Source organism: Salmo salar, chromosome ssa02, assembly GCF_905237065.1.
Source record: "Salmo salar chromosome ssa02, Ssal_v3.1, whole genome shotgun sequence".
Lineage (NCBI taxonomy): Eukaryota > Metazoa > Chordata > Actinopteri > Salmoniformes > Salmonidae > Salmo > Salmo salar.
This window is the reverse complement of record NC_059443.1, coordinates 34,990,972-35,119,187: the sequence shown is the minus strand read 5'-3', so window position 1 is coordinate 35,119,187 and position 128,216 is coordinate 34,990,972. Positions and strand designations below refer to the sequence as shown.

At 41.8% G+C, this 128,216-nt stretch overlaps 9 protein-coding genes across 10 annotated transcripts; 3 read left to right on the top strand and 6 right to left on the bottom strand.

Annotated features, from left to right (window-relative positions):
- Window positions 1-2,268: 2,268 nt before the first annotated feature.
- On the bottom strand, window positions 2,269-6,071 carry isg20l2 (interferon stimulated exonuclease gene 20-like 2). Its single transcript, XM_014162275.2, has 4 exons — window positions 5,845-6,071; window positions 4,477-5,367; window positions 3,053-3,253; window positions 2,269-2,887 (listed from the first exon to the last, which is right to left on the bottom strand). Exons 2-4 carry the CDS (start codon window positions 5,182-5,184, stop codon window positions 2,786-2,788), a joined length of 1,011 nt encoding a protein of 336 aa, XP_014017750.1. The 5' UTR covers window positions 5,185-5,367; window positions 5,845-6,071; the 3' UTR covers window positions 2,269-2,785.
- A 625-nt stretch (window positions 6,072-6,696) lies between these two features.
- LOC106580823 (methyltransferase-like protein 25B) lies at window positions 6,697-9,086 on the top strand. The gene is made up of 3 exons (XM_014162288.2): window positions 6,697-7,141; window positions 7,418-7,602; window positions 7,724-9,086. Exons 1-2 carry the CDS (start codon window positions 6,912-6,914, stop codon window positions 7,557-7,559), a joined length of 372 nt encoding a protein of 123 aa, XP_014017763.1. The 5' UTR covers window positions 6,697-6,911; the 3' UTR covers window positions 7,560-7,602; window positions 7,724-9,086.
- A 1,016-nt stretch (window positions 9,087-10,102) lies between these two features.
- LOC106580834 (protein S100-A1) lies at window positions 10,103-12,817 on the bottom strand. Its single transcript, XM_014162318.2, has 3 exons — window positions 12,686-12,817; window positions 10,977-11,136; window positions 10,103-10,544 (listed from the first exon to the last, which is right to left on the bottom strand). Exons 2-3 carry the CDS (start codon window positions 11,115-11,117, stop codon window positions 10,395-10,397), a joined length of 291 nt encoding a protein of 96 aa, XP_014017793.1. The 5' UTR covers window positions 11,118-11,136; window positions 12,686-12,817; the 3' UTR covers window positions 10,103-10,394.
- A 10,563-nt stretch (window positions 12,818-23,380) lies between these two features.
- LOC106580799 (toll-like receptor 2 type-2) lies at window positions 23,381-27,008 on the bottom strand. Its single transcript, XM_014162243.2, has 3 exons — window positions 26,014-27,008; window positions 24,610-25,792; window positions 23,381-24,410 (listed from the first exon to the last, which is right to left on the bottom strand). Exons 1-3 carry the CDS (start codon window positions 27,006-27,008, stop codon window positions 23,892-23,894), a joined length of 2,697 nt encoding a protein of 898 aa, XP_014017718.2. The 3' UTR covers window positions 23,381-23,891.
- Window positions 27,009-37,220: 10,212 nt separating this feature from the next.
- On the bottom strand, window positions 37,221-54,450 carry LOC106580807 (semaphorin-7A). Its single transcript, XM_045702970.1, has 14 exons — window positions 54,017-54,450; window positions 51,367-51,506; window positions 50,767-50,829; window positions 50,110-50,205; window positions 49,774-49,879; window positions 49,034-49,141; window positions 48,517-48,656; window positions 48,009-48,193; window positions 47,339-47,447; window positions 46,870-47,071; window positions 46,147-46,262; window positions 45,804-45,976; window positions 45,508-45,563; window positions 37,221-41,867 (listed from the first exon to the last, which is right to left on the bottom strand). The coding sequence occupies exons 1-14, from the start codon at window positions 54,096-54,098 to the stop codon at window positions 41,521-41,523; spliced, it is 1,923 nt and encodes a 640-aa protein (XP_045558926.1). The 5' UTR covers window positions 54,099-54,450; the 3' UTR covers window positions 37,221-41,520.
- A 1,953-nt stretch (window positions 54,451-56,403) lies between these two features.
- On the bottom strand, window positions 56,404-75,753 carry LOC106580852 (leucine-rich repeat and immunoglobulin-like domain-containing nogo receptor-interacting protein 1). Of its 2 annotated transcripts, none has more exons than XM_014162339.2 (3): window positions 75,218-75,753; window positions 60,370-60,486; window positions 56,404-60,248 (listed from the first exon to the last, which is right to left on the bottom strand). In XM_014162339.2, the coding sequence occupies exon 3, from the start codon at window positions 60,234-60,236 to the stop codon at window positions 58,401-58,403; it is 1,836 nt and encodes a 611-aa protein (XP_014017814.1). In that variant the 5' UTR covers window positions 60,237-60,248; window positions 60,370-60,486; window positions 75,218-75,753; the 3' UTR covers window positions 56,404-58,400. The 2 variants fall into 2 exon arrangements, with proteins under 2 accessions (XP_014017814.1, XP_014017823.1); XM_014162348.2 differs by lacking the exon at window positions 75,218-75,753 and adding an exon at window positions 62,758-62,945.
- Window positions 75,754-94,352: 18,599 nt separating this feature from the next.
- LOC106580864 (cathepsin K) lies at window positions 94,353-105,836 on the top strand. The gene is made up of 8 exons (XM_014162370.2): window positions 94,353-94,603; window positions 99,779-99,905; window positions 100,698-100,820; window positions 101,776-101,928; window positions 102,747-102,965; window positions 104,650-104,815; window positions 104,961-105,069; window positions 105,218-105,836. The coding sequence occupies exons 2-8, from the start codon at window positions 99,780-99,782 to the stop codon at window positions 105,315-105,317; spliced, it is 996 nt and encodes a 331-aa protein (XP_014017845.1). The 5' UTR covers window positions 94,353-94,603; window position 99,779; the 3' UTR covers window positions 105,318-105,836.
- Window positions 105,837-106,698: 862 nt separating this feature from the next.
- On the top strand, window positions 106,699-114,603 carry cats (Cathepsin S). The gene is given in 8 exon segments (NM_001141491.1): window positions 106,699-106,771; window positions 107,592-107,716; window positions 108,176-108,298; window positions 108,954-109,106; window positions 111,484-111,708; window positions 111,870-112,035; window positions 112,254-112,356; window positions 114,135-114,603. Coding segments are annotated over 7 exon segments (993 nt in total). The 5' UTR covers window positions 106,699-106,771; window positions 107,592-107,593; the 3' UTR covers window positions 114,235-114,603.
- Window positions 114,604-114,765: 162 nt separating this feature from the next.
- LOC106580869 (hepatocyte nuclear factor 6) lies at window positions 114,766-126,680 on the bottom strand. The gene is made up of 3 exons (XM_014162384.2): window positions 126,131-126,680; window positions 124,318-125,700; window positions 114,766-119,013 (listed from the first exon to the last, which is right to left on the bottom strand). The coding sequence occupies exons 2-3, from the start codon at window positions 125,351-125,353 to the stop codon at window positions 118,703-118,705; spliced, it is 1,347 nt and encodes a 448-aa protein (XP_014017859.1). The 5' UTR covers window positions 125,354-125,700; window positions 126,131-126,680; the 3' UTR covers window positions 114,766-118,702.
- Between the last annotated feature and the right edge of the window lie 1,536 nt (window positions 126,681-128,216).

Below are 128,216 nucleotides of genomic sequence, written 5' to 3'. Positions count from 1 at the left end.
TTGGGGTCATTGTCCATTTGGAAGACCCATTTTCGACCAAGCTTTAACTTCCTGACTGATGACTTGAGATGTTGCTTCAATATATCCACAGAGTTTTCCATCCTCATGATGCCATCTACTTTGTGAAGTGCACTAGTCCCTCCTGCAGCAAAGCACCCCCACAACATGATGCTGCCATCCCCGTGCTTCACAGTTGGGATGGTGTTCTTCGGCTTTTTCCTCCAAAATTAACGATGGTCATTATGGCCAAACAGTTCTATTTTTGTTTCATCAGACCAGAGGACATTTCCCCAAAAAGTACAATCTTTGTCCTTATGTGCAGTTGCAAACTGTAGTCTGGCTTTTTCTATGGTGGTTTTGGAGCAATGGCTTCTTCCTTGCTGAGCGGCCTTTCAGGTTATGTCAAAATAGGACTCATTTTACTGTGGATATAGACACTTTTGTACCTGTTTCCTCCAGCATCTTCACAATGTCCTTTGCTATTGTTCTGGGATTGATTTGCACTTTTCACACCAAAGTACGTTCATCTCTAGGATGGCTGAGTGGTCCCATGGTGTTTATACCTGCATACTATTGTTTGTACAGACGAACGTGGTACATTCAGGCGTTTGGAAATCGCTCCCAATGATGAACCTGACTTGTGGAGGTCTACAATTTTTTTTCTGAGGTCTTGGCTGATATCTTTTGATTTTCCCATAATGTCAAGCAAAGAGGCACTGAGTTTGAAGGTAGGCCTTAAAATACATCCACAGGTATACTTCCAATTGACTCAAATGATGTCAATTAGCCTATCAGAAGCTTCTAAAGCCATGACATCATTTTCTGGAATTTTCCAAGCTGTTTAAAGGCACAGTCAACTTAGTGTATGTAAACTTCTGACCCACTGGAATTGTGAGTTATTAGTGAAATAATCTCTCACTTGTGTTAGTAAACAATTGTTGGAAAAATGACTTGTGTAATTCACAAAGTAGATGTCCTAACTGACTTGCCAAAACTATAGTTTGTTAACAAGAAATGTGTGGAGTGGTTGAAAAACGAGTTTTAATGACTCCAACCTAAGTGCATGTAAACTTTCGACTTCAACTGTAGGTCCTGGATGGCAGGAAGCTTGGCCTAGTGATGTACTGGGCCGTTCGCACGACCCTCTGTAGCGCCTTACGGTCAGATGCCGAGCAGTTGCCATACCAGGCGGTGATGCAACCGGTCAGGATGCTCTCGATGGTGCAGCTGTAGAACCTTTTGAGGATCTGGGGACCCATGCCAAATCTTTTCAGTTTCCTGAAAAGGAATAGGTTTTGTCGTGCACTCTTCACAACTGTCTTGGTGTGTTTGGACCATGTAAGCTCGTTGGTGATGTGGACACCAAGGAACATGAAACTCTCAACCTGCTCCACTACAGCCCCGTCGATGTTAATGAGGGCCTGTTCGGCCCGCCTTCTCTTGTAGTCCACGATCAGCTCCTTAGTCTTGCTCACATTGAGGGAGAGGTTATTGTTCTGGCACCACACTGCTAGTTCTCTGACCTCCACCCTATAGTCTGTCTCATCGTTGTCGGTGATCAGGCCCACCACTGTTGTGTCGTCAGCAAACTTAATGATGGTGTTGGAGTCGTGTTTGGCCACACAGTTGTGGGTGAACAGGGAATACAGGAGGGGACTAAGTACACACCCCTGGGGAGCCCCAGTGTTGAGGATCAGCGTGGCAGACGTGTTGTTGCCTACTCTTACCACTTGGGGGAAGCCCGTCAGGAAGTCCAGGATCCAGTTGCAGAGGGATGTGTTTAGTCCCAGAGTCCTTAGCGATGAGCTTTATGGGCACTATGGTAGGATAGTCTTAATCGTAGGTCATCAATTTTATTTTCCAATGATTGCACGTTAGCAAGAAGAATGGAAGGCAGTGGGATTTAACTCGCTCGTCTCCGGATTCTCAGAAGGATGCCTGATCTGCGGCCACTTTTCCGGCATCTTTTCTTCACGCAAAAGGCGTGGATCTGGGCCTGTTCCAGTGAAATCAGGATATCCTTCTCGTCGGACTCGTTAAAGGAAAGTTTCTTCCAGTCTGCTGTGAGTAATCGCTTTTCTGATGTCCAGAAGTTATTTTCGGTCATAAGAGACGGTAGCAGCAACATTATGTACACAATAAGTAAAAAAACAAGTTACACAAAACGCAAAAAAAAAATACAAAATAGCACAATTGGTTGGGAGAATGTAAAACGTCAGCCATGTTCTTTGGCGCCATTCATTATATCAATAAGTAATGTAGGCGTAAAAGTTTGCAATGGTCATTTATTTCTTTTTTTGCCATGTTTGCCATTACAATAATTGTTTAAAACCAATTTCTTCATTATACTGCAGTTGTATTAAAATCTATTTTACTTTCACCTGTCAAAATGAACATGTACATGATGTACTGAGATACTGTATGTTAACAATTTAATATATAAAATAGAAATGCCTGAACAAATAACTCTAGACAATTCAAAGCAAAACAACATGAAAGTACTGTATTAGGAATTCATTAATAAAACCGAGAAAATAGACTGCACCCTTGTGGTAGAGGACTGCCATCTTGTGCCATAGGTCATCCACCACAAAATAAACAACTGCAACCCTGAAGGCAACTGTTTTTTTTACGGAAGTAGAAAAAGAGACAGAAGTGGCTGAGGTGAGAAGTGGAAGACCTGATAGTGATTTCTGAATGTTCAAATTATGTTAAACATGATACGTCCATACCATCTCTCAACCCTTTCACCAGTTCAGTCCATACAGGCTTTCACTGGCTTTTTTTATTTGGAGGCTAAGGTCCTCTCCCACTCCACCTCCACAACTTTGTACAGTTCCATGGTGGCTTTGGCATCCTCCACGGACGAGTGCCCCTTCTTCCCAGTCTGAGAACACAAGGGGAATTCCTTGTTACTACAAAATAACATAAGCTACACAATAAGAGGTTTATTAGCTTACTACTTTTGTCGAGACAAGAAAGAACAACCCAGACTGAATCACTGTAGATTATATTCAAATCAATCCCATTTCAATCAGAAGTCTCTTCTCACCTGGATGTTGCGGTTGAACAGGGCCTTGGTGAGTCTTTTCAGTGAGGCAACATCTTTCTCTGGAAAGCCAGCCTTCTGGTTGAGGAGAGGAATGCGGGATGTGTCCCGCGTTAAGACAGCAGGGTGACTGTAACTCAGGGACTTGAAGTCATTGTGGACAGCATGCCCTATCACTACCTTTCCTGCAAGGATCTTCAGTATCTATAGGAGGGGGGAATACAAATAAGAGATCAAATGATATCATGGTCATGTTTAGCAAAGTAAAGGTCCAAATAGAATAAGGGGCAATTCCACTGTAACAGATTTACGCTTTGACTCAGTTTTTTCACTTGAAAATATATGCCAAACAAAAACCAAAAAACCATACAACCAATGTTCCCTCTAAAAAAAAAGTATCACTGAGCAAATTTCAGGTCTGCTGAGTGCAAACTTGAACGTTGAAAAATTCAGTGCAATTTCCGGCACGCGTTTACTGTGAACAATGATGCTGTTCCCGCTTTAGGTTAGTTTTAACAGTGGTCAAGTAGGCTACTGTGAGTATTTGATAATAATGTAGTCCTACCATCAAAATCAACAGTAGCAGCCAATGTGTGGGGTTCAATGTAGGCCTACGTTACATGAGACTTTGGGGGGAAAAAACCTGCAGGGCTCGACATTAACCTGTTAATCCACTTGACCTTCAGATAAGACAACAAAAAAGGTTGTGTTGTTTGATGCAAGAAACCACTTCACAAAATAAAATGCATAATTATTCCCATACCATTGCTACAGTGAATCAGACAAATTATGCTACCCTGCCTATTGGCTACTTAGCTTATTCAAGCCTGTCTCAAAATACAACACTACAAAGCTATTTACCTGACTCGCTTTTCAAAGACAATGCTTACATTTTGTGCTCTTGTAGGAAGCAATCAATCCTCCATTGCCGACTACAAATGATCTATAACTGGGCTAATAACTCACTAACTAGCAAAGGATATGAACAAATATGCACACGTCACTACACGTAGCTCTCGCTTTGATCTAAAAAAAAAGCGCATCTACTCATGACCGCTCATGCTGAAAAAACAGTCCAGTTCAAAATGAATGACAAGTGTTGATATTAGTTGGCAGGGGTCTTTACGTCAACATTACTGTGTTTTGATGTATTTCTGATACCTTTTAAGACTTTTCTGGTATATGTTTTCTAAGACCCCTTTTCCATCCGTTTATCCAGAAATCAAAGCCTTTGCTAATATCCCATTTTCAAGATGGATAATGGTTGAAAAATGTATCTATGCCTTCATTTCCCCAAAATATAGACTCTTAGCTTTCATTTGACACCCAATTTGATATGCTCATAGGTCCTTTACGGTGGAAAAAGGTTAAACGGAAAACATATTTTTCATCCTCCTTTGAACATTCTCTTCCGGGAGCCTTCTTACCTCCTTCCTGGCATGTTGAAATGGCATGGCTTTGACCAGTTGATGCCAGGAGATGCCACTCCAACGAGTCCGGTAGTCAGTGACTGCGTTGGTGGGCTTAATGTACTTGTCATACACCACGTCTCCATCATAGGAGACAATACTGCATCGTGCCAGCTCACTGTTGCGACCCTTGGGCCCCGTGCCAACCATCTCACAGTCCAAGGCAAGGTACTTCAGGGGGTTACAAAGGGGGGCCGACCCCCTTGGGACAGGGGCACAGCGGGCAACAGTCCTGGTGGGTGGGGTTTGGTGCCCCGGGGTGATAGTCGAAGTGGATTGCTCAGGATTGGTGGAATTCTCCACAGTTATGGTCAAGGATGTTGAGCTGCTTGTGGATGATGCAGGCTTGGAAGCAACGCTTCTAGCATGATCTGACCTGGGTATGTGATATGAACTTTTACTGTGAGTATTCTGCGTGTGAGCAATGCTTTTGTTATGTGCAGCATTGGGTTGAGACGGCCGGTTGGCCCCATTGCGCCAGGGAGGTGGGCCCTGATGTTTATTCCCCTCTCTGTGATTGTGCTGGTTCTGCTTTTTGTTGAGGTAACCCTTTTTCTCCAAGAGTCGCCGCCTGTTGATGAATGCCTTGTGTTTGTTGCTTCCCGATGAGTCCTTACAGCGTCCACTGCTGCCAGAACAGTCCAGGTTTAACATAATGTCAGACATCTTGGAGGGGAATCTTCCTCAGCTGGAGCTGGGTTTGTTCTTGGACTAAAACTGTTTACGTCCCACTCCCTTCAACAGGACATACAGGCATTCACTGCTGTGCAAAAGGTTCAAATATTTGCTTTAATCAAATGTCATTCTGGCCCAATTATCATGACATCAATGGAAGCGGTATTGTGATACCTGGACAAAAACAAAATTGAGTTCTGTTAACAAAGCAGATGGTATGTCTGAAATTGTAGGAAAACATTCTAGTCATGACAAACAGAGAAGCCAGCTAGTTAGCTGTTTATATAATTTTGCTAGTTTGGTACTAGCTTAGTATGAAACCCATTGAGCCCACGTAGCTAGCTAGCCACAATTAACGTTAGGTATTTTCGAAGAGTATGTGTAATCCGTGTAGTGTAAACGTTAGCTGTCAGGATGATATTACAGTCAAAAATACGGTTTAGGCGAGCTAGAATTGGGTCATTGGCTAGCTAGCTAACTAGCTATAGTAATACTAGCTAGCTCTAATGCTAAGATTCCCGAAACAGCTAGGAATGAAACTCTATTCTCCAGACAGACTAATTTAACTGTATGTCTTCACTCATATTGTATCATGATAATATGGTGGTGCACAAATCAGCGTTATACAACAAATTACACATATACACCGACCTATAAACATAGCACCATGCTCCGACTTCCTTAACAGCCGACTACTTCCGGTTCAGAGGTCGTGTTGTGATACACATGATGGGTGTGCGCTGTGAGGAAGAGCTACAAACACTTATTTCTTATCGTCGTTATATAAAAGTCTTTCACTCCGACTCTGTTGAAATAGCGTATTGTTGAAATGTTTAATGTTCACAATTCATAACCGGTTGTTGTAGCCAGTCAGTTGCGGATGCGACGGTCGAATGATGTGCTCTCGGACACTTTCAGCAGAGCAGCAGAGTTGGCAAGAAATCTTACATATTTTCTGCCGACATACAAACACATCTCCGATTCCTTCATAATTGTACGTAGCAAGCAACGCATTCTATTTCTAAGCTAAGTTATGCTGCTGTAGGTTCTTATACGGTTATTTGATTATAAGATGATCACGTGATATAATGCTATCAAGTCTTGAGTCCTCCGCTTCAGGTTGAAGTTTCCCCTACAGATCTAGGATCAACTTCCCCTCCCTCAACCCTGACCTAAACGATTATTTGGAAAAATGCAAAACTGATCAAAGGTCAGCGTCTAGAGGCAACTTCACCCTACACGCTCCCATGATGCTTGATCCCTTTCTCAAAGGGCCCCTGGATAGATTTCTCTAGCTACTCATCAATTAATGTGTTATTGACAATGCATGTACAAACTATTTTACTAGTGTAAAACATGAACCCTGGTCTAGCTCACTCTCGTTTCCAAAACGGTTCTGCAAGACTAAAGCCGGGCAAGGCCCATATGTCCACCCACTCTGCCAAGAGTGTTCATCCACTGAAGTTGTTGTCTGCCCTGTGGAAGAGGGGCAGGGATGTCCAGATTTTATCCTAACGGGCCTCCATGCCTGAGGGGACCTCAGTGCCACCCTCCTTCGCCACTTTGCCAGCTGCCCTCACGTTCGTGGCATCACCTCAGTTGCGTTTTGCTACATGAAGTTCACCACCAGCTAGAACCCAAACCCCCCTGGCCTCATAGCCCCTCCCCTTTCCCCTTTGCCCACCAATGAGACATATCACTCAGAGTTTGGCTACCCAATGAGCTCCTGGGTGCAGGGGTTGCTGGGACATCAGCTGTCCTATAAAGCGCGGGAGGGGGCATGTCACGCCATAGAGGACTACGTGCACAGGCTGCGGGAGGAGAGTGGGTTGCTAAGGATGCACTGTTATCGGGCAACCCTTGAGACAGTTATCAGGGAGGTGAAGCCAGAGCTGCGCAGGCCCGGAGTCCAGGCGATAAAGAAAGCACATCTACTACCCTTTACAGAGTGAGTGTTTACACAAGTTTGTATCCATACCTCTTCAGTCTGTATCATTAGGCAGCAGCTTTCACTGTATGTTAGGATGAAAACCTAAGAAATGTATCCTTGCATATGTCTCAGAAAAACCTTTACAATTTGGTATTATCCTTGTGTAAAATGATAATCATTTTGATGATCACATTTAGGAATTCAGTAGCTGCATTCTCTCTATATAGCCTTTAGGTCAAACATGATCATCTATCTTATATGTACCCCTGACCCCCTCTCACCATGTACCCACAGGTATGCCCGTCTGGGTCTGCCCCGCGTTGGCCTGCCCCCTGACCTGCCCCTGGACACCTGCAGAGTGGGGGCCATGCTGAGGCAGGAGGGTCGTGTGGTGGTATACTTCAGCGTGGCTCTGCTACTGGCACCGGTGGTGTAGACACTGGTGCTGCTGGACAGGATGCTATACCTCCAGGAGAAAGGTGAGGAAATGTACAGAGACTGTGTGTTATCAGATCTTGTATCTGGATTCCATACATCTTTTTTATGGGCCCAGTGCTAACAGTAAAGGTGTTATTTGTTATTGCTTGATTGTTGGTGTAGGTATAAAGAGTCAGCTGGTGCCATTCTTTGACCCTGCGTTGACCCTGAAACCTGGTACTGATGGCTTTGACACCTCTAAAACCGTGTGTTGTGTTCAGAGTTTACTACCTTACTCATTGGTCCTCAAAGATTTTGGAGTGGAAGTTTAGAAGTGAGTATCTGTGTCCGAATATCCGTGTGAAAACCCAGCAGTGTTGCAGTTCTTGACACAAACCGGTGCGACTGGCACCTTCTACCATACTCCGTTCAAAGGCACTTTAAATCTGGATTTGGTTTCATTAACATATTTAGTGAAACCCAAGTGCATATATACATTAAATCAAATACCCTAGTACACACACCAAAACTTTTCAAATGTTCAAATCAACAACAAAAAACGTAGACAGTCCGGTGCATCGCAGATTCAAAACTGTTGGACAGCAACATAAAACTAAAGCACTGATAATTGGGAACGAGAGCAGTCATTCTGATAAGGCTTGATCCATAAATTAAATAGGTAGCCTAGCCTACAAACCTAAAACAATCCATATGTTCAAATCAAAAGGCCTGATTGACATCAATAACGCAGCCACATCCCGAGTCCCCACTGCTGATGCATTAAAAAATCTAAAGATGGTTTCGTTTAAAACCTCTAATGAACAATACTTTAATGAGAACAAAAATCCACTTTGGGTAAATAAAAAATGTTTTCAAAAGATGTAGCCTATGATGCAACACGCATGATCATTTTAAAGAGAACAAAAACTACTTGGCCTACAGTACATTTGAACACCACCGCAGAAGCTTCGCTATTAGGCATCTTCCCAATTAAGTTGCCTAATTTTGTTAGGTCCTAGTTCTCCAAGTAGCCAATCACTCACAGCCTACCTCTTCCAATGCATTGTGGAAAAATGTGCATGAAATTCTACTAGATGAGCTGAAATTAGTAACATTTAAACCATACCTGATTTTTGAAAATTGCATACTATAAAATGTTTTCCCATACTGAGAATGCGTCATGCACAATTGCATTGTTTCGTGTTATTGGTTAATTTTGGTAGCACATCCCCATATCTGGTTCTCAAAGCTGAAATAGGTATGACATCTGGACATTTAAAGTATACTTGATTTTCAAAATGTCACATACTATAAAACTTTTGCATACTCAAAATGGCCTATTTAGAACGCAAGTATGGGTATTCGGACATGGCCAGAGTCAAATGACTAATATTTCATCACAGAATGTGGAAAGAAGTGGAGGGCACGCAACCATACATGTAATGCAATTGCTTTTCCATATTGTCTGGACAAAATTGCTTTTGAGAGAATGTACCCCTTTTCTGGCAAATTGTGGCAATGAATAAAGACTAGTATTTAGATTTCACCTGATGAATTCTTAGTTATTTTTCAAAGCCCGTTTCCAGTGGTCACTGTCATGTATTTTCTCAGGGATTGACACACTGACACTCAATCGACCTGTACAGTCGTTTTGAAGGCCGATTGAAGGATTAGTTTAATGTGGCCAATGTATTTTACGCAGCAGTCATACATGAAACCCTGACATCTTGCTTAGTGCACGCTCATATTTTAAGCCAGCAAGCTCTAGATGTCAAATCTTATCCACAGACCTAGTTTGTTGGTCCAGGGTGGTGCTATTAGATTTATTCAACCAGCTAGTTACATCATGATCAACCACATTCTGTAACAGTTGCAACATACCATTGGTCGTATCCATGACTCATGACCACATGTTCCTTCTAGACAGTATCATGTACCTCTGACTCGAACCACAAATGTTTCGAATTTGTCTGCACCACACGTGAGTGTTACAGGGAGTGTTCAACGCAAATGACTGAAGCATCCAGACTCCAGTATTAAGTTGTCAGAGACTGCAGTGTTGTTGCCACCAACACATCGTCACATGCTCTAAAGCAGTTTCTTTTTTACATGGATTTAAAATCAAGCTTTGCATTTCATTAAGATTGGCTGCATCCTAATCAGTTTCCCCAGTCTGCTTTGTGGGAACTTTTTTTCCCCCTTCATCTCTGGAGATTTGCATAGTGCACACCTGACAGGAAGTCATTTTAGAACAGTGTTTGGCTAAAAGTGCAAACAGAAGGTGTTGTGCATTTCAGTACAAAGCCTTCACTAAAATGTTGGGTGCAGTTTGCCACGTTTAAGCATAGGTGGCAGACCAGGGGCCATATGAAGAGTCTCAGTACAAGTGCTGTTTTATGATCAAGTCCGTACCGTCCATGTAAGCTTATTCATGGATTGAAAAAGCAAAACTGATCCTAAATCAGCACTCCTACTCTGAGACGATTGATTCATACAGCCCAGAGTTCATGCAAAAGACATGTACCAGTAACACGCATTCAAGTCAATGAGCTGAGTTTAACATTTAGAAAGACAGCAATGATCACCTTTATTGATCTGAGCAGAATGTTACTATAAGTGCAATGAGAGCAATAGTACACTGAAACTGCCCAGTCCAGGATTCTCTACAGAAGCAATCATTTTACAACAGTGAAAAGAGCCTTTGTTAGAAATTACCACTATCTGACAATAATATTGAAACATTTGCCTGTTTGTCAAAAGTATAAACAATTATTTCAATCAAATGAAAACATGCGTTACTTTTATTAACAAGGAATAATGAGTAGAAAGGTGAGGTCACAGACTGTTTCCCAACTCATTCATTCAGGCCCTGTACAAAGAACTCGTTACAGGCCACCGTCAGCACAGAAACCAAGATGACAAACTCCTGGAAGTCCACTTCGCCATCTTTGTTTTCATCCAGATCACTCATGATCTTCTCTACTACCATAGGGTCTTTGCATGCCTGAGCGAGAGGAGTAGAAACAGTTAATGCATTGAAAGGTAGGCCCAGACCAGAAGCAGCCTCATGACTCTTGGAACAGTTGTAGATAAGAATTGGAATAGGCAATGCGCAGAAAATTGCACAAAGCCAATCAGATGGAAAGCGCGATCTCATGCCATTGTTATACTCATCAAATCATTTTATATCTATGAAATGCCTAGGTGATAAGTGTCATTTCTAGGCAAGGCCACAGTATTATTGAAATTATTCTAGTACAATATATTGTGAAGGGTCCCACAACTGTTCAATAAATCAAGACTTCTCCAATGCTTGCCTGTATGACTTGCTTAGGGGCAGTTTTAATTTTGTTTATGTCGATTAAATGTAATTGAACAGAATGTCATATTGAAGCCACATATCCCTCCACTGGACAGCATTAGGAATCAAACTCACCGCCAGGAAGTCACTCAGTTCACCCTGCAACAGATTCTTCAGCTCAACTTTGCTCAGCTTGTACTTGTCCCCTTCTTTTGAAGAGTAGGAGTGGAACACTTGAATTAGCCCCTCCATTGCACTCTCGAGTTTGGAACCCATTTTACACTGCTGTGAATACCTAAAAGAAATGTAAGGGACAGGTCAAGCCATGACAATGTATAAACAATAAGATTATACAGTAGAAGTCAATTTGCATGAAGTGAACTCCTTACTGGTTCCTGTTTATTTTGATATGAAACATTTGTCAGTGTGTAGAATATTGTAAACTGTATGCAACAGCCACTGGGGCCAGTTTCTTTTTAGCATTTAATCCAGTTCAAAATGATCATGTGGGTTGTTAAATTCTATCCCCTTTCAAATTTGGTGTTTGAAAAACAGTCAATTATGATCTAGACAGGCATCATAACTAGCAACCCATGAATTAAAATCTTTAAATAATACATCGACTCCAGCAGCAACTAGGATTGAAAAATATTGATCCAAAGGAGAATGAGACATTGCTATTGGTTGTCCTGGTGAGCACACTTCAACAATACAGCCCTGGGCCTACAGAGGAAACAGTCATACCTTGCTGTTCTCAGGGGTCCATGATAAACCTTCTGAAACGATTGGTTGTCTCAGTAAGGTTATAGATGGTTTCACAAGCTATAAACTGTCATCCCCAGAGAAACAATGTAGCCCATTCTTTTGTGATGTGTGCAGCTATCCTAGTAATTCAAGCTCTGAAGGGTGTAGGCCTAATGTTTGATGCATCTAAAGCACACAACACCCCTGAAGCAAGCATTATTTGATACGTTTAGACTGTGGTTCTGTTCCTTACAAATGTGATCGGCTATGTGAAAATACCCTCATTAATGCCAAGGGCTGTTGAGGCAATTTGACTGAAAGTACACTGAGTGAACAAAACATAAGGAACACCTGCTCTTTCCATGACAGACTGACCAGGTGAAAGCTATTATCCCTTATTGATGTCACTTGTTAAATCCACTTCATTGTAGTTGAAGGGGTAAAAACAGTTTAAAATAAGGACTTTAAGTGTTGAGACATGGATTGTGTATGTGTGCCACTGAGGGTGAAAGGGCATGACAAAAGATTTAAGTGCCTTTGAACAGGGAAAAGTAGGTGCCAGGCGCACCAGTTTGAGTATGTCAAGAAATGCAACGCTGCACAATAGTGTCCCCATTTGTATTAAGAATGGGCCACCACCCAAAGCACATCCAACTTTACAGAACTGCGGGAAGCGTCGGTGTCAACATGGGCCAGCATCCCTGCGGAACGCTTTTTACCTTGTAGAGTCCATGTCCCTGACAAATTGAGGCTATTCTTAGGACAAAAAGTTGGGGAAGGTCTACCTAATATTTTGTACACTGTGTATAGCTGTTATTCCTTTCAGTATAGGCCCAAAGCTCATTTGCTGAACTTTTTGTAGGCCTAGTTTAAGCTAATTATAAAACAGATTGCAATAACCAAAAGAGAACCACTATAAAATAGAAACCCAAATGCTACAGATTCCCCCAAAAAGGACATTTGATTTCTCTCACCTGGTAACCCATAGGCTGCATGGCACAAACATGTACATATGCTCAACAAGAAATAGGCATACAGGTTATGTTAAAAAAAAATATATATATATATATATATATATCATAACCACGTTCTCTACTCACCTCAAAGCTGATGACAAACGAAGCAGAAGTGGCGTCGACTCTCATCTTACCTCTTTTATGCATCTCACCTGAGACAAAATTAAAATCAGGCGCCTCCCACCGGTGAAACCTACAACATCACGGATGCAAATGACACAGGTAGGCCTAATTCATTTGACCATGTAAGGTTACATTTCACGGTGCAACTACTAATTATAATTATTATACAGAATGTATTAGCCTATCGCATAAACAATTCACTATACAGTCGTATAGGCTGTATTTAACAACGACGTCTTCAAATGATGGGAACTATTGGTTTAAAGCAACTAAAATTACGGACTTCCATTCTGAGTTTAGTTGCAACGGAAACCGTTTACGGTTTAAGAACCTCACTGATGCACTCAGAGGAAACGGCGACGGGACCTACCTGAATTTGTCCAATAGAAACTCTTGCAAAACGTTTTCTGTTTGGCGTAGGCTAAATGGTTTCTGTTGCGAAACGTTTTGCAACAGACGAAACGTTTTGCAACAGAATTGGCGTAATGAATGAATATACCGTATGTAACGTTTATTCAAGTGCATTACATGAGCCGTTGGACGTCCCCTTTAGCCTTCTGAGGGAAATGCCGTGACACTTACCAAATGCTCAGTCTAAACGCAAATAGGCCTATACCTCGCACGAAAAGATACTGTTTTGGAAATATTTGGAATAACTTTCACATCAGTGAGAAGGTATTTATGAAAAAACAAAAGGCTAAATGACTACACACCTTTTTAGGATTAGAGGTCCATGCAGGGCTGCCATATTTCCATGTTATAGCGCTTATTTAGGCCTACGGAAGACAGAGGCGACCGTGAGAAATGTGCAGGAGGGGAAAGACAAAGGAATATGCAGTATCGGTGAAAATAGTTGTGTGTTTAACTGTGGGGGTACCCATGGTGCTGAGGATCAGAAGTTTCCACCGAGAGAAAGGCAGGCTGAAGTTGCTTGGATCAGAGTAGTACAGAACGTTTGGTATGCTGAGACAGTGAAGAGAGTAGGAGAGGAAGATGGGTACAGGGCTAGAGATCCTGAGAGCAGGCTGAGGCCAATAGAGAGTGAGGCATAGCCATGGTTATCAACTGTACCACAGGAATGGAACGTAAATCACAGAAAATAGATGTTGTGGTGGCAGCTGCAGACAAGTACTTGGGTGCACGAGATTTTACTGCAGAAGAGTTAGGTGTGTTGAATGATAGTGTCTCGTCCTCCCAGGATGTCGGCCTGGTGTAGGATTCAGATAGAGCCAAGTAGTGGAAAAGTTGTGAGGTTTTTAATGGATGTAAGGTTAGTTGGTCCCTTTTCCCTGTCCCCTTCCCTTATTGTGTCAAAGTGTAATGAATTCACACTACAGAACAGTAGGTGGAAACAAAGGGCTAGATAAGAGAAATAGATGAATAGGGAGTCAGTGACCGGCCTCACACTCCAATACAGTAGGTGGCGGTGTATGCACCTTTCAGTGTGTTGCGGTCCTCCAAATCAAATTTGAAGAAGACGACTGAGGTGACCACCTGTTCTAATATATATATATATTTTTTTACCTTTATTTAACTAATTAGCTATCAAAGCATCTCCTAACAATTGTGTGTAATAGTGTTGTAACTGAAAAATACTACCGCCTGCAACTGTGTTAAAACCGGTTAAAACAGTGTACATTAAGTGTTTATTTAGCATTTGTAAAATTATTTTGATGTGAAAGTGGAAGGCTTTATGTTTCCAAAACCATATCGCAAGGTATAATTATTAACGTGTGTAAACGTTAAAACAGAGCGTCGGGAGTAGTTCACATGGAGCCAGATGTCTTCCATACACATCTGCTGAGAACCCAAGACAGGGACCAGCTGTAAGTAGAGAGGAAGAGGTGAAGCAAGAGGTTTTACTCCGCCCAAAATCTGTCCACGAAAAATAAGCCCATGAATTTCTGCACAAACTGTCAGAAACCATCTCAGGGAAGCTCATCTGCATGCTCGTCGTCCTCACCAGGGTATTGACCTGACTGCAGTTTGGAGTCGTAATCAACTTCAGTGGGCAAATGCTCACCTTCGATGGATATGGCACGCTGGAGAAGTTCTTCATGGAAGAATCCCGGTTTCAAGTGTACCGAGCAGGTGGCGTGTATGGCGTTGTGTGGGCGAGCGGTTTGCTGATGTCAACGTTGTGAACAGGGCCCCATGGTGGCGGTTGGGTTATGGTATGAGCCGGCATAAACTTTGAACAATGAACACAATTGCAGTTTATCAATGGCAATTTGAATGCACAGAGATATCGTGACGAGATCCTGAGGCCCATTGTCGTGCATTTCATCCGCCGCCATCACCTCATGTTTCAGCATGATAATGCATGGGCCCATGTCACAATGATGTGTACACAATTCCTGGCAGTACATGACAGTACATTAGCCATGGGATATGACAGTACATTAGCCATGGGATATGACAATACATTAGCCATGGGATATGACAGTACATTAGCCATGGGATATGACAATACATTAGCCATGGGATATGACAATACATTAGCCATGGGATATGACAGTACATTAGCCATGGGATATTACAATACATTAGCCATGGGATATGACAATACATTAGCCATGGGATATGACAGTACATTAGCCATGGGATATGACAATACATTTGCCATGGAATATGACAATACATTAGCCATGGGATATGACAGCAGTAGATCAGATACGTATAGGCCTACTACAGTATGTTCCATACATTCGCTTTCTCTCTCTCACCATTGTCCCTTGCTGGGCACCCAAAATGGTTTGCCAACATTTATCACCTCAAATGACATCACATGGAAATAATCTCCCTCTGTATGCTTCTGCGCTCATAACAGACGCTAACTACCGAATTCAAATCAGCTGTAGCCGATGAATGAGCCATCTTTCATCACACATGCTATATTCTATGAGATTGTAATTCATTCATATGCTAATGTACACGTTGACATACAGCGTCTGTCCTATCTTTTTTCAAGATTACATGCTCTTATGCTATGACTATGGTAGATTAGATAAACACACGCAATAAAACGAACACTATTTTAAATGTATATTTGCAGAATACAAAACCAAGGGATAAATTAAGTGATAATGCCTGAGAAGCCATAGTTTCTAGGATATCTTGGCAAAGGTGTTAGGCCTGATATGTGGTAACTGTCCATGTGGTCAGAATACAGACCTCTGTCATAAGTATTTACATGTCATATACTTTGCATATTACTTTGTAGGCTATACTTTACTTAACCTTCCAAGATTAGACAGCTCCAGGACAAATACTATAAGTCTGGTGGAAGTCATTCATCAATGCTTGGCCATGTCAAGGCCACAAAAGCGGGCTCTGCGGAGTGCGTTTCTGAGGTGATCTCACTTAAGTAGATGTCAACCTGAGTGATCCAGAAAAAGAGCACTCACCTTTCCCTTTTGTGTGGGAAACTAAAGCCACCATCTCTCATTACCGTGCAGAGAAGCAGAACCAACTGTTAGAATCTCTTACAGCCTGTGCAATCTTGAACTTAATTGTACCTTCAATTATCTTGTACAGTTCACACTTATTATTCCAGAATACTGAAAATACAGGTAGCAATGATAATGCACATGGGATTGAAAAATGAGTAGAGTGATAACATGTTTTCTTCTTATGTTCTGTGCTCAGATGGCAATTTCAGTAAATAGCCAGCACATAATATATTTTGATTTAGTCTGGATAGCGATTTTCTCATTTAATAATTGGAAAAACACAAAAGGAGACATACTAGAATAGGAACTGTGGTGGTTAATTTCTTTACTATCAAATGAGGAGAGACAAACTTATCACACAAGTCAGAGTTATACTTAAACTAAATATTGAATCACTTATTAATAGGGAGCAGGTCAATACAACACACACATATAAAGTGAATCGATTGAGTGCTCTACGATAATGATGGTTGGTCATGGCTGGTCGACGATTCACGATCAAATGATTCGTTGAGAGCCCCGAGACAAAAGTACAAAGGTATTTTATAGCCAAGATACACCCCTTTCAACCTACATGACGAACAACAGATATATAGAATGGGTCACAAGGTTAAGATCTGTATGAAAGATACCTATAATACATAGCAGACAGTATCTGCTGTGTCAACAGTTTTCATTGTATAGAGACCAGTGTCTGGCCTTACGACTCCAAACTGGAACCATCTCTCCCTGGTACGGTATGGGACAGAAACATTAACTCATGCTCTGGAATGCTCTTTAGGTTTTATCACCCAAAATACATCGTAAATCTCCTGTCAGTGTTATCTCCCAGAGGCCCATCCTCAGTAGAACACACTAGAGGTCGACCGATTAATCGGACTGGCCGATTAATTAGGGCCGATTTCAAGTTTTCATAACAACCGGAAATCGGTATTTTTGGACAACGATTTGGCCGAATTTTTATATATATAAAAATTCGGCCAAATATATATATATATATTTTTTTACACCTTTATTTAACTAGGCAAGTCAGTTAAGAACACATTCTTATTTTCAATGACGGCCTAGGAACGGTGGGTTAACTGCCTTGTTCAGGGGCAGAACGACAGATTTTTACCTTGTCAGCTCGGGGATTCAATCTTGCAACCTTACGGTTAACTAGTCCAACGCTCTAACCACCTGCTTTACAGTGCACTCCACGAGGAGCCTGCCTGTTACGCGAATGCAGTAAGAAGCCAAGGTAAGTTGCTAGCTAGCATTAAACTTATCTTATAAAAAACAATCAATCAATCATAATCACTAGTTAACTACACATGGTTGATGATATTACTAGTTTATCTAGCCTGTCCTGCATTGCATATAATCGCTTAGGAACACGTTGCTCCAACGTGTACCTAACCATAAACATCAATGCCTTTCTTAAAATCAATACACAAGTATATCTTTTTAAACCTGCATATTTAGTTAATATTGCCTGCTAACATGAATTTATTTTAACTAGGTGTCATGTCCTGACCAGTAAAAGGGGTTATTTGTCATTATAGTTTGGTCAGGGCGTGGCAGGGGGTGTTTGCTTTGTGTGTTTCGGTGTTTTTGGGTTTAGGTTCTATGTTATCTATTTCTATGTTTATATCTAGTTTTCTATTTCTATGTTGGGTTTTTGGCAATGACCTCCAATTAGAGGAAGCTGGTTGTTGTTGTCTCTAATTGGAGACCATATTTAGTTGTGTTTGTTTCACTTGTGTTTTGTGGGTGGTTATTTTCTGTATAGCCTGGGAGCCTTATGGAACTGTTTTTGTCGTTTGTTTATTTTGTTTAAGTGTTTTCTTTAAATAAATGAAGTAGATGAGCACTTTATCCGCTGCGCCTTGGTCCAATACTTACGATGCCCATGACACTAGGGAAAATGTGTCACTTCTCTTGCAACAGAGTCAGGGTATATGCAGCCGTTTGGGCCACCTGGCTCGTTGCGAACTGTGTGAAGACTATTTCTTCCTAACAAAAACAGCCAACTTCGCCAAACGGGGGATGATTTAACAAAAGCGCATTTTTTGCCGAAAAAAGCACAATCGTTGCACGAATGTACCTAACCATAAACATCAATGCCTTCTTAAAATCAATAAACAGAAGTATATATTTTTAAACCTGCATATTTAGCTAAAAGAAATCCAGGTTAGCAGGCAATATTAACCAGGTGAAATTGTGTCACTTCTCTTGCGTTCATTGCAGGCGGAGTCAGGGTATATGCAACAGTTTGAGCCGCCTGGCTCGTTGCGAACTAATTTGCCAGAATTTTACGTAATTATGACTTAACATTGAAGGTTGTGCAATGTAACAGGAATATTTAGACTTATGGATGCCACCCGTTAGATAAAATACGGAACGGTTCCGTATTTCACTGAAAGAATAAACGTGATAGTTTCCGGATTCTACCATATTAATGACCTAAGGCTCGTATTTCTGTGTGTTATTATGTTATAATTAAGTCTATGATTTCATAGAGCAGTCTGACTGAGCGATGGTAGGCACCAGCAGGCTCGTAAGCATTCATTCAAACAGCACTTTCGTGCGTTGTGCTGTTTATGACTTCAAGCCTATCAACTCACGAGATTCGGCTGGTGTAACCCATGTGAAATGGCTAGCTAGTTAGCGGGGTGCGTGCTAATAGCGTTTCAAATGTCACTTGCTCTGCATGTGTAACGCTGCTTCGAGGGTGGCTGTTGTCGATGTGTTCCTGGTCCGAGTCCAGGTAGGAGCGAGGAGAGGGACGGAAGCTATACTGTTACATTGGCAATACTAAAGTGCCTATAAGAACATCCAATAGTCAAAGGTATATGAAATACAAATCGTATAGAGAGAAATAGTCCTATAATTCCTATAATAACTACAACCTAAAACTTCTTACCTGGGAATATTGAAGACTCATGTTAAAAGGAACCACCAGCTTTCATATGTTCTCATGTTCTGAGCAAGGAACTTAAACGTTAGCTTTCTTACATGGCACATATATTGCACTTGTACTTTCTTCTTCAACACTTTGTTTTTGCATTATTTAAACCAAATTGAATATGTTTCATTATTTATTTGAGGCTAAATTGATTTTATTGATGTATTATATTAAGTTAAAATAAGTGTTCATTCAGTATTTTTGTAATTGTCATTATTACAAATAAATAAATATCGGCCGATTTAATCGGCAACGGCGGTTTTTGGCCCTCCAATAATCGGTATCGGTATCGGCGTTGAAAAAAAAAATCATAATCGGTCGACCTCTAGAACACACACACAATAGTTAAGAATACTCTATTCTGTTGCATAAAACAACCAGTTGATACAATAAAAGTATGTTTGTTGTCTTGCTGGGCATATAACTACAGGCAGATGCTGTTTGTTATATCATGTCTGACATCTGCCAGTTTCTGTGATTTAAGTCTGATCCCTTCTCAAGACACACACACACAAACTTAAAGTGACTTCCAGAAAATGTAAAAGGGTGTCATCTGTTGGTCAGTTGTATATATTGCCAGGCTTCACAAAGCAGCCCTTCACACTGATATTGTAAAACAGAATTACACTGCATCTTAATACATCCCTATTTCTAAATACCCACTCAACAGTCAAAACAACACTGTTTTATTAGAGTTATTGGCTTAAATTAATTTGCATTAGGCAATCAATGTTATGATAAGCAATTAACTAATTTGTTATTTACTTAATTAGTAAATACCATTCACATTAACAATAACATTCACATGTACATTAAAGCATGTATAGAGTATAGAAAAGTAAAACATATTTAGGAAACTAAATTTCATTATTGTATTTATATTGTTTTGAATATTTGGACCATCACATTTTTCTCAATATTACTGGACATGAATACATTGCATAAGCTACATGTTTCATTCTAAACAACTGTCATATAACATGCAGTCCCCACTGGTTCCCTCTTTCATATGAGATTTGTGGCTTGCATACCTTTTGACATGGCAGAGACGATTCTACATGACGTGTGTATGTGCACATAAAATGTAATTCGCTTTGGATAAAAGTGTCTGCTAAATGGCATACATTATGTGTTGCAGTAATTGTGGTCAGTGGCCGAGTGGTGTTGGGAGTGTAACCACGCTGCATGACACCTGTCACCACATCTCCCCGGCACCTCGCTTATCTCAAGTGTGACACGGGAAATCCCATTTGAGCTGTTGAGCTTGTGGTCTTTCAACACCTGTCGGCAGGGCCCTTGGCCTGGGTCACTTCGAGAGCACACTGGGCAGAGTGACCTCCTCTGCACCAAGGCTTACAGTGCCTACAGAAAGTCAACACCCTCCTTGGATTTCTTCACCTTTGATTGTGTTACAAAGTGGGATTAAAATTGATTTAATTGTATTTATTTGTCAACGATCTACACAAAATACTCTGTCAAAGTGGAAGATTATTATTTTATTTTTTTAAACATCATTGAAAAATAGAACATTCATATACCTTGATTAAATATGTATTCACCCCCAAGTCAATACATGTTAGGAACACAGTCTTCTTGGGTAAGTCTCATAAGAGCTTTGTATACCTGTATTGTGCAATATTTGTCCATTATTCTTTTCGAAACTCTTCAAGCTCTGGCAAGGTGTTGGGGATCATGGCTAGAAAGTCATTTTCAAGTCTTGTCAGATTTTCAAGCATGTTTAAGTCAACTGTAACTTGGCCACTAAATAACATTCACTGTCTTCTTGGTAAACAACTCCAGTGTAGATTTGGCCCTGTGTTCTAGGTTATTGTCCTGCTTCTAGGTGAATTCCTCTCCCAGTTACTGGTGTAAAGCAGACTGAAGCAAGTTGTCTACTACGATTTTGCCTGTGCTTAGCTGCATCCTGTTTCTTTTCATCCTGAACAATTCACCAGTCTTTGCCGATGTCAAGCATACCCATGCATACCGTGATGCAGCCACCACCGTGCTTGCAAATAAGGAGACAGTTACTCAGTGACTTGTTGTGTTGGACTTGCCCCAAACATAAGACTTTGCATTTAGTCCAAAAAGTGTATTCCTTTGCCGTGTTTTTTTTCTTCTCAGTATTACTTTAGTGCCTTGTTGCATAAATATGCATATTTTGGGATATTTTTTAGTCTGTATATTTGTATTATTATTTTTCTCTGTCATTTAGGTCATTATTGTGCAGTCACTACAATGTTGTTGATCCATCCTCAGTTTTCTCCCATCATAGCCATTGAACTCTGTAGTTATTTTAAAATGCAATGGCCGCATGTTGACATCCCTAAACAGTTTCCTTCCTATCCTGCAGCTCAGTTCAGAAGGACGGCTGTTTCTTTGATGTGTCTAGGTTGTTTGATACATCCTCCACAGCATACTTATTAACTTGACCATGTTTAAAGATATATTCAATGTCTGATTTGTTATTTTTACCATCTACCAATCACTGCCCTTCTTTCAAAAAGCTCCTTGGTATTTGTAGTTGAATCTGTGCTTGAAATTCAATACTTGACTGAGGGACCTTACAGATGTATGTATGTATGTATGTATGTATGTATGTATGTATGTATGTATGTATGTATGTATGTATGTATGTATGTACGTACAGTGGGGGGGAAAAGTATTTGATCCCCTGCTGATTTTGTATGTTTGCCCACTTACAAAGAAATGACCAGTCTATAATTTTAATGGTAGGTTTATTTGAACAGTGAGAGACAAAATAACAACAAAAAAATCCAGAAAAACCCATGTCAAAAATGTTATAAAATGATTTGCATTTTAATGAGGGAAATAAGTATTTGACCCCTCTGCAAAACATGACTTAGTACTTGGTGGCAAAACCCTTGTTGGCAATCACAGAGGTCAGACGTTTCTTGTAGTTGGCCACCAGGTTTGCACACATCTCAGGAGGGATTTTGTCCCACTCCTCTTTGCAGATCTTCTCCAAGTCATTAAGGTTTTGAGGCTGACGTTTGGCAACTCAAACCTTCAGCTCCCTCCACAGATTTTATGGGATTAAGGTCTGGAGACTGGCTAGGCCACTCCAGGACCTTAATGTGCATCTTCAGGAGCCACTTCTTTGTTGCCTTGGCCGTGTGTTTTGGATCATTGTCATGCTGGAATACCCATCCACGACCCATTTTCAATGCCCTGGCTGAGGGAAGGATGTTCTCACCCAAGATTTGACGGTACATGGCCCTGTCCATCGTCCCTTTGATGCGGTGAAGTTGTCCTGTCCCCTTAGCAGAAAAACACCCCCAAAGCATAATGTTTCCACCTCCATGTTTGACGGTAGAGATGGTGTTCTTGGGGTCATAGGCAGCATTCCTCCTCCACCAAACACAGCGAGTTGAGTTGATGCCAAAGAGCTCCATTTTGGTCTCATCTGACCACAATACTTTCACCAGTTGTCCTCTGAATCATTCAGATGTTCATTGGCAAACTTCAGACGGGCATGTATATGTATTCTTGAGCAGGGGGACCTTGCTGGCGTTGCAGGATTTCAGTCATTTACGGCGTAGTGTGTTACCAATTGTTTTCTTGGTGACTATGGTCCCAGCTGCCTTGAGATCATTGACAAGATCCTCCCGTGTAGTTCTGGGCTGATTCCTCACCATTCTCATGATCATTGCATCCCCACGAGGTGAGATCTTGCATGGAGCCCCAGGCCGAGGGATATTGACAGTTCTTTTGTGTTTCTTCCATTTGCGAATAATCACACCAAATGTTGTCACCTTCTCACCAAGCTGCTTGGCGATGGTCTTGTAGCACATTCCAGCCTTGTGTAGGTCTACAATCTTGTCCCTGACATCCTTGGAGAGCTCTTTGGTCTTGGCCATGGTGGAGAGTTTGGAATCTGATTGATTGATTGCTTCTGTGAACAGGTGTCTTTTTTACAGGTAACAAGCTGCGTTTAGGAGCACTCCCTTTAAGAGTGTGCTCCTAATCTCAGCTCGTTACCTGTATAAAAGACACCTGGGAGCCAGAAATCTTTCTGATTGAGAGGGGGTCAAATACTTATTTCCCTCATTAAAATGCAAATCAATTTATAACATTTTTGACATGCATTTTTCTGGATATTTTTGTTGTTATTCTGTCTCTCACTGTTCAAATAAACCTACCATTAAAATTATAGACTGATCCTTTATCAGTGGGCAAATGTACAAAATCAGCAGGGGATCAAATACTTTTTTCCCCCACTGTAGGTAGGTAGGTAGGTAGGTAGGTAGGTAGGTAGGTAGGTAGGTAGGTAGGTAGGTAGGTAGGTAGGTATGACGGAGGAAAGGGTAGTCATTCAGTAATCACATCAACCCCTATTATTTCACACAGAGTGAGTCCATATAACTTATTATGTGATTTGTTAAGCCAATTTTGACTTCTGAACTAAAGGGGATGAATACTTATGCTTATAAATTAATACTTATACTTATGTTATTATACTTTTTTTCTCTTTGACATTATGGAGTATTTTGTGTAGATCAATGACACAAAAATGTCATCTATTTCAATCCCACTTTGTAACACAACACCATGTAAAGAGTTGAAGGGGGAGTAAGCACTGTACATGTCAGAAGGGTGGGTGGCTCATGTTATTCACTGTCATCATTATGAAACACTTGCTAATGCTACCAGCAGCTTAGCAACCACATTATCTGCCACAGCATGGCCAAGAAGTCACTCAAGCTCAGCACTTCAGAGAGAGATTGGTCTTGGGACACTATACACATTACAAGCTACATGCTTGGCTTATTTTGTCTGATGCCAAGGCTACAGGGATTGGTCTTTGCCCATAAAACTCTGGACTTCTCACTGAAAGTTTTTCGATCTCCTGAGGAACTACTTTGTGGAGCTCTGCTTCTCTGTCTAAATTTGGCATAGCTATCGCTGGCTTCCCATCCTCTAGAGGGAGCTCTATCACAGGCACAGCGCCCACTGAGGATACACTGCTGCTCCTACCACTAAGAGCCTGCTCTCTAGTCACTGTGGGCTTGCCCAGACAGCTCCTAAGTTGAGCCCAGAAGAAGGTCTGCTGCTTGGCTTGCTGGGGCCACTCTAGGTATGTTTTGGTGTTCAGCATCTTCTTGAGCTTACAGTACTTGCTGGGCAGAGATTCAGGGTCGATGGGCTCTTTCACCACCAGAATAACATCGCTGAAGGTCTTGCCGATGGCTCTTTGCTGGGCAAAGTAGAGCTCGTAGTTGCACCAATCGCTGTTCACAAAGTGGTGTGACAACACAAATATGACCTGGATTAGGAAACAAAAAATTCAGAGGATAGGGTGTATTCATTTCGGCAAATGCACAGTGCAGGAATCAGGATACAAACCTAAACAAAACATACATCTTACATTTTGGGTTCTTCAATTGACCTTTTATATTCAAAAGTCTAGTACTATTTACTTGTTGAAACACCTCTAACTTGTCTTGGTGGATCCTCACCCTTACCTTTTCGCTGCTCTCAATATTTTCAATTATGTTGTCGATGATCCACTTTCCTGGCATGAAGTCTCTCTCATGGATACAGAGTCGGTAGGGGGGCTTGCTGTTCTCCAAGCAGGGCAGCAACTGGTCCCTGACCCAGTCTGCATCTGGGTGGCTATAGGAGATAAAGGCATGGTAAACATAGATCTGTGATTTTCCAGATGCTCCTTCCTGATGAGCCCTGTATTTGGCTCTGAGGATCTGATATGTGGCTTTGATGTACCAGGGAACATTGAATATGTAGCATATAAGCATCAACACTAAAACCACAGCTGCAGTAGTAGCCACACAGATGATGATGATCAGTCTGATATCGCAGGCCACGTGACCCGGGAAGAAATTTGCCACAGCGGTATTGAGCAGGGCCTCTGGATGGTAACACTTGTAGTTCTCTGGCCAGTCAGTGATGTTGACCTTCCCCTTGGAAATTGTGTCCTGGAGGAAGGCGTGGAGGTCGCAGGTGCAGTGGAATGGATTGTTCCCTGCCGTCAGTCGAGACAGCTGGGGCATGTCCTGGAAGGAGCCCATGCTGATGAGCCCAAAGGAGTTCCCATCCAGAGCCAGTGACTGCAAGGAGTGACTTCTCCACCCAGAGGGAATGAACTTAATCTTGTTCTCACTGAGCAGGAGCTCCTTGAGGCTGATGGTTTGTTGGAAGTAGGCCATGTCCAGCTGGTCCAGGTCACAGTACGAGAGGTCCAAGAATTGTACTGTGGTGGGCAGACACTGGAGGGCACCACTTTTGAATCGGTTGTGGTGAGCGATCACCTGGGTGATGTTCTGCATCCAGTTACAGTTGCGACTCTCCTCAGCAGAGCCCAGCATGTTGTGGCTAACATCCAGGACCTTCAACTGTTTGAACTCCCTGGTCAGGGAGGCTAAGTCCTGAAGGCTGGTCAGTTGGTTGGTGCTGACATTGAAGGAACGAAGAGTCGGCATGGTGCCCCTGTAGTCGCATCTCTGGTTGAAGAGGATGTTGTCCTGCAGGCGGTTGTTCGAGATGTCCAAAACCTCCATGTCTTCCATATTAAGCCAGGCATCGCAAGGCACAGAGTTGAAGTTGACATTCTGAATGGACAGCAGTCGGACTTTGTTGAACCATGTGAAGCGCCAGTCGAATCGCAAAATGTCTGGATTACTGATGTGCCTGAGGAGTAAGCAAGAAACAAATGTAAGCATGAAAAAAACATGTGTGGTCAAGATGATAACATAATTGGTACTTTCACAATACATAGATATGACAAAAGATTTCAATTGATGAAAAAAAAACACTTGTGACAAGGAACCTGTATTTTTTTTGCATCTTCTGGGTAGAAATGTATACATAGTGCTTTTGTAATTTAACAGAGTATAATAAGATATGCTTACCACAGATTTAGTCTACTCAGTGCAAGGTCTTTGATACTGGAGCCCAAGCCATTATCCACAAAGTTGGGCGAGCGAGCAAAGTCAATGTATTGAAGTGTCAGACTTTTAAGGGGGGTGACCTGTAGATTAAACAGAGCCATCCTCATAAGTTTCTCATTGAATTTTCCACGGTGAAAGATGAGCGAATCTACTTTGATGTCTTGCAAGCCTCTGAAAATATCCTCATCTCCCATGTAATACATGAACTCAAAGAGGTTCCTGAATTGGATGAGACTGAAAGTCTTGTTGGCCAAGTCTCGTAGAATCAAAGGTAGGAAATTCGGCTTCTGATCTATGGCCATGTCAAAACCCATTCTACCTGTCTGGATTACCTTCAGACTACCCGGTTCATAGTAACTGATATTTGATGAAGTTTTAATGGCAAAGTCCTGTAACTGAATGTTCCTCAATGCCTGGAAGTCCCCTTTCCTTAGACCCTTGACCAAGGGGCCGCCCATGGACAGGGCCTTGAGTTGGGTCAATCTGGAGAAAACGTCAGCTGACAATGTGGCCTGGGTGTAAAGGTTATTCGACATAAGGAGTTCCCTTAGATTAAAGAGGTCCTGCAAGGCGTTGGCAGGGATTTCCTCTAGGGAGTTGTTAAAGATGTTAAGATGCTCCAGGAGGGGGTTGTTGTGGAAGGCACGGTCCTCAATCACAGAGATGTTGTTGAACTGCAGCTTGAGGACACGAAGATGAGGTAGGCGAGAAAAGTAATTAACACGAATGGCATGAATTTCATTGTAGGAGAGATCTATACTTTCAAGCGTGGAAGGGAAGTGCTTCCATGGAACATGATCCAGTCGCTGACCAAGGCAGTTTGCGGAGCGACCAGAGTTGTAGATTTGACAGGGGCCTCTCTCATCATTCGAAGCAGGGGTTGGTGAGGCAAGGGCCACAAGAAGTGGCGGACTAAACCACACAAAACCCAGTAGAATCATTGTGTGCATGCACATTTTGGATCTGTAAAGGAATGTAAAAATCTGTCAAGTTTAACAAATTACAAGATTGACAACAAACATCTATTACATTCTCTAGGTCTTTATCATTGAAGTTTGACTATAGTCTCCTCTTTACGTCCTTCAATCCTCAATTGCAACTAGAGGAAATAGGGAGGAAGGAAATAGATTTCACTCTGATGTTACCAGTATTTGTGTCTGTGCCCAACATTACCCACACATTTCTGTTTCAAAGCCAAGAGAAGGGATTTGTGAAATATCGCCATGATTTCTCAACACGGACCGTATGGTCAGTTCTGGCATGCACACCACCTGATCTATTGACTTAATTCAGACTAGTGTTGTGGTGTTGGGAAGTGACATGCTCAAATTTCCATAGCAAAACTAATAAAGGATATATGCCATTCTAAGTGGGCTGTTACCAGGACCCAGATTAAATTGCATGCTCAATGGAGAACCTTTAAAGTATTCCTGTGACTAGCACATTTAAAGATGCATCTTTTAAAAGCGTGTAACTGTACCTGTTAGTGGATGTGATGCTGTTATCTGTTCAAGATCACCTGATATGTTGATATGCCTTACACAAGGGAGTGAACTGATTCATCCTCCTTGACTGAAATTAAAATTCCTCTTGCTGACTAATTCTCATGGCTGAATGTTTCTACTAACCCTCATAAGACACAGTACTCTGCTCATGGCTGTTAGGTACAATCCCCCAAGTTCTCATAATCCTTTCCTTTATTTATACTACAAACCAAGGGTAACTCACTGTTTTGGAATTACCTTCACGTTGGCAATAAATGTTATTACCATGTAGAACAAACAGTTTTAATAAAATTGTATCCAGTGAGTGGCAAGAAGGGAGTAAACATTCATGTCATGAACAAATATGGACTGTCCGCAAATGTATTGCTTCCTTATATTTACACCTGACTTATCGCCTACAGTACACTTCACCAATCAAAGGGTTCACTGATTGTCATAGATGACATATTCTAACATCTCATCAAATATGTCAGTGAACCCTTTGATTGTTGTCCTGTAGCCCAGTGGATCCCAAACTGTGGGGCGCGGCCCCTAGGGTGAACTCAGTCCGGCTTTAAACTTACTCTTGAAAGTTGTAATAGTACACGATGCAATTTCAAAATTGGGTAGTGCATCACCAGTTCCTCTTTTAATGTTAGTCATTGCATACCTTAGAGAGCTATTTATAACTTGTTAGAAATGTCCACATCAACTAGCCCATGTCAGCTAATGTTTTTTATTAAGGTTTATTTTGCAATATTCCTTTTTTTTTGTGCCCATTGTAGTAATTTATTTGTCACTCAAATATCAGATGAATACACATTAGACATGGCAAAATGTATAGAATTACAGAACATTTATTTTAAAACTGCAAAATGTTCTTTGCACCCCATGACAAAATGTGTAGAATTGCAGGAAATAAGCCTTAATTAAACTTGCAAAATTCTCTCCACCAACAAGAGGGCTGTGAACAGCTAGTGTAGTGCTTGTGGCGTGGAATGTTCCCCAATGTTGGAAGGGGGGCCCCGAGTGAAAACGTTTGGGAACCCCTGCTATAGCCTACAGTAAGTTTTGTATTCTAGCAATGTTTTATGATATTTTGAGTAATACCAAGGGATGAAACGTTTAACGAATACATTTTATTTTCAGAAGCCCTTGCTTTTCTCAATAAAGATTCTGGATTATATATTTTTTTATCTGTGGCATATTTTATTTTCTGATATCAAAATGTCTAAGGTATTCAATGAGCCTCCACTTTGTTTACTGTACTGTATACATTGGGTAGCATATACATAGGCAATGGATACTTCCTGGAGACCAGCAATTAAGACTGACCCTTTCAAACTTCAGATCAGAGTTCTGCTCTTGATATAGAGGTTAATATTTAGATAATGAATTCCTTCTTTCTGCTGGAAGGGTCAATGTATGATGTTTATAATTAATTGGACAGTCTGTTAGACTGCTGTCTTTATCTTGATCTCCTTATGTGACGTGCACCACCTCCACTGACATTCATATCTGGCAGGGTTCCTTGACTCATAAATATTTCCTTACTGTGTGGGATTGTTTTGTAATTTAACATAGAGGAAATATGCCCTTCCTTGTTGCTTTGCTACGTAGCATCTGCATGTAAAAAAAAAAACCTGCATAGCTTTATTGCACAATGATACCTACTGTACCCGTAGTTTAGAGAAGCTTATCAGTTCTCTAGCCAACACTGATAGCTATTCCTACAAATGAAGAAAAGATAACAAACGTTTCAATAATATTGATTCAGTAAAATACCTCACATGCATATAACCCCATCACAAAACAATAACCCAGCATGATGACCACCATAAAGCATAGGCCAATCATGAAATGGTTCAATATTAGTATTTATCAATCTTATTGTTATTGTACCAGGAACCCAGGACAATATGGTCTTCCTCCATTAAAAACTGCTTAGATTAACACTAGACCTTGCAGAGTGATTAAATCAATATCAGCCAACCATTACTGAGTGATTGATTAATGTCCCACGGACCAATGTCTGACCAGATGGTAACTCATAAATATGACACAATGAGTGGCTGATGAGAAGGGGAGGATTTTTTTATAGGAAAGTAGGAGCTTCCTTCTAAAGCCAGTCTATATTTACTTAGTGTTACTACTTACCACCAGGTCAGAGCTGTGTGCCTCTAACCTACATGTATAGAGTATTAATGGTCTAAATGAACTCTGTTAGTTAGCCTGGTTAGCCATTAACTCACTGGTTGTGTGCTTCTGAATGTCTAATATTGGAATCAGACGACTTGCCAATCAAGATTGGTCACCCAAATATGTGTGATTACACTACAAATACAAAACTTCACTTTTGATAGGCTAATTATGTGACATATATGCATGGAATCTTGTGGGCTATGCTGTGACCTGAGGATTGACTTTTACTTGAATTTCTGTAGACGTGTGAAGACATTAAGTGGTAGGATCTAATTCATTATTTGTAAATAGCCATATCACCACCGATGACAAGAAGAACGTAATGAAATTGTGGAACATCGTACTTGTACAGTATCAACAACATTGTAAAGCTGAAGTACTGTTGACTATTGGCTCATAGATTTAGTGACTGAAACTCAATACCTGTTACAGCTATACATTTATGTTTGAAAACGATGGGACCCACCAGGGTCAAAGCAGTCTACTTAAAGTAATATATACTGTAGCTTCATGGAAATGAACATCCGCATAGCCAGCTAAGCAGTTTATTTAGACAAGCCAGGAGAAATGTAAGGCTAAGTTTAGTGCCCAGAAAGCATGTTCAAACAACTTCTATTGACCCATAAAACCTATAAACCTATTATAAACCTAGTAGTCACCCACTTTGAGACACATCCAAATAAAACTGAGACAAAACAACTTCTAATAGACATAGCATCATATATTCAGCTGATAATATTTTCTCAATAAACATTTCCTCATACTTGCTTTATTGCCAATTAGCTATATTGTCTTCAAAGAAACTCCCAAGTTCAACACCTGAAGATAAATAATATCTGTTAGCGGTATCTGCTAAAGATAGCTTTCTATATCATATCTACTGTATATCATCTCAGGGATCTACGGTAAATGGAATGAATGACAGTGGGACATACCGTCAATAGAATGACAGTGGAGACAATGCAGTGAATTGATGTCTGACTGGTTCCATTTTGTCAATGATTCCTTGAAGTTTACCCTCCTGTCTTGGCATAATAACATCCTCCTAGTGGCATAGGCCTACTGAACCCCGCGTATCGTCAAAACGTCTTTGTATGGGAATTACACTGATAAGCATCAGCCCATCTCTGTAGCAATGCTATTGCTTCACTTTTCAGTAACAATGTTCAGGAGTGGCCATGCCTTGGCACAGAATCACAATGTAAGGAATTTCTCATAATACTATTATTACTGTATGGGCACAATGAGTCTCATTGTTCAAAAGGCTGCATGTGAAAAAGTTTTAAAGTTTCCACTTCTTATAACCAGGGTTGGGTATGTTACGTTCTAAATCTAATCCGTTACAGTTACTAGTTACCTGTCCAAAATTGTAATCAGTAACGTAACTTTTGGATTGCAATAACTCAGTAATGTAATCTGATTACATTCTGTTACTTTTAGATTACTTTCCCCTTAAGAGGCATTAGAAGAAGGCAAAGATTTATGTTACCAATTGAACCACATATATTGCAGGATAAATCAATGTTAAAGTTGACATAGCTGGCCATATATGGATTTTACTTTATGGGTTGGTTATGTAGGCTTCTTCTAACCCATCGCTTTCTACTACATATAATACCATTAAATTATAGCTTTACATTCAAAACCAGAATCTTTCAGAATTCCAGTATTTCCAATTAATGTTATACCCTTTGATCTTCAAGAATAGGACTTGGAAATATGGAAGTATAGATTAGCCATATAGTTTTACCTCAACATGACCCCAAAACTAAGGACTTATTAGCCAGCCCTACTCTGTTGTTTATGATTTTGTTGTCATGGAGGACTGACTGGGCTCATTGATTCGAGTTAAAAAATAAATACTGCACTCATGGAATGGCATGCTTTGAGGACTACTGAAAAGTGCTATTTACATGTGAAAAATGAATGCCATATGCTGCATTTGCTATAGACCTATTGTTTACCTTTTTGTTGGTGACACTTTGATGTCTTGATAATATGCAGCTGTTTAAAGGGCAAATCCACAGATGAAACAATAACAAAATGGTCACCCTGCCTGTTTCGGTAAAAAGCTGAGGGATGGGCCTGGAGAAATGTAACCACTCTCAGATGAATAGACAGAGCTATGGATGCAAGGACTGACCATCCATGATATAAAAAGTATTGTTTTAATCATGTTATGTGGCTATACAGTGTTTGTTTACATTTACAATGTTTACAAACATTGGAGTAAAACAAGCATATATTTTGGGTTCTCATGGAGTGTGACAGTTGAACTAAGCTCATGAGGCATTTGTAAATTATATTCTTCAAGAATCAATGGATATATATTATAATGTATAAGTACAATAATGGATGTAGCAACTACAGACTGCCCCTTTAAGTCTATCAAAAGTGTGAAAATTTGAGCATGTGTCCATTAGGCCTATGGATTTTTGTTTTGGTTTTTTTATCAGCATGAATTAAATTGAGCAATAAAAGCCCCACTTTTATTCAATAGGTTTGGATCCGCACCATGGAGCTGTTGCAAGTGCGCATTTTTCACTGGCTGTCCACTGGTTTCAAAAACAATGATTGATAGGCAGCTTAAACGTATTGAATTCAACCATTATTGGGTTCAAATACACATTTAGATTTGTAAACAGCCATCCACAACAACCACAATCCGTAAGGCACAATTTGCTAAATGAGAGAGCAGCAGTGTGATTCACATCAACGCACATTTTTCCCACAAACATCCTTTCTGAATTTAAAAGTAATCCTCGAAGTAATCATCTCGTTTTTCAAAACTATCTGTAATCTGATTACAATAGTTTTGCTGGTATATAACTTTGCTCATGTTATGTTGCCCTTAGCCTGAAGTTCATGCATACGAACATGTCATAATCAATAGCAACATGTGTAGAATTGCAGGAAATTAGCTTTAACGGTCGACTTTGGACATGAAAAACGGTCAAACTCCTCCACCTCCAAAACGTTCTAACAGAAATGGGGTATGCCTTCGGTGGTTCATCAATGTGTCATTCTGGTTATGCGCAGCAACCAATGTAGCTAGTTCGTTAGCTAAACTAGCCACTTGTAGCTTAGTCATTAACTCCTCCAGTATGTGTTGACGTCATTTCACAGGATTGGTTTTTGGACAGAATCTGTAGAGCACGTGTCAAACTCATTCCACAGAGGGCCGAGTGTCTGCGGGATTGTTCTCCTCCTTTGTACTTGATTGATGAATTAAGGTCACACATTATTAAGGAACTCCCCTCACCTGATTGCCTAGGTCTTTGGAAAAACCAAAAACCAGCAGGCACTAGGCCCTCCATGGAATGAGTTTGACAGCCCGGCTGTAAAGATCAGTGTTGTCGAATTGTCCCTAAACTGACTGACATTCCCCCTAATCCTATCACTAACCACCTTATCCTATCACCACTTTGGCTTCCCCAACAGGTCAAATACACACACCAGTTCCCACTTCTGTAATCACCTCACCTCCCTTTTTCGCTCCTCTGTTTCCCCATATAAGCAGCATGCTTTTCCCTGAGCACTAGCATAGTTTATGCTTGGTGATGCCATGGGGTGGCCCCGATCCTTTTCTTTGTGTGTGATATGACAAATTAAGTGCCTATTTATTATGTTGTTGGCGATAAATCAATACTATATGCAGCCATAACTTTGTCCTATGTTATATATCTTTGTATAACAATGTCCTCAGTTTGATAATGCCCCTTTTAGGTTTTAGTTGTGGCTGCCTCCTTAGTTGTAGTTATATATTACCCCGTTCCCTGTAATAGTCACCTGGCACTACTTTGTCATGTCTACACCTTTTTATGTTTTGTTACTAATATTTCCCTTTATCTCCCTTCCAGACCACTACATCCTCAACCTTGTCATTATCTTCAATTCCACTGAATTAATAAACCGGGAACAGCCCTTTGAACAGTATTCCACCATCTCAGTGTTGTAATGGGGACACCACCATGACAGCCCTAACTCAAACCACCATCTCAGTGTTTTAATGGAGACACCACCATGACAGCCCTAACTCAAACCACCATCTCAGTGTTTTAGTGGAGACACCACCATGACAGCCCTAACTCAAACCACCATCTCAGTGTTTTAATGGAGACACCACCATGACAGCCCTAACTCAAACCACCATCTGTGTTTTAATGGACACCCCACCATGACAGCCCTAACTCAAACCACCATTTCAGTGTTTTAATGGACACCCCACCATGACAGCCCTAACTCAAACCACCATCTGTGTTTTAATGGACACCCCACCATGACAGCCCTAACTCAAACCACCATCTCGTGTTTTAATGGACACCCCACCATGACAGCCCTAACTCAAACCACCATCTCAGTGTTTTAATGGACACCCCACCATGACAGCCCTAACTCAAACCACCATCTCAGTGTTTTAATGGACACCCCACCATGACAGCCCTAACTCAAACCACCATCTCAGTGTTGTAATGGAGACACCACCATGACAGCGCCAACTCAAACCAACAGTTACCACAAGATGCAGTCCTTTTACAACCACAACTCTGATCAGGTTTTACATCGGTAAGAAATGGCACTAATGTAGCCATTTAAGGGTTAAATGACTGGGTATGACGGTGATCAGTTATACAGTTCAAAGCTGCTGTTTTTGCCCAAAGGTGACCTTTTAAAATAACTGTCCAGTGTTTCCAGATTTCTACGAAATATGACTCATTGTCATATTATGACTCATTGAAATGGTTTTCCTTAAAAAAAAAAAAGGTAATTAAGTGTGTTAATGCACATTTTCTGTGTAGGAATGGTGTGGGCGTATGCCGGTCATTAAGAATGTGAATACGAGTAGAACGGTAGCCAGCTCATCCTCCTCAGGATGGTGATGTCATAGCAAGCATTGTTTTTGTTTGAGATAGAAGTTTGAGTTGATTTTTATTTATACTTCGGCCACAAATACTATGTATAGGATGAGGCAACAACATTTGAGTATGAGTTAACAATATTTACTTTTAAAAGTGATTTTCACTGGACAGTTTAAAACTGCAACGTTTTCTCTCAGCCTCATGGCAAAATGTGACAAATGGCATTGGGTTTTACAGGAAATTAGCTTTAAAACTGTTCCCAGGTAATGACTTACCCCAACCTAGTCTGTCATGGTACTGTCCATTGTGTGTTTGCTTGGCATGCATACTGTAATGTTGTGAGTTTGACTTGAGCTATAGTTTTATTTTTACATAGATATATTTCACTTTTTTTTATACAGCTTAGTCTCAGTGACAGAATCTATTTTTCAAGAGACCTGGTCAAAGGTCTTCAATATCAAGTTGTACCCTAATACATTAACATTAAAGCCATATGGGATGCAATGTCTCAATATCACAGACTGCACAAAACCATGGCCCTCACATGAGTCTTTCAGTTAGCACAATATTAATGGAATCAAACGCACCATCGTCCACCTGGCAGATCACTGTGTTCCTGGACTTGAGGGAAATGTTTACAGAGTAAAGCTCATGATGGTGACTCCTCCTATCATCACAGTGTGGTTCTATATTTACCTGATACAGCCTGTCTAGGCCTGCTTACTTTTTTTAACTCATTTGATTTCTCAGTCACTTAAAAAGTTCAAATTTGCATATCTAGACTTTTTATAGTTTTTCCTTGATGCCCGACTGTTTGGTATTTGTAAACTCATCCTGTAGCCTAATAATAGTTTCTGCTAACATATTTGAGGTAATTTTACACTCAAATATCTAAATGAGTGAAAATGAGTGAAAATGAGTGAAAATCTCCCTACTGTGAATATCTTTATACTGTTAAAATGATCAACATCTTATATAAAGTAGTCAGACAAACTCTCAGCACTCACCTGAAGATGAAAGATTAGTGAACCAATTCAGCCCTTCAATTACCAGTTTTCAACAACACTTTAGCATATGTTGTCAATGACTCATCACGCGTATGAGAAATGAAGGAAGAAGACCAGCCCTTTAAGTCTTATTTTCTTCGTTGCTCTGTTATGCGCTCAGGAATGTGGAATATGGTGGACGAAGCCAATCCCTTTTCCACAGGGCAGTGCTTGACTTGGGAGCTGAGGACCAACACCTCAAATGTTCTACTGCTTGAGCTCCTGTTCCTCTTATAGAATATTAGCTCCAAAGTATTGTGGAGCTCCTGCACCTAAATATAAAAGGTACCTCCACCCAAAATGAGTACCGGCACCTATTTCAGTCCAAGTCAAGCGCTGCTGCCGGTGTTTGCAACCTTTAATGTCACACAATGTCTTTCGAGGTGACTGTGGGGAAAATAAGATATGGGGCTATCTTGTGCAATAGTACATTGAAATAGCTTTGTCTCTGTTGTTATTCCACCCTGTGTATTCTAACACAAAGAGAAAATGCTAGGTCAGAACCTTCAACATTTTTTAATAAAAACCTCTCTGGCAATTAAATTGATTTAGTGAGTCGTGTCATTAGATATACTTGTATTGTGGTTGTCTTTGCACAGAGGAAAGCTAGAACTTAATAAAATGGATGATTAATATATTGTATGTTTGTATGTAGCAGGGGTTTCGATTTTGCTTTGTGTGGCTATCTCTGGCAGTCGATAAGTAAGCCTGTCTGTTATTGAATAAGATTAGTCGTTTCTCTTCATTACAAATAGGAAACTAACTTCATGGGAAATGGGTAGAAACTTTAATAGAAAAGAGAGAGGGGGAAATAAATATGTTCTTCATTATGGTTGCCTCAGTTTGTTGGTGGGTGTTAAAAAGTGAATGACAACCCATAACAAATGCAAGCTGTCTTGTAAGATCTTGTTATTAATCATAAGTGATTCATCACCATGTCATGCCAAGTTTGGTGGAAAAATCAGGAAGTGATGGGTAGAAAATGAGCTGACAGTGAGTTGGCAAAAATAAATAGTCTCTTTTGTGTTAAGCTTTTCTGACAATGGAGTATGTCCTAGAATAGGCATTCACCAGTATAAATAGGGTTCATCACCAGCATAAATAGGGTTCACCTGCCTGTTTCATGGTTTAAGTGATGTTTTTATATTATTTTATTCTTATGAAGATCAAGTGTGCAGCATTGACACTGAACTGTCATACAATTCTACACCAGTAGATGGTGCAACATTTTCAACATAATTTACTCAATGTAGAATTAACCATTTTGTGGGTCTCCAGCATGAATTTAACACAATCTGCAACAATTTAAAGTAATCCAACTTTCCACTGTGCCGCAAACGGTGCCATGCGCATTGCCCATGTATTATACCGTTAAGTGTGTATCGCTCTCTCTCCCTCTCCTCTTTTGATATGCTTGTCCACATCCCTCCCTCTGCCCCTCTTCTCGCTCTCTCTTCACAGACACACAAGCAAATAAAAGAAAGACCAATGATGTACCATTTTCTTCCAGTGTGTGAAACATTTTTTTTATAATAATTGGGCTACCTGAATAAATAAAAGTGAATAAAAAAATAAAATACTGTAGTTGATGACTTTATTGATTTTCACTGTACATGTTCAGTAAAGGGAAACATATGGAGTTACAGATTTGTTACAGGGACATGTATTAACACTTTATATAGACAGACATCTGTCCTTTAAAAAAAAGAATGGTTATGGTGAGGCATTAACGAGCATGATACCAATACAATCTCCTCTTCTATCGAGTTTGGTAAGCTGATTCCCAATAAAAATGTACTAAGACACAGAATGCAATCAACACTGTCCAAAGCACCAGAGAACGGATTTAAAGACAATACGATTCACTTCACTCTATTTCTCTGCTGGCATTATTTATCGAACGGGTAATTGAACACAACAAACCGGTTTAAATCTTTCTAGGATAATGATAATCACTCGCATGCGATATATCCACGGTTTATTTCCACGTCACAGCAGGGACTCCTGGCTATGAAGGTGGTCATTAAATAAAGTGCTCCAGAGAAAACAAACTCCCATATCACTGCTGCCCCTTGGAAATCCATGAAAGGCCAAATACAATCAACTCTGCACAGCCACGATTCATTGACCGTTTTTAACAATACCCACTGACACTAGGCCATCTGTCTTGGTAAAAGAGCCTCTATGTCTCTGCAGTGAGCGATACAGGTTCAGTTGCCTAATTAGTGTTGGCTAGCGTATGAGTGGCTTCTGTTCACTGTTTTCAGAGACACACCAGCTTCATGCTCAAAATACAATGAAACAGATAAGCAACAGTAAATACTGGAGTAAAGAGAATGAGATTGAAGTGGGTGATTGGTAAACAAGAGGTGTGTGTGTGTGTGTGCGCACCTACATGTCTGTGTGTATTTGTGACATATATAAGAATGTGTGTGAGTTTGAGAAAGAGATTTGGGAAACCAATTACTCAAAGTGCTAAGTAAGTGAGAAGCGGCAGGCGGCGGATGAGGCGGCTCAACACAGCTTATGTTTGGCACGGTCAATAGCCCGCATCAGTGCAATGCAGCAAGCAGATCCTTCCGAGACCTCGAGACAACAAACTTACAGCCACCCCCAGAGAGAAAGATGGAACCTGCAGAACTGTGGCTAAAACTGTTCTAAGAAAAGCATTATGTAGCCTGTTTTCTACCAATATTTTCAGGCGACAGTGGCACAGTTCAAAACACAGTAGTGGTTGTAAGGTGGTGCTTCAGCACTGAGATAAAACAATCAATACATGGGGACAATAGACTTGCATTTTGTTGCAACTACATTCATATTAATATGTTACATTCAACATTTGCTTTGAGTAAACCACTCCCTCCCAGCAAACATTCTCTGCCTCCAATAAAGCATATACTATTATTATGTGAGGTCAGGTGCTAAAATAAAAAAACATCTATTGCTTAAAGAGGAATTTTGTTCCATATCTTCCAAAAATGTCAATCAATTTCTGTCTTTCTCCCCAGAGTATGGTGGCTGCTCAAAGTGTTCTACTTCACAAAAGGATCCTATCAAATTATGTCAAGCCTTTTGTTACAGCATACAGATACAAGTATGAAAATAACCCCTTTGAGTATTGTGCACTGAATTTTCCCATTGAGAATAGGTTAGTTAAAGCAGTCAATGAGTAACATCATTGTATAACCACAGTATTACAGAACTCCAGAGAGGACATATGAATAAAACATTTTTTTATCTCGTTATGTCGAGATCAAGACATATTTATAGCATAACAAAAGTTGTTTTGTCGAGATCAGAAGATAATGAAAAGTACAACTTATCACCCATTAATTTCTTCAGATGCACGATAACCACTTCATCAAGGAGCCCTGTGGCTGTGTTGATCGCAAAGTGGGGCATTTAAGCCCGGAACGATGCCTGACAGGCGACACAGTCTCCCAGGGTCTCCGCCGCCCCCAAGACCACATTAAATCACATGCAAGGAACAACACAGCTAACTTGGCTAGCCTTGTGAGCTTTCTAGCTAGCAAGCTAGCTTGTTATCTATGCTGGTGGTTAGCTTGCATAACTGATATGTGTATAAATTACAAGGGACACTTCATTTTTTTGTGAATAATATTTACATTTGCAGTGGGTGAGCTGCATTCCTCACAGGCTGATCAGATTAAATTTCAGCCTCAGAGGCTGATAAATCAGGATGCTGCCCTGTAGGTTATTTCATTGGTAAATCTCCTTGCAGGCAGATTAGCTGTCAGCGCTGTATAGGCTGATGCATATAATCCAAAGTGAGTGAGCTCTATTTTTGGCAAGTTGATCAGATTCATTAGAAGCCGTAGAGGCTCATAAATTAGGGTGCTGCCTTGTAGGCTGTTTCATATGTAAGGCTCCTTGCAGACAGCCTACAAGTCAGCATCCTGATTTATCAGCCTCTGAGGCTGCTACTGAATCGAATCAGCCTGCCAGGAATAGAGCACACCCAGTCTTGATCATATACATAATGCACTAACTGCTAATCTGCCTGCAAGGAGCATTACCTATGAAACAACCTACAAGGTGGAATCCTGATTTATCAGCCTCTGAGACTGCTATTGAATCTGATCATGGTCTGAGGACAAAATGTAATCTTGTTAGCCTGTTAGGAATTGTGCTCACCCACTCTGTAAATTGTAATATTATCCATAAAACATGAAGTGCCCCTTACAATTATACACATATCAGTTATGCAAGCTAACAACCAGCATATATAACAAGCTAGCTAGCTAGCTAGTAAGACCACCTAGCTAACTAGCTAGCTAGCTTGCGCACTCACAAGACTAGCCAAGTTAGCTGCCTTGTTGCTTGCATGCGATTGTCTGTGGTCAGGCTGGCCTCAGAGACAGGCCAGCCTGTCAGGCATCGTTCAAGGCTCAAATGCCCCATGAAGGATTAGATGCCCCAAGACCTCTTAGTTCAAGGTAAGGGACATTTAGCTAGCTAACATTCTAATTTATAAACTGACAATGAGTGATATGTTAGCATGAAATGTACCATCGCTTAGTGTAGCAATCAATCAAAACATATGCTCTACCGCCTCAGCTATACTGTCAATCTATCATCAATGCGTCTACTCCTATTTATAGAGTTAGTCTCGTGATCTCGACAAAACGTTATGTCGTGATCATGAGATAAATAAGTTGTTATCTCGACATAACAAGGATTTATTTTATTTTATTCATATGTCCTCTCTGGACTTCTGTACAGTATAAAACCTTGAACCGTCAAGAATAACTTTCATAGGCAGCAATGGTGGAAATCAGCATTTGCGGAGCAATAAAATACTTAACACACGGTACTCATATAATCACAAGCTTTTTCTCATATTTAGCAAACTACAAAATGCATCTAACTCTACATGTCATCTACTCAATTCTAATTTGGCCTCACCTGCCACTGAATGATGTTTACTGTACTTACGTTTATTGAAAATGAAGTATAATATGAATGTCTGATACTATCCAATAAAATTATGCAAAAACTACCTTTACTGCAGAGGACTTGCCGAGACACAGTGATGTTCGAGGATGAGCTCATGCTCTTCTACCTACTTCCTGTCAAAAAGATGACTTCTTGTCAAAATTATGACACTTCCTCCCAGCATCAAAGTAAGGCTTGGCCACCTGATTCAAGTCAACACAATTGAGCAGTTTTGCTTTCACAGCAAATTGTGCTTAGGGGGTATGTCCCAGAATTGTTAAGGCTTTTTTTTGTCAATACCAGACATTTTCTAAATACTAGCCTATACTTATGACATTCAACAGGATGTTTAGATGTTAGAGCAGTATTCAAGCTTCAAATATTCACAAAGTAGCACAATCATGTTTGAAAATAAGTTGAGAAACCATAAAGAGAAATTGGCCTGGTATTGTATTTAACACAACTCGTGAGATGTCATCTCCTGGGTGGACAGGCAAGGTTCGCAAAGCATATCTTGTGGTTTGAATCTGTATTTAAAATTCAGAATAAGACACGATAATATAGTTTGTCTTTCCATAAAACCCATATTGATGTTAATGTATTAATTCAGTTTAAATGTTATGTATTTTAAGTTTGCTTTAGGTCTTTTTTTGTTTAAACAGTATATTAGTTAGTATGGTAGGCCCATATATTATTTAAAAATAAATGGCTTGGTTTATTTTCAGGCATTTTCTGAACAACGTAAATGAAATAAAAAAACACTTTTTCTGAAAACAGTCTCTGCGGGCAACACTGATCGCATTACCCGACCATTAATATCAATGCTCTGCGAACCTCACCTGGGTATGGTGGCCCCTCCTCTCCTGTCTGTCAGAGAGAGGGCCTTAGAGGCTAAGGGGTTAGCTTTAGCATTTGCAATGGTTACAGGAGCCAGAGGGTGGCTGCAGCAAGAAGGAGGGAGGGCCCCAGGGTGGAGGCCAGGGAGGCAGGCAGAGGCCCACTGTTGATCACCAGCCTGTAGGAGACCACCTCCACCTTATAGCCGTTCTCCGTGGCCATGCAGCGGAACACCCCCTGCTTAAGGGGCAGGCCAGGGGTGGGTCCCAGCACACAGGAGTCTCCAATGATGAAGCAGGGGTAGTTCTGGATACAGTTGTCCTTCTCCCAGCGGTAGGTGGCGTGAAAGGAGTGCACGGGGCAGGGGAGGTTGACGGGGCCGTCCGAGTCAATCACCACCTGTTTGGGGTTTGTCCTATGGGTCTTCAGTGCTGTGGGGGTTCAGAGGGCACAGCCTGGTTAACATTGATCTCACCCAAATGAAATACTTATGGGCTGCCTAGACTAGAGAGTAGCCTATGGTTTCATACCTATGGATTGTTTACGTATCTACGGTTACAATCATAGGTGAGTTCAAAATGGGAATGGCAGGACAGGATTGGCAGGGCTACTTCATTATGTGAGAAATGTGTGGGTGAGAGGCCACACTCATAAACTCAGCAAAAAAAGAAACGTCCCTTTTTCAGGACCCTGTCTTTCAAAGATAATTCGTAAAAATCCAAATAACTTCACAGATCTTAATTGTAAAGGGTTTAAACACTGTTTCCCATGCTTGTTTAATTAACCATAAACAATTAATGAACATGCGCTTGTGGAACGGTCATTAAGACACTAACAGCTTACAGATGGTAGGCAATTAAGGTCACAGTTATGATAACTTAGGACACTAAAAAGGCCTTTCTACTGACTCTGAAAAACACAAAAGAAAGATGCCCAGGGTCCCTGCTCATCTGTGTGAACGTGCCTTAGGCATGCTGCAAGGAGGCATGAGAACTGCAGATGTGGCCAGGGCAATAAATTGCAATGTCCGTACTGTGAGATGCCTAAGACAGCGCTGCAGGGAGACAGGACGGACAGCTGATCGTCCTCGCAGTGGCAGACCACGTGTAACAACACCTGCACAGGATCGGTACATCCGAACATCACACCTGCGGGCAGGTACAGGATGGCAACAACAACTGCCCGAGTTACACCAGGAACGCACAATCCCTCCATCAGTGCTCAGACTGTCCGCAATAGGCTGAGAGAGGCTGGATTGAGGCTTGTAGGCCTGTTGTAAGGCAGGTCCTCACCAGACATCACCGGCAACAGCGTCACCTATGGGCACAAACCCACCGTCGCTGGACCAGAGAGGACTGGCAAAAAGTGCTCTTCACTGACAAGTCGCGGTTTTGTCTCACCAGGGGTGATGGTCAGATTCGTGTTTATCGTCGAAGGAATGAGCGTTACCCCGAGGCCTGTACTCTGGAGCGGGATTGATTTGGAGGTGGAGGGTCCGTCATGGTCTGGGGCGGTGTGTCACAGCATCATTGGACTGGGCTTGTTGTCATTGCAGGCAACCTTAACGCTGTGCGTTACAGGGAAGACATCCTCCTCCCTCATGTGGTACCCTTCCTGCAGGCTCATCCTGACATGACCCTCCAGCATGACAATGCCACCAGCCATACTGCTCGTTCTGTGCGTGATTTCCTGCAAGACAGGAATGTCAGTGTCCTGCCATGGCCAGCGAAGAGCCCGGATCTCAATCCCATTAAGCACGTCTGGGACCTGTTGGATCGGAGGGTGAGGGCTAGGGCCATTCCCCCCAGAAATGTCCGGGAACTTGCAGGTGACTTGGTGGAAGAGTGTGGTAACATCTCACAGCAAGAACTGGCAAATCTGGTGCAGTCCATGAGGAGGAGATGCACTGCAGTACTTAATGCAGCTAGTTGCCACACCAGATACTGACTGTTACTTTTGATTTTGACCCCCCCCTTTGTTCAGGGACACATTATTCCATTTCTGTTAGTCACATGTCTGTGGAACTTGTTCAGTTTATGTCTCAGTTGTTGAGTCTTTTTATGTTCATAGAAATATTTACACATGTTAAGTTTGCTGAAAATAAACGCAGTTGACAGCGAGAGGACGTTTCTTTTTTTGCTGAGTTTATTGATGAAAAAATATACAAGTTATTGTAAATGATAAGTTTGCTCTCAGTTAGTAGGACAATTGTGACTCAAAGCCCAGTAAACCTAAAACCAGACTAATGTGTACAAATTAGAGGTCGACCGATTATAATTTTTCAACGCCGATACCGAAACCGATTATTGGAGCGAGTGACGTTTGAAACACTATTAGCGCACACATCGCTAACTAGCTAGCCATTTCACATCGGTTACACCAGCCTCATCTCGGGAGTTGATAGACTTGAAGTCATAAACAGCACAATGCTTGAAGCATTGCGAAGAGCTGCTGGCAAACGCACGAAAGTGCTGTTTGAATGAATGCTTACGAGCCTGCTGGTGCCTACCATCGCTCAGTCAGACTGCGCTATCAAATCATAGACTTAATTATAACATAATAACACACAGAAATACGAGCCTTTGGTCATTAAAATGGTCGAATCCGGAAACTATCATTTCGAAAACAAAACGTTTATTCTTTCAGTGGAATACGGAACCGTTCCGTATTTTATCTAACGGATGGCATCCCTAAGTCTAAATATTGCTGTTACATTGTACAACCTTCAATGTTATGTCATAATTAATTACGACCTTTGTTAGGAATAAATGGACTTCACACAGTTCGCAATGAGCCAGGCGGCCCAAACTGCTGCATATACCCTAACTGCTTGCACGGAACGCAAGAGAAGTGACACAATTTCCCTAGTTATAAGAAATTCATGTTAGCAGGCAATATTAACTAAATATGCAGGTTAAAAATATATACTTGTGTATTGATTTGAAGAAAGGCATTGATGTTTATGGTTAGGTACATTGGTGCAACGACAGTGCTTTTTTCGCAAATGCGCTTGTTAAATCATCACCCGTTTGTCGAAGTAGGCTGTGATTCAATGAGAAATTAACAGGCACCGCATCGATTACATGCAACGCAGGACACGCTAGATAAACTAGTAATATCATGAACCATGTGTAGTTAACTAGTGATTATGTTAAGATTGATTGTTTTTTATAAGATAAGTTTAATGCTAGCTAGCAACTTACCTTGGCTTCTTGCTGCCCTCGCGTAACAGGTAGTCAGCCTGCCACGCAGACTCCTCGTGGAGTGCAATGTAAGGCAGGTGGTTAGAGCGTTGGACTAGTAACCGGAAGGTTGCAAAAACGAATCCCCGAGCTGACAAGGTAAAAATCTGTTGTTCTGCCCCTGAACAAGGCAGTTAACCTACCATTCCTAGGCCGACATTGAAAATAAGAATGTGTTCTTAACTGACTTGCCTAGTTAAATAAAGGTGTATAAAAAAAAAAAACATTTAAATTAAAAAAATCGGTGTCCAAAAATACCGATTACCGATTGTTATGAAAACTTGAAATCGGCCCTAATTAATCGGCCATTCCGATTAATCGGTCGACCTCTAGTACAAACCGACACAGAGATGCATTAAATAGTGTTCTGTTTTATTCTGTGGCCTGATACTTACTTTCTCTGGAAAATATCTGCTAAAATAACAGATTAAAATATAATATCTTTATATATGGTATTGCATCACCTTTCATCCTCCACTCCCTAGGATTAAATCTCTGTGTTCCAGGAATGGAAGAAAGGAAACAGTGAACGGATACATGACAGCTGCACTGAGACTGCGACCAAGAGAAGTAATGGAAAAAAGAGCTTGATAACAAAGACAGTACATATCCCATCAGCGGGGAGAATTTGTTTGGATTATTAGAGGTTAATATGGCTGAAGCTATTGGGCTTTGAAGTGAGGGCAAACTTTGATATTAAACCGCCCAATGGGTTTGAGCCTCCGCTCAATTATATGATATCATCTTCTGAGTTAAGCTCTGGAAAAAAGTTCCTTATTTCAGTTAATGAAGATACAGAGAGTCAGAGAGGAGGCGGAGTGGCACTCACCAGCAGCTTCACCACAGATAGAGGCATTGGAGTGGTCCAGACTCTGAGTGAGTGCCCTTCAGTATGAAACAAATTATTGAAGGAACATCAAATTAGCATGTACCATTTTGAACGATCAACCATTTTATGTAAATGAAACAATTATCATAAAACCTAGAATAGTAGTTGGAACCTCGACACTCCTCTGTGAGAAATGATATGTTATGGCTGGTATTGACTGTCATTTTCTGGTACACTGCATGTTTTCCATAGGTATCTGAACTGTATTCCAGGAGTGACATCATCACATCTCATACCCAGTGCTGATGTTGTATCCAGCTGGGATGGGTGTGCACCTCCTCCTGGCTGCATCCCAACCACAATAGGGATCCCGAGACAGAATGCACTCCCGGCAACTGTCTCCATAGCGACCGCAGTCAGCCAATGGTATGCGCTGAACCTCCATTGCCGTGCCCACATAAAGGTGGCCCTGGGGGAGAAGGCAGGGAGCAATACATGAGAGACAGGAAGAGACATACAGTGGCTATCACTAGAAGGGCATTGTTTAAAAGAATTGGACTGCAGCTACATCGTAAACAAATGAATCTACGGATATTAGTGCTAGCTGCTAAGGAGTGTTCGCTGATGGTCTCACAGTACCTTCTTAGAGTCGATGGCCATGCTTAGAACAGGACCCTCGTTGTGGAAGAGGGAGTACTGGGATATGATAAAGGCATCCTCGATAGTGTGCAGAACCTTGAGCACTTTCCCCTGTTCTATCACCAGAAAGAGAGAGAGAACATTATCAGAGGAGAGAGAGACACCAAGGTCGAGCCCTGTATCCCGGAAACCCAGTGGATATTTTTGATTGAATACGGCCCCAGGTTTATAATAGCACATGCTGCCTTTTTCCTCTACTGGTCATTTCATCAGTGGCTGACTTACGGAGAGGAGCAGGCCTGTCCTACAGCTTGTCCTCTCTTATCTCCTCCCCAGATTGAGAGGCTATTACTTCCCACAGAAGACTTAACTGCTCTAATTTCTTATTAGGCCACCTCAGAGACCCATGGCTCTGTTCACAGCTCTATCACTACTTTCCCTGTGGTAGCGACTGACTTCTTTATCATCTGATTAGGCTGTAGCTACTTTTTTTTTAATTCAGTCAATTTATCTGGGATTCTTGCCAAAAAATGCAGTCTTATAATAAGCCCCAACTCATGCCTGCGTTGAGCAAACAACTTTTTTATTTACTTTGTCAAGGAGACTACGTCTTCTAAAAGATAACTTTTAAATAGGTTACACCAAACACACACACACACACACACACACACACACACACACACACACACACACACACACACACACACACACACACACACACACCTGTTCCCAGGTACAGCACAGTATAGTGCTCGTCGTTGACTGCCAGCACCATGGCAGCGACAGTGTGTGTGAAGTGATCGTCGGTGGGCAGGTTCAGCGGAGCACCCCCGACCGGACGAATCACGTCCTCGATCTCCGGGTGGTCCCTGATCACCCCCAGGGTCTTAGGGTTGTGGGCTGCCGTGGAGTTCTTGAAGGCACACTGGGACAAGAAGTGATGTAATGACAGTGATGTAATCAGGAAGGGAGACAGACTTAGGCTGTGGCTTTGTCTTGCACAATCATTTCACAACCAGTGTCTGTCATCTGCAACTGTTTAAAAATAGAAACACAAGTCTTCCACTTCCTCAAAATTGACGGACTCACATGCATGAGCTTATGCAATTGGCCTTCGCAAAATGACTTTGATTGGCACTACGAAACATTCATTAAAATAAAGTTAATTTAACTGATTCAGTGGGTGTCTTACTGTGCCAGGGCGATGTCCAATCAGAGGACTGCTGTAGCCCTTCAGTTTGGACGTGGCGAAGGCCTGGTCAATGTCCTCGATGGAGTAAGCACATATCACTGTCGTGTCCCTGGTCAACCAAACAATACAACACTTGAAAGCCTTCCTTCCTTCTTCTTACTTTATTCAAACTTAACGTGAATCAGAATGTTGTTAGCAACTCAATCACAGACTGATAGCGGAGTAGAATCATATTACTATGACTCCCTAAAAGGACTTAAAAGATTTAAGGCTGCTCAAATATGCTAATAAAAGCACTCAAGCTCAAAAGTAATTGGCCGCCTCCACAGAGCAGAGCCCACTTCTGATTCAGAGTGGTTGGGTTAAATGCGGTAGACACAATTCAGTTGAATGCATTCAGTTGTACAACTGACTAGGTATCCCCCTTTCCCTTTCCCTTTCAAATACAATCATGTATTTTCCTCACTGAAACGTGTTGCTGCTCGCAGGTTTTCATTGCTGTACATGTCTATCCAGCTCCTGTGCCCCATTTGGATGTGCTGTGCATAATCCTCCTTTCCTCTGATTATGTTGTTTGTGCAGCTCATTCCTCTCCTGCATTTTAAGCATGACACAGTCTTAAGCAGCCATATGGGTTGAAGGGTGTTGAAGGTGTAAGGTGTCTACTCACCAGGCGTTGGCAAACAGGCCGTACATGACCCCGGTCCTCTTCTCCTGGGCCACTTCAGACAGCACAAAGGCCTGTCTGATGTTGTTGTACTGCTGGGGGGTGCTACCCACACCACATATCACCCTGGCCTTCAGGAAGGTGGTCCACGAGTCCGCCAGCAGGTTTTTTATACCCCCCTCGTCCACCTGGAGACGGACACACAGTATACATCAGTACACCATAACATTAAAGCTGGAATCCTTAGCGGTGAAACTGCCAGGTTCATTTGCGATATTACAAACATCAAAGATGTTACTTCAAACAACAAACCCAGTTTTTTTCCCCCTCTGACATCATTGCACATGTGATAGAACATCAGAGTATGTACTACGTTTTCTTTTTACCACGAGGCTGGATGCTCATCTCCTCTGTTTAAAAAAACAAAACTGTTTATCCTTTCGCGGAGCTCAGCTTTAATACGCAACAACGTTGTAATACAGCTGACATAAGGTGATGTTGTTATGGTTACCATGCAGATTCGGCCGATGCGCGACCTGTAGGGCTCCTCGTCCACCATGGCCGTCTTGTTGATCTCACTGAAGAAGAAGTAGATCTCCTCCTTGTGTTTCTGAGAGGCTGGCATTACTGCTGCTCCACCAAACTGGGGGCCTGTAGCAGGAGAGAGAAAGGACTTCCACCAGTGCTTGAAGTGGACTGAAATAGATGCCGGTACTCATTTCTGGTGCCGTTGCTCTTTATATTTAGCTGCTGGTAATACTCAACCAGGCAATAAAACATTTGAGGCCAGTGAGCACCAGGCCAACTCAGTCACTGGTTGTAACTATTTGGGTCCTTTTCAAACTCCTAATGCATTTCATTCTAGCAGGGCCATCTAGTGTTCATAGTGATTACATTTCTGCATGCAGCATGTTACAGTTACAAGATAGAAGATAATATAGAGTTGCTATTTCCATGCTCATCCACTCCAGTGCCTCATGCAGCTCTCCTACACCAATATAGTCCCATGTTGCTCTCATCCCACTCACTCTGCAGCCACTTGGTCTCAGTCTTCAGGAGCTTCTGAGTGCCGTAGGTCCGGCGGATAGAGCCAGGGTGACGCCCCACTGCCGAGAGAGCAGAGTATAGATTCCCATCTGAGAGCGAGAGGGGGGGGGTAAAGATAAAGAGAGAGACAAAGAGGAGAGAGAGACAAACAAACAGAAGGTTGAGGGGAGAGATAAAAAAGAAATCAACAGAAGACAGCTGACTGCATCAACCAACATCCTCCCATAACCGTATTACAATTACCCCACTTAGGGCACTGTCTCCATAGCAATAAGGGAGGTAATTTGGAATCATGACATTAATGGTTCGATGAGAACTGAACATTATCAGAATGCTGCACCACTCTAGCAAATGGCTCGTTGGTTCATCACTCCAGTCCAGCCTGGTCTGCGATATCACAGAACCTGCTATACAAAGTAACCTTGCCATGATTTCGATAATACTGTGAGTTACAGCTTCGCTACATGTCGTGAACCATCTGCAGTACTATGGTACCATTTTAAACAGAAGCCAATGTTGAGGATTGGTCTGTATACTTATGAACATAATGGCTGGATGGAGCTCTCCACCAAAAAGCTGATACTTATCCTATCCTTTCAGATCCACAGAGAGGAGTTAACAAGGATGTAGAAATAGGGGTGAGGGATGGGTTTGGTATTGTGCCAATAGCAGAGTTTCTATGGATGTTTGGCTGGAGTGTCTGTCTGTCCTCGCATCGTACCTGCGGACAGACTGACGGACCTCTGGGAGGGGTAGGGAGGGGAGATGTCAGAGGCTGGTGCCATCTGTCCATTGGTGGGGGCGTCAGTCAGCACAGTGTCATTTACCTATGGAGAGGAAATGACATCACAACCTCACAACCCATATCCTGAATGCTCTTACCTCCTTGTATACAGTACAAATAGAGATATTAGTTAAAGTTTTTTATTGAACACTACTACCAACTTTTATAAAAGTGATACAGGAGTTAAGTGAGATGAAAGTGTGACCGTTGTGAGAACACTAAACACACATGTTGAAGACAATAGCTATTCTATTCATCGTCATGTCATCTTACCAGCAGCCAGCATTTGGGGGTTCCTGCATTTGTCCCGCATACCACAAAAGTGTCATTGACTTTCTGGATGACTGTGATGAAATTGTCGCACTCCAACTGTAGGAGAGAGAGAGAGAGAGAGAGAGAGAGAGAGAGAGAGAGAGAGAGAGAAAAAGAGAGAGAGAGAGAGAGAGAGAGAGAGAGAGAGAGAGAGAGAGAGAGAGAGAGAGAGAGAGAGAGAGAGAGAGAGAGAGAGAGAGAGAGAGAGAGAGAGAGAGAGAGAGAGAGAGAGAGAGAGAGAGAGAGAGAATATTGGAACTGATCCATTTTCCCTAATTTGGCAGATAGCTCTGCAGTACTGAGGGAATGCATTGTCTGCATAACTTCATATGCATTGCATCACTTATTCATAAAGTACAGTAGCTGGACTGTTATCTCAAGAGAAACTTCCAGATGGAGTTTGCCTGAATACCAAATACAACATTGTACCATTCCCCTGTCCCAACCTTTAACCTTTGGGACAGTTTCTACTGGGGATGATATGTGTCTGTTTAATTCATATTCGTACAGTAGCAACAAACTTCGTACAGTAGCAACAAACCTTATTGAAAATGATGATGATAGTGATGACAACGATTGATGATGAGGATGATGATGATGTTGATGGTGACCACCTACCTTTGGTGGGTCTGATTTGGCGATGCAAGCTGCCTTTGCGTTTTCATCAGTTACCACAGGGATCTGTAATAATATAAGATACATTCCAGTATGTCATACAATTTATCCATAACTTGTATGCAAATATTAGGCCTTTTCAAATATGCAAACAACTGCAATCAAACTCAGTGCTGATTGAAAATGACAAAAGTCAGGTCCTGTGCCATAAACTAACAAAGGGAGGATTACTTTACTGTCTCTAGTATTGATCAACGAAGCGTAACTATAGGGCACAGACAATCAGAATAGTCACAAAAGACAAATGATGGGCTATCTTCTGCTCATGTTCGTCTAGTCAACATTGACATTATTAGCTCAGTGTATTATCTTTATTGTATGTTGACCTCATAAGTCCACACTATTTAATCACTTCCTTCCGATTGGACAGAGATGAGAGCTGCTCTATAAATGTATGCGTGACCCATCTCATGCGACGGAGGCTGTTGAACTAGGTCGACAGCTGCTGCCTCCTCTTTAAGCCAGTCTCCTGTGCCTTTACTGGGTTACTGTGTCACCACCACCGAGTATCTCTGTTCATCTCGTTGGTTACCAGCAACTCACCTGCTGGTCGCGGACCCCCCTGTCAGTGAACGTCAGCATGTAGATCACTGTCTGGCCCCCCACGTACAGCACGTTGGTGCCCTCCTGGTGGTACACTGACATGTAGTTCTCCGGTTTGGAGAAGTGATACCTGGCCGGTTCTGTGGGCCATATCAAAGTAGATTAGGAGGTGTTGTTAAAATGTCCTTATATGATATACCAATAGATCCGTGTCGTTGGGGGTTTCAAGTTGAGTCAATTAAACATGTAATTGCCCATTATTTTCAGTTCATTAATTTGATTTAACAATAATGTATTAATTGAGCTCTGTGGTGTGGTCATGTAATGGTAAAAAAAAAAAAAAGAAGCCACCAGTCTACCTTTTGGCCCAAGTAATTTTAGTTGTACATGATATGAGGCTAAAGCTGTACAGTTCGAGAGAGAAAAAGAGTCTGTACTGAAATTGAACTGGTTGCCATGGTTAAGGACAATTTACCCTCGGTACTCCTATTCCTACAGGCACATGCAAATCCGACACTAGTGTGTCTACCAATTCAGTGGCAGACTGACGTTCTCGACGCTTCAGGAAAGTAGACAACTTGTTCCTCAATTGGCCGACAAAAGAGCGGCAAATGGCGCTGTCCACGGTGCTGAACTAGGCTTCGGTCACCAGTCATTTAAACCTCTACGGCGAGAAGACCGTAATGCATTCATCGATTTTATATTTCTGTTTTGACATGTCTTTGTCTCTATCGGGTACACTAGGACTGAATGTCGTTAATATGACATCCCTTTATAGGGTTGGTAGGCCTATTGTATAACATACGTTTGATTGATATGTCAAACAGATAGGCCATGTTGTTGTCTGTATTTGGCTGCTGAACGGCCAAGAGAAATACAGTCATTTACACCTGTGATGACTATAGCATCGGTGCATCTTAACTTGATAGCCCTGTTTATATTGATTGTGAATATATCAGACCACTGTACAAGGTGTGAGGGCGTGAGTTCGAAAATATAATTGTTAGTTTGCTGCGCGGAATTTCCATAAATATTAATTGGGCTGTGTGTGTGTGTGTGTGTGTGTGTGTGTGTGTGTGTGTGTGTGTGTGTGTGTGTGTGTGCGTGTTTACCCGCGCTTGTGTTCGCGTGTGTTAATGAGGTTCTGGAGCTCATGCTACTGCTCTATCCTCAACAAGCCTTAGCTACTGCAGTACCATCAACGCGTCAGCTCGTGCACCTGCATTGCAGTTCTGCAGCGCGACCAAAGTATTCACCATAATGCTGGGTTTTAACTGTAATGTAGTGGTTTTGTAATACGTTCACTGACATTGTGTCTTTGAGTAAACGTAATGATATTACATTCAGAGCTCCTGAGCACTCTGTTCAATTAGCACGTATCATTTAGCCTTATATTCTGTCTTGAAGAGGGAATGAGGTGCAGAGGAGAAGAAATATCCGGACATTGTTCACAAATAACAGCTGTCTGATTGGTAAACAACACCAGGACAGCGTTTCCATGACAACTGACAAACGTCTACCCACTGCCCTAGGTTGAACCTCACACATTAGTTATCAGTGACCGAAACGCAAAAACGTACAAAACCTTCAAAACACTTAAAGGTCCAATGCAGCCGAATGTACCGCCTGGTGATTTCACCAGGCAGGCTAAAATTCCATCCCACCAAAACGGGCAGAAATTTCAGGCGGCCTTTTTAAAAAGGTCTAACACTAAAGGGGCATTATCAACCTTTTTACAATTTCACAGTATTATTCCAACATCATATTGTGGAAATATATGTTAAACACAGGAAAAACACGTTTGACTGCACTGGGCCTTTAACATACAGCCTCTGCATTGGCATGCTGAGGTGCGCTCTGAATTCAAGATTAGATGTCTTCGTAGGAGTGGGTCACTATTTTATATGACAGGCTACCCGAATAATCAACACCTAAATAGTAATAATAGGCTATCTTAATTAAGCTAGTTTCTTGTAAAACACAATTGGTTCTGAATAATTCTACCGTTCCCGCTGCCATAAACCTGTTCCAAACAACACTTCTATTCCCTTACATTTCATTACAATGGAATAGGCCAATGGGCCTAAATTAGCCCACATGAAGCTTAATATCATCTAATACACAGTGCTTAATTTCTCCCATTTAATCTAATACGCAGTGTTTACTTTCTTCCATGTAATCTAATACAAATTGCTTATTTCATTTAATTTAGTTGAGAACTGGGACACATAAATAATTTGACAAATCGGCTATTCAAATTATACAATTATACCAAGTCCAAAGTGTTTTCTCTCTCATCACATTATTTGCGTTTCTCTGAGATCCGTTCTCATTGGCACAATGCCAAACATTCTGTCAATTTAATATAGCCTAGTATCATTATAAGGCTACATTTCTATGTTGTTGGTATAGCTTGTTTTGAGGAACATTTTACATGATTGTCTACCTTGAATCATGCATGACGTCATGCATGTATAAACGCGCGATGAGGAGTGATCCACTACTTGTATTTTCAAGTAGACTACAGTCTAGTGTTCATTGTTAATCTAACTATTTCCATTGAGGAAAAACAAGGTCCTCGCATATAGCCTAATACACAGACAGGGCGTATCTGACCACCCTAAACGCAAATAGCTAAATTAGCACATACCTTTTACAATGAATTTCAGTCGAGGTGACTTTTCGGCGAAAACCATGGAAAAAACGGTCGCCAGTATTATATAATTCATCATTCCACGTCTTCAATGTGCCCGATTTCCAAGGATTTAATAATCGAATGAGTTCTTACTTTATTATTTCCACAATAGGCAATCAATCGGCTTTCGTATTGGTATAATGTATTGATCTATGCGACTGACTATTGGCCTCAATCATGCAACCAGTGCAGGTCTGTCTTGCCGACAGTCCACTGAAGAATCGGGGTATCAGGCTCCACCTCAAAAACAAAAAGAACGGTGGGTGTGAGGAATGGGGCGCGAAAAAGAAATGTAGTCTTTCGTGATGTATGGAAGCGCACCATGGTCACTTTCAGAGTAAATCCACCATAAACGCGTAATTTGATACCTGTTGCTCTTTATGCTCGCTGCAGTGTGTTGAAGGACTAATCCTGTTCAATCACGTACATGTACAATATGCCCCTGTAATGTGCAGGCTATGTTTTCTTACGTTCTGAGACCTAACGTGAGCAACTGGAAAACATGTTCTAGCCTGAATATGTTTTTCTTTGCTAAACACAGCCATTTTGTTTTAATCGGGCAGTAGTGTTAACACATTTTAGGTCCACATCAAGAAGCCAATAATGGTAGAGATGGGTTATTGTAATATTTCCCAATCAATACCTGTCAATAGTCACTTGTACGCCCAGAAAGCGATGAATCATCAAAGCAGTTCTGCAGTGTGTGCATCCAAGGAGGGTTAATTGACTTGAATGTCAGAAGATGCATCAATGCCCATGGCAGGAAAAATGGTTTAATAGGTGGTCTCATCTTAATGGTGGTGTCAGTGTCTGCAACGGTGGCTACCATCTGAGACACTAAAGAAGAGCGTTCACAGCCACACAGGAGTAATAGATATTTAGACACTTTTAGTAAAATACGATAGTTACATAATACAGAGATAATTTGGCACCTATTGTTTAGATATAGGCTACTGTATCCGCAGCATATGCCATACTTCTACCCATCGCCTAGATGAATTTAGTCATTGTCACCTATAACTACATTTTATTTCCCTTCTTATAAAATCCAATCAGTAGGAGTTCCACAAAATGATTTCCCTGGAAACGGTGACCCAGCACCTTTGTATAATTAATACAAATTAAAATATGTTTGGTAAGTGTAATGGATGAGACTTGAGAATCTTTAACCATGGGGTTTTAGCACCACTCAGTGGTAGGCATCAGGCCAGATAAGGGGAACACAAAGCATCATGGTTCTTTTATCACCTGGAATTCAGACACAAGGGCCCCAATTCAATCAATTATAGGTAAAGAAAAACCGCACTGTGGGTTCATTAAAGGTGTTAACCATGTTAAAACGGACACCTAAGTTCTTTCTCTTGTGGACATATCTGTGTAGAGGTGCAATAATACTGTAGACCTGTACTGTAAACCATGAGGCCTACTTGAGAGTATATATTTCTTTGGCAGGCTATTGTAAACCTGAATAGATTTATACCTACAAAAAATTATGATTTTCTGTCCTCGCAGTCTTTAATATCAATGAACATTGCACCTGACAGCACAAGTAAGTAAATAATGCCCTTGGATTTGCTTCCCATAGGGAGCATTGGCTTATGACGCTACAGTAAAACCTTTGGATTCCATTCCATGAGAGGAAATAGTTGCATTAAAACAGATAATATGACAGGCCAGGCCTCGGGTTAGCAGCCACCAGACAGACCTATATAACAGATTGAGACATGCAGAGGTAATCCAAAAGGGTTTAAATCTCTGCAAATGCACGTGATTATCATTTTTTCTGGATTATTCTGGGCAAGGGCAAGAGAGAAAATGATTTGCTCTCCACAGAATCTACTTAAAGCTGGTGGGCTTCATATCCGTCTGGACGGGAAATTGTCAGTGGATCGTGGATCTCCTGGAGGTTGATCGTGGAGGTTGACCTTCATGCTGTCACCTTCAACTGAACTAATGAGACAATATACAGCAAAACCCTAATTTACTATTTCCTCCTTTCCCGTCTGAAAATTAAGACTAACAAGGAAGTGTAACAAACAAACATAGCTCTATCAAATAACCATCTGCGTTTGCACTGAGGCGATGAAACAAATCTGTTTCTCTGCTCTAATCGATTGAAATGGGTCTGACAACTCAGTCAAAACATTGAGATTATCAACGTGCTGTGTCTTATGCAGTGAAGGATGTCTCTCTCATAGCAATTCTTTAACAATGTACTGTATAGTCATTTAAAATAGAGCCCAACTCAGATCCACTGAGATTTGTATGTTGGGGCAGACTGAATAGTTTTGTCATTTCATAAAAGGCTATGGGATATTGCTGAATCAATCCAAGGCAATGAGGCAGGTTAAAGAGGTTTTTAATCATTTCAAAATGCAAAAAGATTATATTTTACAAATAAGATAGCAAAACAACAGACTTAACTATAGATGTGTACATCATTTACATTGTTTTGGAATTTTGGTTTGTGTGTACCTACACAACAAGTGTACATGAAATAAGAGTGGCATATTTGAGTGACACTAATCCACAGGACTAGATACAGCCATAAAGTAACCTAGAGCATGGAAATGTCCACGACCTACATTTGACATTGAATTTCACAAGGTACTGTTCGCCATTACAGTTCATCATTGTTTCTTTAATGGCGAGTGAGATTACTCAGGCACATATTTTCAATACCCTGTGATCGATAAACATTCAGTAAAAATAAACAGTGTGAGGTTACATAAATGTTATACATTTATATTAGCATTGTTGCTGACTGCAATATCTTACCAAATTATACAGTATGAAATTCCGCTGATATAAAAAAAAAATGAATTGGAAAAAATGATCTTGAATTCTCTGTATTTGATGTGTGCGAACTATCGTACTTTGTTATAAAAAATAAAATGAAAATAGGATTTAAAGCTTAAAAGATTGTTTATAATATGACATGGAATTGGATACATTCTTATGTACAGATTAGAATTTCATCACCCGCTGGACACTGTCATATTCTGATAGCTATATAATACTCCTGTTCCCAAAACAACATGAAGTTCTGATAGCTATATAATACTCCTGTCCCCAAAACAACATGAAGTTCTGATAGCTATATAATACTCCTGTCCCCAAAACAACATGAAGTTCTGATAGCTATATAATACTCCTGTCCCCAAAACAACATGAAGTTCTGATAGCTATATAATACTCCTGTCCCCAAAACAACATGAAGTTCTGATAGCTATATAATACTCCTGTCCCCAAAACAACATGAAGTTCTGATAGCTATATAATACTCCTGTCCCCAAAACAACATGAAGTTCTGATAGCTATATAATACTCCTGTCCCCAAAACAACATGAAGTTCTGATAGCTATATAATACTCCTGTCCCCAAAACAACATGAAGTTCTGATAGCTATATAATACTCCTGTCCCCAAAACAACATGAAGTTCTGATAGCTATATAATACTCCTGTCCCCAAAACAACATGAAGTTCTGATAGCTATATAATACTCCTGTCCCCAAAACAACATGAAGTTCTGATAGCTATATAATACTCCTGTCCCCAAAACAACATGAAGTTCTGATAGCTATATAATACTCCTGTCCCCAAAACAACATGAAGTTTCGTAAAATAGAGGCTAGTCAAAAAGTGAGCCATGAAATGTTACTGTACAGTGAAACTGATTTATCTACAGTATTTGAATATAGCCTAGTACAATATTCTATACATCCATTATAACTATACAACTACAATCATGTGTTTGCATATTATTATAGTTTCATAGAGCCTTAAGCAAATTGTAAGTATGCAATCTCTGAATGGATCCTCTGTGGATAAGAATAAATAGTTATCCGCAGGTCAGAGGGCAATGCTTGCTTGACCTGTATTGGCAAGTTGACACATGATATCCACACTTACTATATATCTGTATATCAGATCCACCAAGCACACCTGATATGAGTGAAATGAACCTTGACACTTTAAGAGCATTCCTTATACACATGAACATGTATAATATTTAATATCATCATGTTGCAACGGCAAATTCGATTTGTAGCACTGTAATTGTAATGTTGAATAAATACTTGAATAAAGAAAATGACACCATTTAAAAAAATTGACAACAGAGTTGAAATAAACCGGCTTCTAGACAACCACTGTTCATTATTTTCTTCTCCGAGATATTTAGGATGATATGTCATCAGATATGTATAATTTCTGTATGTTAAGGGTGCACTGAGGATCTAGCTTTCTGAAGGCAGACCGTGGCCCTGTGTCCCTGTAGAGCCTTCACCCTCATGGGGTGACATAGTCAATGTGTCCCATGTTCTCTCCCACATAACCTTAGATAAGCTTCATGGTGAACTTGCCAGCATCCCCTCCACCCCCCCCTCCTCCTCCTACCCCCATTGAGGTACGGGGCACATAGTCGATGGTTGCTGTGTGTTTGATTTGCCCCTTGCTCTGGCTCCAGAAGAACATGAAGACGAAGCAGATAGCCACTGAGCTGAGGAAGGACAGGAAGCCCATGGTGGTGGCGATGATCAGTGTCTTGGCATCAAACGGGTACTGGTTGGCCACGTGTGCAGAGGAGTTGGCAGTAGGGGCGTGTGAGGACTCTATCCAGCCTTCGTCGGTGAAAAAGGGCATGGTACGGTTACGTGGGAAACCCTTCACATAGAGGCTGACGTACAGGCTGTCGTTGCCAGCTGCGTTGCCCGCTGTGCACTGGTATGTGCCGCTGTCCTGAACCTGGGCATAGCGTACCTCTAGAGTCCCATTGGACAACACCCTGATGCGCCCCGTAGTGGAGAGCGGAATCCGCTGGGCCGACAACCAGGTAAAGGAGGGCATTGGGTCACCGTCTGCCTTGCAGGAGAAGAGCACCGTAGTGCCCTCCTCCACCCTGACCTCCTGGGACCTGCGGTCTACAATGCGGGCCTGCCGGCAGGTGAACAGTCTCGGGAGCTCTTTCTCTGAGAAGTCCCGGAATTCCCGCTCTCGCACCATGTCCGGGGTGGAGCAGGTGGGTTGGCGACCGTCAAAGTTCAGGCGCTGTCGCCGGCGGACCACCCAGAGTAGTCGGCAGTCGCAGGCCAGGGGGTTCCCATCCAGCCGCAGGACCTGCAGATTCCCCACCGAGTGGAAGGCACTGTCCTCCAGTGTGCTGAGCTGATTGGATGTCACGTTGAGCAGACGGAAGTATGCCAGCCCCCTGAAGGCCCCTGGCTCGATGCGGAGCAGGTTGCCCCCAGCCAGGTGCAGTTCCTGCAGCCGCAACAGGTCTCCCAGCAGGTTACCCTGGATGGCTGTGATGGGGTTATAGGACAGGTCCAGGTAGCCCAGGTAGACCAGGTGGCGCAGCGCCTGGTATGGGACAGCACTGAGATTGCAGCTGCTGATGACCAGCGAGGTGAGGTTGAGGCCAATCAGGCTGTTGCTGGCCAGGGTGTCCAGCAAGGGCCAGTGGGAGATGACGAGGCTGCGCAGCCGATGCAGGCGGCGGAAGGCATTGTTGGGCAGCGCCGAGATGGTGAGGCGGATCATGCGCAGCCGAGTCAGGCTCTGGAGCTGGGACAGTGCCTCGGTGGGGATGGAGGTCAGGTTGCTGCGGTCCAGATTGAGCTCCTGCAGGTTCTGCAGGCCGGTAAAGGCCCGCTGGGAGATGAACACCAGGTCATTCTCCCCAGCCTCCAGCTGGTGAAGGCTCACCAACTCACGGAAAGTAAAGTCCAGAAAGACCAGGATCTCGTTCTCACTCAGGTCCAGGAAGCGCAGGCTGGGCAGTCCGGAGAAGACCCCCACAGAGATGATCTTGAGGCGGTTGCTCCTAATGCACAGGGTCTTGAGGTTCTGCAGGCCCTGGAAAGCCTCCACTTCAATCATGGCAATTACATTGTCACTAATGTCCAGATCCTCTAGCTGGGTCATCCCAAAGAACTGGCGACGACCCAGCGTCTTCAGCTTGTTACGAGATAAGTTAATGCGCTGGGTGCCACTAGCGAAGCCCTCAGACACAGAAGTCAGCTGTTTGTCAGAGCAATTCACTTCTAAAGTCTCAAGCCGACACACACACCTGGCAGGGCAAGGCCAGGGGAAGTCCCCTGCTGACACGCCCAATAATCCACACTGGAGCAAGATGCTCCATGCCCCCCATCGGACAACAGACTCCACAAACATCTTGCCTCCTGCCTAAAAATGGAAACAAAAAGGTTATGAACTGATAGCTAAAGAGCAGTCACGCTAACTCACAATGCCATAACAGATGAAAACAAAGGTCTGAATATATTTTAGTATTTGTTAAGGAACTTACCGATTTACTGCGAGGATGCAGGTTTTCATAACCAGTGGTGGTCAAGTTGGGATCAGACTTGAGTTAAGTCTTCTATAAGAGATGATGTTCTGTAAAAAACATGTCCTTGCAAGTGGCCTAGAGAGACAAGAGAGACATGAATTAATCTCCCCCCCAAAAAAACAAAAGCAAGGATTCTTTGTAGCATTTGTAAATCATGGATTGCAAATGCTATATTTATGGACAAAGCATGAGTTTCCAACATTTTGAGATAAACCTAAAAAAGTGGTGAATTTCAGAGTGGAATCAAGACAATAAAAAATGTATAATTATTATCAACGTCAGAGCATAATTAAGGTACTATTTAGAGCAGATGTCCTAATTACTATCGACCTACATCTCTTTTTAATACAAACAACATCTCTACTAATTGATTACCAAATAATACATTGTTTACCACTTTTACTCTGCACCTTATATCCTCAGTCTAAGTTGCAGGCTAAAAGGTAGTGGTACGGTAATGAAACATACGCCCATGACCGTGCCCCATCTTGATCTGCACAAAAAAATCCTCATTAGTGCATCCAGACCTATGCTTACTGATTCTAAAAACCCTGATGAAGGCCAGTTCAGATGGGAGCTGTGCCCCCTGGCCAGACATCTGGATTAGGCAGGCTATCTGTGGTCAGGGCCAGTGACATGTGAAGGCAGATGTGCGCACGTTAGCTATACAGGACCAAGTTGAGAAGGTCAAGTAGGGAATAGTCTAACATTCCCATAGAGGCACATCATACATACCCCAAGAAACAAAAAGGTTTTGTCGTACTGTGCAGGCTCCTTTTCAATTAATTAAGCAGGACAAGAAATTAGGGAACATTTTCAACTACACTGTATTAAAAGGGATAGTTCAACATTTTGGCAATTAAGCCCTTTCTTCTACTTACCCAGAGTCAGATGAACTCATGGATACAATGCTAGCAGCTACTGTAGACTTCCAGTCAATGCACTAACGCTAGTAAGCAATAGCTCCAGAAACTACCTTTGCCTTCCTTTAAACTGCACACAGACGCATACATTGCTTCATTTGACTCTGGGTAAGTAGAAAAAAAAGGCTTAATTGCCAAAATCTCAAGCTATCCTTTTAAGTACAAATATATAAAATATAATATGACATACATTTCAGCAACATTTGTGATTCAACTATGGTGCAAATCAGATTTTGGGAATGCTTTTAAAAGTTTTAATCCTGATGACGACTAAAGCACTGACTAAAGCACTAACTCTTATACTGACACAAATGCCAAAAACATTAGTTGTAACTGCAACTGCATTTAGATCTAGCCCTCATGAACACCAAAAGGCAAAATCTAAATCGACAACATCAAAAGCATTGGTGTAAAGTACTTAAGTAAAAATACTTTAAGGTGCTACTTAAGTCGTTTTTGGGGGTATCTGTACTTTACTATTTATATTTTTTACTATTTATATTTACTACTTATACTTTTACTTCACTTCATTCTTAAGAAAATATTGTACTTTTTACTCCATACATTTTCCTTGACACCCAAAAGTACTCGTTACATTTTGAATGCTTGGCAGGACAGGAAAATTGTCCAATTCATGCACAGAACATCCCTGGTCATCCCTGCCTTTGATCTGACAGACTCATTAAAGACACATGCTTCGTTTGTAAATGATGTCTGAATATTGGAGTGTGCCCCTGGCTATCCGTAAATAAAAAAAATGAGAAAATTGTGCCGTTTGGCTTGCTTAATATAAGGAATTTATACTTTTACTTTTGATACTTAAGTATATTTTAAACCAAATACTTTTAGACTTTTACTCAAGTAGAATTTACTGTGTGACTTTTACTTTTACTTGAGTCATTTTCTATTAAAGGCATCTTTACTTTTTCCACCACTGATCAAAAGTTAAAACCTAAATAAACAAAAGTAAAAAGTGATAGCCTACATATATTTCCCCCAACTGGTACAATGTGACGACATAATCATGTCATTGCTGATATCTTGTAAATTAATCCAATCAGTTTACTAATTGTAGCATTGCATTTGAAAAATTGGCCCCAAGATCCAACTCATATCACTGAAGAAAACATTCACTAGCTGACAAAGTGTTGCCAGGAACATCAAGACTTATGAAGGAGGACTATGGACCGATCCATTGCTGTGATTTAACTACTGCTTAAAACCAAAATACAAGTAAATATGGTACAATATAGCTTGCAATTATTTACCGTTACCATATTTCTTTGTTCATGCCCTTTCTAAAATATATCATATACTACTCCAAAAATGCTAAAAATCTACCATCCAATATATCAAATGAATATGCATATGATATGACTAATACATCAATATTATTAATATAGAGTGCTGAGCTCAGTCAAACCTGCGGGAGCTGCGGTCTCTCACAGTCCAACATCATAGAGACACTTTCTCACTCCTTTCTCGACACAGCCTTCTCACTGACCGGCCAAGTTGAAATCGGTCCCAGAGCGGCTTGTCTCATCACTGCTATTCCCGAAAACGGTCTTATAGCAACTAGAAGGGCTGACTCATAACCCATCCACTTGCGCTCAGATGCTTGGAACTGCTTGTACCATTCTAACACCATAGTGCAAGCTAACATAAATTAACCGTGTTGATCCCTCAGTGTGGACTTGTGAGAGACAGAGACTGGCAGGTGCATGACATCACGGCGGGAAGCTAGGTGGTCCGAATGAGGCAGGGCTGTCAGAGGTTGAGCCTTTAGCCACAGTGTTATAGAATTCCTCCTGCTATACAGTACCAATCAAAAGTTTGGACACTTACTCATTCAAGAGTTTCTTTATTTTTACCATTTTCTACATTGTAGAATAATAGTGAAGACATCAAAACTATGAAATAACACACATGGAATCATGCAGTAACCAAAAAAATTTAAATATATTTTCTATTTGAGATTCTTCAAAGTAGCCACTCTTTGCCTTGATTTTGCCTTGATAACAGCTTTGCACATTCTTGGCATTAACCAGCTTCATGAGGTAGTCACCTGGAATGCATTTCATTTAACAGATGTGCCTTGTTAAAAAAGTGAATTTGTGGAATTGTTTTCCTTTTTAATGCGTTTGAGCCAATCAGTTGTGTTGTGACAAGGTAGAGGTGCTATACAGAAGATAGCCCTATTTGGTAAAATACCAATTCCATATTATGGCAAGAACAGCTCAAATAAGCAAAGAGAAACGACAGTCCATCATTACTTTAAGACATGAAGGTCAGTCAATCCGGAAAATTTCAAGTACCTTTAAAGTTTCTTCAAGTGCTGTCGCAAAACCCGCAGAGTGAAGGAAAAGCAGCCAACAAGTGCTCAGCATATGTGGGAACTCCTTCAAGTCTGTTGGAAAAGCATTCCAGGTGAAGCTGGTTGAGAGAATGCCAAGAGTGTGCAAAGATGTCATCAAGAATCTCAAATATAAAAAAAATATATTGATTTGTTTAACACTTTTTTGCTACATGATTCCATTTGTGTTATTTCATAGTTTTGATGTCTTCACTATCATTCTACAATGTAGAAAATAGTAAAAAATAAAGAAAAAGCCTTGAATGAGTAGGTGTGTCCGAACTTTTGACTGGTACTGTATGTTCATGCATACACCATGAAGCAAGATTGCAGCCAATGGTCCTGACCTAGGGCTGACCCTGTCTGTCAAATTAGACAGGGTCAGGAATCTAGACTTCATCCACTTTGGATTCCACAGTCACACGGTATCATATTCATTTGTATTTATGCTTAGTACATTCTAACGGGTAAAAATAGTATTCTATTTCATGTATTGATCCAATTGAAATAGTTGTTGTTGAGGAAGCTGCTGAATGAAGTCTGTCCTGGGTGGTAAGGGTATTGGGTTTGTTTTGTTTTCAGCTGGACAGTTGATGGCAAAATGCCTGATTGGCCGATATGTAAAACTTTTGCATAACACCAAAACCCACCCGTCCAAACCTGTGCAGCGGCCAGCTCTTATCTAACAGACAACCACAACGCCAAATGCAAACAATATCAAAGCCAACCTGATGTAACATCCACTCAGACAATCCCATGGCAGATCCAGAAACCATGTTTGGTGTTTGGGTTGGATCCCACTGTTGCTTAATTCTTTCAAACATTTGGACTTTGCCACTCAGCTCTCCCCCACCATCACACAAAACTCATCAAGTCTGCTCAGCTGTCATCGTGTTACATCAAACTGTGGACAGATGTCAGAACATTCTCAGTGTCAAAACAGTGACCTTGCAGTGCGTGCCTAGCTACAGAATCCCCATTACTGACTCCATGGAATCACTTTAGGTAACCAAAACTGTGGCTCATGAGCCTCCTTCTCGTTTTGACATGACCCACAGCAGAAACAGAGCAAAACAACAACCCCAAACTAAGTTTGATCTGTTTTTTATGTGATTCATTGTTTTGAAGTGGTATCTGCTCTGCAGCCTGACTAGTATTTCCCAAAGCCTTTGGTCTTTCCTACCTCAAGACACATTTTCCCCGATCAGTATTGGCAGGGACACTTAGAGATTATAGGCAAGAAGACCCAATTGAACCGGTGCATGATGTCTAGCTGGGGGCCGCTTTGGATGGGCCACGAGAACAGTCTTGTGTTCATTCACTGTATTGACGTCAGTCCTCAAAACAGACACCCTGGCAGACTTTTCCTCCCCTCCCCACATTGGTCACTATCTAAATCACCATGGGGTTAGAAAGAGATTGCAGTGTAAGCCAGGCTGCACTTTGACACTTGTATAAGTGCTATTCTTAGACCAATTAAGATGGCTGAAATTAAACAACAGCACAGACCAGGGGGTCCGGGTGTGTGCATCCACTCTGTTGAAAGTGTCTCAGTGTGTATATCTGTATGTTTTTATGTGCTAGAAAGACATTGTTTATTGCTCCTGGCACCTGCCCCTGTGTACCAGCCTCTGTGATATGCACCAGAGTTCTACAAGCGTGTATTAAAAGGTTTGTGAGCAGAACAGCTGCTAGGCTGAGGGGGAGAGAATAGCAACGCTCTTCAGAATGCCAGATTTTTTTTTGCCATTGGGTCTGCCAGGGAAAGGAGAAAGGGCCCGTAAACAACCTCAAGTCAAGCAAGCCATTTCTGATTCAATCACTTTAAAACATTTTGTAAAGACAACGTATACCTCAATAATATTGCAGTGTATGTGTGTGTGTGTGTGTGTGTCTATGTGTGTGTGTGTAGACCTACGTTAGATAGCTTGTGTAATTGCATTACACTAAGCATGTAGGGAAGCCATAAAGAAGAGTATGTTTGTCTGGCTGTAAGCTTGCAACTGTGACAAATATGATTATATTAAACTGTGCCCACATTTGCAATTGCATTTGTTTCATCTGGATTTAATGTGTTTTATACAAATGCTTTTTGTGTGTATTTGCAACTTAAATGTCTGTGGGTTATGGAGAGTTTCTGGTCTTTGTATGGTGGAATGTGTGTCTATGCGTCGGGATGCTTAAGGTTAGGCGTTATGCATTGTGTGTGTGTGTGTGTATGCGTGTGTGTGTGCTTTGAATATGTTTGTATTTACACTCTCACTCTTTCTCACAGGCAGAGGCAGAAGTGGGTCACTGTGACAGCCCACTCAAATCAATCTGGTTCCACAGACACTGTTCTGTCGTGTTGTAGGGTGCACTATATTATAATTCTTTATCAAGGCAGTCAGTTAAGTCACTGCTCGCACAAAGTGCACTGTCTGCAAAATTAATAATAGCACAAATAAATGAGAAAAGATAATTGGTTTCAGTGTAGCACTGATGTGACATGCCAAATGAGGTCGTTTTAGTTAATAGCATTGACAGGTTGAATCCAACGAGGTACAATGAGAGAAAGAACAATGTCTGACAAGAGGAGATGGATGGTAAACAAGGATTCCAGCAAGCACGCTTTATAAAAAGGTGCTTGATTCTTCTGAAGGTGGACTTCAGCGGTCAGGGAACTTTCCGCCTATGGGGAATATACCAAGAATATATAACAGCGGCCAATTGTACCATTCTTGGATTACATTGGGCCTGTTACAAGGTCTCCTTTAGGCTACACTTTCATTAGAATGTCCTTCCATTTTCAGCATACCCTCTCTGCTTTCACTATTCCAAAACAGCTTTGAGAGGACAAAGAGAGCAACCTCTTGAAAGAGAGCCACAACAGTTTGTTACGGGTTGCGTTTTTCACAGAAAAGCAACTACACTACATAATCCTCCACACAGAACTGGACAGGTGGAGCTTTTCCCCTTTGGCACACTTACGGGCTGCTTGCTAATCTGATCAGAGCCATCCACAATCCTAACTTCATTCCAATAAAGGTAACCTGCTATGGTGGTGCTAAAGCTATAGCGTGGGTCCAATCATGTGGAACGCTAATGAAATGCACATACTGTCCTCTCTGGGTACAGCACATACTGGGGATGTTATCTCATCCAATAAATGTGATAAGCGCGGATGAGTCTGAAAGAATACATCATCAAATAAAGGCACAGAGACACAGTGTCCATTTCCTTGTGACCTCAGAGTAAGTATGCAGGTTGTTTCAACCATGCTTCATTTTGCTCAAATGGATTGGTTGGAAAATTAACAATGAGGTTTTATTATAGTGCTGTGATGTTGTGTTTACATCATTGATTAGTTTAATAAGTCCTCTGATATGCAGAAACACTATGGCAATTTAGTTGAACTTAATCAAATTAAAGGCAGAATGAAAACATGCATAAACATTAGTCCTAGTCCTTTAGCACAGTCTCTCATAACCACTGCAATGGCGAAAATAAGTTATTTGTTGGTTTGACATGAGCCCAAGGGTATTGCCATTTAAATCTTCATATTGTGACTTTTATTATGTAGACATAATGTTTATGCACAATCCTTCCAAAGGGTCTTGTTTGAGGCTACTGATATGGTAAAAAAAAAAGAGAATGACAGAAACAATCCTTTGAAATTGTCAACCCAGGACAGAGTTGGTGTGAACAGAATGCATTATCCTCCATAAACAGTTTTTTAAACCAACTCTCCAATACTAGTGATGGGCAGTTCCATGTTAAAAGCCCTATGAGCATTCACATGTGAAGTTCATAGGAGCACATCACATTTGGTGTGAAATTAAACCTACGAGAGTGAATATTTCTGGGGGGAAAGAAATTGTCCACCATTTTCCATGCTAGAAATTAGGAATAAACTAAGGCTTTGATTAATGGTCAAACAGATGGAAAAGGGGTCTTAGAAAACATCTAGCAGAAAGTCTTAAAAGGTATTAAAAATACATTTAAAAAAACGATTTGCCTTCTGTAAGTTTAAGAAATATTGCCTAGTATCATTCAGTTACCAAAAACCTACATATCTTTAAGATATTTCCTAATTTTTCTCCCTCATGAGGGAGGATAATGAAAGTTCACATAAGTAACAAGTAAAGGTAGACCAACCAAGTAGTTTTATGTTTTTACTGATAACAATTTGGTTCATAATTTATTAAGTGATTAAAACGCATTATTCTGTTACCAAATCGTTAAAAGAATAACCCAAAAAATCTGTAACAGACTGACTGCAACTGAATGGCTACAATGGGAATTCATAGTAGTCAGAAACCACAATTGGGTCACCTGCTACTGTCCTCCCTTCCACTGGCATACTGTTATGTTCAGCTCATAACTGTTTTCTTTCTGTCAAGTGGTGGTCAAAGCGTTTGAAAGCAATCTGGATAACCCACCTCTTACTGACACCCATCCATGAGCCCCCTTTCTTTTCATTTAGTGTAACCAACCCTCTCACCCACTGAGCACTGACCGACACCGAACGTCCATGATGTTGAAAAGCAGTGGAAATTTGGTCAGCCCAAATCTGAACCAATCATAGATGTCTGTTTCACAAGTTTGGACAGCACAGTACAGCACAGTATAGTACAGTACAGAAAAGTAGAGGTCAGTACAATACAGTAATGTACAGTAGAGTTTAGTACAGTAGAGCACACTAGAGTACAGTATAATTTACTCTATTGTACTGTACTGAAATTTACTGTACTGAACTATACTGTACTTTATTCTAATATGTGCTGCATTGTGCTGTACTGTGATGTCCAAACTTGAAACATAGACGTCTTGTCACGTCCTGGCCAGTATAAGGGTTAATGGGTATTGTAGTTTGGTCAGGACGTGGCAGAGAGTATTTGTTTTATGTGGTTCAGGGTGGTGTTTTGGAAAAAGGGTGTTTGATTTAGTATTTCCGGGTTATGATCTTTGTTTACGTATTTCTATGTTTATCTAGTTAGTTGTATGTCTATGTTTGGTTAATTGGGGTGGACTTCCAATTGAAGGCAGCTGTGTGGTGTTGCCTTTGATTGGAAGTCCTATATTAGTTGTGTGTGTTTGTTTGTTTAATTGTGGGAGATTGTTCTGAGTTTAGCCTTGTGCCTTGCCAGACTGTCAGTGGATCGTTCGTTCTCTTGTTTTTGAGTTCATTTTGATTTAATAAATGTTCAAAATGAACAAACACAGTCCTGCTGCATTTTGGTCCTCCTTCACCGACGATAACCGTGACACGTCTATGATTGGTACAGATTTGGTCTGGTCAATAGTGATGCATTGTGGGTACAAACCCAGCTAGCACATAATGTTCTGAGAACCATATGTTTCTTAGAGTTTGATGAGAGTGTGGTTGTCCATTGTGAATGTTCTCAAATTGTTCTTTCCATAAAAACCACAAGAAAACGTTAGTAACGTTAGAGAATGTTCTAAGAATGTCATTTAAAAACATATACATTCCGTTCTCAGCATCAACAAAATTATCTCTATCCTCTATCTTGTTAAGTGTGTTCAGGTGTATTGGCCGTGCCAACTTATTGGCCAGATCTTAATGAGTGGATCTTAAGGCTCCTTAACAGCTTCTACCCTCAAGCCACAAGACAGCTGAACAATTAATCAAATGGCCACTGGAATATTTACATTGACACCCCCCGCCCCCTCCATTTGTTTTGTACACAGCTGCTACTTGCTGTTTATTATCTATGCATAGTCACTTCACCCCTACCTACATGTACAAATTACCTCGACTAACCTGTACCCCCGCACATTGACTCAGTACCGGTACCCCCTGTATGTGGCCTCGTTATTGTTATTTTATTGTTATTTTATTTTTTTTACTTACGTTTATTTGGTAAATATTTTCTTAACTCTTCTTGAACTGCGCTGTTGGTTAAGGGCTTGTAAGTAAGCATTTCATGGTAAGGTCTACACCTGTTGTATTCGGGGCACATGTGACAAGTAAAATTTGATTTGAAATAAAAGATCCCAGAAATGTTTCATACGTACAAAAATATTATTTCTCTGAAATATTGTGCACAAATGACATTTACATCCCTGTTAGTGAGAGTTTCTCCTTTGCCAAGATAATCCATCCACCTGACAGGTGTGGCAAATCAAGAAGCTAATTAAACAGCATTGTCTACAGCACAGGTGCATCTTGTGCTGGGGACAATAAAAGGCCACTCTAAAATGTGCAGTTTTGTCACACAACACAATGCCACAGATGTCTCAGGTTTTGAGAGACCGTACAAATGGCATGCTGACTGAAGGAATGTCCACCAGAGCTGTTGCCAGAGAATTTAATGTTAATTTCTCTACCAAAAGCCGCCTCCAACATCATTTTTGAGAATTTGGCAGTACGTCCAACCAGCCTCACAACCGCAGACAATATGTATGGTGTCGTGTGGGCGAGTAGTTTTCTGATGTCAACGTTGTGAACAGAGTGCCCCATGGTGGCGGTGGGGTTATGGTATGGGCAGGCATAAGCTATGGACAACAAAAACGATTGCATTTTATCAATGGCAATTTCAACCTTGAGGCCAATTGTCATGCCATTCATCCGCAGCCATCACCTCATGTTTCAGCATGATAATGCACCGTCCCATGTCGCAAGGATCTGTAGACAATTCCTGGAAGCTGAAAATGTCCCAGTTCTTCCATGGCCTGCATACTCTGCAGACATGTCACCCATTGAGCATGTGTGGGATGCTCTGGATCGACATGTACAACAGCGTGTTCCAGTTTCCGCCTATAGCCAGCAACTTCGCACAGCCTTTGAAGAGGAGTGGAACAACAGGCCCCAATCAACAGCCTGATCAACTCTATGTGAAGGAGATGTCGCGCTGCATGAGGCAAATGGGGGTCACACCAGATACTGACTGGTTTTCTGATCCACACCCCTATCTTTTTTTTAAGGTACGTGTGACCAAAAGATGCATATCTGTATTCCCAGTCGTGTTAGATTAGGGCATAATATATTTATTTAAATTGACTGATATCCTTAAATTCTTTGAAATTGTTGCATGTTGTGTTTATACACTGCTCAAAAAAATAAAGGGAACACTTAAACAACATAATGTAACTCCAAGTCAATCACACTTCTGTGAAATCAAACTGTCCACTTAGGAAGCAACACTGATTGACAATACATTTCACATGCTGTTGTGCAAATGGAATAGACAACAGGTGGAAATTATAGGCAATTAGCAAGACACCCCCAATAAAGGAGTGGTTCTGCAGGTGGTGACCACAGACCACTTCTCAGTTCCTATGCTTCCTGGCTGATGTTTTGGTCACTTTTGAATGCTGGCGGTGCTTTCACTCTAGTGGTAGCATGAGACGGAGTCTACAACCCACACAAGTGGCTCAGGTAGTGCAGCTCATCCAGGATGGCACATCAATGCGAGCTGTGGCAAGAAGGTTTGCTGTGTCTGTCAGTGTAGTGTCCAGAGCATGGAGGCGCTACCAGGAGAGAGGCCAGTACATCAGGAGACGTGGAGGAGGCCGTAGGAGGGCAACAACCCAGCAGCAGGACCGCTACCTCCGCCTTTGTGCAAGGAGGAGCACTGCCAGAGCCCTGCAAAATGACCTCCAGCAGGCCACAAATGTGCATGTGTCTGCTCAAACGGTCAGAAACAGACTCCATGAGGGTGGTATGAGGGCCCGACGTCCACAGGTGGGGGTTGTGCTTACAGCCCAACACAGTGCAGGACGTTTGGCATTTGCCAGAGAACACCAAGATTGGCAAATTCGCCACTGGCGCCCTGTGCTCTTCACAGATTAAAGCAGGTTCACACTGAGCACATGTGACAGACGTGACAGAGTCTGGAGACACCGTGGAGAACGTTCTGCTGCCTGCAACATCCTCCAGCATGACCGGTTTGGCGGTGGGTCAGTCATGGTGTGGGGTGGCATTTCTTTGGGGGGCCGCACAGCCCTCCATGTGCTCGCCAGAGGTAGCCTGACTGCCATTAGGTACCGAGATGAGATCCTCAGACCCCTTGTGAGACCATATGCTGGTGCAGTTGGCCCTGGGTTCCTCCTAATGCAAGACAATGCTAGACCTCATGTGGCTGGAGTGTGTCAGCAGTTCCTGCAAGAGGAAGGCATTGATGCTATGGACTGGCCCGCCCGTTCCCCAGACCTGAATCCAATTGAGCACATCTGGGACATCATGTCTCGCTCCATCCACCAATGCCACGTTGCACCACAGACTGTCCAGGAGTTGGCGGATGCTTTAGTCCTGGGAGGTCTGGGAGGAGCTCCCTCAGGAGACCATCTGCCACCTCATCAGGAGCATGCCCAGGCGTTGTAGGGAGGTCATACAGGCACGTGGAGGCCACACACACTACTGAGCCTCATTTTGACTTGTTTTAAGGACATTACATCAAAGTTGGATCAGCCTGTAGTGTGGTTTTCCACTTTAATTTTGAGTGACTCCAAATCCAGACCTCCATGGGTTGATAAATTGGATTTCCATTGATTATTTTTGTGTGATTTTGTTGTCAGCACATTCAACTATGTAAAGAAAAAAGTATTTAATAAGATTATTTCATTCATTCAGATCTAGGATGTGTTATTTTAATGTTCCCTTTATTTTTTGGAGCAGTGTATTTTTGTTTAGTATATATTTATTATCCAATATTTATTGAAAACAAATACATTTGCAGAATGAGAACTTGTCCTTCAAATACATCATTACAGTTGTTGATTAGCTAGCTAGCACATTTTTGCCATATTAGCATTGTCAGGAAATTAGTCAAAACACCTCAAAACAAGACATGGTATCAAGAACAACATAAAACTAGCTGAAACGACTCCCCACATGGCAGCTTCTTATCATTGCTGCTAGTTATCTGGCCATCCAGAATCACAACAACACACTGCCTTCTGCCCCAGCGTTTGCATTGTTTTTGTGATGTCAGCTAACCTGTCTACAGTACAGATCAAGGACCCATGATGTCATTCTGTTACCATCATTCTGTTACCATGTGTTAATCCACTTCACTGTAATTCAATAACCAAAATATATATATATTTTTTTTCAAACTCAAGGTGTCATACACTGCATGACCAAAAGTATGTGGACACCTGCTCGTGAAACATCTCATTCCAAAATCATGGGCATTAATATGTTTTCCACTGCTCCAGATTCCAATGGCGGCGAGCTTTACACCACTCCGGGCAACGCTTGGCATTGCGCATGGTGATCTTAGGCTTGTGTGTGGCTGCTCGCCCATAGAAACCCATTTCATGAAGCTCCTGACAAACAGTTATTGTGCTAACTTTGCTTCCAGAGGCAGTTTGGAACTCGGTAGTGGGTTTTGCAACCGAGGACAGGCGATTTTTACACGCTACGCACTTCAGCACTCGGCGGTCCCGTTCCTAGAGCTAGTGTGGCCTACCACTTTGCAGCTGAGCCGTTGTTGCTCCTAGACGTTTCCACTTCCCAAAACAAGCACTTACAGTAGACCGGGGTAGCTCTAGCAGATCAGAAATTTGACAAACGGACTTTTTTCGAAGGTGGCATCCTATGAAGGTGCCACGTTGAAAGTCACAGATCTTCAGGTAGGCCATTCTACTGTCAATGTTTGTATATGGAGATTGTATGGCTGTGTGCTCTATTATATACACCTGTCAGCAACGGGTATGGCTGAAATAGCCAAATCCACTAATTGAAATCTCCATCGGTGTTTTATGTGACCACGTTGTCCAAAAACGACTCTGAATTAAGATTCAAAGATGTCTGCAGAAATAATGGGGTGTCAGCTATGATATACTATATCTACAAAAGTATATAGCATTGGGGCAAGGTCACGTATATCATAGCTGACACCCCATTATTTCTGCAGACATCTTTGAATCTTAATTCAGAGTCGTTTTTGGACAACGTGGTCACATAAAACAGCGATGGAGATTTCAATTAGTGGATTTTGTGTATATACACAATATACACACACAATATATATATTAGTGCCGTACTAGTTAGTGCAATACTAACAAGTAATTGTTCAAATATATCTTTAATGCAAAAAATGTATTAGTGCTTGATGGAGTCACACCTGCCCAGAAACGAAATAATACATCTTAATTGTATGCATTTAATGACTCCCATATGGCTCCATGACACATATTAAAAAGATATGGCCGTTTTTATAGTGGGAGTGTGACTCCGTTACCGCGTGACCTTGCCCCAATGCTTTTAACTAAGCCTGCTATTAAGGACTGCAGATGAAGCTAAAAGCTGCAGCTGAGCAACCTGTCGAAATATATTCTCATTCCTGGACTGTTGGGACTGTATAAGCAGCCCTGCCTCACATAACTTTGAAATTAAGAACAAGTCCATTTACACTTCGGTAATGACGACCAAGCAAAACAAAGAAGGCACTGATGAAAAATACTTTCTTGCTTGACCCAGATCAGGTCAGGTTGAAAAATAAAAGTCAGAGTAAATCATTCCCCTAACAAGAATACTTAAATACTTCCTGTGCATAAAGCACCTCCTGATTAAAGTGTCTATTTGGCCAGTCACCAAAAGGTGCTCTTTGGCACTGTGCTTTGCCAGTCGCACTTCATTGTTGTGATATTCTCCTTCTTCTGTGATATGCGCTCTCTCTCTGGCTGGGGAAAAAAAGTTTTTAAAAAAATTCTACAAGCTGGATAACATTATTGTATCTTTCTCTCTCCCATGATGAATTATAATTGAAATGTTAATTTTAGTTTATCAGGCTGCAGATGAAAATCAATTATGAAGTTGAAAATCTATCATAAACGTCTAGCTATCTAATTATACGTTTTAATGGATATTTATATGATTGGCTCATCCAACGTATTCTAAATGATAAGAACATTTACCCGGCTCAATCAGGATTGCTTTAAAAAAAATACATATTTTATTGTCACCACCGGGAAAACGTAGCATTCTGCATACTTACATCGGAAGATAAATCAAGTAGTCTAGCCTTTGCTTCTTTGACAATATAGCCTAGCCAACCCAGGTACTGTATTTTTGTATATTTATTAATATTACGTTTTTGTTCCTTACATATTAGGTTGTGGACCTGTTCAATTTTTGAGTCAAAGGAATAAAATGGAAATCACAGTCACCATTTTGGCACTTATTGTGGGATTAAAGTCGAAAGCCATGTCAAGAACTCGTTTGAGCTGGTCTCTGTCCAGAAACCCACGTTGACCATAAAAACTATTACATGGGGTCTGAATTAGGCTGACCTATAAATCAATCGACGCCAAAGGGCGACAACACAAGTCCGCTCCTGGACTACTGTCCTGCGTGAGTTTCCAGAAACAAAGAAGTATGATGTAATTCATAATATGTTCAAAATATTGCTGCCCACAGGTGCTTTGTTCATATTATTGACAAGTAGCCAACAATGCAGATTGGTAAATCAGTAGCCTATGAACTATGTCTGATATAAAAACACAATTGCAATCAATTAGGGTTAGGGTTACACAATTTAAAATGTACACTGAAAATTGTATACAATGAACGAAAACTCACCAGCTAATGACTTCAATAAAACGTTGATAGTAAAACATTTCCATATTTTACGCACAACTCCAAACGTTCGAGTTCCTTCTCGCCTAAGCTTTTCGTGTCGGTTGCTGGTTGATTTATCATGTTTTGCAAGACTTTAAAACATATGCCTTGAGACCTTGCACAATTTAATTTGTCCTCCTTCATTAATTTATTCTGACTACTGCACCACCCTCTGGGAGTAGTAGGATAATTACGCTACGGAAAAGAATTTAGGTCGACTACTTTATTCTCTTCTGACGCTATCGAAAGCCCGCCTTCTTGCCCCTGCTCGTGCTCTTCTGCGTGGTAGTGATGCTCTTTGCTCGAGTCGCAATCTAATCCCACAGAAAAATATCATAACTACCTCAAGCGAACTGGAGGAAAGTAGCCTATTGGTGTACATCAACGAACCAGTCAACTACATGAATGGAAAACTTGTCCATGAGGACATAGCGCAACGACTAAGTGTGTAAGAACGAGTTCATAGTAGGCTACCATAGATGCGCGAATATGGTGGCGAAATCCCGGAGCTCTCAGCATTCTGACAGGATTTGTGATTTTATCCACTAGACTGATTGAGTTCTGGAAATGATCCAGGACAGTACATTACTATCGCGCCGGCTAGGCCAATATTTGGGAATGATAGGCAAATGTGCACTCTGGTCAGGCAAATCTTTTGACTTAGGCAAGACACCAGCTGTATAGAAAATAAATAAATATATAGAAACAAAAAACTATAGGGCAATCACAGTCTAAATTCATCTCCTTCAGGGTTCAGTTGGAGAGCTCATGCCTCAAAGTGTGCATACACATGCATGCAATCACTCGTGGATTTTCCACAATAATCCTAAAAAAACATTATTTGATATTTTAATTGATACAAAAACATATTGGTATGTTTGATTCTAAACTGAAATTGAGCATTCCCTTTAGGTTATACAAGAGATTTATGTTCAAGAAGAATTCTGTCTAGAACAGGGATTTCGCCACCATATTCAAGTATGTATGGCCAACCTGACAATGCCCTGAGAGCTTTACAAGTCAATCCAACTCCCCATCAATGGGATTCAGGCAAACTACTCTGGGTTTTGTTTTAATCTAACACTGTGACTGTTTCTCAGAAAGAAGCCAGATGGACTAGATGTTGGGCCTTGGCTCCCACTAGTAAATGTTAGATTTGGGCTCAACCTCAGTTCCATTTTAATTAATCCTCATCAGTTTACCTGGTGTTCTCTGATTGGAGCAGGGCAGCCTTGCGGTTCCTCTCTATGGAGCATAACATGGAGCATCTGCCAGCCGGTATGTTCCTGATGAGGAGCGAGAGGAAAAGTGCGTCTGAAACTGAGGCAGGTGCAGAAAGTTATTGCGTATAACAACACTCAACACATGGCCATGTTAATTTGAAGATACTGCCTCACAAGGGAAAATGTCAAAGTGTTTAAAGTTAAGTTTATGCATCAACTCCAAATTTTTAAGGTAACGTTTAAGGTTAGGCATTAACTCTGAATGGTTAAGGTAAGGGGTAAGGTTTGGGATAGGCTTAAAACAAAAATATAGAAAACTACTTTCTATCACTGGATTCAAACATGCAACTTTTGGAATTAGAGGCAGATGTTTGAAGGTGACATTGCTAACTGTTGCCCCTAGTGGCCGGTTTCCAGGTCATCTCCTGACATCCTCGGACATGGATGGACAGCAGAATACTGACTTGTATCACTGGTGACCTGTCTGCGTTATCCAGCATTCAGATAGAATAGGATTGATGTAAAAAAAAAAAATGCATTAGAGATACATTATGTATTGATTGCACAGGAGTCCCACGCTCTCCAAATGACATTCTGCTACAGTGTTGTTCACTGAGGTGCATTAGTTGGCATTGGTTGCTTTGCCGACATAATGTAGCTGATAGTCACTTAATTCATTTTAATGACCAGTATGGTACATTTGCTGTAATGATCGTGAGCAGCCTTTTATTTCTCTGTATCTGAAACTGGTGTGCCTTCCATTAGTGATTTGGGAGGACAGTGGCACTCTTGGCAAAGCCCAAAGGACTTTAATTACGTTTGGCCACTGGGGGGAGAATGTCTAAAATGAACAAAGGGAGATGGAGCTGGTTCTCTATAATTAACCAGGTTCACCTTTACTACCTTATGGAGTTCACTTACTTTAATCTGAATTAAAGTAGTACAACAAAACAATCTAGTGGACTACATTAGTGCCACATACTCCATTTCACATATATCAGACCTGAACGAAATCTGAGAAAACATGATGAGGAATGATTTGCATCATTGTCAAAATCTTTATATCAACATTGTTGATTAATGTAGATATATATTTCTAGCCAAAAACAAAACATGTACAGAATAACAGAAAGATAATGTTGTGTTTCATCAGAATGATACCATAAAGAATCATAATCTGTATAATATGAATAATCTTTATGTTTTTCTCTGCGTAGGAAGGAGCCTGAAATTAAGGATGAGCTCTTTCTTGAGGGTTTTTCTTTTTGTAGCGGCTGTCACAGCCAGCTGGTCAAAGGCCTGCTAACAGGCTCTGCTTGGTTAGCGGCCAGCACTTCGTTTTGTAACCAAGAAGATTACATTGGGATTATTTGTTTTGGGTGGCTCTGATCCATCCTTAAATGTTTTTATATAATGAAAACAAGGGGAAACAAAAACAAAGCACACTCCCTTCTCCAAAGCAAGACTCAATAAATGAATTACATGTAAATGCTAATCTCAGACAAACATGTAATTAGTAAAACATTGTTGTGATGAATTCGTTAAATGTTTTTGCAAAACAGAATCATGTGTTGGTAATGTTGCTTGGTTGATGCGGATAATAGATTCTGGGATACTGGGAGTTTGTGAAAATGGCTTTCATCTGTTATAATAGTTTGACCACCATTTAAATTTGAGATTTCGTTTAAAGTCTATAACAGACCCCAACCAACCAACCAACCAAGTAAACAAACACACACATACACACACACAATAGTAACTGTGGTGCATGGAATTTCATATGATGTAAAAGGTCATCCTAATACTATTCTGTGGATCAAAGCATGGAACTCCAAATAGACCCATCAGCATTTAATCCCACAGTGAGGCCTCAGCTGTTGTCTCTTGTGGCTCTGCTTGGCTCTACTAATGAACAGGCCCATAATGCAGAGTGCTCAATTATTCTTTAAAATATTGGCACCGCTATAAAGTGAACATCACTTAGCTACAGTCTCCCAGCTCATTTCATTTTCTCTTCTGCACAGTGAGTGTCTGACCCTGGTCTAAAAATATGCTTTGCAGGCCGAAGCATGAGGCACGCACCACTTTAACTAAATTTTGTCTCGGACTACTAATCCCTAAAGAGCAAACTTGGAGATGGAGCAGCACGGGGCAGATGAGATCTACCAATTTTTAAATAAAATAGTGAATGAGCTTGCAGTCTGTGGCATTGTAATTGGCTTTTTATTCTGTCTGTGTAATGTGGAGGTTAGCAATTTCTGCTCTGCATGATCTTTAATCCCATAAACAGTAAAGGGAACATGTGCACGTCAACAAAAATAACAGACGCCTGCACAATGATCCCAGTTAATATCATTAGTTATTAGGAATCATGAATGGCTTTGTTTCATTGCCAGATATGATGGTATCCCGTGATAATTTCCACATCAGCACATGTCAAATCAAATCAAATTTTATTTGTCACATGCTTTGTAAACAACAGGTGTGGGCTAACAGTGAAATGTTTATTTACGGGCCCTTCTCAATAATGCAGAGAGAAATAAAATAGAGAAATAATAGAAAAGTAAAACACGTAATAATTAAAGTAATAATAAACTGTATACACAATGAGTAACAATAACTTTGCTATATGCAAGGGGTACCAGTACTGAGTCAATGTGCAGGGGTACGAGGTAATTGAGGTAGATATGAACATATAACTAGGAATAAAGTGACAGATAGTAAATAGTAGCAGCAGCGTATGTGATGAGTACAAAAAGGGGTCAATGAACAAAGTCCGGGTAGCTATTTGGTTAACTATTTAACTAATTATTTAGCAGCCTTATGGTTTGGGGGTAGAAGCTGTTCAGGGTCCTGTTGGCTCCAGACTTGGTGCAACACTACTGCTTGCTGTGTGGTAGCAAAGAGAACAGTCTATGACTTGGGTGGCTGGAGTCTTTGACAATTTTTAGGGCCTTCGTCTGACATCGCCTGGTATAGAGGTCCTGGAAGGCAGGGAGCTCGGCCCCAGTGATGTGTTGGGCCGTACACACTACCCTCTGTAGCGCCTTGCGGTCGGAATCCAAGCAGTTGCCATACCATGCAGCCAGTCAAGACGCTCTCAATGGTGCAGCTGTAGACATTTTTAAGGATCTGAGAGCCCATGAAAAATCTTTTCAGCTTCCTGAAGCGTTGTCATGCCCTCTACCCAACTGTGTTGGTGGGTTTGGACAATGATAGATCCTTAGTGAATTGGACACCGAGGAACATGAAGTTCTTGACCCGCTCCACCCAGCCCCGTCAATGTGATTGGGGACGTGCTCAGCCCTCCGTTTCCTCTAGTCCACGATTATCTCCTATGTCTTGCTGACGTTGAGGGAGAGGTTGTTGTTCTGGCACCACACTGCCAGGTCTCTGACCTCCTCCCTATCAACAGTGATCAACAGTGACCAGGCCTACAAGCATTTCGCTACACTCGCATTAACATCTGCTAATCATGTGTATGTAACCAATACAATTTGATTTGATTTGATTACTACCGTCATGTCGTCGGCAACCTTAATGATGGTATTGGAGTCATGCGCGGCCACACAGTCATGGGTGAACAGAGAGTACAGGAGAGGACTAAGCACGCAGCACTGAGGGGGTGTTGTTGCCTACCCTCCCCACCTGGGGGCATCCCATCAGGAAGTCTAGGATCCAGTTGCAGAGGGAGGTGTTCAGTCCCTGGGTCTTTAGCTTAGTGATGAGCTTGGAGAGTACTATGGTGTTGAATGCTGAGCTGTAGTCAATGAACAGCATTGTCACATAGGTGTTCCTTTTGTCCGTGTGGGAAAGGACAGCGTGGAGTGCAATAGAGATTGCATCATCTGTGGATCTGTTGGAGCGGTATGCGAATTGGAGTGGGTCTTGGATGATGGTGTTGTCAGCCATGACCAGCCTTTTAAAGCATTTCATGGCTACAGATGTGAGTGCTACGGGGTGATAGTCATTTAGAGAGGTTACCTTGGCGTTCTTGGGCACAGGGACTGTAGTGGTCTGCTTGAAACATGTACAGTTGAAGTGGGAAGTTTACATACACCTTAGTCAAATAGATTTAAACTCAGTTTTTCACAATTCCTGACAATTAGTCATAGTAAAAACTCCCTGTCTTAGGTCAGTTAGGATCACCAGTTCATTTTAAGAATGTGAAATGTCAGAATAATAGTAGAGAGAATTATTTATTTCAGCTTTTATTCTTTCACCACATTCCCAGTGGGTCAGATTTTACATACACTCAATTAGTATTTGGTAGCATTGCCTTTAAATTGTTTAACTTGGGTCAAATGTTTCGGGTACCCTTCCACAAGCTTCCCACAATAAGTTGGGTGAATTTTGGCCCATTCCTCCTGACTGAGCTGGTGTAACTGAGTCAGGTTTGTAGGCCTCCTTGCTCACACATGCTTTTTCAGTTCTGCCCATACATTTTCTATAGGATTGAGGTCAGGGCTTTGTGATGGCCACTCCAATGCCTTGACTTTGTTGTCCTTAACCTCTTGTCGTTCGCCTAGGATAGGGGGCGCTACAGCGATTTTTGAAAAAAAATTGTGCCCATTTTAAACGGCCTCCTACTCAAACTCAGAAGGTAGGATATGCATATAATTAATACTTGTGGATAGAAAACACCCTAAAGTTTCTAAAACTGTTTGAATGGTGTCTGTGAGTATGGTGTTTATGCTTACGTACTATTGTTTGTACAGATGAACCTGGTACCTTCAGGTGTTTGGAAATTGCTCCCAAGGATGAACCAGACTTGTGGAGGTCAACAATAGTTTTTCTGAGGTCTTGGCTGATTTCTTTTGATTTTCCCATGATGTCAAGCAAAGAGGCACTGAGTTTAAAGGTAGGCCTTGAAATATACTGCTCAAAAAAATAAAGGGAACACTTAAATAACACAATGTAACTCCAAGTCAACCACACTTCTGTGAAATCAAACTGTCCACTTAGGAAGCAACACTGATTGACAATACATTTCACATGCTGTTGTGCAAATGGAATAGACAACAGGTGGAAATTATAGGCAATAAGCAAGACACCCCCAATAAAGGAGTGGTTCTGCAGGTGGAAACCACAGACCACTTCTCAGTTCCTATGCTTCCTGGCTGATGTTTTGGTCACTTTTGAATGCTGGCGGCGCTTTCACTCTAGTGGTAGCATGTCTACAACCCACAAAAGTGGCTCAGGTAGTGCAGCTCATCCAGGATGGCACATCAATGCGAGCTGTGGCAAGAAGGTTTGCTGTGTCTGTCAGCGTAGTGTCCAGAGCATGGAGGCGCTACCAGGAGACAGGCCAGTACATCAGGAGACGTGGAGGAGGCCGTAGGAGGGCAACAACCCAGCAGCAGGACCGCTACCTCCACCTTTGTGCAAGGAGGAGCAGGAGGAGCACTGCCAGAGCCCTGCAAAATGACCTCCAGCAGGCCACAAATGTGCATGTGTCTGCTCAAACGGTCAGAAACAGACTCCATGAGGGTGGTATGAGGGCACGACGTTCACATGTGGGGGTTGTGCTTACAGCCCAACACCGTGCAGGACGTTTGGCATTTGCCAGAGAACACCAAGATTGGCAAATTCGCCACTGGCGCCCTGTGCTCTTCACAGATGAAAGCAGGTTCACACTGAGCATGTGACAGACGTGACAGAGTCTGGAGACACCGTGGAGAATGTTCTGCTGCCTGCAACATCCTCCAGCATGACCGGTTTGGCGGTGGGTCAGTCATGGTGTGGGGTGGCATTTCTTTGGGGGACCGCACAGCCCTCCATGTGCTCGCCAGAGGTAGCCTGACTGCCATTAGGTACCGAGATGAGATCCTCAGACTCCTTGTGAGACCATATTCTGGTGCGGTTGGCCCTGGGTTTCTCCTAATGCAAGGCAATGCTAGACCTCATGTGGCTGGAGTGTGTCAGCAGTTCCTGCAAGAGGAAGGCATTGATGCTATGGACTGGCCCGCCCGTTCCCCAGACCTGAATCCAATTGAGCACATCTGGGACATCATGTCTCGCTCCATCCACCAACGCCACGTTGCATCACAGACTGTCCAGGAGTTGGCGGATGCTTTAGTCCAGGTCTGGGAGGAGATCCCTCAGGAGACCATCCGCCACCTCATCAAGAGCATGCCCAGGCATTGTAGGGAGGTCATACAGGCACGTGGAGGCCACACACACTACTGAGCCTCATTTTGACTTGTTTTAAGGACATTACATCAAAGTTGGATCAGCCTGTAGTGTGGTTTTCCACTTTAATTTTGAGTCTGACTCCAAATCCAGACCTCCATGGGTTGATAAATTGGATTTCCATGGATTATTTTTGTGTGATTTTGTTGTCAGCACATTCAACTATGTAAAGAAAAAAGTATTTAATAAGATTATTTCATTCATTCAGATCTAGGATGTGTTGTTTAAGTGTTCCCTTTATTTTTTTGAGCAGTGTACATCCACAGGTACACCTCCAATTGACTCAAATGATGTCAATTAGCCTATCAGAATCTTCTAAGGCCATGACATCATTTTCTGGAATTTTCCAAGCTGTTTAAAGGCACAGTCAACTTAGTGTATGTAAACTTCTGACCCACTGGAATTGTGATACAGTGAATTATAAGTGAAATAATCTGTCTGTAAACAATTGTTGGAAACATTACTTGTGTCATGCTGGTCAGCGCATGCTCTGAGTACGCATCCTGGTAATCCATCTGGCCCTGCGGCCTTGTGAATGTTAACTTGTTTAAAGGTCTTACTCACATTGGCTACGGAGAGCGTGATCACACAGTCATCCAGAACAGCTGGAGCTCTCACGCATGGTTCAGTGTTGCTTGCCTCGAATGCATTTAGCTTGTCTGATAGCAATGCCTCACTGGGCATCTCGCGGCTGGTTTTCTCTTTGTAATCCATGATAGTTTGCAAACCCTGCCACATCCGTCGAGCGTCAGTGGCGGTGTAGTAGACCGTAGTAAGAGGTTATTTTCTATGGTAGAGTAGGTCAGGGCGTGACAGGGGGTGTTTTGTGTTTTTCTAGGTTTTGTATTTCTAGGTTTAAGTTCTAGGTTTCTATTTCAATGTTGGGTTTATTTTGGGTTGATCTCCAATTGGAGGCAGCTGGTCCTCGTTGCCTCTAATTGGAGATCATATTTAAGTAGGGGTTTTTCTTCCTGGGGTTGTGGGTTTGAGTAGTGTTTGTTTCGCTCTGCGTCACGGTTTGTTGTTTTGTTAATTCAGTTATTTATGTATTGCAAAGTTTCATGGATTTAATAAAATGCGGAACTACAACCACGCTGCACTTTGGTCTGCTCCTTTCGACAGCCGTGACACACACACCCCTTGAGCTTACCCGACACTGAAATTTTGTCCTGCCAATGCATATGAAAAACAGCTAGATTTATATTATCCATGTCCTTCTTCAGCCACAACTCCGAGAAGCATAGAATATTACAGTTCTTCAGGTCCCATTGATAGGATAGTCTCGAACAGAGCTCATCCAGTTTGTTCTCCAGTGATTGTATATTCTCCAATAGAACAGAGGGTAGAAGCGTTTTATTTACTTGCCGCCGTAGTTTCGTCAGGGTGCCTGCACGTCGGCCTCTTCATCACCGTCTCTTTCTCTTCCAAGTGTCGGGGATTAGGGCCTGGTCTAGGTTGAGCAGTGTGTCCAGCGCCTCCGACTCATTGGAGTAGAAATCCACTTCCAAATCAAGGATAGTTATCGCTGTTCTGATGTCCAAGAAGCTTTTTCCGGTCATAGGAAATAATATCACAAACATTATGTAAAAAAAAGTTAAAATCAGCACACAAAACACACAAAATTATACTTTCCAGCGCCATTCCTCCCCATGTTCAAAGCCAAAGGAGGAAGCCCCTAAGTGACATTACATCCCAAGCCTTACGGTTGAACTAGTTACCCCAAAACGAACAACTGTCATGTGGATTTTGTGCCAATGTCACTGATGGTATTGCAGTACATACTAAGGTCTTCCAGCACAAAGATCAGAATGTGGTTGGATGTATTCTAAGCAATGATAGATTTCCCATCCAGAGCCTCAAATCTTTGTTGTAATACAATGTGTTGCTAATTCTCTGAACACTGATTGACTGATTCAGGACAGGCTCAGCCATTCACCAGATGCTATTATCTAGAGTGACTTCAAGTCAACACATACATTAGGCCTATTGGTACATGTAACCCATGTGGGAACCTACAACCCCATGCTCCACATGAATGAACAATCTACAAAACTGCAGTTATTCATTATCTAGTCTGATTCGCTAACCCTTTCAAATGGTGAAAGAATGCCCAGCTATAATGGGACAAGTGGTTATTTTCAACACATCTGGATGTTCCGGAGTTGTGGGACATTCAAATCAAACAATCCTGCCTACCCTCCTAGTTTATCATGGATTTATTACATTAAGAGACGATACGGAATATAATAAACAGACAATTTAAAAAGCAATGTACTGGACTTGAATCTGTTTTCAAACATATTTTAAAACCCTCCAGTTTAAATGCATTTGTCTGAATTGGTCAGTGACAAGTGCACACAGTTCACATCTGAATTCAAACCCACACATACACATATTTCAGTAGATTGGAAAAAATCTGAATGAATGTTACTCCACATACTGATACTGGACAGGGAATAAACAAAAAAGATGTATAATTCTCCTAACAAAATATATGGATTGGTTGTAAATTCCAAAGCTTCTACTGTGGAATTGCTGTAAATTCTGTTACAAAACATGGTATAGGAGGGGTCATATGGATCTTGGTGAGTATATATAAACTTGCTGTATATATGGTTGTTTATGATTACTTTGTTGCTCTTATAGAACAACACAATGATGTCAGATTACTTATTATTATAGCACCAGACCACCTTAGTCAAGCTGGAGATCCCATCCCATGACTCAGTCATGGGATTGGTCATATGATCAGAGCAGAGGATCCTGGGAGGTGATCTGCTTCCAGTTTTGTGGTGGGCTCAATGGTATGCACAGAAACAGGAAACAGATGTGGTCTCCCCTCCAACAGCTCTGTCAGGTCTCACTGAATATTGCACGTAAATTCAAGTAAATAGAAAATAAAATCTGTTTAATGTAACGGTACCAGAATTTTGGACAGAACAGAAAGCTCTCTAGTAACACAATGACCATACCATTTAAGGAACTGTAGGTGAGAGTGGGGTAAGTCATGCCAAAGGGTTAGTTGAGCCACACCTTGTTGCTAGGATACCATACACAAAATGAATCATGTAAGCAAATATTTGGAAAGAGGTAATCTTTTCATGGAATCTGTGAAGGAAGAAACCACATGGAAAAATTAGTAGGTCCAAAAAAATGATTTTCACAAAGTCATTGTATTGTGTTATAGGTGTCATGATGCTTGTATCTAAACCAAAGTAGATTGTTTTAAGACAGTTTTATACATCAGTTGGGGTCTTTATAAGCTACAATATGAGGTCCTAAACATGGCATGAAAGCTCATACTCAGCTGTGTGGGCTAATATAGTCAAATAGTTGCTTTGGGGTAAATTGCGCCATTTGGTTTTATGCATAATACACATAGTATTGTCATGCATTATGAACTTAAGATGCATTTTTATTGTTACAGAGCAGAAAATCATGTCCCATGTATACAAAAGTAAAACAAGCAAGGGTCTAGTCCCTTGAAGTTCTTGAAAGAGCAGCCAAGGAAGTGAGAGAAAGGAAGAAGTCCATTCGAGCAGCAGCAAGGGATGAAAAAATTTACCAAATTACGCTTAAGAGGTACATAGGCAAAAAAGAAAATGAACATGTACCTGTGCGAAAGAGAGGCCATGATAGAGTAGCAGAGGCACACAAAGGCTTGTCTGACATGAGTCTGAGCTTGCGAAACATATCAAGAATCTTGCAGACCAGTTTCATGGGCTTTGTAGCCTCAGATGCAGAGAACTTGCCAACGAATTTCCACATTGAAACCACATCCCTGTCCCAGACATTTCCTGCCCCCTTTTGAAGACACCTCGCATTTGTGTGATTAGTCAAGTTCAAATTATGAAAAATTCCTTCCTCAGTTGAGTTTATATTTGTATTTATTATGGATCCCCATTACCTGCTGCAGGTACTCTCCCTGGGGTCCAGCAAATTTAAGGCTGTTATATACAATTTTTAAACATTACAATACATTCACAACAGATTTCACAGCACATTAAGTGTCTGCCCTTGGGCCACTACTCTATTACCACATATCTACAACACAAAATCCATCTGTACGTCTGTGTACAGTGCGTATGTTATTGTGTATGTGTATGCATGTGTCTGTGCCTGTGTTTGTGTCTCTTCACAGTCCCCGCTGTTCCATTAGGTGTATTTTTTATCTGTTTTGTAAATATGATTCTATTGCTTGCATCAATCAATTGCATCCTTTGTCCTCCTCTTGTCGTGCCCTGTGTATATATATATATTGTGGCAAAGAAGGGGGTCGAGTGATAAATGGCATATATGTGAGGGCAGAGCTAATAAACGGGCTATGCCCGATCACTAAAATGGCCACCCCGATCAGAACTACAGATCACAAAATGGCCGGCTGCCAAAACTACAATTCCCAGAAGCAAGGGGAACCCTCAGAAGGTGGAGCCGACCCACAGATAAAAGGTCAAGAAAAACCAGGAAGAGAGAGAGAGGGAAGGATCTATGAACCATAGAGAGAGAGAGAGAGAGAGAGAGAGAGAGAGAGAGAGAGAGAGAGAGAGAGAGAGAGAGAGAGAGAGAGAGAGAGAGAGAGAGAGAGAGAGAGAGAGAGAGAGAGAGAGAGAGAGAGAGAGAGAGAGAGAGAGAGAGAGAGAGAGAGAGAGAGAGAGAGAGAGAGAGAGAGAGAGAGAGAGAGAGAGAGAGAGAGAGAGAGAGAGAGAATCTACATTGGCTGGATTTACCGTGTACGAGCTGGACTGTTTTGGACTTACCTGTTGGCGTTTAGACCTGGACCTACCGAGAACCAGATTTGTGTACCGAACCCTGCTATCCTTGACCTTACCTGCGGCCTGGGTGGACCAGGACAGCGAAACAAACACACAGGTACTGTCATGTTCGAAAGAATTTTCATTCTGGGCTGACTTTGGTGACAGTTTCCCACTTAATTTGTGACAAACGCTCCTAACTTTGAAGATGTTTGCCACAATATATATATATATATATATATATATATATATATTTTCTTCGCATATCTTTTTATATATTTTTTTCTAAAAACTCAACCTCAAAACACTCTCCTACAACCCGCCTCACCAATTAAAAAAAAAAGTATTATTTACCTCAAATCTGAAATCCACAACAGAAGCTAGCCAGAGGTTAGCCAGAGGCTGGCCAGTTCACTGGCTAACATTGGAGTTCAGCTAGCCACGGTTGGCGGTCATCAGCTATCCCTTAGCTCGAAAAGCTATCGCCAGTTTTGTACAGCGCGACTCAAACCAGAGCATACCGGACTTATTTTTCTCTCCATATCCCCGGATTTCTACCGCAGGCTCTGGACATTTACACCTGGATCTTGCAGCTAGCTAGCTGCTACCCGAGTGACTATTGGCTAACGTCGGTCCCGGAGCTAACATCAATTATTCCGGAGCTAGCCAGCTGAAGAGTTCCATCAGCCACTCCTGGGCTACAATCACCTATCCGGACCCGTTTTACTGCCGATGCAGAGCCCCATCGGGCATTCATGATGGACTACCGGCGTTATCTACCTGAGGGAGTTATCCAACTGGCCCCTCCATCGCGACGTAACCTGAACACCATCTGCGGCCCGCTAATCGCTCATTTCACCTTATCCAACCTTTCAGTTCCACCACCCACACATGCTATGACATCTTCTGGTTTCAATGATGTTTCTAGAGACAATATCTCTCTCATCATCACTCAATGCCTAGGTTTACCTCCACTGTATTCACATCCTACCATACCTTTGTCTGTACATTATACCTTGAAGCTATTTTATCACCCCCAGAAACCTGCTCCTTTTACTCTCTATTCTGGACGTCATAAATGACCAATTCTCATAGCTTTTAGCCGTACCCTTATCCTACTCCTCCTCTGTTCCTCTGGGGATGTAGAGGTGAATCCAGGCCTGAATCCTGGCTTAGGAAGTCCACCAAAAACTCTGAAATCTTCATCCCTAACTACAACATTTTCAGACAAGATAGAAAGGCCAAAGGGGGCGGTGTTGCAATCTACTGCAGAGATAGCCTGCAGAGTTCTGTCCTACTATCCAGGTCTGTACCCAAACAATTTGAACTTCTACTTTAAAAAATCCATCTCTCTAAAAACAAGTCTCTCACCATTGCCACCTGCTATAGAACACCCCCTAAACTGGGACATGCTTAACACCCCAGCCATCCTACAATCTAAGCTTGATGCCCTCAATCTCACACAAATTATCAATTAACCTACCAGGTACCACCCCAAAGCCGTAAACACGGGCACTCTCATAGATATCATCCTAACCAACTTGCCCTCTAAATACACCTCTGTTGTTTTCAACCAAGATCTCAGCGATCACTGCCTCATTGCCTGCATCCGTAATGGGTCAGCGGTCAAACGACCTCCACTCATCAATGTCAAACGCTCCCTGAAACATTTCAGTGAGCAAGCCTTTCTAATCGACCTGGCCCGGGTATCCTGGAAGGATATCAACCTCATCCCGTCAGTAGAGGATGCCTGGTTATTTTTTTTTATATGCCTTCCTCACCATCTTAAATAAGCATGCCCCATTCAAGAAATGTAGAACCAGGAACAGATATAGCCCTTGTATCTCTCCAGACCTGACTGCCCTTAACCAACACAAAAACATCCTGTGGCGTTCTGCATTAGCATCGAACAGCCCCCGTGATATGCAACTTTTCAGGGAAGTTAGAAACCAATATACACAGGCAGTTAGAAAAGCCAAGGCTAGCTTTTTCAAGCAGAAATTTGCTTCCTGCAACACAAACTCAAAAATGTTCTGAGACACTGTAAAGTCCATAGAGAATAAGAACACCTCCTCCCAGCTGCCCACTGCACTGAGGATAGGAAACTCTGTCACCTCTGACAAGTCCACTATAATTGAGAATTTCAATAAGTATTTTTCTACGGCTGGCCATGCTTTCCACCTGGCCACTCCTACCGCGGTCAACAGCACTGCACCCCCCCACAGCTACTCGCCCAAGCCTTCCCCATTTCTCCTTCTCCCAAATCCAGTCAGCTGATGTTCTGAAAGAGCTGCAAAATCTGGACCCCTACAAATCAGCCGGGCTAGACAATCTGGACCCTTTCTTTCTAAAATGATCTGCCGAAATTGTTGCAACCCCTATTACTAGCCTGTTCAACCTCTCTTTCGTGTCGTCTGAGATTCCAAAAGATTGTGAAGCAGCTGCTGTCGTCCCCCTCTTCAAAGGAGGGGACACTCTTGACCCAAACTGCTACAGACCTATATCTATCCTACCCTGCCTTTCTAAGTTCTTTGAAAGCCAAGTCAACAAACAGATTACCGACCATTTCGAATCCCACCGCACCTTCTCCGCTATGCAATCTGGTTTCAGAGCTGGTCATGGGTGCACCTCAGCCACGCTCAAGGTCCTAAATGATATCGTAACCGCCATCGATAAGAAACAATACTGTGCTGCCGTATTCATTGACCTGGCCAAGGCTTTCGACTCTGTCAATCACCACATCCTCATCGGCAGACTCAATAGCCTTGGTTTCTCAAATGATTGCCTCGCCTGGTTCACCAACTACTTCTCTGATAGAGTTCAATGTGTCAAATTGGATGGCCTGTTGTCTGGGCCTCTGGTAGTCTCTATGGCGGTGCCACAGGGTTCAATTCTTGGGCCGACTCTCTTCTCTGTGTACGTACACTGTTGTCTGGGCCTCTGGTAGTCTCTATGGGGGTGCCACAGGGTTCAATTCTTGGGCCGACTCTCTTCTCTGTATACGTATACTATACAATGATGTCGCTCTTGCTGCTGGTGAGTCTCTGATCCACCTCTACGCAGACGACACCATTCTGTATACTTCTGGGCCTTCTTTGGACACTGTTAACAACCCTCCAGACGAGCTTCAATGCCATACAACTCTCCTTCCGTGGCCTACAACTGCTCTTAAATACAAGTAAAACTAAATGCATGCTCTTCAACCGATCGCTGCCTGCACCTGCCCGCCCGTCCAGCATCACTACTCTGGACGGTTCTGACTTAGAATATGTGGACAACTACAAATACCTAGGTGTCTGGTTAGACTGTAAGCTCTCCTTCCAGACTCACATCAAACATCTCCAATACAAAGTTAAATCTAGAATTGGCTTCCTATTTCGCAACAAAGCATCCTTCACTCATGCTGCCAAACATACACTCGTAAAACTGACCATCCTACGGATCCTCGACTTCGGCGATGTCATTTACAAAATAGCCTCCAATACCCTACTCAATAAACTGGATGCAGTCTATCACAGTGCCATCCGTTTTGTCACCAAAGCCCCATATACTACCCACCACTGCGACCTGTACGCTCTCGTTGGCTGGCCCTCGCTTCATACTCGTCGCCAAACCCACTGGCTCCAGGTCATCTACAAGACCCTGCTAGGTAAAGTCCCCCCTTATCTCCGCTCACTGGTCACCATAGCAGCACCCACCTGTAGCACGCGCTCCAGCAGGTATATCTCTCTGGTCACCCCCAAAGCCAATTCCTCCTTTGGCCGTCTCTCCTTCCAGTTCTCTGCTGCCAATGACTGGAACGAACTACAAAAATCTATGAAACGGGAAACACCTATCTCCCTCACTAGCTTTAAGCACCAGCTGTCAGAGCAGCTCACAGATCACTGTACCTGCACATAGCCCATCTATAAATAGCCCAAACAACTACCGCTTCCCCTACTGTATTTATTTATTTATTTTGCTCCTTTGCACCCCATTATTTATATTTCTACTTTGCACTTTCTTCCACTGCAAATCTACCATTCCAGTGTTTTAATTGCTATATTGTATTTACTTTGCCACCATGGCCTTTTTTCCCATTACCTCCCTTATCTCACCTCATTTGCTCACATTGTATATAGACTTATTTTTCTATTGTGTTATTGACTATATGTTTGTTTTACTCCATGTGTAACTCTGTTGTATGTGTCGAACTGCTTTGCTTTATCTTGGCCAGGTCGCAATTGTAAATGAGAACTTGTTCTCAACTTGCCTACCTGGTTAAATAAAGGTGAAATAAAAAATAAATAAATAAAAATCAATTACTTGATGTGGAATAGAATTCCATGTATCATGGCTCTATGTAGTACTGTGCGCCTCCCATAGTCTGTTCTGGACTTTGGGACTGTGAAGAGACCTCTGGTGGCATGTTTTGTGGGGTATGCATGGGTGTCCGAGCTCTGTGCCAGTAGTTCAAACAGACAACTCGGTGCATTCAACATGTCACTACCTCTCACAAATGCAAGTAGTGATGAAGTCAATCTCTTTTCCACTTTGAGCCAGGAGAGATTTTCATGCAAATTATTAATGTTAGCTGTCTGTGTACATCCAAGGGCCAGCCTTGCTGCCCTGTTCTGAGCCAATTGCAATTTTCCTAAGTCCCTCTTTGTGGCACCTGACCACACAACTGAACAGTAGTCCAGGTACGACAAAACTAGGGCCTGTAGGACCGGCTTTGTTGAAAGTGTTGTTAAGGCAGAGCAGCACTTTATTATGGACAGACTTTTCCCCATCTTAGCTAGTGTTGTATCAATATGTTTTGACCATGGCAGTTTACAATCCAGGGTTACTCCACGCAGTTTAGTCACCTCAACTTGCTTAGTTTCCACATTATTCATTACAAGATTTAGTTGAGGTTTAGGCTTTAGTGAATGATTTGTCCCAAATACAATGCTTTTAGTTTTAGAAATATTTAGGACTAACTTATTCCTTGCCTCCCTTTCTGAAACTAACTGCAGCTCTTTGTTAAGTAATGCAGTCATTTCAGTCGCTGTAGTAGCTGACGTGTATAGTGTTGAGTAATCTGCATACTGGTTTTACTCAAAGCCAGTAGCATGTCATTAGTAAAGGTTGAAAAAGTAAGGGGCCTAGACAGCTGCCTTGAGGAATTCCTGATTCTACCTGGATTATGTTGGAGAGGCTGCCACGAGTGTGCAAAGCTGTCATCAAGACAAAGGGTGGCTACTTTGAAGAATCTCAAATTTGTTTAACACTTTTTTGGTTACTACATAATTCCATATGTGTTAGTTCATAGTTTTAATGTATTCACTATTATTCTACAATGTAGAAAATAGTAAAAAGAAAGTGAACACACCTACTCATTCAAGGGTTTCAAACTGAGTAGGTGTGACTGGTACTGTATATGTGTATATATGTAGATATCTTTGTTAGAAAGAATACTATATTTCTCAAAAGTAATTTGTTTGCTAAGCAATTTCGATATATACTGGGCAGGTCTTCGTTCAAAATGAACACTCCATTGGAATTCCAGTTAATTCAAGTATTGACGCTGTCACATAAACATGGTAAATCAGAAAAGACCGGGTAAAACACCAACGCTCCGCACTCCACAAACACACCAACATGCACATGCACGCACACACACATACGCATCCCCATGACATGTTCTCGGTCTGAGAGGGGAACTGCTGGTTGATCGATGGAGACAGTCCTGGTCTCATTATCTAGAGTGGCTGGCCCAATCAAAAGAGTCTTATTAAAGGAGCTTAAGTCTCATTCTGCTGGCCAGTGAGCTCCGGAGGGCCAAGGGCATATGCTACAGGTGCCCAAGTCTATACCAGAGATCAGACAGATTACAAATGGTCATTGGCGAGTGCCAGGCTAGCTCCCTTGCACATGAATGACTCTCATACTCGAGACTCCACATGGCTTGACCTTGAACATCACACTTCTACTTTTGAAACAGAGAGAACTAAACATCTTTATTCTGTTATCTAGTATTTTATGTTGAAATAATGATAATGTCTTATCAAAAATGGTAACTGGATTTGGTGGATAAGACCAAGAAGCATGTTCTTGCGATGCAAAAATATTAGGAAATCCACTCAAACATGAATTCATTCAGCACAGGAAGAAAAGTTTGGGTTGAATAGGGCCCCATTTTACATGAAAAGGTGTGAGTAATCAACATGCAGTTTAGTGGGTTGTTATCATTGTTGAGTGTATGTCACGAGATGCATTCTTTTTTAAGGGGTGATTTAAGCATGTAGAGTCATGTCTGACTGCATGTACCTAAACATCATGAGACAGTTTTCATATATACACAGTCCTGACACATTGGCTCAGGACCATAGGGGGTTGACTAACACAGGGAAGTACCCACTCCAAACACAGAGCAATCGTGATCATATGCAGAAGGGGGGACCATAGCATAGCATAGAATTGTTGGGATTTGCCACAGACGGTATTTAATATTCTATATAGAGGCCACCTTGAAACTTTTGTATGTATTATACTTAACCCTGATTTGAGTCACATGGAAAAATTCTACTTTGTTTCAGCTATCCAAAGTGAAGGTCCAAAGTTATCCAAATGGCATACCCCCCCCCCCCCACCCCAGACAACACCACCCCACTCACCACTCATACCCTCAATTTTACCTCTGATTTACAGCATACCTAGAATTTTTTTGCATTACTCCATTATGTAATTTACAACAGGCTCATTCTGAAATAAGAAATATTATACAAATATTTAGTTGTTTGATATGCAATCATTCATTTTCTTTATTTTCTGAATCTTCTAAATAAACAGTAAGAGGATACTGCTTGCCTACATCTTTTAATTCAAATAATCGTCATAAACTTGTTATAAACATGCGACTGAGATAAATGTGCGCAATGAATAAAGGCCTATTGCAATGTTAAATATTGACTTTGAAGTTAGAGACGCTGCTGAAATTTGACACCTGACATCATCTGGTTGGCTCCTTTAGATGAGCGATTCCAGATGTATTTCCCCTTTACTTATAAAACTTTTCCCCCCTCCTAAACTCCGAGCTCCCGTCGCACTTCCTCAAACTCCAGACTATATAACTACTCACACAGCGACCTACTTCATCGCAGGAAAACAACTGGTCCAAGGAATTCATCCGACACCTTCTCTCCAAGTCTACAACTAAGGTAGAATTTGCCAACTCCCCATTTTTTTCCATTTCTTAAATCGGCAAACTTTTGATGTTGCCTTTATCCCTACATTATTTTTTACACTGTCATTTTGTAGAACTATGTTCATTAGAGCTTTCAGTTTCACTTGGGATTTTATGTTTCCATAAAACAATTTACCACATCGAAGGAGTTAATTAAAAATAACATTGGTAATCACTGCGTTTTGACAAATAGTAGGATTCGTCTGTTTTATAAGGAAAACATTGCAGAGCAGTGATGTGATTATAAGTGTACTATATGCTGTTTGCAACAAAGAATGCACTTTGGTCATGGTGTAGCCAAACAGTGATCATATATATGAAACTGTTCTCAAGTTAATTATGAAACCTTAATAGCCTGTATAGCCTACATTAATTTATAGCACAATGGGAATATTAGACATTGAGTAAACCATAAGTTGCTAGCATTATTACTGTGCAGCAAAGGTTTATACAGTAACATGAAGCTCCCTATGAATGATCTGAGGAATTTCCCATAGAACATAGAGGTACTGTCCTTTGTTATGTTACCTCTTAATAATGAGGCAGAGCCAGAAAAATATGAACTGAAACTCAATGTACTTCAGCTCTCTTATGGATGTTAAGTTGTCAGTATGAATCAACATCCATTTCTGTATTTGTACTGTAATTAGTGCCCTTCTTTGGGATTGCCTAGACCAGCCTTTCTTAAAGTATGGGTCGCGACTCAAAGTGGGTCGCGGACATGTTAATGGTGGATCGCGACGTGTCAAAGTAATTTTATAATCATTTCATGAATTACTGGAATTGATTTGGCCAAGTGCATCTGCGTGTGCTTCGCGGTTTACTGGGTATTTTTTCTGCAGTTTTTTTGAAGATCACTCGGCGACACACACGATGCAGCGCTGTCGTTCAGCAGCAGATGATGCGCTGTCAGCCACTGGCTTGTCGTTCCCACTCGCCAACACTCACCGCTGTCATCAAATGGAGTCATTCTAGCCACAAGTTCTGACTGAGCTCAATTGTCATGAAACGCATATACAGCGATGAGTTTCTCTCTCTTTCATACAAACGTATTACGAGGAGCGCCCACAATGTGTTTTGTGTATGGAAGTGCTTAGTAATGAGTCTCTCATAACGAACAAATTAATAAAACGACACGTCCTGACCAAACATCCACAGCATGATGGTAAACCCAGAGTTATTTCAGAACAGGGCAGAATGCTTCAGGAAACAGTGCTTCGACAGTGGGGAAGTAAGTCAGCTAGCAAGGCATTGTTGTCATTTTATAACAGGTGATGATAAGCAGAAATAAGGGAGTACTAACTAACTCTCATAGTAGTAGATGTGAGTTTCTCTTTCAAACAATCCCCTGGACTTGTACACAGCTAATAGCTAACTTTCCAACGCAAGCTAGCTACTGATAGTGCAACCCTAGTAACAGTACAGATGAAGATGAAAAATGAACAGGCCTACTGTACATCTTACTGTAGAAATTATTGTTGAAAACTAGTCTAGGTTGGAACTATTGCTGTTAAAATACAATAATAATTTGTATTCTTAACTGGAATAAACGGATTGAAACGAGATGCGTTTTGAGGCAAATACACTCACAGTTCTGGGTTGTTCATCTACAGCAGGAAGCAGTCTCCTGCCTGACTAAGAAAGCAGTAGATTTTCTGGTCCAGTTTGGCACCACATACCTATGCAAGTCAGGGTTCTCAACTGTGACACTTAAAAAACAAGTACAGAAACAGTTTCAAGGCTGAGCATGACCTCAGTGTTGTTCTGTCAAGACATGCTCTCATTAGGACTGTGTGTGTTTTCTGGTCTACATCTGTGTGATGGGATCAATCAGTTTATTCCAGTTGAGAATAAAAAATATATTTTGTATTTTAACAGCAACACTTCCAACCCAGACTTTCTTTCAACAATGATTTCTGCAGTAAGATGTACAGTAGGCCTGATCATTTTTCATCTGTACTGTTACTTAGGGTTGCATTATCAAAAACTGAGCCTGTTCTGTTATTTATTTAATATTTTTATTTATTTCACCTTTATTTAACCAGGTAGGCAAGTTGAGAACAAGTTCTCATTTACAACTGCGACCTGGCCAAGATCAAGCAAAGCAGTTCGACACATAACAACACAGAGTTACACATGGAGTAAAACAAACATACAGTCAATAATACATTAGAAAAATAAGTCTATATACAATGTGAGCAAATGAGGTGAGATAAGGGAGGTAAAAGCAATAAATAGGCCATGGTGGCGAAGTAAATACAATATAGCAATTAAAACACTGGAATGGTAGATTTGACAGTAGATGAGTGTGCAAAGTAGAAATACTGGGGTGCAAAGGAGCTAAATAAATAAATACAGTAGGGGAAGTGGTAGTTGTTTGGGCTATTTATAGATGGGCTATGTACAGGTGCAGTGATCTGTGAGCTGCTCTGACAGCTGGTGCTTAAAGCTAGTGAGGGAGATAGGTGTTTCCCGTTTCATAGATTTTTGTAGTTCGTTCCAGTCATTGGCAGCAGAGAACTGGAAGGAGAGGCGGCCAAAGGAGGAATTGGCTTTGGGGGTGACAAGTGAGATATACCTGCTGGAACGCGTGCTACAGGTGGGTGCAGCTATAGTGACCAGCGAGCAGAGATAAGGCGGGACTTTACCTAGCAGGGTCTTGTAGATGATCTGGAGCTAGTGGGTTTGGCGACGAGTATGAAGCGAGGGCCAGCCAACGAGAGCGTACAGGTCGCAGTGGTGGGCAGTATATGGGGCTTTGGTGACAAAACGGATGGCACTGTGATAGACTGCATCCAATTTGTTGAGTAGGGGGTTGGAGGCTATTTTGTAAATGACATCGCCAAAGTCGAGGATCGGTAAAATGGTCAGTTTTACGAGGGTATGTTTGGCAGCATGAGTGAAGGATGCTTTGTTGCGAAATAGGAAGCCAATTCTAGATTTAACTTTGGATTGGAGATGTTTTATGTGAGTCTGGAAGGAGAGTTTACAGTCTAACCAGACACCTAGGTATTTGTAGTTGTCCACATATTCTAAGTCAGAACCGTCCAGAGTAGTGATGCTGGACGGGCGGGCAGGTGCAGGCAGCGATCGGTTGAAGAGCATGCATTTAGTTTTACTTGTATTTAAGAGCAGTTGTAGGCCACAGAAGGAGAGTTGTATGGCATTGAAGCTCGTCTGGAGGGTTGTTAACACAGTGTCCAAAGAAGGGCCAGAAGTATACAGAATGGTGTCGCCTGCGTAGAGGTGGATCAGAGACTCACCAGCAGCAAGAGCGACATCATTGATATATACAGAGAAGAGAGTCAGCCTAAGAATTGAACCCTGTGGCACCCCCATAGAGACTGCGCCAGAGGCCCGGACAACAGGCCCTCAGATTTGACACACTGAACTCTGTCGGAGAAGTAGTTGGTGAACCAGTCGAGGCAATCATTTGAGAAACCAAGGCTATTGAGTCTGCCGATGAGGATGTGGTGATTGACAGAGTCGAAAGCCTTGGCCAGGTCAATGAATACGGCAGCACAGTACTGTTTCTTATCGATGGCGGTTAAGATATCGTTTAGGACCTTGAGCGTGGCTGAGGTGCACCCATGACCAGCTCTGAAACCAGATTGCATAGCGGAGAAGGTACGGTGGGATTTGAAATGGTCGGTGATCTGTTTGTTAACTTGGCTTTCGAAGACCTTAGAAAGGCAGGGTAGGATAGATATAGGTCTGTAGCAGTTTGGGTCAAGAGTGTCCCCCCCTTTGAAGAGGGGGATGACCGCAGCTGCTTTCCAATCTTTGGGAATCTCAGACGACACGAAAGAGGTTGAACAGGCTAGTAATAGGGGTTGCAACAATTTCGGCAGATAATTTTAGAAAGAAAGGGTCCAGATTGTCTAGCCCGGCTGATTTGTGGGGGTCCAGATTTTGCAGCTCTTTCAGAACATCAGCTGACTGGATTTGGGAGAAGGAGAAATGGGGAAGGCTTGGGCAAGTTGCTGTAGGGGGTGCAGTGCTGTTGACCGGGGTAGAGGTGGCCAGGTGGAAAGCATGGCCAGCCGTAGTAAAATGCTTATTGAAATTCTCAATTATAGGGGATTTATCAGTGGTGACAGAGTTTCCTATCCTCAGTGCAATGGGCAGCTGGGAGGAGGTGCTCTTATTCTCCATGGACTTTACAATGTCCCAGAACTTTTTTGAGTTTGTGTTGCAGGAAGCAAATTTCTGAAAAAGCTAGCCTTGGCTTTTCTAACTGCCTGTGTATATTAGTTTCTAGCTTCCCCAAGAAGTTGCATTTCACGGGGGTTGTTCGACGCTAATGCAGAACGCCACAGGATGTTTTTGTGTTGGCTAAGGGCAGTCAGGTCTGGAGAGACCCAAGGGCTATATCTGTTCCTGGTTCTAAATTTCTTGAATGGGGCATGCTTATTTAAGATGGTGAGGAAGGCATTTAAAAAAAAATAACCAGGCATCCTCTACTGACGGGATGGGGTTGATATTCTTCCAGGATACCTGGGCCAGGTCGATTAGAAAGGCTTGCTCACTGAAGTGTTTCAGGGAGCGTTTGATAGTGATGAGTGGAGGTCGTTTGACCGCTGACCCATTACGGATGCAGGCAATGAGGCAGTGATCGCTGAGATCTTGGTTGAAAACAGCAGAGGTGTATTTAGAGGGCAAGTTGGTTAGGATGATATCTTTGAGGGTGCCCGTGTTTACGGCATTGGGGCAAAATCCTCATTCATCTGTGTGATGTGATCAATCAGTTTATTCCAGTTATAATTCATATTATTTATTTTAGCAGCAACAGTTCCAACCTAGACAGATATGTAAGAGTGTTTTTAATGGAGGAAAATAAACATTCATATATATTTATATGGATATTTAATTCCATTGTTATTTGTTTTTTGTCTATATTGCATTTGTTTTAGGCATAATTGCAATGAAATGTACCAATATTTATGTGTAGTTGCATATTTTCCTATGCTTGGGTCCCAGGAAAACACAGAATTTCTCATTTGGGTCCCAGGCTGAAAAAGTTTAAGAACTCCTGGTCTACGCTCTTAGGTGCTGCCGCAATATGTAAATGTAGAAATATAATGCAATTATCTAATTTTCTTTATCAATGTAATATGTATTATACATCAGCCCTTTTGTCTTTTCCCAGAATGCTGCTGTGTGGTTGTGTACTGTTGCTCTTGGGCTCAGTCCTAGCCCATCCCCTGATTGAGATGTCACTGGACGCAGAGTGGGACTCCTGGAAGACCACCCACCTGAGAGAGTACAACGGCCTGGTGAGTGTCTGTCTGTCTTTCTGGCTGCCTGGCTAACTACTCACATTTATGCAGTGCTTTTTGTTTAAATTCTGCCCGTTCCTCCGCCTAAGGTTAGCAATTACAGAACGATTACCTAAACCTTAGATAGCAAATATTCATGATGTTTCTTATTTGCTTTGATGGTGAAAAATGATTTTGAATATCAAAGCCATTCATCATCATGAAATGAGTTATAATATAGTGTGTCACTTATACCTATAAGAACAATGTTATCTTTAAGTCAATAGTTTACAAACTATTGTGGAAAACTTCTGTATGTGTTGTTCTCCCTTGAAATGTTTTGTTTATGATACCTTGCAAGCAAGAAAAGCAGGAAACATGGGAACCAATCCTCCGTTCAGAATTTCAACTTCCTTGTTTTTACAGTAAAGAGTTATCAGCCAAGCTGTTAGGAACACAAGTATTTCAGTGCTGTAAGATAACTTGACCTTATAAGACTATGTTTGGGCCTAACAGCTTCAGGATGAGTGTGTCCCACAATTTGCAGTCAGCAGAAAACACAGAACAGCACTTTTCCCCCTACTACATCCAGCTTTGAAGCACCATTCCTCACACACTGTAATGAGTGATCGAAGGCTCTGTAAAGAGTTGACAATAAATATTTTCCTAACTACCTTTCACCTCCACCATTTTGTGTCTATATGAACCAGTTCAGTTGCACTGTGGAGACTGTGAGCATAGGGACCAAAGAACACATGAAAGGCCAGCTGTATGATTGACAGTCGTGTTTTGTTGATGTTTTCATGGTAGGGTGAGGAGGCGATCCGTAGAACCATCTGGGAGAAGAACATGCGTTTGATCGAAGCCCACAATGAGGAGGCCGCTCTGGGCATTCACTCGTACGAGCTGGGCATGAACCACCTGGGAGACATGGTGAGTTAGTGAGCCACATCCTCTATGGGTGTTTTTTGTTGTTGTTGCATACATGGAGAAAAAGCACATCAAAAAGGGAGGGTCTAAAAAGGGTCTAAGTAACTCCATGTGGAAACACACTTCTGGAATGATATGGCAGAGGGAAACTATTTTGTGTTTGCTGTCCTCGGTTATACTTTCTAATCAGTGTCTCCCTACTGTCCACGACTTATCATTTTGGGTATGTGTTTCAAATAGGAGAATGTCCCTCAGGTTTTATTTATGGTTTTATTTCACAAACAAGATCAAGCACAGGACAGAGTAGTGACTTTTAGTTGATGCAGACAGAGCACAGTCATCTGTGTTTTTACTCACGCAATGGCCTACTGATTAAAAGGGAGGGTGTTAGGTTAGTGACCATTAAATCTACCCCTAGCTGTGACATGCATGTCAGGTTGGGTCATGAGTGATGACTGTGTTAGCGGGAGACTTGAACTCCCTGAACGGGCTGTAGATTAAAATGGTAGGGAAAAGCAACCTGATATATAGCTGCTTGGCTTTTATTGCTTGGCTTCTATGCCACTCATTAATGCTTTGTCCATTTATTATGCATCGGAGTACCCAGAGATCCGTTCATCTGAATGTCAGTTTCACTTCTATGTTGAGATGCGCTGTAAATAAAAGAAGGATGTATACTACTTCCAGTTTTACAGAGACTAGCAGTAACCTAACATGTTTCAGAACTCGTACTCGTGTCGGGGCATGATGGGTTTAGAATTATGTAAAATGTGTCTGTTTAAAAAAAAAAAAAAAAATGGATTTCATGATCTCCAATGGTATTAATAAGCCATTGATCTATCTATGTGCTGGACTATAAACATGGAAACACTTGTCCCTACTTATAGTGGGTAAATGGTTTATAGTCTATTGCTATGCATGCATAATTCCCTCATACTCATTCCTTTCCTCTCCCCAGACATCAGAGGAGATAGTTGCGAAGCTGACTGGCCTTCAGGTGCCGATGAACAGGGACCGTAGCAACACCTGGATCCCAGACAACAATGTGGTGAAGCTCCCCAGGTCCATCGACTACCGCAAGAAGGGCATGGTGACCCCAGTCAAGAACCAGGTTAGAGGATGCGAACAACAAAGAGCTGTGACTCAAGTCCAGTGTTTCCCCTAGATGTATTTCCTAGATTTATTGCACCAAAATGTTCAATCAAGCTTAATTGAGGCCAAAATAATGGTTTTAGGTAGAGAGCAACAATCTTGGCAGGGTGCCATCTGAACATTTTTAGTGGAAACACTGGGTTATAAAGAACTGATTTCATATTCCTCTTTGCTTTCAGTCAGGCCTCTTTGTTTCCGTGAGGTAGAAAATGATCACAATTACAGTACAGTCACGTAACCTGTCTAGGACAATAAAAACCCATGGTTTGTCTAATTGACTTAGACAAGTAAAGAATGTGTTTGATTATGAAAGGTAATTACTCATTATGATCTAATTGGACACTAAGGCATTATTTATTATTTATGTAAACATGGAATTTAGTTAAGTTGTACATTAAGTACCCAGGCTGAAATGTGGAGTACATCTTTGCTACCAGGGAACACTAGGAGATTAGCCCTACATTTATACCATTCATCAAATGAACATTAGGTCACTTTACATGAGCACTAATAGTCTGTGGTATCACCAAAGAGCTGTCAGGTTCGGGGGATGTGATAGATAGTGAGGCGTAAGTGCAGTATGTCTACCCTCTAGTGGTGAATAAGATAACTACAGAAGTTCTGAGGCCAGACAAAAAAAAACATTTGCTCAAACCCTCTGAAAGCTTTTTTTCAATCAGGGCCTTTGACTCTCTGTCAAAGTGTACCACCTTATGGACAAATTGGAGAAGGCAGCTTTGACAGCTCTGTAAATGTTTTATGTCCTCTCTTTCTCAGCTCTCCTGTGGCTCCTGCTGGGCCTTCAGCTCTGCTGGGGCCCTGGAGGGCCAGCTGGCAAAGACCACAGGCAAACTGATAGACCTCAGCCCCCAGAACCTGGTGGACTGTGTCACTGAGAACAATGGCTGTGGTGGAGGTTACATGACCAACGCCTTCGAATACGTTGAGGAAAACGGAGGCATCGACACAGAGGAGGCTTACCCTTACCTTGGCCAGGTAGGGGCATGGCTTGGCTGACATTGAAACAGAATGTGACTGTCGTTTTAGTTGTTCGCCAAACAGCTGTTTTAGTTTATTGAAATGACATTTTCAGTCAGCGTTTTCTTACAACACGTCAGGTGAGTTGGAATGTGCTGGATGACATTCGCAGTTTCTGATTGAGCTATCACATCACATGCTCTTTAACCAAAACAAGCTAATAATCACATGCTGTTAACCAAAAAGTCATAAAATGTATTTCTGTGGCCAATTCCGGGAAGTGGTGACATCCATGGTCTTATGTATTCTCCAATGGCCTAACTACAAACAACACAAATACTTGGCTCACTTCCATATTTTTTTGTATTTTGCTTGCATGTAAAAAACATAACACTCAGGCATTTCATTCTTTACCACTTCTGTAGTTGTCCACATTTTCCTATGATATATAGAACACACCACTACCAAGGTGCTATGAAAGTCATTTGTCATTTGCTCGCAATGTACAGTAGCAACATAGCACCAAGACCAGCTATAGTGGAAAGTCAGTAGGCCTGATCACCAACAGCAATGAGACAGCCTACAGGGAGGATGTAGGTATTCTTACGGCGTGGTGCCAGGTAAACAACCTCTCCCTCAACATTAGCAAAACAAAGGAGCTGATTGTGGACTTCAAGAGAAACCAGACTGGACACGCCGCCGTGGCGACGGTCTGCCGTGGAGACGGTCATCTCAGAGAAGCTGAAATGGTCTAACCACACGAACACCGTAGTGAAGTAGGCAGTGACTCTTCAACCTCAGGATACTGAAGAACTTCACAGTGTTCTACAGAAGCACCATCGAGAGCATACTGTCGGGCTGCATCACAGCCTGGTACGGCAACTCCACCACCCCGGACCGCAAGGCTCTTCAGAGGGTGATACGTGCAGCCAAACACACCATTGGGTGCACATTGCCTGCTCTACAGGACACCTGCAATACCAGGTGTCTCAGGAAGGCCAAGAAGATCATCAGGGACCCCAGCCATCCAAGCCATGCCCTGTTCTCCCCGCTTCAATCACTCAGACGCGGACAGTACAGAAGCATCATGGCAAAAACGGAAAGACTGGCCAATAGCATCAGGCTGCTGAATAGCCACCACTATTAGTCAGATACCTGCTCCCTCACCCCTGTTACTCCCCCTATGGACATTCCCCCGCTACTCCCCCCATGGACACCCCCCCCCCCCACACCCTCAACTCTCACTTACCTTACCTGCTACTCCCCCTATGGACATTCTTTCTCCTGCTGCTCCCTCCCCTAACGGATTTTACTCTGCCCCCACCCCAACGACATTCATCACTGTTGCAGTTGTTAATATGTATATTATAACTTTTGGGTTTTCATTTCACCCAATGATCATGATGCTGCTCCCGCTGTGGTCCTTCTACCCCACCCCCCAACAGACTTAACTCTGCCTCCACCCCAATGGACATTTATTTATTCATCACTGCCACAGTTGTTATTATGTATATAGTTCTATTTCTATTGTTTTTATTACCATTTTCATAATTTTATTTCACTAGTCCTGCATGTTGGAGCTCCAAGCCTAAGATGTTCACTGTACCCTGCAACCACACCTGCAACCGTGTACATGTGACTATTAAACAATCAGAATCTGAATCCTAAATAAACTATTCCATGTCTACCACTCTGTCTACAGGATGAGCAGTGTGCCTACAACGCGTCTGGCGTGGGTGCTCAGTGTCGCGGGTTCAAGGAGATCCCTGAGGGAGACGAGCAGGCACTGACCAAGGCTGTAGCCAAAGTGGGGCCTGTGGCTGTGGGCATCGATGCCACCCTCTCCAGCTTCCAGTTCTACCAGAGAGGTGAGTGACATTCTGCCTCCAAGAACCATGGATAGAATAATCAACCACTTGTAGTGGTTTAACACACAACACATGCCAGTAGACTTCTTAAGTGCTTCTCTTAAAGCTTGTTGAAGCTCATTCTTTTACATTGTCATTTACTCAGGTGTGTACTACGACCCCAACTGCAACAAGGATGACATCAACCACGCCGTGCTTGCAGTGGGCTATGGACAAACTGCCAAGGGTGAGAAATTCTGGATCGTCAAGAACAGGTGGGTCACAATGCACTGGGCTTATTCAATGGCATCAGGTAACACGTTTCACTCTGTTGACTTGAAATGTATTTTTTCTAAATCACGATTTATCTTCTTTATCCTCTCTCTCTTTCTCTCGCTCTCTTGTTCTCCCCCTCTCTAACAGCTGGAGCGAGAGCTGGGGCAACCAGGGGTACATCAAGATGGCACGTAACCGCGGGAATGCGTGTGGCATTGCCAACCTGGCCAGTTACCCCATCATGTAAACACCAAGTGGCAGAGGGCACCATGGAAGCAGGGAAGCCGAACCACATATCAATGACTACACCCAATACAGAAAATAACACTACGTTTCTGGAACAGCACATTCATATAGTCTGGAGGTTTGGGTATCCCAGAGTTCTTTTGCAAGCACTTTGAAAAGCCCTACTCAAGTCTTACTGTTATATCTTCAAAATTCCAGACTTCAATTGTAGTCTGATCTACAGTGGAACAACTATGATTGTGATGAGGAATGTGTGTAGTGCACAACACTTTACATAGGTTGTATTCAGTGTGTCAGGTCAGGTAACATTGCTGTGCAAAGGGAGTTTTGTCTCACTTTCCTGTCAATGCAGAAATGGCTTAAACTTAGTAAATGTAAGTGTGTGTCGATCAAGATTGCTCCTGGTGGGTTTTTTGATGATGACTTTTATTTTATTGTTCAGCACTTTTACACCAAATTCTGATGATTGAATTGTAACATTGTTTTCTATGAAGTGGAATAAAAGTTGATTCATTTGAAATGTGAGTGTGTGTGCCTGTAAATTTCCCCATTGAAGGGAAGAGAAGTCAAAGAAAGAAAGACAAACTAAAAAAGGAAGATTAAGGTTCCTGAGGTTTTTCAACTATATTAAGTGTCTCAAATAAACTACCACTCAGTGTACCCTATTGCAGTGCTCTATGTATACATACACAACAATATGAAAGAATTATACATGTATTTGTGTTGACTGTTATATCTGATGATGATTAATACAGTATAGATTAGAAGCCTTCTTGAGGTCCTGAGATAGACAATGACAGAATAAACAGGTGAAAATGTCACATACCAGTTTCATACCAGTAACACCTCTTCCTGCCTCAGACTCACCCCCTCAAACAACAGACTTCCTGTGATCTAGTCTTAAAATCAGATGAAAGCTCCTGAATAGTTAATGTAGCATTGATTACATGTAATGTTTATAAATACACTGATAGCAATGTTTAAAAAAGAAATTGGCAGGTAGCCTACTGTTAAGAGCAATGGGCCAGTAACCAAAAGGTTGCTGGTTTGAATCCCTAAGCCACCTAGGTGAAACATCTGCAGATGTGCCCTTAAGCAAGTCACTTAACCCTAATTGTTTATATATTTTAACAAATATTTAAGAACAGTGGGCTGGCTACTAGTCAGTATGATATCTGCCTATATATTTTTATATTTCCCCCTATCCTTCATAGAAGTCATATACATTCTAATTACGGGGTCTATAGCATTGTTTTTAAATGCAATGAGAAATAGTATTTTAGCATGGTCAACATAGACATTTTCTAGATGACACAATAGAAATGGTCAATGAGGAAGTTCTACCACATGACTTTCATAAATAAATATCAAGCAGGAAAACAGATCCCACTGAAATCAATTGACGCGCCTTGATCTCCTCTGAAGTCATCATCAGGTGCAACGGAGTTTTACAAGGTAAAACGTTTCTCCGCTTCCAGTCGAGGCAGATAGGCTATTTCAAGTTCATAATGTAGTTAGCTAGACTCGTTTAATTAAGAATTTTGTTTTAACTTGACCTTATTGAAAGCATTTTCATAAAGCATTCGTTTTACTTTCGTTTTTAATATGTCAGTGCAACATTATTTGCTTATAACCATTCATGTATTTATGTTTTCTTCCTTCTGTGAAATTGTCGAATTCCTCTTTTCATTACAACCTTTTTTGTAACTTTTGTACAACATCAACATGAATTAGTTGTACAGTTTCATAAACTAAGTTATTTCTACTGATAGCCTAGTGGCAAACCTACAGAGATACTTATTTAACTAAAAAAATAAGTCTACCCAACGACACAATTTGCTTAATTTTTATGAAATTATATAATTTGACCCGTTTTTGGCCTTTCTTTTTCCCAGTAGAGATGAGTTAACAACACCGGTACGTACGATAGCCTAATCTTGAACACTGAAGCTTCCTATTAAATAGGCCATAAACATTTTTTCTATATACAACGTTTTTATAGAATCTGAGTGATGGGAGTTATTTATTTGATCAGTGTTAAAGATTCTTGATCAACAGTTTGTTTGCGCAACAGTTTCAATACCCGTTTATGGTTGGTCTTGTGACAAGCTGACTCATTGTGTATAGGCTACAGTAGTTCCCGTCGCAGTAAACTTATTTGCGCAACTTAAACTTAATTGAGTCACACACTATTTCTTCCTTATTTGGATACACAATGAAACAGTACAATATAATTTCCTCCTGGTTGAATAATACTTGTAAATTTTCTGTGCAGGCATGATGTTGTGGAGCCTGCTGCTCGCTGCACTATGTGGCATTGCAGTTGCCCTGTTTGACCCAATGCTGGAGCAGCACTGGCAGATGTGGAAGAAGACACATGGCAAGAACTACCAGACTGAGGTGAGATGAACCAGCATCGCTACAATATGTTTTGGCTAGGATAAGGCCAAGCTGCTACTATAGTGGCATTTAGACAGGTTCTGTTTGCTGTATAGGTTGAAAGTACCACCACCTTTCCCACATACCTTAAAAAAACATTTTTTTTAACCTTTATTTAACTTGTCAAGTCAGTTAGGAGCAAATACTTATTTTCAATGACAGCCCAGAAACAGTAGGTTAACTGCCTTGTTCAGGGGCAGAATGACAGATTTTGACCTTGTCAGCTCGGGGATTCAACCTTTCGATTACTAGTCCAACGCTCTAACGACTAGGCTACCTGTCACTCCATTTCTTACATCTAACTAGCTAACACTGAATGAATTGTGATTCAACCTGTGTGGTTTACATATTTGAAAGTGTATTGTTTTACAAGTCGTTGACTGAGATTTTTCTACCCCTGTGTGTGTGGATACTGTGTAGGTTGAGGAGCTGGGCCGAAGGGAGGTCTGGGAGAGGAATCTTCAGCTGATCAACCTCCACAACCTGGAGGCGTCCATGGACATGCACACCTATGACCTGGGCATGAATCACATGGGGGACATGGTGAGGGCCTCAGGTCACTGACAATGCCAAGGGCCAGTTTGGAACTCTGATATCTGAAATTGTAGGTAAACTTAGTACCTACCTTGGCCTGATTCCATAAAAGTTTGATAGTGCGTGTATGGAATATGATTCCAAAAAAGGCATGCAGAATATGGTATGCTTTCAGTAGGTATTGCAGTCAGGCCTGGTTTACGTGAAGGAAGAGTCAAACATTTAGATTTTGACCTACATGACTATTTATTTTGTTGAGTTCCTTTGTCATTTTTTTCCGGTGTTTGATTTTCTTGGCCAATAGGTGTTGAAATGTTGCTAAACTGGTTTCCTGAAGACAAGACAGTGTGTGCATTCATTCCTAAACTTAGTGATTAATGAGCCTGACTGCAAATATACTTCCTTATGCCTCTAGTATGTATAACAAGTGGGTGTACCCTTTCATGAGTATGCATCTGATTTGTTTTCTGTAAATACACAAGTAAAAGTATCATCACATTGCACTATGTGCCTTTAAATCTATTTGTGATCCTGTTTCAATGTGTATCTTCCTCCAGTTGATGTAGCCTTGGGTTCATGGGATGGATTTATTATTCTGATTACAGTAAGTGCTCTTTAAATGCTCAGTCTGGTCAACATGTTGCCTTTTGTCAACCATTTTCAGACCCAGGAAGAGATTGCCCAGTCTTTTGCCTCATTGCGTGTTCCTGCTGACCTCAAGAGGGAGCCCTCTGCATTTGTAGGATCCTCCGGTGCCCCCATACCTGATACCTTTGACTGGAGAGAGAAGGGCTACGTCACTGAAGTCAAAATGCAGGTAATGACGAACAGCTGCGGTCAGTGCGGTTTGTGTCTGCTCCTTTATGTACTGACATGTATGTGTAACTGATAGATGCACACACACACACACACACACACACACACACACACACACACACACACACACACACACTGCATGTTAATGTTTTTAAATATACAGTACCAGTCAAAAGTTTGGACACACCTACTCATTCAAGGTTTTCTTTATTTTTACTATTTTCTCATTTGTAAAATAGTATTGAAGACATCAAAACTATGAAGTAACACATATCTAATCATGTAGTAACCAGAAATGTGTTACCTTTTAGATTCTTCAAGGTAGCCAGCCTTTGCCTTGATGACAGCTTTCCACACTCTTGGCATTCTCTCAACCAGCTTCACCTGGAATGCTTTTCCAACATTCTTGAAGGAGTTCCCACATATGCTGAGCACTTGTTGGCTGCTTTTTCTTCACTGCGGTCCAATTCATCCCAAACCATCTCAATTGGGTTGAGGTTGGGTGATTGTGGAGGCCAGGTGATCTGATGCAGCACTCCATCGCTCTCCTTCTTGGTCAAATAGTCCTTACACAGCCTGGAGGTGTGTTGGGTCATTGTCCTGTTGAAAACAAATGATAGTCCCACTAAGCACAAACCAGATGGGATGGCGTATCGCTGCAGAATGCTGTGGTAGCCATACTGGTTAAGTGTGCTTTGAATTCTAAATAAATCTCTGACAGTGTCACCAGCAAAGCACACCCACACCATCACATCTCCTCCTCCCTTCTTCATGGTGGGAACCACACATGCAGAGACCTGCTCTACGTCTCAAAAGACATGGTGGTTGGAACCAAAAATATCACATTTGGACTCATTAGACCAAAGGACAGATTTCCACTGGTCTAATGTCCATTGCTCGTATTTCTTGGCCCAAGCAAGTCTCTTCTTCTTGTTGGTGACCTTTAGTAGTGGTTTCTTTGCAGCAATTTGATTACGAAGGCCTGATTCACACAGTCTGTTGAGATGTGTCTCTTACTTGAACTCTGTGAAGCATTTATTTGGGCTGCAATTTCTGAGGCTGGTAACTAATAAACTTATCCTCTGCAGCAGAGGTAACTCTGGGTCTTCCTTTCCTGTGGCGGTCCTCATGAGAGCCAGTTTCATCATAGCGCTTGATGGTTTTTGCGACTGCACTTGAAGAAACTTTAAAAGTTCTTGACATTTTCCGTATTGACTGACCTTCATGTTTTAAAGTAATGATGGGCTGTCATTTCTCTTTGCTTATTTGAGCTGTTCTTGCCATGACATGGACTTGGTATTTTACCAAATATGGCTATCTTCTGTATATCACTACTATTGTACCTTGTCACAACACAACTGATTGGCTCAAACGCATTAAGGAAATAAATTCCACCTGTTAATTGAAATGCATTCCAGGTAACAACCTCATGAAGCTGGTTGAGAGAATGCCAAGAGTGTGCAAAGCTGTCATCAAGGTGAAGGGTGGCTACTTTGAAGAATCTCAAATATAAAATATATTTAGATTTGTTTAACACTTTTTGGGTTACTATATGATTCCATATGTGTTATTTCATAGTTTTGATGTCTTCACTATTATTCTACAATATAGAAAACAGTAAAAATAAAGAAAAACCCTGGAATGAGGAGCTGTGTCCAAACTTTTGACTGGTAAATTGTAAAGTCTTTCGTCTGTGTTGGACAGCAGTAAGACTAGCTGTCGTCATTGGCGTCGGCTAATGGGGATCCTAATAAATATATCAAATAACATTTGTGTACATGTGTACTGTTGTATGTATATCATAAATTGTATGTATTATCTTTTTTAACTACTGGTAAATATCCTTGGGATTAATTAAAGTTGTTGTTACAGGATAATAACTGATATCCGGATGTTAAAACACAGAGCTGTCTCTTTTCAGGTCTTACTTCCTCTGTTTGTCTACTGTAGGCCTCTTCCTTGTTCTCAGTTGTTGAATGAGTTCCTTTTTTGTGAGGTAGTCGTTGGCCTAAGTGCTAGGGTGTGCAAGTTTAAAACCACTGAATGACAAGCACTGCACTTCTACATAACATGAACATTTCAGTTACACTTTATTGTTCCAGTAAAATGTTTCTGTATTACATAGTAAAATAATTACTTTTGGGGTACTGTGAGAACTGAATCAAGAACCACTAGGCACTATTTGACACCAAGTTGTGAAATATATTGCACTTTTTCCTTTTTATTATATTGCACGTTTCAGCAAATATTGCTACCACATAATTTCTTGTAGATGTAATAATAATGAAACAGTACTGTAAAATAAGGTAATACTAATAGGACTCTCAAATGAACTTTATCCAGGAATTAGATGGGGATTGCTTCTGTCTCGTCCATAGGGCTCCTGTGGCTCCTGCTGGGCATTCAGCGCTGTCGGGGCCCTGGAGGGCCAGCTGATGAAGACCACAGGTAAACTGATAGACATCAGCTCCCAGAACCTGGTGGACTGCTCCTCCAAATACGGCAACAAGGGCTGCAATGGTGGCTTCATGAGCCAGGCCTTCCAGTATGTCATCGACAACCAGGGCATTGACTCTGACCAATCCTACCCTTACAAGGGAGTGGTGAGTATAAACTAGTATTAACAGTATTAACAGTGTGTAGCTGGGGTCAGTTGCCCTTGGTAAGTAATTGCAGTAACTAGCTGGTTGTAGCTTATTTCCCACGCCAAATTAGCCTTGTGCAGTAGTATCTGACCCCTTTGTTGTCTTGTCTCCCCTGTTAGCAACAACAGTGCAGCTACAACCCTGCTCAGCGTGCTGCAAACTGTTCCAAGTACAGCTTTCTACCTGAGGGGGATGAGGGGGTACTGAAAGAAGCCCTGGCCACCATCGGACCCATCTCTGTTGCCATTGACGCCACCCGACCTCTTTTTACCTTTTACCGCAGTGGTACGGAAAAACTTAATTTCAACTTCTTGGGTCATTTTTTTTTTACATTTTAAGGACAGTATGGTCTTGACATTGGTAATGTATATCTAAATCTGAAACAATGTGGCCTTTATTGTGTAATTGTCCACTTTATGGTCAACTGCTGGGCTTTGACTTGTGGAGAAATGCGTATATATTGAGGATTGACTTGTCATTGTCCAACCCATGTATCATTGTAGGAGTTTACAATGATCCAACTTGCACAAAGAAGATAAACCATGCTGTCCTTGCTGTGGGATACGGTACCCTGGGCGGGCAGGATTACTGGCTGGTGAAGAACAGGTACGGGGATTTAGAACTTCACTCAGAGTTTCCATCTTCAAAGCTCCATCTGCTCTTCTGTTGTTCTGTATCTAGATATTTAGTCAAACAGGGCTACTGTTCAGAGCTGAGATGAAAAGATCCTCCAAGTGGACTTAGTATCCAACTTGATTCCCCTTTTCAAACCTCCACCTGCTCCTTTGTTTTATTCCGACAAACAGGACCATGGTGAAGGGCGGAAAGAGAAAGTAAAACTCAAATGAGGCTTTAGACAAATGAACCTTGGTAGTTTGGGAGTTAATGCTATTGTTTATTGTGGGGTATTCAACCGGGGGTCTGCGGCCCCTTAGCGGTACTGCAGGGGGTCCGCCAAAATAATCATTTTACTGTGACCAACAGATGCATATTTGCATTCCTAGCATTCCTAGCATTCCTAGCCATGTGAAAATCATAGACCAGGGCCTAAGGAATTTATTTAAATTGACTGATTTCCTTATATGAATTGTAACTCAGTAAAAACCTTTTAAATTGTTGCATGTTGTGTTTATATTTTTGTTCAGTGTAGAAATAAGATATTCTCCTCTTTTCTACAGTAGGTATGTTGTTTATTCTGTTGTTGCTAGAGATATTCATAAAAACATTAGGGGGGAAATGATAGCTACCTTAAAATAAAGGTAGGGGTGTGGAAACCAGTCTGTATCTGGTATGACCACAATTTCTCTTGTATTTTTGTTCAATGTAATAATGTCAACTTTATCTCTTAACTCCTAATATTGAGCAAATTACACTAATTGGAGCCAATTACACTCACTGGAGTATCGAACATAGGCTTTGAAAAAGCGCCCACGAATAGGCTACCAGTACGGCAAGTGCCGCTGGCTGGTGGTTAGCTGACTAAACTCAACTCCATGGTGGAGGTTTCTGATAAACACCACCAACGGAGTTGAGCAGAGAACAGGCTTTGGGGAATTTAAGCTCTGACTACATCTGTAAACTCTGACTACATTTAAGCTCTGACTACGTCTATTTGCCCAAGGTCAATACTTCAAACATTTAAATTATGAAACGCTTACCTTGTACCTAACTATGTTTGTCCTCTGTAGTTGCGTCTCTTTCTTTGTTTGATGAAATCCATATTTTATTCGATAAATGTTAATCAAATACAAATACTGACTGTTTTCTCGAAGATGGCAATTTAGCGCGAATGCGCATGTGCCAGTTGAATCTCAGATGAAGTAGGCCTAGGTCTCCAAATGCTCATTTCCAATCCAATTGCACAATCTAGGCCAACATCATCGGAGATTCAATTGGCACATGCGCATTCAAGCTGAGTTGCCATCTTCGAGATACAGAAACAAGCAAACAGTCGGTGGTTGTATTTGATTAACATTCATTGAAAAAGGAAGTCACGCAACTACAGAGGACGAACATCGGTACAAGGTAAGCGTTTCATAATTAACTTTTTTTGAAGTATTGATCTTGAGCGAATCAATGTAGTTGGAGCTGAATTTCACAAAGCCTGGCCTCTGCTCAACTCTGTTGGTGGAGTTTATCAGAAACTTCCTTTACCATGGAGTTGAGTTTAGTCAGCTAGCTGCTGGTAAACTTTCTTGACTTGGACATACATGGCTGGCTAACCTTTGTTTAACCAGCTAAATAGCTGCTCTTAGCAAAAATGTGTTTAGAGTTACTTTTCTAGCTAATAGGCAATGTTAGAGTTTACATTTTGAAGACCCCTGGTTTATTGAGTATTGATGTTCATTGGAAATATGTTTCAATCTTCCTCACCCTCTGTCTAGCTGGAGCTTATCATGGGGAGACCAGGGATATATACGGATGTCACGCAACAAGGACAACCAGTGTGGCATCGCCTTGTACGGGTGCTACCCTGTCATGTAACTCCTGCCAATCAAAGTGGCCTAACTGGAAAAGCTGAGCCCTTTTATTAATTTAATGTAATTCGTTTTTACTTCCTACATTGTTTTAGTATTGTTTTTACCATTTCACTGTCTGTCACTTTCTGTCTATATAGACAGTACTTCTTTAGAAGTGTTTTTACAAATCATGTATAAGGCAAAATGATCTACATTATCACTGTAGCTAGCATCATGGGGGTGTACTTGTACATCAAGCTGCCTCACGCTACAGAAACAGGAGATAGGAGCAGGAGCCTATGAGCCGTTCTGGCTCGCACATGCCAAGGCGCGTGCAAAGGTACTTACTTACTTAAATCAAAGTATATTTTGTCATCAAATAAATATAACTTTTAAAGAACTGATTTGAATTGAATGAATACTTCTACCTCTAAACTGTAGTGACTGTAAATTGCAATGTGTGTTTATTTCCATTTCCTCAGTCACAGCGTATGTAGACCTACATCCTGTGTGTTGCCATGCAGCGTGAACGAAGTCAGCAGACCAACAAACTAAATTGGGTTACAAATGAGTCATTTTAATTTTTTGGTGCAACATCACAACAAACAGTTTCACATGAGGTATTCAAAGGGATTCTCTTTAGTTGTTGTTACAAAATGTCCCACCATGATTGACATGTAAAGTGTTGTGTTTTAAGCCTTTGGTTGGTTAGCCACATTCATTAGTTAGTCTAACACATGGATGAGAATGGCACGATAAGTATGGTGGGTGAGTCCTAGTTCAGGAACCCATGTCAAATACAATATTTCCCTCAATTTGGCCTCGTTAAAGCTTTTGAATGGAGTCATTTATTCCTGCTTCCAACAGTGGGATCAAACAGTATTTCAAATACACTAACATATTGGAATAGGAATAATGGTTTTACAAATGTGAAAAAATAGCTTTAGTCTCCTCTTGACCTTTTGTTTTTGGTTGAACTCTTGATTCTTGGGCTTTCATAAATGTTACAGTAAGTCACATGATTCTAGTTTGGTACAAGGAATAGGCAACGTTGATTACAGCAAGATTCTCCTTGCTTGGATTGTCACCTACTTTTTTGGTCTTGAAAATGATTATATACAAATTATTGGTAAATATGACTTCTGTAGTGCAGTGGACTACGCTTTGGCTGGATGGGGCTTGGTTGCTCCTGTAACAGATTGATTCCAGCACATTTGGTTTTGAAAAAGCATGAGAGACAGATGGACAGACAGATGGACAGACAGATAGACAGACACCCTGAAAGGATGGAATCTTTGGTTAAGAAACTTCTTTGCCACACAACATCTCACACAGTTGAGGTAGATGGGTAAGTATTAATGTACACAGGGGGACAAAGGGAACACTGGGGTTACAGAGTCAAAATACTTCCTCTACAGTCACAACTTCATGTCAATCTCTCAGTTCCAACTTCAAATGCTGAACCTAAAAATGCTGTGTTACTTAACACATCTCACTGGACTTCACTATCTTTGGATTTCTGGTGTATTAATTAAGATGGAATGATAACCCCACTTATAGTACAAAAACAATATCAGAGGGTGTCCATGCATATTCAGCTATACTTTAGTATATAATGTACCTATGTTTTTAGTCCTCGCCTAAGACGTCCTTTAATCTAGAGAGACATTTCTTTACACTCCACTAGGGGGTGCAACAGGCGTAAACTGATGACAGACCACCTGCAATACTCTATCAACTCTCCATACAAAGGGGAGTTCTCTCCTCAGTTAAGACAGAGCAGACAATGACTGAGAATTCTCTCCCCATTTAAGGCCAGACTCTATTCTAAAATATGGGCAGTGTAAAAAAAAAAAAAGGTGTCATGGGGACCTATCCTATTGTCTTTGATAGAACACCATATGACAAGCTAGAAAAAAAGCAACATCAAAACTGGTAGGGGTTTTCATGTTCCCTGCACCAGACTGGCTCCCTCCCCTTGGTCCCAGCATGCTTACAATCGTTGCTCATTAAACTTTAATTCTACTCTATTGTGCCCTTCCACCCCCTCTCCCAAAACATTGCACCCTGTTCAGGGGTGATTCAGCCACCTCTCTGATCTCCCCGCCCCCTTTGAATGCCCCTAAGCCCACGGGTCTGGCCAGGAGCGGACCCTTAAACCAGATACGCAGAGAGGAGATGGATAAAAAAGGCTCCCTTTGAAGTCTGCAAAAGTCGATGGCCTCTTTCATGACCGCCCGTCTTTCAAGTGCACGCTGTGAAGGGGCCCCGACAACACGCCCCTCCCAAGGTTAAAGACAGGAGAAGCACACGTTAGCTGGTGGACAAGCTATCCCTCCCCACTACCTGCCAAAGCAAAAACGAGAAAATGCTAGAGGAGCCTGTGGAACTGAGAAGACTGGCAGAAGGGATGAGTCTGGAGGATGGTGAAATCACATTGAGCAGGACATAGACAGGAGTGTGTGCGCTGCAGCAAGGGGAGTCACTGCTATGCAAACCCCAGGAAGATGCACAGCATGCATGTTTCCATGGGGTCTCAAAGGATTCACACTTAAGAGCCTGAAATGCTCCGTAAGTGCAACCCTGGACTCTCCAGACACTCTGCTGAATGATGTTTGAACACAATTTTACAAGCAACCTGTGAACCTATGAGATGTCACATTACCACAACATTCAAACAAGCTTAGCCTTGGCATAAGACCTGACCATAGAGACATTTGCTGAGAGTAAAGAAATCCCCATTATTCTATTAAAAAAAACAAAGGCCTTAAAGAGAGAGATACGTAACATCACTGGGAGTCGGGGGGAGAGGAAAGGGGTTTAGGCCATACATTCAGGGAGGACAATCTTAATCTTTGGTATTACGATGGGATTCTACAACTAAAAGTGCCCATCAGGAAAAAAAGTAAGTTTCACACGGACATACAAAGCATTATTAAATAAATACTTACAGTATATAGATAGCATAAATAAATAACCAAATAAATAGAGAGAAAACAAAAGAAAAACAATAAATACACAAATGCAGTAATAAATACATTGATCAGTTCAGCGATGGCATTTTCAATTCTTGCTCCAATGAAACTGGTTATAAAGAGGCATGTTAAAACCGTTCCTTGAGGAACTAAAATGACCTTGGTGTACGTAGCAGGACTGGAACAATAACTCATACTTCCATTGGATTTCTATAAATAGAGCAATGTGCTTGAAATCTGTACAAAAGGGCTGAAAGAATCTCATTCCTCCATTTTCTAGGCATCTGTAAAAAAAGATTTGCAATGTAGCCGAGGTTTGTTCAGTTGTGTTTTGAAATATGAGTGGAAAAAATACTACACTATTACTATACATTGTGTTACAAGTACTTCTTTCCTTTGCGTCCGTCGTGTTCAAAGTGTTTTGTTTGAGTCAAAATGGCTACAGAGCTTTTGTTTGGTAGGTCAGTCAATGTCTTAAAGCTGGAGGGTTGCATCAAAAAGTCTCTGACTTGGCATCCCTTGAAATTCTGCCCTTGTTTACAGATTCTGCCCCGATTTTAAAGTGAGACACACCAAGGTTGCTCCTTGAAAACTGTGATTCATTCAAGCTGGAACCGTTGTCAAGAAGTGTAAAAGACAAGTCAAGGTTCTCGTGACAGGTAATGATTGAAAACGGAGAATCGTAGAGAGAGAAATAACCTCCTGATCATCCAAAGAGTTCTGCAGTCCTGCGAACCATGTTATATGGGAACACATGCCTCATTCTTTAGAAAACGTGATGGAGCTATGATTTTGTCACAATCCCCGTGTTATTCTCTGTGACCTTCGTCTTGACTCCTTAGAGAAACAAAGGACATAAGAAGATGGAGATCTGTCGATGTAAAGGGTGGTGAAAATTTGAATAAGGGGTGTTATGCAATGCAGCGATGCGTCTTGATTTCTGTTTCTAGTAAGGGAGATTAAATTAGCCCTAAGGGCAAACAAAAGTATGGCTCCTCCTGATTATTAATAGCCTCATAACTATATTATTCCTTGTGTCATTTGTTTAAAAAATTTTTTTACTTTTCATCTTTAACTCTGGATTGTTGGAAAAGGACCCGTAAGTAAGCATTTCACTGTTTGTCTACACCTGTTGTTAACAAAGTATGTGGCAAATTGAATTTTATTTGATTTCATAACCTACCATATTAAAATTGAATGTGATGAAATTATAGAAATCAAGGATGCTCACTGTTACCCTCTTAAAATTCAAATAAATTATTCACCCATGACCATTCAAATTATAGGAACTTGTCTCATACAAGTTCTCATATTATTCTGGGTATCACCGCTTCAATATCAAGGAGTGATCAACTTTGGTCTGAAATGCTCTGTGATAATTCTTCATAAAAAACGAAACTACGCCAACTCCATCACTCCCTCTGATAATGAGGAGTACATTATTATGCCTGATCTCTACCTAGACCAGTCTATGTGCCCTCTGCTGCCACGACGCCCACCCAGCCCACCTCTATCCCATCAGGCCGTGTTGCAGGACACCGCGGAGGAGGACACGCTGGAGCCCGAGGAGCCTGTGGAGGAGGGGCGGCCCTCTTCCGCCCACTTGTTGACGTTGCGGCGCCGGGCGTTCATGAAGAAGTTGCTGACGGTGGAGAGCTCCAGGCCCAGCTGCTGGGAGATGGTGACCTGGAGGTCCTTGGCTGGCCGGTGGTTCTCCCGGAAGATGGCCAATAGGGTACGCCTCTGGAGGTCCGTGAACACCAGCCTGGTGCGCTTGGGGCCCTGGTTGCGCTCCAGTTTACTCTGCTCCTGCTCCTTCCGCTTGCAAGCTGTAGGCAGAAGAAGTAGAAAAATGGGTTAGCTAAAACAGACTGGCTAGCTAACTAGGACAAATGGATTAGCTGAGAGAAAGTGGATTTGTTGAAGGAAAACAGATTAGCTAAGCAAGTTTGATTCGCTAAAAGAGATGAATCAGCAACTTGTTCCACTGCACAGTTGGTAAAATAAACCTAATCCACCAGAAATCAAGACATTAGGCTGTCACACTATTACATGCAAGTAGGCCACTCAACTTGGATAAATGCTGACTAGACAACTAGACTAGGCCTAAAAATATTTATTGTCATGGACATTACCACCCACCAGCAAAAAAAAACATAAAGTAGGCTACAGATAAATAACAAATTAACAAGTTCTTCTAGACACGCATTTCATTTTTTACTGAATAGGTCTACATTGACATTTTAGTCATTTAGCAGACACTCTTATCCAGATTAGTTAGTGCATTCATCTTCAGATAGCTAGGTGGGACAACCACATATCTCAGTCATAGTAAGTACATTTTTCCTCAATAAAGTAGCTATCAGCAAAGTCAGTGCGTCTGTGTGACACCAGACCTGTGTGTGGTGGGAAAATTAGGCTAACACAGAGCATGTGCATGAGCAAGCGGGGAGTTTTCAGAATTAGCCTACGCTAGACTAGAGCATGAAATAAAATGTAAATGTTACCTCCTGCACAACAACATTGCTACTTCAATCGGCCGACCTGCAGTTCTGGCTTATGTTGTTGTTATTATTGACTATCAAAGTTCTGTTTAATAATTAGTGTTACAGGTTTACCTAAACATTTTCACACATTTACTGGTAAGACTCGGCTACAATTTAGCCTCGCTTTCATTTGGAATTTCAGTTGGACTAAATTCCAAGTCGTTGTTTTCCCTTTACAGTTATCCAGGACAGAGGACGGAGATGTAGCGGGGGCAGAGGCTTCCATTCTACAGGAATAACAGACGTTTTCTAAGGCAAAAAAGAGAAGCAAACTTGAGGTCAGTAAAATTTGCCATGCCAACCAAATGGCATCCAAATGTAGACTGCATGCAATTTTTGCAGTTAGGTCCCTAAAGGCTTTTTGCATTAGGATGGTAAATGACTTATGTGCAAGTCTGTGCATCATTCACAGGAGAGTGAAAAGTGTTTATGCTCCATAGGCTATTCACACACAATTGCAGTCCAGGATCATAGTATACTGCAGCCAGTGCAGTCCTCGTAAGGAAAAAGAACATCATGTCTCTGAGAGAAAATTCTGTCATTTGAAATGACCCACTTAGAATGTTATATTGTTCAATGTTTACATGTAGCCTAATTATAGTGTTAAGAGAAAACGGTATAGGCTATGGGCTGTGTCTGCAGTGCATCCATATGAGGATTAGACAATACAAGGTATATGGGCTACTCTGCCCACAACTAAACATTTCACCACATATACAAGTAGGCCTACAATAGATACTGTATGTACTGGAAACACTACACCCACTGTTGTCTTTGTAAATTAAGACAGCCCCCCCCCCCTTCCTTCTTCCTCCTTTTCCCTCCTCTTCCCCTCTGACATGTCTTAGTGGACACTCCAACATCATTCGTTTCTCATAAAAGTAATTTACATGAGGCGGAGAGAGTAAGTGATAATCACTTTAGGGAGAGCTCATTTATTTTCTATTAAATAGGTTACGTCAGAGAGGATTGAAACAAGCAGAGTCTGCACTGCTCCGAGTGTTCAGAAGTCCTATGTGGACTAAAACATATTTGGGTGACTCCTGTAATTACCTAAATGCACACTTTTAAGACCTCAATCAGCAGCGTGTGGTTGTATTTCTTTTTTGCTGATGGTGAAGGTCTTTTTAAAGCGTAAGCAGTGACACACCACATACACACAGCGAGGCTGCCCCCAGTCTCCAAGAAAGGCGCTGAGATGTTCAATAGATAGATTGGCTTACTGTATATCTCCCCATTGAAAATCATCTCACACATTGAGGGTTGATAGGCCTGATATTTGCTGTAAACCCACAGTAGTGCAAATGAGAAACGGCAACTCAAAGACAACTGATAAATATTTTATCATTAGGACATTTATTAGCAGTGCCATCATCACAACGACATTTCAAATTTACTAGCCTATAGCTGAGGTCTAGTTTAGCAAATGTGAATGTTGTGCCTTAATACATTGTGCTGTAATTCCCACTGTATATGTACTCTGAATCATTATCTGAAGGAAATGTTAGACTCTGGGATGTCTAACCTCTTGTCAACTTGAGATTACAGGGCCTGTTACCTTTTAGGCATCTACAGCTCATTTACATTTCTGAGAGTTACCGAACCATGTCTCATTAAAATCTGAACGGCCTGAAATTTCTGAAGCATGTCAATATTACCACAACTAAAATAAATAGGTTTTCCCAACTGCTACATGTTTTACTGGCATTATATATTCCTACCATGTCAATACGAAGACTGCAGCTATAGAACCCATACTGTCCTGTGCTCAGAAACGCATGGTAATGAAAGCAATGACATGAAAGTAGTGGTTAGCTTGCTTGTACTGTGGAATTATGGGTTGTTGGAGGAGTCAGGGTGTCCTACACCTCCTTTTTTTCCTCTGCCCCTCCATCCTATCCTTTTCTCCCTCCCTCGCTGGCGATCATAACGCCAACCATTAAGTAAATGCTTCCTTATGCTGTAATCATGTGTAAAAGGCTTGCAATTACCATCCTATAAATCCCTGGCACTGGGGCTACTCCTGGAGACATAAATATTCCCCTATAGGCTTCTTATGATCGTGGGAACAGCCCCTGATCATGATGTATGCCCTTGTCTCGTGTTGCTGAAACGTGATCGAAAGCCCTTTCCCTACCCCCGGCGTCTGAACCTCCACCCCCCTCCTAGCCGACCCCCTCCCTGTCTCCCCCCCTCCAGCCCCAGCCCACCACCTGCTGATTTCTTGGGCCAGGGGCTGATAGAAATTATTGATTAAATCTGTGCAGCTCAGACTCCTCGACCCATAGAGGCTAGTTAACCCCTTCAGCGCCAGAATGGGGAGCTGCAACAACCCAATAAAAACAACATTGTTTGTTTGGGAGACTGGGCTGTTAAAACCATACTGGAATGTTAGTCATTTTTGATATGCAAATGTTTCCCTTGTGACCTTTGAGCTAGGATAACTGAACTGAATATAGTAGCGTACATACAGTGGATTGGCTTCATGGCTTTCATTACTGGGGGATGGTGAAGCCACTGGACCTGAGACATAAACCGCATTGACCTTTCTTATTCATTTAGACCTTCAGTCAAGGGCTTCAGCCATCATCTTTAAAGTTAGGTTCCCTGATCCCTCGCGACTTAAAGTGCAAGCACCACTGCGTGGTCTTTAGCTGCACCCTGCCTTCTTCTCTGACTAAAGCCTGATCGCCTCCTCCACAGCCTGAGGTTTGCCTGAAGATGCATCTAATATACAGTGCAGTAATCCAGAGAGCATAACCACTAAACAGGAGAAAGTAAAATTACCTTCTCCATGTAAGCGCTTCAGAATGTCTCCACATAAAGAGAAATATTAAAAGACGATGACAATTACATAATCAGGTCCACCATTTATCCTAAACCTTTGCATAATAAAACATGGAGAGCTGGCTGAGACACTGACATGCTGGTGGGTATTTAAAGGGAGTGCTGCATTAAGGTAGATCATCTTAAAACTTGAGGCGTAAAGCAAAGAACACTTGAGCTATCTTCAGACTAGGGAGCACTGTGCATTCTAATTCCTGTCTCGATCTGCCGATGCGGTCGAGGTATGTGTGGGCATGGCGTGCTGCTCTTTCCCATGGAAATCAATAGAGGCTTGTAATTAAACAAAAGGGGGTTGGCCAGGAAGGGAAAAAACAACCCCCTCAGAAAGTAGGTTATGTAGAAAAGTGCAGAGCTGTCCAAATTGTGCCTTTGCCAATAACTAAATATGCAAGTTTAGACTGTGTGGGGGAGAAGCATTGTCAAATGTTAGTACGCTTGCAATACATCCCCCATGTAAGCTCCTTCATTGTTTATGACTAGGATTGATCTGCTCCTTGAATTTTGAGCAGTGAGTTGTGAAAAAAAATATCTATGACCGTTGAGGTAAAATAACAAGAATACTGCAAGATAATCCAAATTGTTTTGTCATCTATGATTTAAAAAAAAAGGTGGTGTTTTTTCAAAATGCAAAAAATGCTAATGTTTACAGATGGCACAACACCTCAGCGGCAGGGGAAAAACGTTTCCTTCCTTGCACAATAACACTGCTTCAAGTAAAGATGGGATGCATCGAATATATACTGTAGACAGCAAAGCTGTCACATAACAGAAACTCTGGAAATCTAAAAGAGATAATCACTCGTAACTGGGTTGATTGTGATTAGTGTAACATTTTGTCGAACTGAGGATGTACACATGTGTTCAGAGTGCGAAACAATCAAAGATCAATAATTGTGAGAGGATTGCAAGAGTGCACAATCATTACTTATGTGCCCTATTGTGCTTTTGGGCTTAATCAGTTGGGCTGCTGACAGATAGCGAAAAGCTGTGATCAACTGTGCTTGCTTGCACAGCTCACAGACCCTTGCCGACATATGCACACTCCTCTCAGCCCATATCATATTACTGTGTTCACTTGGATCTCTTTCTGTGCTTCGTGTATCAGATGGGTTCTCAGTCCCTATGGAGTGTCAACACTGTAACACTGCACTGTATATTGTGCTATCTTCTTCAGTGCATATCCCTAAAGAATATCAGATGTCAACCAACAAATCATGTACTGCCTTTTAAAAATACACTTTTTTTTTCTTAATGTTGTTTTATCTTGTACTCCCATTTCACCAATATTCATTTTATTTTTCCCAGATATGGGGATTTCATATGAAGTGTGGGTGAAAACACAAGTGTATCTTTCCACAACAGAAACAACATTTCCAAACTATCTCCCCAACTCTTAACGTCAGGCATGCACAAACAAATCGTATTTTATGGCGGTTTTATGTCGGTTTCACCAACAATAATCCTTGTAATTATGATCTCCATGGTTCATTTATGAAGGAAAAATGTCCATTCTAATTGTTTAACTAGATCCCAATACATTGTGTACATTGTGTACCCTGCTCCTTGAATGCTCTGTAACCGCACAAACTATGGACCTATCATTCAAATATATCCTTTAGGAACATAGGAAAGGCACAACTCGTTTTTCATTCCTCTGAGCAGCATACAGATCTTGTTGGATTTTTTGTGAAAAACATGGAGAGAAAGACAGATGTGGAGAGAAATGGAAAGAGATCTTACCCTCCAGCCGCAGTGAGGCCATCCTTTGAAACTCGGGCTCCTGCAGCCAGCGGGACATCCTCTTGAAGGTCTCGCGGCCAGACTTGAGCTTGCCCCAGGGCTTGGGGTTTCTCAGGAGGTCAGACAGAGTACCCTGTGACCTACACAGCACCCTCTCTGCAAAGATGGCCTGGGGAATGCTGTACCTCTTCAGCTCAGTGATGATCCTCTGGGCCACGTCCCTGGTGTCGATCTCCTCTCCAGCCCCTCCACCTCCACCGCCCTGGGAGCTGGGCAGCATGCCCTCACTGCTGGGCGAAGAGGACGAGGAGTGGGGGAGCTCCCCGGCCTTTGAGGACTGTTGGCTGGGGTGGTGGTGTTGGTAGTGCTGGCTGTAGATGTGAGGATGGTGGCTGGGCGCGTGTTGGTGAGCCTCCATCTTGTTCAGCTGATGGCTGACCGACGAGTCGCCGCCCAGCCCTGGAGGGGACATCTCCCTGCCGAAGTCTGCCGTCCTGCAGAAGATGTTGCCCCCGTGGACCTCGTAACCACTTGGAAGCATCTGGCCACCATTGCCGTTGGGGCTATTTCCCAGTGTCCCGTAACCATGCATGGGTGTCCCCAAGCCAGAGCCTGTAGACGGTGGCGAAAGGCTCTGTGTCATCCCCAGATCTTTGCCGTAAGGGTTGTAGAAGTTGCCACCCAGGCCTCTGTCCTCACGCATGAGAGTAAAGCTTCCGATGACATTGCTGACCGGCAGGCAGGGATGGTGGTGGTGATGGTGGTGATGAAATTTGTCATCGAAAGGCTGCAGGGGGGTTAGTGTGGTGTACGTGCTGCCACAGCTAGATGGAGCATCTCCTCCATAGCCCAGCGCTGACATGGAGTGGTCGAAACCTGGAGGTCGGTGCTCAGGCTCCAGGGACATGGAGTGCCCCCCAAGGGAGGGCCTGGGGAAAGCAGCTGAAAGGTCCCGTGAATGCAGCATCGCTCTGCCATCCTGACTGTGGAGCTCAGAGTGGATTTGGACAGACATCTCCCCTAGGCTTCCATCCATTTTGAATTCAGTGAATTTACCTTTTTTCTATCTTGATGGTGTTGTTTCAGTAGCCTAGTTGTTGTTTAACTGTAGCCTAACAGTCTGGACGGCCCTTCTCCTGTTGCACAATACTATGGATTTATTGATTTCTGAATGGATTGATTTATGTGCTTCTATACTGTCCAATTAATTATCTGATAACAACTTAAGTAGTCTCTTTAAACTCCTTCAAACTCCAGGAAATCAAGTGTGAAGCAGCTTCAGTAAGATTAACTATCACATTATTTGGATTTGTGCTACAACACTCTTCTCATCCTTTCTTTGGGGCTCAACTGTGTTCCACCGCAGAATTGTCGCTCTTTTGCCTGCGGGAGATCAAATGTTTACTCGTCTGTATTTTAGTTATAGCCTGCTCATGCAATAGTGATGTCTAGGCTATTGTAGACTATAATCACAGTCACAAGCATTTCAAACATTAAGAGTAATTTTAATTCCTACGAGAGCCGATCAATGCATGTGTAACACAAAAAAATACATCGCGATGTCTTCACAGGCAAATCCACTCTTACAAATCACATTATTGCCTCTCAAGCAAAGTTCTAAATACTCGATGAGCGCGCACACGATTCTTTGGACATTAACGTGCGTCATGCTTGCATATTTCTCAACACAATTCGGACAACCAATGGTGGTTATATGTTCTATTTAGGAAATGTCTGAGCATTTAAGTTGTTTTGAGATATAACGACACCAAAAATAAACAGATATGTGGCCTCTTAATTGTATTATTCCTACCTTATTCTGTTATATGAGCGCATCCGCGTCTGTTGTCGGTCCTCTGCATCTCTCCGATTGTGTCGCTTGTCTCTTGTCTTCCAGCCTGTCCGCGCAGATTCACACAATTGGTCAGATGCACGGAGGGATGCTACATACAATAAAACTAGAGGCCAAACAATTGGCGGTTAGGTATACGTCCTTTCCCTGTCCTTTGGTCTTTTTTTAAGTCAAACGTCCATATGTAGCCTTGCTCTTCTCTACCTAGCAGCTCTCCTCTTTTTCTTTCATTATCTCGTGAGATTTTCCTCCTCCTCTTCCCTCAGCCTGCTACTTCATCGATTTCAGCCCCACCAACTCTTTCGCTTCTCTTCCTCCCCCCGCTCACACTTGCTCCTTTCAGTAGGCTACGTCACAGTCTTAAAAATCTGACAGATGTGCAATGAAATTCCAACTCCAATTAACCCTTTCGCTTCGGCCAACGTCTCCAGGGAGGGGGCAGGGTTTTACCAACTAGGTGAAGACGAACCCTTTCTCACAACCCCAAAGTTAAGCCTTTTTATCTAATAGCATGCAGAGTTTATGAATTATGCGAACATCCTGGCCATGGCTCAGCTATTTAATTCACCTGTTCCTGGACTTCAACGGTTAGGCTACTGTAGCTCACTGAGATAACCTACAGTGTTGTGCTTTTGTGTCCATCCATGCTACACAAACCCATTATTATCTTTAGCCTGATGCTGGACTGCAGATTTAACTGTAAACAATAGTTTTTTTTATTATTAGTAGTAGTAGTAGTGGTAGTAGTAGTGGTGGTAGTAGTGGTGGTTGTATTCTTATTATTGTGTGATTATTATAATATTACCCTGTTACTATTATTATTAGGCACAGTGGTCTATTAATAATAACAAATGTTATTAGTCATGAATATGCAATTATAAGAATCGCATTACTGTCTTATTGACTATTGAACAACTATTTATGTTGACTACATGGTGTAGACTCTCACCACCCATTTTGGAATACTTAAATCTGCATCTCTCCATAGGGCTCATCTGAATTATATTATAATGTCCTGCTTTAAAGCTTTTTTTTTATTATTATTTTTGGAGATTTGAGGGAAATGTAAATCCAACCACTTACGCATAAACGTTGTCAAGTGACACGCTTGTAACTGATTCATTTAGGGAACCTCTTAATCAGCACTCAAACCACGATTGAGCAGGCCCATTGACACCAGATTGCGCACTTCAGTCTGTAGTTCTAAACAAAATTAATGAGGCCATTCGTTTAAATGCGACCTTTTTACATAAGATACTTGACCTATAGAAGATATTGCTCTGGCTTTTCATTTAACACAGCACATATTTGGTGAGTCCACTGTGTGTCAGTGTGTGCGTGTGTGCGCGTGTGTGTGTGTGTGTGTGTGTGTGTGTGTGTGTGTGTGTGTGTGTGTGTGTGTGTGTGTGTGTGTGTGTGTGTGTGTGTGTGTGTGTGTGTGTGTGTGTGTGTGTGTGTGTGTGTGTGTGTGTGTGTGTGTGTGTGTGTGTGTGTGTGTGTGTGATAGAGAGATAGATAGATAGAGAGATTTGGGAGTTGAGAGAAGGAGATGTGGTTGATACTAGGCATACTAATCATATCTAACTGTCAGTTTAATTTTCAGAGATGAGCAATTCTGGCGTTTGAAAAAATTCCGTGTGCGGTGGGACCGATGCCTTCCTGGAGCAGATGCTGCCCTATCGATCCGCGCAGAGAAAGCCTGGATGGTGAGATACATGTATGGATAGCAAGTAGCTGGAGGTAAAATGGTCAGCATCTATAGAACGAAAAAAAAAGGTATTTTAGGAGGTCGGGGTTAAAGATCACCTTCTGTGGCTGGAAAACTCGAGTAGGCATGCTGACACCCGAGCTTCAGCACTCAGACGCTGGCCCTCAACTTCGCTTCATATCCGTATAACATTATATGTAATTGACAGAAAGACAAACAGTAGGCTACTGTTTTCATTTTTGTCAAATCCGCACTTTGATTAAGGTACTACAAAACAACACCAGGCTATTCTCGACGAAATCAAAAAGAGACTGTCCGGTTATTTCTCTCTTTGCCAAG

Coding starts and splice junctions, on each gene's coding strand:
- isg20l2 (XM_014162275.2), bottom strand. CDS start 5,184: ATGTCTGACATTATGTTAAACCTGGACTGTTCTGGCAGCAGTGGACGC. Junction 3,254..4,476: donor TTCAACATGCCAGGAAGGAG/GTAAGAAGGCTC, acceptor CCCCTCCTATAG/ATACTGAAGATCCTTGCAGG. Junction 2,888..3,052: donor TGTTCAACCGCAACATCCAG/GTGAGAAGAGAC, acceptor TTGTGTTCTCAG/ACTGGGAAGAAGGGGCACTC.
- LOC106580799 (XM_014162243.2), bottom strand. CDS start 27,008: ATGTGCATGCACACAATGATTCTACTGGGTTTTGTGTGGTTTAGTCCG. Junction 25,793..26,013: donor CTGAGTAGACTAAATCTGTG/GTAAGCATATCT, acceptor CTTACTCCTCAG/GCACATCAGTAATCCAGACA. Junction 24,411..24,609: donor ATATTGAGAGCAGCGAAAAG/GTAAGGGTGAGG, acceptor TTCCTAATCCAG/GTCATATTTGTGTTGTCACA.
- LOC106580869 (XM_014162384.2), bottom strand. CDS start 125,353: ATGGATGGAAGCCTAGGGGAGATGTCTGTCCAAATCCACTCTGAGCTC. Junction 119,014..124,317: donor GGCCTCACTGCGGCTGGAGG/GTAAGATCTCTT, acceptor TTCTGCCTACAG/CTTGCAAGCGGAAGGAGCAG.
- LOC106580834 (XM_014162318.2), bottom strand. CDS start 11,117: ATGGGTTCCAAACTCGAGAGTGCAATGGAGGGGCTAATTCAAGTGTTC. Junction 10,545..10,976: donor AACTGAGTGACTTCCTGGCG/GTGAGTTTGATT, acceptor CCTCTCGCTCAG/GCATGCAAAGACCCTATGGT.
- LOC106580807 (XM_045702970.1), bottom strand. CDS start 54,098: ATGATGAATTATATAATACTGGCGACCGTTTTTTCCATGGTTTTCGCC. Junction 49,880..50,109: donor CCCCCAAATGCTGGCTGCTG/GTAAGATGACAT, acceptor TCCTCTCCATAG/GTAAATGACACTGTGCTGAC. Junction 47,072..47,338: donor TTGGACATCGCCCTGGCACA/GTAAGACACCCA, acceptor TTCTTGTCCCAG/TGTGCCTTCAAGAACTCCAC.
- LOC106580864 (XM_014162370.2), top strand. CDS start 99,780: ATGCTGCTGTGTGGTTGTGTACTGTTGCTCTTGGGCTCAGTCCTAGCC. Junction 99,906..100,697: donor TGAGAGAGTACAACGGCCTG/GTGAGTGTCTGT, acceptor TTTTCATGGTAG/GGTGAGGAGGCGATCCGTAG. Junction 101,929..102,746: donor TGACCCCAGTCAAGAACCAG/GTTAGAGGATGC, acceptor TCTCTTTCTCAG/CTCTCCTGTGGCTCCTGCTG.
- LOC106580823 (XM_014162288.2), top strand. CDS start 6,912: ATGAGCTCCTGGGTGCAGGGGTTGCTGGGACATCAGCTGTCCTATAAA. Junction 7,142..7,417: donor CATCTACTACCCTTTACAGA/GTGAGTGTTTAC, acceptor ATGTACCCACAG/GTATGCCCGTCTGGGTCTGC.
- LOC106580852 (XM_014162339.2), bottom strand. CDS start 60,236: ATGTTTGTGGAGTCTGTTGTCCGATGGGGGGCATGGAGCATCTTGCTC.